Genomic DNA, 144,179 nt, shown 5'->3' on the forward strand with positions numbered 1-144,179 from the left:
GAGCAAAGGCTTGAGGAAAAGTCAATCTTCACAGCTGGAGCAAGTACTTGTTGGGTGTTAGCTACAGCCTGAGCAAAAATCTGCTATGAGCAGCACAGAGAGCTGTAGTGGGTCTGGGATGATTGATGTCTAGCCCAACCCTGTCACTTCTTGTGTGGTTCACAAAGTACCCCAAAACACAGGTAGTATTGCTTACATATCAGTAAACTCAAACATGCTCTGAACTCACTGCTAATTCAGCATTCTGAATTCTTACCTGCCCAGCCCAAAGCTATAGCCTTAAACTTTCCAAGGTGTGAAGGACCTCCATGATGCCCTCAAGATTTCCATGGTCCCCAAATACCATTTCTGCAAGATTTGTATGAACTGCTGCAAATATGCTCTCCTCAGCTTGCTCTGTCAGCCAGGCATGGGAAATCAGATGCACTGTTGTACAGGGGCTGAAGATAAAATTGCTAAGCAAAGAAAATCAACTGAAAAATATGGTTAATATATTGGTCCAGCATAAACTGTTAGTTTTGATGGTTCCAATATTTATTTCTGAGACTGTGCTTAAGGATAGCATGTGTGTCTTTGTATATTCTTGCATGTTGGTAAAGCCAAATGACAGGTTTGTTCCGTTTTCATTTTTTTCCAGAATTATTGATCAGCGATTTGAGAAAGTTTCATATTTTGTCTTTGGAGATTTCAACTTCAGACTGGATGCCAAAGCAGTAGTAGAGGTAGGATTTCTCTTTTTCTTCTCTTGTAGACCCTACCAGGTTTGGTTCTTTTTTTTTTTTGCCTGTAGGAAACCTAAAAGTGACTTTACAAAGTAATGTTATTATTGACATCAGACTTAAGCAAGACTACTTCTAACAGGAACGTCCAACAAGTAACTAACATTGTGTGGTTGTGACTTTTGCCATCTCCTTATAGCTGACAGTGAATCAGAATCATTTCCTGCAGAGGAAGTGCTGCATTACCTTCCAACTCTGAGGAAAACCAAGAGGCATTTCCTAAATGTCCACGATAGAAATCCACACTTCAAACGTACAGGCAGTCATCAGTACAGACCTTTGTGCCTGTAGCATCTTGATGTGCAAGGGTGACTAGGAGATTTGTCTAAAGCCAAAACAATGTACTAAACATTTTGATTATGAGTTGAGATAACCTTGACCTGAATGCTAAGGCTCCAGGTAAGCTGGTGGCAGAAATAATGCCCAGATTGAAAACCAGTTTAATCTTATGGTTTTCGCACTTTAATTCTCTGAGGTACTGCAATGTCTTTTTGGTGTCCTTGAGGGTAGGCGTGTATCTTTTGAGCCGAAAGTTTTTATTTTGTAAGTGTAACTGTGGGAAATGTCCTGTGTGCCAAAGGCTGGCATCCCCCCATTCAGGTGCAGTGCTATTCTCCTTCCTTATATGATGAGTAGTCATCCATTGAAAAACTGGAGTTTGATGTTACAACATTTCATATGGAACTAGTAACTTCTTCTTGGACTCCTTTCTGTAGTGTAGTCAGTTAGCCAAGAAGCTTAAAGCATAGTTGAAATGAAAATCCAGTCACTAATTCAGAATATGCCGCTTCATGCTGCATATGTTAAGGGTTAAAACCTGTTTTGCTGCCCTGTGGCTGCCATAGTTATCATCTGTGTTCAGAAATCCCTTGATGGTGATCACTTCAAAGAGCTGTTATGCCTCTTCTCTTCACCAGTGGTGTGAGGGTATCATTGAGGATGTTGCTGCCTGAGAAGCCCTGTCAGTCACGCTGCAGCAGACTTACCTCCTGCACTCAGTACTGATGGAGGGGGCTCCAAGCTTTTCCTGACTCACATACTGCCAGCAGGCTGCAGGACTGAAGCTGCAGAGGGTGTTAGCTTTGGTACCAATAAATTAAAGTTTCTATGTTTATATCTGTCAGTTTAAAAATCATCCCCATCAAAAAAAACAGTGTCAGTAACCCCAAATGATGGAAACTGAGTGAGCTGCAGAGCAAGCAGGGTGAGCCCAGAGGTTTCTGAGCCTGACACAGTTCTCTTCGTTTTGGGAGTGTTTTACCCCTAGCAGTTTATGTTGCTGCATGTGAGCACAAAAGGTGTAATTGGAAGATGAATCAAATTCATTTTCTCATTCTTCCTACCTAAGATGTAAGCCTGTGTGAGTGTACAAAGCACTAGAATAATACAGATTTTCTATTGTTTTTTTTTGAGAAGTAACATAGCCCAGTAATCAGAACTTCACCCAGCCACTCTGCAATGTTAATTAAATATAATTGAAGTTGGTTCAGAAACTTCCAGTTTATACATGGACAGCTAAAGTCACAGTATGTTTGTTTTGGAGTGTTTTGTACTTGATGTAGTTTATAAATCTGTATGTCAGCAGACCCCAAGGCTGTAAGAAGCAGTTGTGTGATGTGCCTGGGATTGTCTCTAGGCACCGGGATGGTCCTGAGGGAGTAAGTAGTGTACAGCACTGGCAGCAAGGGCTGGCTCCTAGGTGACAGATCCCTTCCTAAAGTATAATTTGGAAGGACAGAGCTATAGGCCACCTCTAGAGGGAATTGCACTAGATAGGACTTGGTGGTCTGATGGTGTTTAAGATCCCAATCACCTCCTGAAGTAGCTTGTAAAGGGTGTGGCTCAAACGTGCTGTGGCCACAGCCGTGTACAGCTGGCAGAACAGGAACCAGAGCAGGCGGAGGTGCTTCTGTCCCAAAGGCTCAGTGCCAGCCCCAGGGTGAGCCTGTGCTCAGCTGGGAGCCTCCCACTGCAAAGGCTGTCCCAGTCCCTGCTGGTATTTAAACGTGTGCCCATGCAAATGGATATTAACTACTCTTCAGTATTCAGCAGTGGAGTTAATACTGGGAATTGTAAGGGTTAATCCATTGACCTGTCATCTTTGTGTATGATACTAAATTTATCTCTGCTTTTCTTGCTGACCTTTTGAATTCCCTCTTGAGACCACAGCTGCTGAATGCTTGAACACTGATATGCTATAAGCAACACTTGTGTAAATGCAGACTGTGCTTACATCAAACATAAAGAATAAAGTGTATTTGTAAATAACTTCCTAATTAAGCCATTTAAAGGGAGAATCTGAGAGCTGTTCAGAATGTAGAGTCCAGACCCTGATGTGCAGTGTCCTAAATCAGATGCAAAAAATGTTGTGCATATTAATTCATAGTTAATAGACTATAAATCATTAATATGTAATTTATTGAACACTTCTGGGAGCCTTAATTTAGAGTCACATTGATTTCCTTGCTAGGAAAATCTGCTTTCCTGTTATTGGAGTCATCCAGGGGGAGGTTGTCACTGGCACATGGGCAAGGCCAGGTGCTGTTGCTGAGGTAGCACCAGTGAATTTTCCAGGTGTGTTTGCTGCTCATGCCTGGCCTGCCTCGGCAGCATTGCTGGGGCCAGGTCCCAGCACATCCCACTGGGACTGTGAGCCAAGCTGGGGGGCCAGTCTCTTGCTTTGAGGACGGTGAATGCCAGTGATTATCATTGTAGAACATCCAGAAAATCTTCCATTGGAGTCCAGCCTTTTGGAGGAAACCACCCTGCTCCAGCCAGCAAAACTAACCCTTGTTGTTACAAAATGTGTTTAGTAAGGCAGTAACTGCAGAAGAAAGATCTACATTTCCTTGGATTTTGGTCACTCTAAGATGTGCTGTAAGACCTGAATCTTCTGTCTGACAGCCAGGTAAATTCACTTAATCCTATACTGGCAAAGGTGCCTGAGGATTTGTTGCTGTTTAAATTCAAAGTTTTGCTTACTGATTTCTTTATTTTAATGCTAGACTTTTTAAAGTGTTGCAGCATTCTGATTATTTGCCTACTGCTTTCACATACCTTCCAGCACCTCTATTCCCAGCACATATGAAAGTGTTTGCAACATGTTAAAAATGATGCAAACTTTTATATTGGTTCAACTATGAATTCTAGTCTATATCTATAGCTTCTCTGCAGTGTCACCAGTACAAGTATTTCACAGAAACATGAATTTGTGATGTTTCTTTGTGTTACAGCTCTCCTATAATTTTTTCAAAGGTTCTGCTCTCCCCTTTCAAAGCTAATAATACAGGTCACTGTAATCTTTGCACTTACTAGAAGTACACTGCAAAATTTATCATTGCATGTGTGACAAAGGTACTGTTTCTGTTTATGGAAAATTCAGTAGAAAGGAGATTTAATGAGGTGACTTCAAAGAAATCTGCAGTAGCAGTGAAACATACTGTAGGCTGAACTTGAAGAATATTCCAGAAATTTAATAATTATTATGAGTTAGTTTTTTGGTTCTTTAAAAGGCAATATGTTATGTGCCTGAAAGGTCTGAAATGAGACAACTTGGCTGCCACCTGAATAAACCAGGATATTAAAATCTCTGAACACATTAAGAGTAAGAAGAGGAGGTTGTGAGAACTGAGGAGGTCAGGTTACTTTTGTTTCAGGTGAGAAATTAGAGAAATGAAGTGACTGTGAGTGACCACATGGAAGGAGTAAGTTAATTCTCACTGCTGTGGTGGCTGTGGGGTTTCATGTTGTGATGAGTCCAAGGCCATTCTGATCTCCACTTTTAGCTCTTTTTTTAATGTAAACAGCTTAGTAGCATCTGTTACATTCTGTAAACTCCACGAACACTTGCTGGCGTGGTGTGGAAGCAGAATTGGTCCTGTGGCTTCTGGAGCTGTGGCAGAGCAGAGGGAGGGCTGTGACTGCTCCCGTTCAGTGTGTGAGGCTTCCCATGCATGGGCTGCCACCTGGGGCTGCCACCTGCAGGGCACCCTTTCCTCTTCTTCCTTGGAGAAGATGCTAAATAAAGAGAGATTTCCCATTCCAGCTGGCCCAGGCACTGTGCTGGAACTTGGAGCTGCTTCTCTCCTGTACCCTGCCCCAGCCCAAAGCATCTCAGCTCCCAGCTGTGGCTGTGCTTGTCCACAGCAGTATTTCTCTTTCTGTCTCAGTGAGCCAGTTTACCACTCTTGCTCTGTTTTAGTCACCATTCAACTGTTTTAGGTGGGTCTAGGCCAAGGAATAGTATTTTTTCAGTCAGCTGGTCATAGTAACAATCTGTATTTATCTCTGAGAATTACTTTAATATTTAAAGAAGTTATTCATTGAAACTCCATAATATGTCTTCCTCATGCAATACATCAATTTTAGGAAAGTATAAACAGGCTTGAGAAACTGGGCTTATTTTGACTTTTTGGGAGTAAAACCCTCTTTCTGAGACTGCTGATTCGAGAGTCTCTTAGAAAAGTACCTTGTACTTCCAAGAAAAAAAAATTTTAATTGTGTGCTACTCAGTCCCAAGAATGGCAGTTCAGTAATGGGTTTAGTTTGTCAGGCTTTAGGAAAAAGTCACATTAATCACAAAATCCATTTGTTCAAGGTAAACCATAGCTTTGCCTTGTATCCAGGAAAAAAAACATTATTTGTTAGGGTTGTTGGTAGCTTGGTAAACTGGAGAGGGATTAGGTGCATCGTATATGAAAATTTATAAAGGTAGCATCAGAAGTGGCGCGTCAGGATTCCAGACATTTTGGTCTACAAAAAGCTTTGAAGCTCTACCTGTGGGGGAAAAAAAAAAGTTATGTCCACGTCTTAAAAATCAGAATTAACCTTGTCCACCCACCCTGTGTGCTCCATGGGTTACAGCCAACCAGAATATTTCCTTTCTAGACTTCTGCCAAGCAGCCCTTTAATAAGCCAGGACTGGAATTGCTGATTAAATGTTTTTTAAAAGGTAATAAATGTTCATAAGAATTTACATGTCTGGCTCCATCATTCACTTGCACTGTGCCTCTCTGCCACCTCTGACTATGTGATTTTTATATTATCTGATAAAATAGGAGCAACTTCATTCTGGCATGACTTTTTAGCTCCCACTGTGTTGCTGATGCTGCAGTGAATCACATAATTTCCATTTGATCACACTGTCTTGGCACAATGTGGTCTTTCATTCTGAACAAGCCAGTGGGGGCATGGTATCCCTTTATCCAGCGTGCTCGTGCCAGCAGAAGGTGGAGGAGCACTCCTGGTTCTGCCACAGTGTGTACCTGCAAAATGGGCACCTCTTCCTCTGAGACATCACTCGCTCTTTTTTGAACAAACAGCTCTTGTTCAAAACAAAAGCTGATTAACCTCTTTTCACATCTGAATAATTGATTTAGATCTTACTCAAATCTGAACAAGTATTTTAAGTTGAACTTGTTTCATCCCGTGTATTGGACACAAACAAGGACCTTTGCAAACTCCAGCCAACAAATGATCCATTAGTAATTGTCATGAAAAAGATTAATAGTTAATTAGACAATTATCACTGATTTGAAAAGCTGATTCAAGTGAGGTAGTCAGGTGATGGATGGATGTAGAGAGTTAATTATCTCCTCCTTGGTGCAGATGTACTTCCCTGGACAGAAACAGGTCACCTGTCAGGATGAGGCTCTTGCTCTCCTCGTGCATTCAGGATACACCACCAACCACCTGGCTGTCCTGTCAAGTGCAAATATTTGTGTGTATGTATATATATTTTTTAATCTAAGTAATATTTGCAGAAGATGCTTTGAATGCATCAGGAAAAGGGCATGAAAGAATTGCACAGTCTTGTTACAAACACAGCAATATTTATTTTTTTTAAATTCTGATCAATTTTGCTTTGAGAAAGAAGTAAAGTTTCTTTGCATTAAAAATACTGACATGGCATATAAAACAAGTGTATGTAGTTGTGGGTGTACTCATTGTGTCTCCCTATTCCAAACCAAACCAGACGGTTAATTCCTGGGCAGTGATAACATGCAGGTGCCCACATATCCATTTGGGATATCAGGTGCAACCATTTAATTCATTTAATTCAGACCAACTGCTGAGCTCCTGCTCCATAGGGCTGGTAGTTTAAACTGTAACAGAGTCCCTCCCCTTCCTCCTGCCGTGAAGTGATACTAAGCCATTTTTGTAAGAGAAAAACCACATTGCTTTATTTCTGAGATAAACCAGCACATCATGAAATAACTCAATGGTTTACAAGTTTTAGATCATGTTTTCATTCCAGTTAGGAAAGCATGTAAAATCCTGGATTGGTTTTATAATCTCAAACAGTTTGCTGTAAATACCTTAATCTCATGCAGATTTTAATGTTTTTTACAAACTTGTTTGTTTCTAGGAAATGCTGGAAACAGCATCCTTTGTAAAAGGAAAGGGTAATAAAGATTTGTTAAATTAAAATGCATACAACTTCAGGTCTAATAAGGAGGGCTTTATTAATGTAGGTAAATCGCAGCAACACATCTGAGGCACCTGCTAAATGTTCATTATAAATTTCTCTCACAGACATTGTGATGAGTTTTATATTGTAGCCAGACTTATAAAAGCATGCAGATTACTTCCCTGAGGGACTGGATATATTTACTTAACAGTCTAGTTAATTGCAATTATTTATTTTCCAGTGATTGCAAATGGCCTCTGCGTTAAAGGTACATGTGGCTACTAGGAATTATTCAATTACCTCTCTTCTTAGTAGTCTAAGGCAAACCCGAGCTTGGATTCCCAGAGGCCAGACGGCAGTGTATTAACTCAATCTGCTCCACAGCTTTTGCTGGGGCCAAGCTCTGTAGCCATGAATCCTCTCAGCAGAGCAAGCTTGAGAAATGCTCATTACCCCGCAGCTGATTTTTTGACATCTTTCATTCCATACTGCTGGTGCCACACGTATGGGCAAGATTCATAGGAGGTTAATTAAATCCGTCTTCAAAACAACGAGGGACCAATGAGCCGTATCCCCGTTGCAACAGTAAATTAAATGATGCAATTGTTTCTACTTCCATCACAGATAAGGGGAGAGATGAGTGAATGGATTGTTCTCAGCTGCTTCCTCTGGGGCCCCAGAGGGTCTCGGAGCATGTGGTCACAAACCTGCTTTTAATTTGCGGCTGCAGGGAGGGATGGCACTGCTATCAGCAGGCAGAGGTCCCGCACGGCGTCATCCTGTGGAGGATGACACGGTGCAAGCGGGGCCTCTCGGCGGCAGCGCCGAGCGGCTCCGGCAGCCCCAGATGCAAATTACCGACAACGCGGTGACAAAGCAGAACGGAAAAGATGATACGTTCATCAAACTTGGCGCTGCCTGGTCCGTAATTAAAACGTACACAAATTAAATACAATTATCTCGTGCTTTCTGATAGGGCTGGGCGTCATTAAGCTAATGAATTCCGCGGTCTGTGAGCCGGCCCCGCGCAGGGCGCGCTCGCTGCGCGGCAGCTGTGCCCGGGCTGGCAGCGGTGGGGCAGCGCCGTGCCCAGCCTCGCACCTGCCGGCCCTCACCTGCGGGCACCCAGCCCGATACCTGCGGGCAGGGAGGGCACGGGGCCGGGAGGCTCCTGCGGGTGAGCGGCTGTCGCCGGCGTGGGGTGCCTGTGAGCTCCTGGCACGGCGGTCCGCAGGGCACCTGCCGTGGGGTGCCTGTGAGCTCCTGGCACGGCGGTCCGCAGGGCACCTGCCGTGGGGTGCCTGTGAGCTCCTGGCACGGCGGTCCGCAGGGCACCTGCCGTGGGGTGCCTGTGAGCTCCTGGCACAGCGGTCCGCAGGGCACCTGGCAGCTTTCCCCGGGCTGGCAGTTCTAGAGGCCATGGCTCCATGCACATTGAAAAACGGGCTCAACAATGACTCGCAGTTGGTACAATCCTAATGCCAGGTGCAGGTAGCCACTGTGGCCTGCCCAGGTGCCACAGTGCTTGTCTGTCTGCAGGAGTCTGGTTGGTGTCTGCTGGATGACACTCGGAGGTGTGTTTGTTACTTTTGGACATGCCTGGGGTTTTGCCCCTGTATTGTGGGGAGCGTTGGAGTCACAAGGTGGGAAGCAGTTCATCCCATGGGGAGTGTTGGAGTCACAAGGTGGGAAGCAGTTCATCCCATGGGAAGTGTTGGAGTCACAAGGTGGGAAGCAGTTCATCCTGTGGGGAGCGTTGGAATCACAGTATGGGAAGCAGTTCTTCCCATGGAAAGCAGTTCATCCCATGGGGAGTGTTGGAATCACAGTATGGGAAGCAGTTCATCCCATGGCGAGTGTTGCACTCACAGTATGGGAAGCAGCTCATCCTGTGCTTACCTTCCAGCACTGCCAGCCAGCCCTTCTCAGGCAGGGCAAGGGGGCTCATGGGGCAGCAGGGACTGGGGCTGGAAAACCACACATATGACCAACCAGCAATACTAGCTGGACTTTAAAGTTGCTCTTGTCTAGGCAGGTATAGTCTAAATAATGTAGTGGAGTATTGCAACACATTATGTAAAAATCTGTGATAAGTATTTTAATAAAACCACTTGTTCATTGCTTTTTGCTTATATCTAGTGTAGAAACATCAAATGAGACAGCATATCACCTGGGAAGATGCTATAAAATCTCCCTTTTTAAGAATTATTTCATTTTAGAAGGAATAGATGTACCTACAAAAAGTGCATTCTTTTTACATTTCAGTTTATTGTTTAGTGTTGCTGCAATACAAAATTTTCACATCTATGTATGAATTATGCACTAGTATTTAGATCACTCACTGATGACCTAAAGCAAAGGGCAGGGGGAAGGAAAGATTTACACTCTGCATATTTGCTGTGTATTAAAAGTCTGTGAATACCTATTTTCATTGTCATACATGAAAGCCTAAAGGGAGTTTTTTCAAAAAAATTACACTCTGTATTAAATAATGATATTTTGCTTGCTTATCAGAGACAAAATTGGGTAGAAAGAATTTGGTAGCTATCTGAAAATCAAGGAACAGGATCATATTTGCCTCTATCATCAACACCTGTTGCAATGGCAAATTTTATTCTTGAGGAGGAGTTAGAAATACAGTGAGAGTTGATTAACTGAATGCACAAAATCTCTGGATATCTGTGCAGCTATGTTAAAACATTTAAAACATTTATTTATTTTACCTGAAAATAGTAAGCCCCAAAAGTTGTAGAAAAAAACACTAAGAAACCAAAATGTATATTTTGTTTAAAAAAACAACTTTATTTAGATTTGACCAGTGGTAAATGTGGTCAGCCTCAGGGAGAATGAACAAAGGTGATGCCTAAAGTATGTAAAGCTCATTTGTGGTGGGATATTGCATGGGCCAGGCAGCAAATGATGTTGGTAAGAGATACCAGTTGCTGTTTCATTAAATCATTTGGCTTGTAATGGAAATCTTGATCACATCTGTTTCTATTGCAGTTAAAGCCACCTTATCCAAAGTGTGCTTATCTGACCTGTGGTGGCAGATAGAGCCCCTCAGGCTCCGGGCTGGGGTTTGTGCCTGTCACAGTGGTGCAGACCCCCCTGATCTCTCCTTCCCTCAGGCACAGGCGCTTCTTGCTGGCATCTCTGCCGTGAGGCTGGCAGCACAGAGGTGTTCAGAATATTGTTGGATTGTACCTTACAATGCAGGCATACATGTACATACATGTACTCCTCCTTGGCAGACAGATTTTCTATTTGTTCTCTTCTTCCAGCTTCTTCAGCCCTCTCTGCACTAACACAGGCAAATGGACCTGGTCCTCCTTTCACTGTAAATTAGCATAGATATCAGTATTAATTTTAAGAAAGCTCAGGAAACACACCCTGAACTGCTTGGCACCATGGAATAAGCACTTGCAGCCTGTTACTTTTCTCTCTTTCATGGTTCTTGATCTCACAGTTCTGTAGCAGAGAGGTAAGAAACAGGACAGCAGCTTCTGTTCCTCAACCCCTATGAGGAGAACTTTTACGCAGTGGTAATTCTGAAAAAAATTATACTGGATGCTGGTCTCCACTGTATTTTATCATGTGCATTATTAAAGAAAACTTTGACTTTCTGATCTACATGATGTGTCCACAAATCTGCCTTTATTAGTTTTGATAATTCAGACAGTAATTTTACTTTTGTCAGAATAGGATTTCCTGTAATGTGTCAGTTTTTCCCAGTCCCAATTTGAGATGAGAATTTGACATTTCAAAGCAAAATATGCAAAGTGGCAATCTAGGAATCTCAAATCAGCTGTAATAATTGCTGTAACATCTAGGTTGCTCCTTCTTCAAGGAAAGAAAGATAAATCTTCCTGGCCCTTTATGTAGTCATGCAGCAATGGGTCACCTTTGCCTGCTACCACATGGCAAGAGGGGTTCTCCATGTCCTGCACTGCATGAAATACCTCTTAAATCTGCACCCTTACCAGGGACATCAAACTTGTTTCTTCTCACACAGAGGTCAGAAGAGTGGGAAGGGGGCAGGATGTTCTAGCAGTGACTGAGACATTACCTCCTGTGAAAATTTTATCATCCTATCTCCACCTTATTAAAGTCTAATCCTGAATTCTATCATTACTCCTTACACAAGAAGTGTGTTAGGATGTAATTTGCAGCTCTTTCAAGCTTTCACAAGGGTCATTAATGTGCAATATTTTAATATGTAAAGCTGCTAAGGGGTTAAAACCAATTGTATGAAAAGAGATTATAGGATCTTTATCACATGTTGTTTATCTGATCAACAGTTAACAATTTAAGACAGTATTATGCTAGTAAAAAGAAGATTTGTTTCTGATACTGACATAAACATCCCCTCATAATAGTGGCTTTTCATTTACTGCGTTGCAATGTACCATAAGCTTAAAGGCACAACAGCTTCTTTGTGTGTCTCAATAATGCCTGTCCAGAGTGATGTCAGTCAATTTTTGACCTATACAGTCTGATGTTATTCTCAACGATCATGGAATAGATTTTTTTTTTTTAATGAGTTAAGAGTATGCCAATAAAATCCTTGAAAATTATCATATTTCTTCATGGCATCTTCCTCTGGAAGAACATCCTATATTAGCACATAGACCTTTCTGTGAAGTTGCATTTCCTCTGGCTTCTGCTGGTTTTTGTTGATTTCTTTACAGCTGACTTTTCACACTTTCATGTAACTTGCCCTTTCAGTGGGACAAATAACCACTAACAGTTAAATAGCACTTTCTGGTAGAAGTAGGAAAAGAAACAGTATATTTGAAGCAGCCTCCTGGTAGGAGCAGATTCTGAGTTCAGCCTGTGTGGTGGCCCTCCTGGGGTTCCATGTAAAAAGTGTTTAACATGTGCTGCAAGGTGGGGAAGAAGGCTGTGGGGTGGGCCAGGTTCCTTTAGGGTGCACGGAATGCCTCGGGGGATCCCCTGTCCTGGCACAGCTGTGGGGGCACTCCCCATCCCCAGCCAGGCAGCGCCCCGACCCAGAATCACTGACAGATGGGCTCAGCCGCTGCTGCTTTCCTGTCATACAAGGGAGGAAGTCAGCTTCCTGGGGGAAAACATCTTCCTGAGCTCTCAGTGAAGCACATCTGCTCAGCCCTTGCCAGGCAGGAGCACAGGCTGAGGCCTCTGACCCCTGCCAGGTGCTTCAGTGCAGGGGGCTGTTCAGCAGCTGCGGATGATTCCCATCGCCTCCTGTCCAGCTCTGAGCACAGCACACAGCTCTCTGACAGGCAGAGGCTGCTGCCTTGCTCTCCAGCCTCAGGAAGTCTGGGCTGGATTAGGGTGCACTGCTGCTTGTTGCATCCAGCTCTGGTCCTCATGGTGTTCTGGCAAGCCTGCTGCGTGGCTCAGGTCCCCTTGCTCCCTTAGAGACAGGAAAGAAATGCACCTGCTGGTAAAACTCCTTATGGAAATCACGTTGTGCTTCTAAAATGCTGTTTCTAGATGATTTTTATTCATATAACCCTAATGGTTCCCTGAAAATTAAACCAGATGTAGTTTTTTGTTTGCTTTCAGCTGACTGCAGTGTAACTATGGTTCTGCCATTAAGCTTGCAGAACACAAACATAAGCTGAATTGAGGTGGACTTTAGTGTGGATCCTGTGCTTCCCTGCAGGTGTCATTTGGGGCTTTTTTAGTCATGGAGTCTCTGCAGTGCAGTCCCTGAGCTGCTCTTGGAGAAGCATCTCCAGACTTCAGCTGCACTGCTGTCTGTGTCTTCCCTTCAGCTGGAGCTAAGGGAGTGTCACAGGAGGTGGCACTGTGCCATCCTGTCATCACCTCCTTCAGAATAGAGTCAAGTGTGTGCTAAATGCTTGAGTGACAACAGCTGAACTTAAGCAAGCCCAAGGTCTAGAGTATGCAAGAGATTTAAATTAACATAGCCAAAGCGGGATGGAAATTTGGTTTTTTTTCTGTCTGCTGGGTATTTTACATTATGTAAAATGAATACTAGATGATAATTGCCAGTGTGGTATCTTGTATTGATTTAATTCAATAAGCAACTTCACCTCCACCTTTTGCATGCAGTTGCCTTAAAATATATGCATTATGAAGGCAGTGATTCAAAGTCTTTAGGAAATCAATACCCAGACAGGAGTCTGTTCTTCAAATATTGACAGCAGAATAACTCTAAGAAACAATGAGAAACAATAAAAGCAGGGTTAGACAAAATGAAGGCTGCAATTCTTCTGTTGTTATGCTGTGCAGAGGGCTCAAACTGCTGCCTGATGCTGCATATTATATGTGCTTCAGCAAACAGCTGACGCTGGCCCTTTGCTATCAAAATTTCTGGTGAAATCTCTGACCACGGAAATAAAAGCCAGTTTCTGCCCATGATTCATATACAGATGGCTGTTTCATCTGATGTTTTGCCAGTAACTCACACAGATTTCTTTCAGCTATGTGTGTGCACTGGGGAGATACACAAGGGTATATTTAGACTGTTAGTATTGTCCCCACTTTTGGTAATCTCTCTAGAACTAAATGGAATTTGCACTGAAGCTGGTGAATTACAGATCTTTAACTGATCGTATCTGTGTACTAGTTCATAGTGGGTTTTTGTAGTGGTAATTTTAAAATCCTATAATATAGGCAGTTCCATTTCCTCCACACTGAGTGTAGTTCTCAGAAGTTAATGTATGTCCTTGATGGAGTAAAATGTGCCAAGGTACTGCAAACTGCACTGGTTGCTCAGTTGATAGTAGTTCTGAAATCACATTGCTGTAGATCGTTCAGCACTGCAACTACAAGTAATACTACATTATTAGCACTCATGCAGAAGTCTCTGACAATAGTCCAGAAATTCAGACTAATATAAATTCTCTTTCCCTTTGATATGGAAGGCTTATGAAGGGTAGCTGTTTACAGTATTACCTGACTTGTAGATGTCATAGAAAGAGTCAGCAAGACTTATTTTTTGTTTCTATCCTTTATTTTTGCAGGTTTAACAAGTGCTGAATTTCACAAGTATTGTAGCCATAAAAGGTTCAAGAGCTTTGTTCACATCTAGAAGTTAAAAAATCATTAGGCTTTTCCCTGAATTTACTGGAAATTTCCTAAACTTGATATATTTATGTGTCATTTAAAAACGAAGGAAAGCTTTGAGCCACCAGTGCCTGAGTGATTTTTCCTGACAGATCAGTCAGGAGAAGGAATTTAAAGAGTAGGAATGCCCGTTTGTAATTGCCATCTGTAACCAACAGGTTTAAAAGTTGGTTTGGAACAAATTGGTGGGACATTACAGAATTTTAGAAGAAGAATAAATTTGTTCCTGTAGTTAAGTGCCCCCCTGCACTTAAGACACTGAGCAAGGTTCTCAATAGCTGAAAGCTCATTAGCTTGACATTCATTTCAGGCAACCTAATGCAAGAGTTGGTAATGATAAGAAAATTGAGAGAGAAAATGCAGTCACAAAACATGCTTGAACAAGGCAGTTTATCCTGAGATTAACAACTTGGATGAAAGTGGTGGAATCAAGTGATCCCATGGCAAGATGAGTTTGTTAAAAACATCAGTGTTTAACTTTGCATCTGTCTGTGTTGTACATGCAGGAGCACCGAGGGGTCAGTGGCAGAGCAGTGGGAGGCACCAAAGGCAAACAGCTGCAAACAGCTGAACCTCAGCTCCCTCAACAATGCCATGGCATAATCATTCAGGCATCTTTAGGTAAATTTGTAGTAATTGCATATTTGACTTTACATGTGGCTGCTGAGCCTGTGTATTAAAATCACTGCACATCTCCACTCCATGTATTGCCAAGTCACAGTTTGGTGTGAGAGGAGAGCAAGGCCCTCTATCCTCTTACCCAGACACTGGGCTAGATCTGAGTGCCAAGGAGTTGTTTCAGAGCTTGTAGGGCCAGCTTTGCTGAGCTGGACTTCCTTAGAGGTCCACTGCAGTTAACTCAGACACCCCTTGCCATGAGTCCGAGGGTTTCCCAGGAGTTTGCAGTCAGAAGGCTTCAGTTTCATACTTTGCTTGGTTCACAGCAGTGTCCCCCTTCCTTTGGGTGTAAGTGATGTTTAGAAGCTGCTAACAGACAACTTAACATGAAAAATCATACGTGGGAATTAGCCACAAGAGTGATCAATAAGTAGTTCTATTCCTGGAGCGGCTGCCAGAGGAATTGGTGAGTGTCCTGTGTGTTACCAAGAGATCATGCCTTTCTGAAGCTTTGTTTTAGTCAAAGAGGTGCCATTTGCTTCAGTTGAGGATGAAATCAGTGCCACATAAGATCTGGTATGTATGATCAGAGTAGACAAATGCACAGTCACTTCTGGATGGAGTTTCAACCTGTAATTTCTTAAGCTTTCTAAGCAGGCTTAGATACCTTCAGTCTCAGCTTTGTTTGTCATTAAAATAATTCCTACTGTTTGTGATGCTGGTGGAAAAAGATTCCACTTCTTTATTTCTTTACTGTGTGAGTTTCATTGATGCTAATAACTATCAAATTAAATCTGCACCTGACCACAAGCAGCTGATGGGACATTCCTTTTAGCCATCCACTGTATCCCTGATAGAGACAATCAATAGGTAAAAATCTATGCAAATGAGCGGAGTTCAAGTGAGGGCTACCCTAAACAGGACTTAAGCTATGCACCCGCCTTTGTGCCAAATTTTTCAGGGTTTTTTCTCCTGTAATGAATACATGTATTTTGTGCATTGGAGCATGGCACAGGGCCTTTTGGATGGCAAGCTCTTCAAGAGAGAGGAAGAGAGTTTTAATCACAAAAGCAGAAACTTCAGTCAGAGGAATGATTCCACACTTTGTTTCATTTATAAATGCTGCATTTTGGCTTTTGTGAAATGCAACCCAAGTCCAATTCAGGACAGCGCTTCAAGGATTCTTTCCATGGGGCTTTTTGAGTCTGAAATAGTGCACATGAAAAGAACAGGAGATTGAACAAAATTTCTTCCAACAGCTAGTCTAAGATTTTTTCCAATCAAGATTCTTTCAGCATATTCCTCTTTGTTGAGCTGTAAGCAGCTTTTAAAATAATGGCATTAGCCTATATTTCAGGGCTTCGCTGGGTGTTTCCAGCTCTGGTGATTAGTTACAAGAAATAGAAATGCCTGTATTGTAACCTTTTAATGGCTGTGGGAGACTTGTAAACTAAGTTGAGATTGAAGCAATTTGTAGATTTCAAAATGAGCTGTAGAGTTCATTGAGAAAGAAAAATGCATCATTGAAATTCATGGTGCCACTTTGGTTTTCTTAGCTGAGATTTATCAGTGAAAGCCATATTGCTTTCCCTTTGCCTTTATTTTAAAGCTCTTCAATACATTGTTTTTAAGGTCCATTTCTTTTACAAGCTTTTCCTTTCAGCTTGCTCAGAGTATTGGGCCCTATGAACATCTGTTTGTGCCTAAAATCAGCCAGGACCTGGACTGTACCCTGCCTCCCTCCTCCCCTTTGTATCCAGAGGCTATTGTTTCCGATTTCATGCTATCAGAGGGGCTGCATGTTTTCCTGTGTGGAGTTGTCAGAGAGATAAAAGCACAGGAGCAGGGTCACATTTCGAGGGATGGGCATGAAAAATTGGTAAAATGTATCTTGAGGGCCACCCACAAGACTTGCCTGAAGAAATTCAGAAGTAGAGAGTAGAATTGTAATTTTGTGCAAATTCCGGGATGGAATAAGCAGTATTGAAGTAAGTGTTAACTGGCAGAAAGAAATCTCTTAGTCAGATTTACATTTGGTTGACTTTTTCCTGTTAGGTAGCTTGAGAACCTCTAGTTGGACTTAGTTACAAAGAAAATACCATCATCTTCATTGCAGTGCCTGCCCACATCCCCTCAGCATGACAGTGAACGGCCAGAAGATTTTAAGCCAAGTGTGTTACACCTTTCAGCCATCGGAGTGCAGTGGGGAAAGGAGAGGCAGTACTGGAGGTTCTGCCTGTCCAACATTTTCAGTACAGAAATTACAGAATCATTAGCTTGTATGATACAAAGGCTGCAAGGAGTACAGTAATGATGATGATGATGAAAGAAAGACAAATTGTGCATCTTAATTAACCTAATGAAGCACATCTTCCAGTAAGGAGGCAGGCTACTGTCCTTGTACCTGTGGCTGTGGTTTATAATGCTGCAAAGCATGGTCAGCCAAAACACACTCTTTCGTCTGCCATGAGTTCCAGAGGTAGCACCCTGCTTTGGAAGAATGCAGAGTGCTTCATGTGGTGGCAGGAGTACAGAAGAGCCCCTTCCCCACCTGCAGGAAGAGCTGGCAGGTGTCTTACAGGTGCTCTCTGAAAGCACCAAACAGCCAGGAAAGAGTTGTGCCTGTCCCTAGCTCAGTGTCAGCAGAACTAAAACAGTGCCGTGCTAGTTTGGTTTATGATCTTAACTCTTCACTTAGGTCTCTACCAGGTTTGAATTAAAGAAAATGGTTTAACAGTACTGCTTTAGGTCAGGCATCCACCCATATAGTTACTTTTGTTTTAGAAGTTTGTAATGAAGATTTTGTTAAAGCACATGATGAGAAAACAAATGAAATACGTAAGTTGTATTTTTTCCAAGGCAACTGATAGATAAGGGATGCCAAGCAAGGTGTTATCTTGCTGCCATATGGCTTCTGAATTACTAAATTATAAATGTGATACAAATCAGCCCAATACTGGAATTTTAAGGAGATTTATTTTTTCTGTCATTTTTTCCAAAGAGAAGTTAATTATTTTTTCTTAAATGCATAAATTGTTTGCAATTTAATATGACAAACTAAATACATATTCTGAGTTGTGCTGAATTCAGCAGCATTTTTAGCTATGGAAATTCAGCAGGGGAACACTAATATGCAGACTCTTTTCCATTTTGCTAATATAGTAAAAAAATGCTAAATATGCTTTGATTATTGCTGAATTTATATCCTTTATGGTAGTATTTCTGGATATTAATTTGTTCATAAATAGATATAGAAGAAAGCAAAAACATTGCAAAGTGTGTAACAGTTGTGTAGGTGAGTTTAAAGAAGACCACTCAGTGAGTACTTTTCACTTAGTAGCACTTGTATTTTAGCTTGCAGTGGCTGTGGTCAGGGCTCTGGGTCCCACAGCAGGAATGGCTGTGGAGGTGACATCCCCTGCTGGCACAGAGGGACCTGCCCTGAGTGCTGGGCCAGGGTCCTGGCAGGTTCCTGTGTGGCCAGGGCTGCCCACGGGTCCTGCCAGCCCCACGGTGCCCTGCCTGTGTGCTCCTGTTCCAGGCAGCAGTGCACACACATCTCAGACCAGGGGTGCACCACCAGCCGTGAGGAGACATCTGGGCAGAAGTCTCACCAGCACAATTCCAGTTTTGAGGGGAAAAGGATATTCTGTTCCCTTCTCAGCATGCTGACCAGCATGTTTTCCTGTCTTTCACCACTTCAAGTACTACTTGAAGATCTTAAACACTGCTGTTAGCATCCATTGCTGGTCTTAATGGGTATAAATTCTTTTTAAAATCACAACTTTCTTATACCAGCAGTTTTCTTTGGCATACTTGTCTAATTTTGGATGGGCTAAAGAATTTACTTTGTCTAGCTATGTCTCAAAAGGGAAAAGAAGAAAGGCTAGAGTAAAAATTAATAGCACATCTTAAAATATGTTACAACATCTCCCTTTTTTCTGACTAAAAGTGAGTTAAAAAGGCCTCTCTAGAGGAAATAAAGAAGTTATTACAACTTCACTATTTTGTAGAGTATGAAAAAGCTTTCTGTATGTTAAACAGTCTTGTGGACATCTGGCATGATTGGTTTTAATCTGCTGACTAAAAAGTCAGGATTAAATCTTGCTTTACACCTCTTTGTATTGCGGTCAGTAAAGTGACAGAGCTGCCCTGAAACAATGGCACTACTTATTCCACCCAATATGCCATGTGGTAGATCACCCCCTTTTTCAGCACCACTTCTCTGCAAAGACAATGAAGCATCTGGTGGGGTTTTCCTGTGTGCAGGATATTTTTTGTCAGTAATTTCACTCAGCCCCTCTGCTTAGCTCTCCCTCGGTGCTACTTTTTGAGATGGGGTTTGCCAAATCCAGTGGCAAGAGGTCAGTAGGCCAAAGTGATGAATTTTTATGTGCCTGTTCCTTGTGTTTCTGCTCAGTCATGATTCTTTGCGCGCTGCACTGCCTCTGAAAGGGAGCCACAGTGAGCAATTTGTCCTCCCAGGCTGGGGAGAATGGGGAGGCAGATGAGTTAAAGCAGCGTGTATGACTGCGGACAGAGCTGTGCACAAATGTTTTCTGATGGCAGAACAGAATCCTCCTGTCACTATTCAGCGCGAGAGGGGCTTGGGAGATTTGTAGCCTGTTGGCTTTGGATCAAGTGACAAATGAATTTAACTGCACTTAAAGATACAGCAGAAAGAATAGCACTTCACAAGCCAGCCCCAGCTGCGAGCTCTAAAATGATGCTGCATTAACTCTTCGGTACTCACGTGTCTCACATATTTGAATCTTCGTGTGCATAACGAAAAGAATTTCATTTTTATTTCTGGAACTCTGTAGAATACACTTCCTGGTTGTCTGGCCCTGTCAGGTCCCATCCCCTCTGGGGGGGTCTTTGTTGGTCTTTGTTACAAGCAGGAGGACACTGGTTGTCTCATTCCTGGCAGAGCTTTCTGTCCTCACTCAGTGATGCCCTCAGTGATGGGGTCGAATGAGCCAGGGATCAGCATTCCCTGCAGGGTTAAATCCCTTGGAATCCCCAGCCAGTGCTGTGAAGTTGCTGTTCCTCCAAGTCGTTCTCTCTCTGATCAGCTGTGCCCCTAGCTGGCCAAGGGCTGTTGGTCCCGAGCCTTGAACCTGTCAGTGGACACTGTGTCCTGAGGTCCTGAACATTGCTGTACTGCACAGCACTTGGCTCTCACACCATCACAAACCAAGCCAGAGGAACTCAGAGCCCCATTACCAGGGTGGTGAATAGAGGCAGTACATAGAGCATGCTACCCTGTTTCCTCTCTCCACACTGACTGTTCTACCCCACAGTGGTTTGTAGGTGATGTCACTCTTCTTTGAGTGTGTACACATGCTGATCTGTCAGTCCATCTTAGCTTTCATCAAGGAGAATATAGCAGACGTTGGGTACCCGCCTTGCACGTTATTTTACAAAAATATCCTTCATTCATTTCATCCAAAAATATTTCTTTTAATGTGTGAATATGGCCTCTTGGAAATGGGTGAGCTCCATGATGTCCTGGGTCTTGTTGAAGAAGCAGCAGCCTGCTGGTGGGCAGTGTGCTGGGGACAGCCAGCAGCTGGGCTGTGGCCAGGGCACTGCAGCAGCCAGGCACCTGCACGACCACAGGGCTGGGAGAGGGGCAGTTCAGCAATCCCCCCTTGTGGCTCTCAGAGCTGTCTGAATATAACTAGCTATAAAGGATTATCTGAACTTATGGGCTGTTGGATTCATTCCATTTCAAAAGTGAGTAAAGCAGCAAATGATGGTGATTCAAACAGGGAGCTTGACAATGAAAAATGAATGAGATATGGCAGGATAAAAAGGAGTTGAGTCAAAGAGGCTGGACAAACAAAACAACAGGAAAAATACAGTAAAGAAATGGTTCACGTGCTGCATCAGGAAGACATCAGCTGGTCAGCAAAGTTTTAGTCTCACTATAGCACCATGCAGCATGTTTCAGTTATCAACACAGTGAATTTTGCATTCCCAACTTGTTCAGGACTGGAAACCAGATGCAGTGACCTCAAGATTGCTTTTCTGTCACATTTGTTTCCTTAAATAGTAAAGTTAACTTGGAGTGGTTTTTTTTTTCCCATAGATAGAAAACAGTGGAAGAACATGAACATCTCTTCCACTTTGCTGTACATGCTTATGACCATTGGATGAGCTGGAGGGCATTCATCCATTCTGGGGGGCACATGTCCATCCTGCAGGGCACATGTCCATCCCACCCTTGTGCTTAGGCCTAGCAAGAGTCCAAGCTTGAGCTGCTGGCAGCCCACAACACACCTGTGCCTCATGCAAGTCACTGACCTGTTCCACATCTCAAATCCCATCTTTGTTAAGGGACTAAGGATATTTTTCTGGTTTGCATAATAGGAAGTAGAAAAAAGTTTTTTATTTCTTTGTTATTTCTGAGTTTGTGATTAAAAGTACTCAGTGCCTATCTCAGGATATCTAGATTTTAGGTACATACATAATTTGATTTCAGAATTGCCCAACACTGTTTTGAAAGTCAGCTCCTAATTATACCTGCTGCTGAGAGTCTACTATGTGGGAGCCAAAGGGTCACACTCTCCAAAGGTTAAGCCTTGAACTTGAGCTGTGTCACACCATTGATCTTGTAAAAAACTCCCCATTATTTTAAAGGGCAAACTCCTGAATTTACTCCATTTGGCAGTGCTGGTTGGAAGTCTTTCTGGGCTTGCTGTTGGTTCTGAGGTCAGGTGGGAGCCTGGAGCACTCCCATGAGCTGGCCGTGCCCGGGCTGTGCTGTGCCAGGATGTGTGCTCCCTGCAAGGCTTGAGAGTGAAGCTGCCAGACTCCAGACACTGCAGAAACCAGTGCTGGGAGTCAAGAAGCACAAAATAATTTTCTTAGCCATTGGCTTAGATTTTGCTACTTGGGGTTACTGCTCCCATGTTTCATTTCTTGTGGCCGTAAGAAACCATGAAATTTGGAGGCAGCAGAAACACAAACACCATCAGTGCACACACAGGCAGATGTTACCACGCAAAGCAAAGGCATTTGCAAGGTACACAGGAGCAGATGGGGTTCACAGCCTGTTTAGCTTTTAGAATGAAAAGAAATAGAGGTTCCTATTCTGCAAGCTTAGCTATAAAGAGAGAAACTGCCTCTTATTCCGTTCCTCCTGCATTCAAGAGAGCAGGGGATTTTATGTTTCTCTGCAGAAACAGATTTACATCACAGATTCTGTGTGCTTCACCAAAGTCTTTGCTGAACAGAAACAATACATCCAGTCCTCTGCTTGGTCAGCTGGAGTGGAAGAGTGTAAGTGCTCTGAAGGTTTCCAACAAGGAATTTCTCAAACTGGCATTGCTGCATGGCCAAAGCAGAAAAAATAACAGAAGATAAGTAACAGAACATCTGAGTAGATCTGAAGAGGATCACACCTTATGGAACAAGACATACATACTGCATTTATGCAGAGAATTTCTTCAGGAACTGTTGGACTGTCCCAGTTTCTGTAATTAAGAAAAAGCAAATGTTTCTCTTAGAATGGGAACTCAGGGCTACTTGACATCAAGTAGTAATACAAAATTATTTAGAAGGATGGACAGCAAGAGGGAAGGGATTTTTCTGGCAGATTGCTTCCAAGTTTCAGATCTTGTTGTGCTGTGGGTTTATCTGGATCTGATCAAAGTCCTGATTGCATATTAGTGATGCCTGATGTCAGCAAGTGAATTTAAACTGAGGCCTTAAAAAGTGAGCAGGGGAGCCTTTTACCTTTGTCCACAGAGACCCTTCACAGTTCCATGTCCTGATTCACACAGGTGAATTGTTTGTGAATCACTGTGTAGATACTTTGCTGAACTCAGGCTTGAGATCATAGTCAAGAAAATGAAACAGGAGAATGCAAAAAGATGTGCAACTTGACCAGAGAGACAGAAAGAGAAAATAAGAAGGTAATCAGCATTCAGGGGAATATGGAAAAGGGAGTTTTAGCCTGATCTGAAATCTTGGAGAATCTGAGAGGCAGAGACCTTTTGGAATTAATTCAGATTCTTTTCTGAAGAAGAGAATCTAAAAGAGAGCCATAATTGCCACCAGCTGTTGGCACAGAGCAAAGCTGCTGAGGCAGAGGCCACAGGCAGGGACCTCAGGGCTCTCTCCAGACCTGGAGACGGGCAGGCTGTGCCACCAACTCGTGGCACTGAGCTGGCCACTGGCACTGGGCCAGCTGTTCCAGCTGTGAGCCAGCCACGCCAGTGCCCGTCCCTGCCCGGGCCACGGTCTGCAGCAGCATGCTGCGGTAAGCCTGGCCTGCTGCCTGCTGAGCCAGCACGCACAGGAGCCACAGCCAGTGCCGTGGGGTGACTGCAGGAGCCGGGTGGTGCTTTGGGCAGTGCCAGGGTGGGGGAGCCGCCCTGGCCGCAGGCGGGTGCCCAGGTACGCTGCAGCTACAGCGGCCCTGCTGCCACCTGGACTATCGGGTCACTCAGCACAGTGCCTGGAAAGTAAACAAGAGGGGTTTGGCATTGCCTGGTGACATGCTGTGGTAACTTTGTCATGAATTATCTCCGTTTCTGGACAAGAAAATGCATTTTACAATTAACCTAGTGCTGCTGTGAAATTGAGACCAAAGGAAGGCGAGTTGTTTCCAGCAGGGATCATCTGTTTTAGGGAGACAGGAGATCTCTGGGACAATGGGAGCATGAGGATAGTATTTTAGTGCTGATTTTTTGGTCACAGACACCACCTGAAGAAGCATTTTAAGATATCCCAGAATATCCCTGTGCCACAGTTCAGCAGGGGGGCTGTGTGGAGGGGACAGATCCCAGGCAGCTCCTGGGCCAGGCACTCACAGGTGGGATTGGTGCTTCTTGAACCAGCCCGTGAGGTTAAATGGGTACAGGCAGCAGGGTCACGTCAGTGGCAGGGATGTGCCCTCGGAAGGGCACATAAGCAGTGCTGCAGGGCAGGAGCCTCTGCTGCCACCCAGTTCCACCACCGCTGCCCACGCTGGATATGAGCTGACTCCTCTGGGAACATCCAAAGAGAAAGTAATTTTATTGGTACTTTGTGTGGATTCTCATTAATACTTGTTTGTGTTTGTTCTTTATTCAGCTAACACTTACGTCACTGCTGAGTTCAGTTCCTGCTGCTGGAAAGTGTAGTAGCTGTTCTGGGATATTATTGCTATTTGCACACAGTTAAAGTTAACACAAGGTAATATATAGTCTAAAGAATATTTTTTTCAATAGAAGTTTATGTCATCTCAGATAGGGTTTGGTTCCTGTACCCTGGAGATTGAGCCCTGGGATGCCCTTGATTTTTGCATTAGCTGTGAAGCCAAAAACCTCTGTGGCTGTGAAAAATTGGCTATAATAAGCCTCCATTTCAATGGGAAAGTGCAGTTTAAAAAGCACGGTGTTATCTGTCCTGTAGCTAAATGTACAGCTTTCATTGACTCAGAAAGTTACATGTAACTTTGTTTTTCTCACTTGCAAATTTTAATACTCTGATGTAATTTGATTTGGGGAATTCACTGCTGTTGTATTCCCAGTATCCAGGAAATCATGTCATCTCCTCAAAGGTAAGGAGGAGCCCAAACAAGACAGATGCTTCTGTTATTCCTAAAGTAGCAATTTTTTTACCTCACTGATTATTTCAAATACAATTTATGTCCAGATTATAATAATATTTTTAAAAATATTATCCTAGTTTAATGAGTGTCAGATTGATTTTGGGTCTTGAGCACCATTTCAGAAGTACTCACTTTCATAATTAGATGATACATGTATGTCTGTCTTTTCTGTCATTCCAGAATCCACAGAGTATTTAACTGGAAAAAAAAAAAAGTATCTTAAATTTAGTTGATTTGGTTGTTCATGTGGTCAAGACCTTATTTCACTGAGCTCCTGTCAGGAATCTTCAGACTCTGCACTTCTCTCCTAGCACTCAGCCACGAGCACATCTGTGTCAATCTATGCAGCTTGCTGCAAATTCCAGTGGCAGCTATTGCTGAATTTTTTTAATTGTAAAGGAACAATGTATATATTCTATTTTATCTTCATTTTTTTTTTAGAAGAATTAAAAGTAATAATAAGTCCTAAGTAGAGTAATAATGCACATCTTTAACATCAGTGGACAGATGCAATAGGACAGGCGGAGTCTGTGCGTGGTTAAATACTCCCTTTTGGAGGGTTTCCCTCCCACCCCCTAAAAATTGTTTAGGGACTTACAAGCATGTAATAGCTCACACATCAGGAGGTGGATTCAGAGCCTAAAGGATGTTCAGAAAGCGAGAGTGTGGAATCAGTGAAAAATCAGCTTCAGTTTCCAGCCAAGCAGGAAGCAGCAGTGCAGTCCACAGCTGCTCACAGTGTTCCCATATAAACATGATATAAAGTGTGTTTTGTAGACTGTTGTGTGTTTTATGTATGTAACAATTGTTTTAATGCCTGTATCCCTATTTACTCTAAGTATGAAGAAATGCAGTCAAACACTTTGATTTGTGGTGTTTATGGGGGAGCAGAAGGTGCGTTATGCTGTAAATCAACAGTGTAATTCTGAGAATTACCGAGTCTAGAAGTTCCAGATTTGTCTCTTGTAGATATAAAAAACATTTCCTCCTAGCTTTGTGTAGCAGGATGTTGTTATTACATTCTAAGGCCGTTGTCAGGAAAGTTGTTACTATGTTTTGCAATTCAGTACACTTAAGTTATCACAAAGGGCTATTTCCAAAGTTCTACAAAGCATCTACCCGTGTATAGCATGGGAAAACAGGAATGAGATATGACTGTGTTTGCTAGCTGGCTACTGAGCTCTATCTCAGCTCTGAATACAGCCCTCCTGCAAGCTTTTTAACCAAATCTTGTTTCAAAAAAAAAAAAAAAAAAAAAAAAAAAAAAAAAAAAAAAAAAGTTATGTAGAGTTATGATATTTGATTTCACCTCTTCTGTCCTTGTAAAAATATACCTTTGAGGGAATACCCAGCAAGGAAGGGTGAATTTTCATAGCATTTTTATTTTCTTTGCTAGCAACAAAAAATCCCCTTCATAAGCAGGCTTGTCTAAAAAGGCACATGGTCCTGAAAGTTTTCTGCTTGGGTGACTACGACTGTGCAGAAATTGAAAGGAGGAGGAAAGAAGGAGTGCCTCCAGCTTGTATAAGAAATGAACCTTTGCCCAATCACTTTTGTCTGTGAATAAGGTAACTTTTTGTGTGTGTGAAATTTGAAAGCAATAAGGTATGTGGGTCCTTTCTCTGTATTGGTTCTCAAGAGTCGATCGCAGGGTTTTTCTTTTGGAGCCAGCCTGACGTTATGAGATAAAGCAGCTCAGGGAAAAAAATGTTCTCAAGCAGATGCCTTTAAGAGACAGAAATCATGAATTTGTTGAATTGCAACCACTCTGGGGGTGGCTACAATGACTTTTTGACAGTGACAGTAACTCTGCCGTGTCTTTTCGAGCCCTTCTTTGGCCCATTCACTCTGGAAAGCTGCTTAAGCGCACTTAAGCGCATTAGCATTTGGATGCTCGGGGACCGTATTGACCCTCATTTGGAAAGTTTAAATGAGTGAAAGATGGAGCGATTTGTTAGAGCTTTAGAAACCAGCTTTAGAGAGCTGCGGGTTTTCCGCTCTGGTTTGTTCGGGTGCTTGTTCTAATCTGGTGTGCTTTTTGAAGGGACCAGACTGATTTGTGACACATGAGCCCAAAGCCTCTTTTTTTGGGCTTGACCCGATTATCTGATCTGTGCTCTGCATGTCAATGGCCCGCGTGGAGGGAGCGAGGTTGGGATGCTCGCTGCTGGGAATGGCTCGCTGCTGGATTACCTCCCTGGCTCCCGCGGGCACGGGCGGCGCCGCGGCTGCGGGGACAGGTGAGACCCGCGGGTGAGCACGCCGCTCCTCGTCCCGGGCAGGGCGGCGCTTCTCCGGCGTCTCGCCGCTCTTCTCCCGAGCCTTCACAAGCCACCCGAAAGTCCTGCGGAGTGCTCGCAGAGCAGCCCGTGCCTGTGCGACCAGCGCTCCTTCTGCCAGTGGAACCTGCGGGTGTGCGGAGTGTTCTGGGGTAAACCCACAGTTAGATGGATGTGGCGCCGCTTTTGGGGAGGGAGGAAACGGTCAGGAAAAGTTTGTCAGAAATGGACATCGTTTTTTTCAGTGAGATGGGGAATCAACACCTGTTTCATTCACAAACTTGTAAGAAAAATAACAGATTTGTGGGTTTTTACCAAATCCCATTCAAGTTACTTGCTAAAAATGAAAACACTCAGCTTGCTGCTTTTTATTTCTACTGTGCCAATAGGCAAGGACCTTTATCAAGGATCAAATCTTTATCAATTGGGAGCAACATGTCCATTGGCAGATTGTTCCCGTTCTGGCACTGAGATCCTCAGCTGAGATCTTAATTATTTGGAAGCAGATGGATTTTTGCTTAAATACATGTTTGGCATGAATTCTGCCTTCAGAAGAAGGCAAGAATGGGGAAAGGAGAAGTGAGTTCATGGTGTTGTGTCTAGTAGACAACTGCACCTCTGATAATGAATCCAAATATAAGTTTTTCTGTCTGTGAGAGATAGAAGCATGTAGTAGGATGTGAAAATCTATACCACAGAACATATTTATTTTACAAATTGACATTATACAAAATGAAAACCTTTTGTCTGGTTATTAGGAAAAGAAATTGGGTGAGCAGAGCAGGGAAATCACCTCATTGCCTCTCCTTGACTCAGTTACTTTCTTTAACAGAAAACACTTTCCTTAAGAGCCTCTAGGAAAAGAAGGTTTCATTCAGAAGGACGGTCTTTGCCATATCCATATCCACGGCTGTGCACAGATCCTGTCAGCAGTGTGCCTCAGCAGCAGCCATGGATGCTCAGTTGCCTCCCAGGTGTGGGGACACATCTGTGCCTTTGAACAATGCCTAGTTTGAACAATTTCCTCAATTCCGCTTTCTGCCTTTTTCTTTGTGGCTCCCAGCAGTCAGGCAGAGGGTAGCTCTGCACAACAGCCAGCAGCCTTGCCCAGGCAGGGATGCTGCAGAGCACTCAGTGAAATGTGCCCAGTTAAGATGAAGATGCCTCCATTTCAAAGCACTTCACATACTTAAAGCTTCGCTAACTGCTTTGCTAAAAGCTCTAGATTTTTACCTATTGGCATGCAGGGGAGCCAACCCTTTGAGCAGCCCGTTTCATGTTATTCCCCACTACCTGTGGAACTGGGTCCCAGCCAGGCCAGTGGCCAGTCCATCAAGGCCCAACACATTCGTGGAAATTCATACTGTGCTCAATATAATGTTGTTCATCTGTGTTCATCTGTGCCTGATAAAATGTTGGTTCATAATATGTTTTAGGCACTCAGTCCTCAGAAAATCTAGGGACACGGTCTCTCTTAGTTAAAAGAGGGAATTTGCTATGCAAAGTAAACTGTGAAAATTGCCATCAGATTGTGTAAGCATTTCTCCAACTTGCAAAATGTACTTGTAACATGAATTTACAGGGCAGATGTTTTTGCAAACAAGGATTAACTCACAGAACTGTAGTGTCAATGTGGTTAGCAGCTCTTAAGAACCAGCACAAAACCTGGTTATTATCTGTAAGCAGTGGTTTGGAGGATATTTGCAAATAATGTGTGATACAGCATACAGTGATACCTGTGAAAGAACCTGTCTACATGGTACAAGCTGAATGACTATTTGCCTTTCCTGATTGATATTTTCTTGATATTGCCTGTTTCTCTTCAAGTGGTAATTCAGTTTATTGTTTCAAGTCCATCATAAGTGGAAGTGACTTAAATTAGCAATGCTTTGTATTTTGACCTACAGCAAATTATAGTTGATGGAGGGCATTGAAGATACATCTATTCATAATGTTCAGTTAAATCAGGTCTTCTGTTGCATATAAGCTTATTTCCCTTTTTCCCCTTATGTTTTTCTTAGACACTATGTGCAAAGGCCACAATGCAGACCATCCGGGCAGCTGACACAAATGAAGTAGTCAAGCTAATATTTCGTGAATCTGATAATGACCGAAAGGTAAACAACTTAATGCCCTTGGCACCCCTATGTAAATAGAAACAGTGTTGAATGTTCACTTTCCTTTCTACAAAGCATGAATATAGTTGTTCCAAACTGATAATGTAAAGGGAGGGGAGAATATAGATTGTCACACCTAATGCTCAGTTAATTGGATCTGTTTAAGTGATTGCCAGCCAAGCAAATGGGCAAGCTGACAAGGGGCTTTGGACATGTGGAAATGTGTGGTTTTAAAGGACTGCATGTCTCTGAAAGGGTCACTGCCAGCAACTGGGTGTTGAGTTGCTGAGTCTAAGAGCTTTGCTGACCTTTCTCCCTATTTTTTTATTTAGGTTATGCTGCAATTAGAAAAGAAGCTCTTTGACTATTTTAATCAAGATGTATTTAGAGACAACAATGGCACTGCGGTAAGTTCATTGCTAAACCCTTTCAAAGAAGTTGGGAATTCACATACAAATTGCATTTCTCTAACCAGCCCTTTATGCTTACCACCCCTCCTGTCTGCAGAATGAGAAGAGATAGTTCAACCAACACAATAACTGTTCCAGATTTCCTCACCACTTAGCCAGTTATTTTGTGTACAGATTCTTAACTTTGGCATGTTTACCTTCTTTTTTATAAAAAGATATTGTAAATTGAATGTACACAACAATTCATTTTTCTCATCTGTCCTCTAGTCTGCATTTCTTCAAGCACCCCGTTTTTCTTCCTAGCTCCTCATTGTGCATCACACAGTAACTTAGGAAAAGCCCTTAAAGGCAAAGTCCTTCTGAAAATACCTGTGTCTTCTAACTGTACAAAAATATACTCGAAACACAAGAGTAAACAGAATAGCAATCTCAAGCTCTGCAGCAGACTGTCACTATGTGGCATACAGGGCTTCCCAAGAGGATTAAGCAGACAGGGGACACTATCACTCTGATTTGTAATAAGGACTGTGATTTTTCTGTGGAGAGGGGCATTGTATTTTCTTTAATGTGATTTTATTTCAAGTGGTGGCCACTTCATTTTGGAAAAGCTGTGTATCACAGCTTGCAGCTTTCTCCATTTCATCCAGGGTTCTTGGGAGTTATGTATCCTAGGGAACACATAAAGGGCCCTGGTCCCCAGCTCCCAGTTTAGCTGCACTCTACCCGTCCTGCAGTGTGCCTGCTCACAGGGCACATTGCTGCTTGCTGCCTGGGATGGGTTGTGCACAGGATCCATGGCTCTCCACCCCTCTCCTCTTGTCCCCTGCCTACAGCTCATTCTCTCACTGTTCACAGAGAGCCAGGCTGTTGGAGGGCTCTCTGCAGGGCCCTAGGACATGGAGAGCAGCTGAAGCCCTGGTGCCCTCTCTGATTTTAAGTTGGCTTCACCTGGGAGATTGATTCCATGTGAGAATCTGAGATTTCACTCATTCACTGAGGTCAGAAGAGTTTGATGAGTAAGACCCATGAGGGGGTCTGAAGATCTGATTCCCAGTCCCTGCTGCTGTCTCACAGCATGGCTCATGTGGCCTGTGTGCTCACTACGAGAGGTGCTTCTGTGGTACCTTCAAATGCAGTCACTGTCAGATCAGTTTGGGTTCTTTGGTTTCAATTTACAAGGTGAATGCCTAATGTTTCTTTCACTGATGGTTTGCAGTTTTGGGGACATTTAATTCAAAGTAATAAGTCTCCTCCCAATTCCTTTCCCCATATTAATCGCATTCCTGTCTCAGATTTTTCTTCTAAGCATATAATTATAGTAATTTTTCCAGTGTTTTTTTTTTGAACAACTGACAAAGTATTTGTCATTTGTGTTTTCCCCCAGTGCATTCCTGAAGCTGTGTAAAGCTGTTCTTGGTGCTTGTTTGCCTTGTCCTAGTGGTATTTTGGATGGCTGCTGCTTGATTTGCATACAGGGCTGTGGGGTGTGAAGGTACAGGCAGAATCCCTCTTAAACACATTCCATTTCAAAATCAGTAGTCATTTCTTTCATGCATCAAGAAGTGGGAAATCTTCCAGATCAAACATGGAAGAAAGAGATAAACGATATAATGAGCCATTGGAGATAATCTAATCTTCATGGTCTAGTTAAACACGCAGCACCATGATCACTAAAAACAAACTACCTATCTAAAACGATAAATGTCTCTGTGCCGAATTCAACCCAAAAAATCCATCGCATCCTTCATCAACCGCCGGTCTTGTACCGGCCTGACAGAAATTTAATTCAAGCTGGCTCCTGAAAATAATTATTGTATTTTAAGAGTAGTAATCATTGGTCGGGACATGATTGAATGTGTCCATGCCTATTGACTTTTTCTATGATTTATAGCTTTGTGCAGTCGATATTCCCATCGAAATTGTATAATTAATTATAAGTGGGGCTGTCAGGTCTGCAGGATGGAGTGCCCTGATGAGTATTTGGGAAGATTAAATTTTCCTTAGCTGTACCAATGCAAGGCTTGGGAATTTTCACAGCACTGGGGCTGTTGGATAAAGATGTTTTCTGTGTGTTTAGCAACTGCTTTAGCTCAAAATCCATTGATTTTTCAGAGGGTATTTTTTTATCAGTGCCGTGTCTCTTCAGTAGCATTGGAATGTATACAGATGTGACAAGACCTGACAAATATTTATTATCAACAGGCTACTTTTTCATTGTCCTTACACAGTTATTCTTTCCTTTTTACGTTGTAATCAACAAAAAGAATCATAATATATATTTATAAAAGTGATTTTTTAATGAAAAATCTGATATAGATACAAATCACCTGTTTAATAGAAATTCCGTTTGAAATGCATACTTGTAATCTGTTGGGTCTAATTTTCCCAAACCAATCTGTAGTTTATTCAGACTTAGCTGTAGCTTATTCCAAAGTTAGCTTAGCAATTACCTATATTGATTACCCCAGAGTGCAATGACTGCTCTGTATCATTGTATTTCAGAAAGAACACCCAGATTTACCCAGTTCTGTGGTGATAGGAAAAAAGATAAAGTCTATTGGAAAACAGCTGTTGCAATAATGCAGAAGTGTTTTATTATTTAATTCCTATGTTCTGAATTGTACGTTGGAGTTGTGGTCCATCCAACAGAGCAGAGTGTGAGTCCATAACCACTCAGAGCTGTCCTGTGTGGGTGTGTGGGGAGGGTGTTGCAAGGGAGCACCGAGAGGGGTGGGCAGGAGGGGGTGCAGCATGCAGAGTTCCACCTTGGCATCACACAGTTGTTGTTTTCAGTCAGCAAAAGCTCAGCATTTCTGACCTGGATGGTCGCACACAGCCAGACTGTGCTGATTGGTTCTGTGGTGTCATCCTGCTCTGGGGCTTGCCCATGGGTGCTGGAAAAGGACAAATGAGGCTTCTCAGTTTGGAGTGGTGGACAAATGAAGGTTCTCATTTTGGAGTGGTGGACAAATGAGGGTTTTCACACCTTCCCAGAGGCAGCAGCCCCTGACTGGTAGCCCCCACTGTGGTTTTGCTTCCCTTCTGCCCAGTAGGTGCAGAGAGTGCCCTGGAGCCCTGCATGGATTTCCCATGGGGTCTGTGGGGCTGCCCACGCTGCTGAGCTCACACTGGCTCACTAGCATGTCGTTCAAACAAAACACAGGTGTAGCTTCAGATTTCCAGCCCTTAAGTGATAAAAATCAGCCATGCCGCTGCTTCCAGAAGAGGGGCAGGGGGTTCTTGAATAAACCTAACTTTTTTGCAGATGCTTTAATTGTTTGTGATAGATCAGGCTCTAAGTGTTGGCTTTTTTTTCAAAAGGAGTTCCCTGTTAATTTCAAAACAATCAAAAGAAAAGCAAGCCAAGAGTAATTATGTAATGAAAAAAATATTATCAGGTTATTGACTTATACTAAAGAACCACAAGCTAAATTGTATTTCTTCAGTAGTCAATTAAATAAATATATAGTAAGAATGTAAAAAGCCTGTAATGACTACAGAGGAACAATTTAATCATCAGGAATCATTTTATAATCTTTAACTGCAATTAGAGGTGAGGAATGGTACCTACATTCCTGTCCTTTCTATGATCTGTATTAAAGAATCAATCCAGGTGGAAGCTAATGCACTGTTCTTAGGATTTGGACCACAACTATGTAGTAAAAGTGATCAGTGAATTAATTGCCTTAGGAGTCCAACCTGATGATATTCCTGCTAAGATCATGATCTCTTTTTCCTATTGATCTTTGGGGAAGCTGGTGACTAATAGGCTGTGCTTGCTCTGGTGGTCCTGCATCCTGCTGTCCCTGCTGGTCCTGGTCCTGCTGCCCAGCCCCACAGACCCCTACCTGCCACAGAAACACAGAGCCTGTGTCCATCCACAGATGGACAGTTTGGGCTGCTCAGGGCAGAAGGATTACTCCAAGGGCGCTGCTGCACACATCTTCAGGATTACCAGAGGGTTCAGAGGGCCCTGGAGGTGTACCAGCATTCATGCCAAACCAGAGCCAAGAGTGTTATGCTGAAAGGCCCAGTGATTCCAAACCTGGATTTTCATGGAATGGAAGTGTTTCTATTTGTTACTTTAATTGTGCAGCAGCTCTCTTGGTACAGAGGACAAACAGTGAACTCTTATGCAGAGTATGTTCTGACTCAGTTTCCCTTCACAGAATAAATTCTCTTTATTCTGTGTGTGTTCAGCCTCAACTGATATGGTATGAGAAGAAAATTATAATGTGCTTTAAGTACGGATTGAGTTAAAGGTCTTGTTTTTCCTCTGAGAAGTGGTGATTTAAAGTGATGTGTTATCATGCTACTTAACCTAGAGATGTTATTGCAAACAGTACAGGCAAACATACTTTTAAATTTTCAGCAATACATTTGGGCGGGAATGGGTGTATTCCCAAGAAATCCTGAAATGATACACAAATTGAGCAGAATTATATAGTCTGTAAGGGACCTCTATTAAGATTTTTGTGAGAATATTTATGCTTATGAAGATTAAAGATCTGGCGTCACTGAAAATATATTAATCAACAGACAAGATATAGCACAATGCACTCTTCCCAATGGCCTTGGCTCTGACCCTTTTAAAGATAATGGGAATACTGTCCACTAGGAACTAGATTAGGACGATCAAGTACATTTCATCAGGGTATGACTTGAACCATGATCCCAGAGGTGAAAAGGCAGAGGTTTATCCACTGAGCCAACCAGCCCCTGTCCAGATAAAATCTTGAATATGATGTATAAGGGCAAATTAGGATAGAGAAAGGAAATTGATTGCTTAGGACCATTGCTACCTCAGACTAGTCATAAGGAAATTCTGCCTATCCTGAAACTACTTCCTTTATTGAAGATAGCCTTCTGAGATGCCTGACTTTCATAAAGTATTAATAGGAAAATAGCTTCATGCTCTGAGTCTTTATTCAGAAGCAGCATTCCTGTGTTTAGAATTGCATTTGCTTAAATGAGCCATTAGTTGATATGCCACTGGATGAACTGCAAAATGAGAAATGACAGAGACAGAAAATGTTACAAATAAATTGTTCTCACTAGCAAAACATAAATGTAAATCCAGATTGTGCAAACAAGTCAGTCCAGATGTGTTGGGTTAGCTGTTTATTGCAAGCTTCAAATAGATGAATAATTCTGGTGTAAAATTTGTTCCTAGCACAAAGTTACAAATATTATTTCATTACCTTTTCCCCCGTTCTGTTCTATACAGCTGCTGTACGGACTAAGGATAATTCAAGTGTACTGTGATATATTTATTTTTTTTAGGCATTGGATTTTGTTTAAGTCTAGTCCTAAGAGAAGGTTCAGCATCTGTATTTGCACTCTGTAATCCAGCCTGTAGTATGATCTGCTAATGTGCTTTGGCCCTTTTTAACCTGTGTGACATGGAAGAGAATATCCAGGGAGGCAATGTTTGCAGCTGCATTCCAGTCCCCAAGTTTATGGATCTCACTGTCATCCCTTAGAGTTAACATTTGTGCACACAACACCATACCAAAGCTTCCACATCTTGCCTGAAGTCTCTAGTAAGCCAAATAAAAATAGAAAGGTTCTAAACTGTTTTTTCACCATCCCTCTGCAGTAGCTCAGTCCTCTTGTGCTCTCCACGTACCCCTGATCACCTCCCAGATGAATGTCTGCATGCACAAAAGATTGCACAGAGAAAAGCAAATACTAAGTTTAACTTGAAAAGTTGTACTTGAGGACACTTTCATACAAAAGGCACAGCTAGAGACGAGAGTGGGGTACCCAACTGCAAGGATGGAGAGATGGGTTCTGGTCCCGGTCTGTGTATTCTTGTTACACAGGTGTGGGAGGCACGGACTGCAGTCCTCTCTCTGCTGCTCCCAGAGCAGCCTCCAGCAGCCCCACAAAGGAGGGCATGGATTTGAATCCCTGCTGGAAGAGCAGCACCTCAGTGTTAGGTGTCTGGAGGTTCCCAGTGACCTCGGGAGATGCCTGACTCTCTGTGAGGTTGGCATGGGGATTGATTGGAGCTCCCCACACCCCTTGGGGGCACACCCAGCATTGATATGCCTCTGTGGTCCTGCTGTTCCCCAAAACACTCATGCCAGCCAAGCCTCAGGGAATCTTCAATCCACAGTGGGAGTTTTGCCAGGTAAGAAACATTTCTAGTCATTCTTCAAGGAAATTCCAATTTAACCACTTTACAAGTAATACTAAAACTGTATTCTCCATATTTCATGATTTTGCCAAACTGCAGCTCACAAGTAACTATGTAACAGGATAGTGTATGGTGGTTTGGACTCCCAAGTGGGACAAACTAATGTTTCACAGTAACAGATATATTAAATTTAATTAAATAATCCATTGAGTGTGTCATATTTGCAAGTAGGATATTCCTGTTTAAAGTTGTTCAGTTTTAAAGACAGCATCCACTCAGTCATTCCTGACATTTTGAAGGAGCTTTGTCACAAGTTGTTGTGCACAGTGTATGAATTATTACAATAATATTAAGTGTCTGTCCCAGCAAAGTTGTGAAAATGGCAGTTTGCATGAATACCTTTTTCCAGAGTCAACTTTGTTTTAATTCGAAGTAAGCACTGGAATCCCAGGAGAGTGAGCAGCAAAATCCAATTTTCCCATCCGAAAATGGAAAGCGTGTGTTCAGCTGTGAGCAGCTGGTAGTCACAGGGCACAGCCACTGGCCTGTGGGCCACACTGCCCTCACAGCAGGCTGTGTACTGGCGAGCAGATCCCGTCTGCTGGAGGCGTTGGCTGCACACAGGGGGATGGGGCTGGAGGCGCTGTGGCACCTCCGGGGCTCCAGGCTCCGCTGGGACAGGGCAGCTGAGGGATGGGATGCAGGTCACTGCTGCAGGGCAGCGTTTGGGCAAGGAGCCGATGAGGTGTGGAAGGAGCTTCTGTGGTCAGCAGAAAGTTCCCTGCTGCTGCACGAGTGGAAGCCCAGGCTTAATCTGTTTCAGTGCTTTTGGCTTCTTCACTAGTTTGTCCTTTCCATATACTCCAGTCTTCTCATTGAGAACTAATTTCCTAAGCAGTACAACAGGTTCTGATTTCTGATGTTTTTTTCAAGTAACAGAAGTCTCAGGATAAGATCTGGATTCTCTGCTGTGTGTTGCAGAACAGAGGGGTGGCTGAGCCCTTGGAACTGTTAGCAGGTGTTTGTCTGACAGCTTATCCATACCAGTCATGTCAGCCCTCAGTGCCACTAGCCGGGCATCACTGTGCCTCACCCCCCTAATGCTGAGAACAATCTCTTTGGTGTCATTTCTCTGTGGCCATAGATCCCCATTTCTCTGTGTGCCATAGATCCACATTTGTGTGGGTGTTTGTGATTTGACAACACTGCCATTCAGGATATATTTATATGTGCAGAAATATAATATTATACAAAAACAACATAAGTGGTAAATTTATATTCAATGATTTGGGGTTTTTTTTTCTGTGAAACATGATTTTAAAGACTGGCAATGAGAGAAAGAAGATTAAGATTCAAAATATGTAGTAATAGGTAATTTTACATAGTCTTTGTTAGAGAAAGAAGTCGCTTTCAATCCGGCAGGCTTATGTACAGCATTTTCATGGATAAGTGGGAAGGATCAGCATTTCCACGGGCCTTTACCTGAAGTCAGTAGACTGCTGAATCAGTTTCTAAATAATTTGCTGGGACTGGAAAAATGTATAAAATTACTGTCTTTCCAAAGTCTCTTGGAAAAAAACGTGCTCCACAAGACTGGCAGAGGAGGTTATAGTGAGCGGGGTCCACATGTTTTGATTCTCTGAGGTCACTTCTGTATGCTCATCTCCTCTTTTTGGTCTGAAACTTCATTTCCCTTTCACAGCTGTGAATTCTCTTGTGGGCCCTGCAGATGGATTTGATAAATGCTGCTAATATCACCTCCTGATCTACCAGTGCTCTGACTTTGGTCTGTAGGTCTTGATGAGTAATTGCCGTTGTTCTACTCCAATGACTGAATTAAGTTGCCCTGTTTGAAGGGGTTCATACGTGTATGATTTTAGCCAAGGTGGCCCACTGCAGTGTACCCAATAGATGCTGACCTTTTAACAGTGCTTCGTTGCTTTAAATTGAAGCAAGCAGAGCCTCAGTTTCTGCAACTGCCTAAACTGTTTTATAACCCTTTGACTACGGTGAAGATGCATAATGTAGGAAATTAGAATTTTGTGCATTACTTTCTCCTCCATCCCAGCACATAAATGCATGTTACATTGCTGCCAAGAAAAAGGGAGCAAAAAGTGAGACTATCTTCGGCAGGTTTTACAGAATACACAGCACCTTAGAAAACCAGCAGTTCTGATAATTCCCCTAGGAGGTGATGGGCACTGCATTTGACACAGCCATCAGTCCTGAATGCTTTTATTTCTCCTCAAAATAAATAGGAAATATCCTTTGCTGCAAATGCAGTTATTCCTACACATACTGCTGGCTGCATTCCCAGCACTGTGGGGTCACAGTGGCTCACAGGTCACAATGGCTCACAGGTAGTAGCTAACTATTGATACATTACATGGATGGATGGATGGATGGATGGATGGATGGATGGATGGATGGATGGATGGATGGTATTTTCATTCAGGTGTTCATCAAACATTCCTGTTGGGCTGGTCACTGGACATTGTAGAGCAAACATCTTGTAATATCATCAGCTCTGTGTTGGAGCAATAAAACGTAGACCCTGCATCATCTTCACTTTTATTTAGGTATAAATATGTGGCATTCACATAAGTACATTGGTGAAACTTAATTTGGAGGAAAAAAAAACAGTCTTCTGAAAACTGCCTATGACATATAATTCTGGAGTGATCTGCCAGTCACAACATTTTAAAATCTCTGTGTAATTGTTTGAATTACCACAGCATGTCATGTAACACCTTAAAGATTTGGTTCTTAAAGATGATCTTATTATGAATAAATTAAATAGAACAATATACTGATTTCTGGCATTTGAACTTATTTTTTTTTATTTTTAAGACATTTAGAGTGACAGACATACTCATGTTTCCTGTTCCAGCAATGATATTATTCACAGTGCTGATTGGTGTACAGTATGAAATGAGTGAGCAGCTTGTGGTGAAATTGCCATGAAAGGAGTATGTTCTAGGTTCTAGGTGGGTTTTTTTAAAGACAATGTTAGATGCTTTAAAAGTAAAGGCATTCCCCTGTGAAATTCTGACTGCTCCTCAGTATCATCTTGCCCGTGTTAATTTTCATTCATTTTCTGTGATGCCAGGTTGCTCCAGGCACCCATGTATCTATAAAGCAGATGGAATTGACTGATGCCCATGTCAGTCCCTGTGCCTTCTCTTAACCAAAGTTGCTTTCAGGGCAAATGACATTTGTAATTGTTTGTGACAAGGCTTAATGAACACCTTGCATTTGCATCAAAATTTTTTTCATTTTGAGATTACAAGCTTAAATGAGAATGCAAGTGGTTTTCACACCAAAAAATAACAGTTAAAACACGGTCTTCTACTGAAAAGGATAATTGCAGTTTTCTCAAAATGCACAGTTCAGTTTTCACACATCATCTCTTCCGTTCCTATCTTCACTGCCTGCAGTGCTGCTAGGTAAACACTGAGAGGTTGTGGGGGGTTCCCACTGCTCAGCCCTGAGCACACAGGTAACCTGTCCTTGCCCTCACAAGTGAGCAGGTGTCTGCACACTGTGTTTGAACAGAAGGCTACAGGTCCTGTTACACTGTCACTTAATAACTAGGAAAAATAATTTATAAAAGTGCATTATTATTTAATATATAGCAGGAAATAAAAGTACTTGCAAATAATCCAGTAAAAATATTTGGCTGTTTTATATGGCAGGATGAATTCTTCACCATGAGCATTCCCTAAATCCTTCTAGGCACCTAGCTGGGCTTTGGCTTCAGGTTGAAGCTGTACCTTTACCTGGGGAAACTTGGGAAACTGACAGCACAGTACACAATGCTGTCTTGTTTCTGTTATGTGCCACCAGTGCCAGCAGCTCATCTGCATAGCACAGACACTGCATACACAACTGCAGCAAACAAATACAGCAGAAACTTCTGTGGATGATAATGCACATCCAAACGCTTAGTTCTCTTAACCCCAGGCCTCACTGAGTTTGCAGATATCATCATAGCTAGAACAATCTGAATGTGTAAAATTTTGAAAATGTGAATTGGTGTGAGAGGACAATGCATCTATTGAACTTTGCCAACCCTTGGGATGCCATGAGTAATTTATACCATTGTGTTCTGTGGAGCATTGTTCTTTCATTCAGTGCTCACAGTTTAACACTTCAGAAACAGCCTTTCTCCTGACACCTCCCCTTCCCTGCTCTGAGCTGTTTACTTGGAACAGTGTGAAACATGTATAGACATAGATTTCAATTAATAGTTTTAACTGGCTATGGGAACTTGTTTTCCTATCCCGGATTCATGTAAGGTGGCTGATACCTCTGAGGTGGAGATGCGTGGAGCAGGAAAGGGATGGTAACATATGTTTTCATAGCCAGTGTGTATGCATTGTGGCTACCAATCTGTTCTGCTTACTGAAAAACAGAAGCAGAGCCTGGAAACATTCATGGTGATGGAAACATCCATTTATTCTTCAAGGGCATTGAGACTGCTTCAATTAGATCAGTGTTGGACCAGCCCAACACTTTTAGTACTGAGTACATTATTAGATACATACTGTAAGTTTCCACACAGATATTTCAAAATATTTATCTAAACATTCTCAGGCTTTTAATCAGATGTTAAAAGAAGCACAAATTGTAGCAGTTGTTAGTATTGCAGAATCTTTTCAGCATACTGTCAGAGAGTTTGGTGTCAAATGAACTAAAGTAGGGAAAGGTGCCCATCACCTGGCATCTTCATATAAAGATACCTACATATGGCAGGAGAGCCTGGAGAGAGCTGGGTGAGCTGTGGAGAGGCAAGTAATCAGCAGTGCAGGTGGTTCAGGTAGCTGCTTTTCACACAGATAATTAATGTGTACAAGTAGCTGCTAATTGCACATTTCAGGAATGATTTATGAGGTGACAGAGGGGAAAGGGGGACACGATCTAATTTCTTTGGGAACCTCTGTCATTCATACAATGGTATCAGCACAGCTGTGAGATGGGACATGATTAATGAACGGTGGGCAAACACCGCCATGGCGCGGGACAGTGCCGGGACGCTCGTCAGAACAGCAAGTGGCCCTCAGAGCCAGGGCCAGCACCATGGGGATGGGCTTTTGTCTTTAGCTTGCAGTTCCCTGGGACATCGGGCTGCACCCCAGCTGGGTTCTGGAGTAAGATCATTTGTGTCCCTCAGAACAGTTACGGGTTTAATGGGGACAATTATTACTGAGTTGTGAGTGGGTTCGTGTTTATGAACAACGACTGTGGATATTTATTCTCTCTGTAGAGGTCATGGGGAAAACAAATGTGGCCGGGGCTAATATTTATACAGGACATTAAATCTGTTAAACACCTGCTTCTGCTGCTCTGTCTTGGTTGCTGCCTGGGAACACCCTTTACCTACTGTCACACATCCCTCTGTCTGCTGTCTGCCAAGCACCGTCCAGAGCAGGTGGACAGGAACTCGGCTTTGCTTGACAAGAGTGATGTGCACACTGTGATTGTTGTACCTGCTTATCTGCACTAAAGATAATACAGAGTAGTATGATGCATTTCAGTGACATTCTCATGGGCTGGTTAGCATATCTGCTGTTCTTTCTTAATGCTAGTCTGGTTAATCTCTGAAGAGACTGCTAACGAAATTTCAAGAAATGCAGCCTTCTTGCGGTGTAAGTGCACTTACAGGGCAGTGCTGTGAAGAGCCAGTGTTACAACTTCCACTGAGAAAAAGGAATGTTTTCAACATTTCTCAAGGCACTGTTTATGTGTCAAAATAGTCCAGACAGTTTTGTTCTGTGTTATAAAAACTATTCTGTGAAGGCTATACCTCAAGCTGTGTGTGATCATAGTTTCCTTTTATGTAATATACTATTTTTAAATTGCTTCAGTTCAACATTAATGAGTGAAAGCATTTATTTCTATCTTTTATAGCTTTTAGAATTTGACAGAGAGCTGTCAGTCTTTAAAGACAGATTGTATGAACTGGACATCTCATTTCCTCCCAGGTAAGATTCACATATAATCCATTTATTTAACTTGCTACAACATAATTATTACTTGCACTGTTGCTAAAATGTGAATGTTCCCATATTTATTGCAGAAATTATGATCTCTGTTCCTTTCGTGATTGTTTATTCTCCCCACATCTCCTCTATCACTAATAAACCACATGCCAGTAGTGCTTCATAGCTCATCATTTGGGTTCCACTGATCCTGTCTTTTATAGCTGCTCTTAAAACAGACCTGGCAGGAATGTGTGCTCAGAGCTGTGGAAGGACTTTTAAGCACTGGGCCCAGACCACCTGTTAAATGACATTACTACAACCATAAAGAGTCTTTGCCTCAAGCTGTTTGACTACTGTGAGCAGTGGCACTCAGCAGGAGTGCAGTCAGCTGGGGGTGTAGAGCCTACTGCCATCACTCAGGAAAATCCAAGAGGGGTATCAGGGAGGAGGGCAGGAGCTTAGATTCTGCTTTTTCAGTTTCAGTAAACATCATACATCTACTTAAGACTGTTTGAATAAATTGGCTGGCTTAATACACATGCATTTAGTCAGCAGTATCCCTGAGGTGTTTTTGCCATGAATGGACAACTATTGCTATCATATAAAACCAAGCATTTTGCAAATGGTAGTTCTATTCAGGAGAAATCTGTGGAAGATTTGGTGCAGTTTTATACATGTATGGTCCCTTTCCAAGAATGAGGAAGTCAAATCTCACAGTTGCTTTCAAGAGAAAGAAATACTGCATTCACAAGGAAAAAGTTCAAAAAATAGTAGAAGAAAGGCAGATAAAACTATGATTTCTATATACTTTTTTGTTAATAGATTTAATATGTTTAAATGCTACTATTTTATGCTTCATGGACAGATAGAAAAGTATGATGTTTTGGCATGCACTAAGAAAAAATTTGGGAAGCTTGCCTTTTGTGATCATAATCTCATTACTTTTTACCAGCCAGCTGCGATACTGATTTGTATTGATCCCCTGGGACACTGGAAGTATGCACAGAGTTACCACCACTCTAAATTGTCCTTATTGATTGAGTACGATAACAGTAGACCAGCAGGGTGTGTACATCCCTAAGTGTGCCTCACTCAACATGTATGTGCTCAGGGTGGATGAAGGTGAGGGGAAGTGATACGATTTTTATACCATACATATTCTTCTATTCTTCTACTTCATTTCTCCAACATTAGTGCTTTCAGCCAGAGCAAGGCTTACCAAAAATACATTATTCCATGAATAGTAAAAAAGAAAATATACTGAAAGATGGCATGTATATATAAAAAGCAAACTGGCTTTACATTAGGATGCTTTTTTCACCCATCCCTCCTTGTTTTCTGTGTCATAAGGCAAGGGCATCCTATTGCCTATCCTGTGGTCCTTGCATGGCCACAGGCTCATGAATGTATTTTTAACAGAAATAAATTACCATTTTTAGTCATACATAATTTTTAGTATGTATAAATAATTACTTATATAATACTTCTCTGAGATTTACAGTTACAGATTAAGCTTGTATCTGTAAATGGAATGGTAAGCAGCACAGCAAATTAATGTTCCTGCACATACAAAGGACTTTCTACAGCGTCTTGACAGACTCTTTATTACCGGACATTAGCTTCAGGACTTTTTAGTCAACTTTGAATGTGGGAAGGGTTGGAGAGCCACTTCTGAGTGCTCCTACAGCCAAACTTAAACCTGGCATTTCTGCAGGCATACTTGGGAAACTCAAAACTGTTGTTCTTCCCCAGTGCAATACTGTAATTTAAGACCAAATGTCTACTTGATCTGCTGTGAATTCTTCTTCCTGCCATGGGTGACCATTGTGATGCAGTGCAGAGGAAGGGGTGCTCAGGTAGTCACCCCTTAGAACCATCTAGAACAAAGCCTTGACTGAGCTCAAGGGTTCCTTCAACCCAAACAGTTCCTTCATTCTGTGATTTTATAGCACTGACAGCATCTGCAGCCCTGTCAGTTATCTCCTCTCTGTTCAGCAGCCCTAAAGCATTTTCCAAACTCCTCTTCAATTCTGAGTTCCTTTCAATTCTTTAATGTATGTGCCTAAGCTGTCCAGAGCCCACCCTTCCCTCGCAAACCCTTCCTCTGTCCTGCTGAGCTATGCCAAAGGTGAGGGCCTCCTGGGAGGGCAGCCACAGTTTAACAAGAGACCACGGGCTATGTGGGCTATGTGGCAGGTCTGCTATGTTAGACAACCTGTAAAAAACCTTTCAAAAGAGTATTCCTCAGACATTATTCACCCACTCCTATATTTTGAGGTCTTTTATTTTATATAGTGAATATTCATCTTTTCATCTTGTTACCCTCTGTGATCTAGTGTAGCCCATAGCAACCCAGGCCCCTGGAGACTAAATACAAATTAGAATTTTAAACTTTGTAAGCTCTGTCACTCATAAGCTGAACAGTTTGGCCATGAACAAACAGCTCACTGTGAGGCTGCAAAGGGCTTCGTGGTAGTCAACAATCACTGCAAAAGGCAGGAGGTGTGAAAAAAAAGAAGTAAAAACATTGTGGTCTGTCAATATACAGGTGGGCAGTTGTTACCTTTATCACTTCTCTCCATTAATTATTATAATTATTCTTGTAGCTGTTGTATAACAAAGATAGGAGCTGACTTTAGCAAGAGTTCACACCCACATACAAGGTTTGCTCTCAGATAAGGCTGCATGCACAGCAATCTCATGTATTAATCATTCTCTTAAAGTGACCTGTTCTTGTTTGTTGTTGAATTAGGCTGTCATGTAATTTACTGGTTGGACATATGTTTGTGCCTCTGTGTGATATTTGTCTCAAGCAGACCCTCTGCACTGACAGTGTCTTGGCTTTTGACGCCTCTGAGCAGGAGACAGATTGAATCTCATTTGCTCTCATCAGAGAATTCCTCCTTTGGAATTATCTCTAGCACTGTTTCATTGTTCTGCAAAAATGGTATTTAGTCCATGAAATATTTTTTCTCTGCCTTGTATTTTGTCCCATGACCCTTCTCTGTTCTAGGAGGTTGCACAACAACACGTATTTTTGTGGTCTGATTTACACTGAGCCAGCCTGCTCTGCATGAGGCAATGCCCAGTGCTCTCCTGTTCCTTCCCTTCTGCAGAGACTATTCAGAGCAGAACCTCTGGGTGCCATTGCACAGAGCCCCAATGTCACCCTTGGGTGTGAAATGGAAGTACAAGATAATGGTTTAGGTGTCAGCAGGCTGCTCTTCATTTCCAGTGTTCTCACTGCCTCTCTGCATGTTCTCAGATCATACAGACTGCCTGCTGACTGGGCAGGGCAGCACTTCTGAAGCAAACAGGATTCTCATTTCCTCAAACACCTCCTCAGTAATGATGCTGGGTCCTGTTCTTTCACAAAGAGGGAGTTAGGCACTCAGATTAGAAAGCCCTAGGTTATTTTTATGCTTGCATTATCAGTTACTTTTATAATACAATTCTTTTTTTTTTGCCAACTAAGAAGTATTTTCTACTGAACTTCACACTCACTCATGCACTGTAAAACTCCTTCCACTATTAGTGAGGTATCTGAAATCATCCATGGATCTCTCAGCTCCCAAGGAACAAATTCCCACCTGACATGATGCAGTTGTCTGGGTGCTTCCAGCATCTAAGGCTGAAGCACAGAAACAGCTTCCCAGCTGGAAGCAGAGAGACAGCTGTCATTTCCTCCAAAGCAGTTTGAATTTAATCATTACAATGATTTTTCAGACAGCTCTTGCCTCCATGTTTCCACTCCCATTAAACTAGTGCCACTCTCACCAATTCTCAATTTTCAAATTGAAATAGGGTGTTTATTTTGTGAGGAACTGGACAGCATTACCCAAGGTCTGCTTTAAGGAATTGTGCAAAGGGGAAAAGAAAGGACCACCAATAAAATAAAAAAGTTTCAAAGAATTACCCTACGCCATTTGTAAGGTACCCACTACAGACCATGCTGCAGGCAGAAAATAAAGCATATTCTAAAGAGCTTATGGTCCTTGCTGCCAGTCATGCTGTCCCATGTGAATGTACTGCTGAAAAGCCCGGTAGTTTGGAGCCTGAATCCTGACCCATTTCTTCCCTCAGGTTCCTAGGTTATTTTTCCAATACGGGATTTTGTAAAATTAGCCTCAAAGTAAGGTACTTCTGAGGAAGTACGGGTAGGCATATTCCCAGAAAAGACATCCAGCTCAATCACAGCCACAGATGGTAACATCAGGCTGTTCTGGTGGTCAGCACTGGGCCCTTCCCAACAAGCCAACATTATTCATAATTCCATTTATCCACTTGTAATAGTAGCAACATTGCATACATTGTGTGGGGTACAGCATTACTGTTACTAAAGCAATAGAGTGCATCACCCAGTGTTCACTTGCTGAGACACCGGTATTGCCAAATAAGCCATTTTAGCATTGCCAAGCAATCCGTTTTTGCTCTGGGGTCAGAGCAGAGCGCAGTGTGCCGGGTGCCATCAGCCCTGTGCCAGCCTCTGGCACTGGAGCGAGCTCAGCGCGTGTCCTCCTGTCACTGGGGTTTGGCCACAGGGTGGTTGCAGCAGCACTATGGGCACCATTCTGGATTCTTCACAGAAAGTGAAGGGTTGCATTATGTTTTCTGGAGAAAGAAATAGGCTCTGGGTTTATTTCTTTTTTAAACTGAAAAAGGTCCTGTGACACTGGTGATATAGGAATGCTCACTCTGAAGTATATTACAGACCAGTATTTGCCAAAGAGGTGTTAAGCCAAAAAGCAATATGCCCAGCATAAATCTATAAAAAAGGTTCTGATAAAAATACCATGTCATTAACCCTCCTGTTTTGTGTTGTGCCCAGGCTCAGGGCTCAAGTCCTGTTTACCCATCCTGCCCTTTGCTGCTGGTTTGCCCGGGTGACCCCCTGTCCCATTGTCACCTTTGACTCCAATTGTTGGTACTATCACCATGGTGTTAGTGTAGCCTGTGCAAGTAGCAGCTGTTTAACACATTGCTCTATAACTACTGTGTTTGCAGGGCTCTGTTTGCCCTCCTGATTTGGCTGAAGTGAGACACATATCGTGGCCAGTTGGCTTGCAGAGCATCACCAAGGCTTATTAGTGTTTTGGTACCTATGAAGCAGATAATCTAATTCAAACACCAGTGTGTCCTACTGCTTAGCTTAGATCTGCTGCCTAAGATGTGCATATGAAGATAAATTACATGAGGTAATTTGTTAGGAAGAGATCTAGGGAATCCAGCTCTTCCTTTCAGTTTCAGGGAAATAAAAAATGTTAATTCAATTTTGAGGAAGAAACTAACACTCTGGTAGCTGACAAAAATTAGATGTCACCCTTTGATTGGTTGAATGGCATTTTGTTGAAATCACACTTACGTACCAGCTCACACTAATGGCTGACTGTAAATTTAAAATATCGAAATATTTTTATTGATATCTTTGGCCTTAAAACTTTCAAAGCACCCAAAGGTTGTATTGGCAGCCCAAATTCACCATCCTTTCTTCAGGTAAAAGTATCCTAGAAAATCTGAGAGCGCATCAGAGCTGAAGGTAAACTGATCCAACATTTTCTCAGAAAATATGAAAACAGTAAATAATTTTTCTCTTTTGAAGTTCTCTGTTGATATCATATGTAAATAGAAAGACCTGTAAATGAGAAAAGGTTTATTAAATGTGAGGACTCATACCTAAGTTCAAAAATAAAATGAACCAAATCAAAATTGTCTCAGCTCTTCCCATAAAGACCTCAGTTTTCACTGATGCTTTATAGTCATCCTATCTCAAATACTTTGTATTATAAAAAAATCAGTGATTTAAAGTGTGGGGACAATTGACAGATGAGCGAGCACAAGGAGTTTTTGAACAGGAGGCATTTCCATCCCTGAAATGTGATGAAGTTTGCTAAATGATCTGCATTCAAACCTAGAAGTAGTCTGCACAGTTGTTCAGAATGACCTTTACTGGACTAAAAAAGATCAAATAGTTGAATTTTCCCCACTGTTGCCTAGTGAGTGGTGCCACAGTTCCCAGAGCAGCACTGGTAGCGTGATCTGTAGAAGGCAGGGTCCCAGAGCAGCACTGGGTGTTCCCAGCACTGGATGTCCCAGCACAGCACGAGGTGTCCCAGCACAGGGTGTCCCAGCACTGAGTGACACCAGCACAGGATGTCCCAGCACAGGGTATCCCAGCACAGGGTATCCCAGCACAGGGTATCCCAGCACAGGATGTCCCAGCACAGGGTGTCCCAGCACAGGGTGTCCCAGCACAGGGTATCCCAGCACAGGGTATCCCAGCACAGGGTGTCCCAGCACAGGGTATCCCAGCACAGGGTATCCCAGCACAGGGTGTCCCAGCACAGGGTATCCCAGCACAGGATGTCCCAGCACAGGGTGTCCCAGCACAGGGTGTCCCAGCACAGGATGTCCCAGCACAGGGTGTCCCAGCACTGAGTGACACCAGCACAGGATGTCCCAGCACAGGGTGTCCCAGCACTGAGTGACACCAGCACAGGGTGTCCCAGCACAGGGTGTCCCAGCACTGGATGTCCCAGCACAGCACGAGGTGTCCCAGCATGTCCCACGCGGGTGCAGCGTGAGCTGCAGGACACAGCCTATGGCAGGTGCAGGTAACAGCCCTCCAGAGGGAAGGAATTGTTTCCTGTTGGAAAGTACATTTCACCCATCTCACTAACAGATTTTATCCATGCTTGCACACAAGAAGAGTTCATTAGGAGTGTTTTTCCTAACTGGAAGTGCCAGTTAAGGAGACATTTATATACACAGCATTGTTGGCTTGTGCTTTCAGTTAAGGCACTGCTGACAGGATGGTTTATGATGTCAGACGACTTTTCACCCTAAAGTAAGCATTTTTGTAAAGGTGTCTAATCATCTCTGACAATACCTGTCAACAGTAGTAGTGCTCTGATATTACTGACCCTTTTAATGGTTTATTTTCCCCAAACAATTGTCAAGTAGTTCTCATCCTTATTGACTGTGATAACAGTAGTTCATTGGATGGCCTGCTCCTTATTAAAAGAGTAAGTTAGCAATTCATCAAAGTGTTTGGTTAAATTTCAACAGTATTAAACATTATATTAATGATGTTGCTCAAAGTTTTATTCAGAAAACCCACCTGACAGTAGTCCTGATTAAATAAGTGCAACTGAAACAGAAGTTTGTGAAATAGGATGGAAAAGCAGCTAGAAGCTGCATCTTCAGAAAGAGTAAGTCCTAAACAACTGGAAATAAATTGTGCAAGCTTTTCACATAGATGCTCCAGAACTGCCTGTCTGTACATCATCCAGGAACATGCACAGTCAAAATGTATTTTGTATCATTCTGGCTGAAATACACAAAGAATAACAGTCTTTTATTGCTATTAATTACTCTGCTAACATGAGTTGCCAAGATCCTAAATTCCTAAGAGTTTTCCACTGTTTTAAACAGGGTATAAAATTTGTTCCACAGGGAATTCCCCATTTCCCTATTGTATTTTTAAATAGATGTAATATAGTGTGTATAAAAAAGTGTGTAACTGTAGAGAATACTATGGAAGTGTGTACATCCTTACCTTACCTCTAGGACCTGTAGGTGTTAGCATTATATCTATTTACCATTTCTGTTTCAGTGGTACCTAGAGGCCTCTATCTGTTACGTCATCATTTTTACATGAGCACTCCCTATTCATTCTCAAGATCACTGTTTTCTGTGTATTACACAAGGTAGATTGTGATTGAGTCAGAATGCTAATGAAAGAAAAAAATAATACATTCTTTCCTGTCTAATTATTGGGATAGGGAAAGCTGGTTTTCCCTTTTTCTCTGCCACAGTCATTGTCCTGGTAGTCAAGACTAATGATAGAAGCACAGAAGAATGGCACAGTACTTCCCCACCAGGAGATTGGTACTGGAATTTCAAACTTTTGATTATTTTGTATTGAGTCCTTGACTTTCTTTTTATCAGACCTGCAGGGTTTTTTATCAAATCTGTAATTATTTCTACAATTCACAAATAGAAAACCTGTTGACTAGAATTACTAAGTAAGTTTTGAATTAAGAACTGGGAGTTCCTTACTTGCGTGGAGTGAATTTGTTAAAAGAGGCTGGAGATCAGCAAAACAAATCTCACTTATTGCCCTTGATCATAGACAGTTTATTCCTAATGTCTTTTGGAAGATGGGTATTACAAGAATAGTTCTTCTTTTTGCATGCACACAAGCTGAAGTTTACAGTAATTTTTAAGAGATTCTTTATGCCTAAAGGCAAAGAAGCAAGAAGTGGGGTTGAGAGGAAGGAAAAGATAAGAGAAATCATGAAGCCATCTTAGAAAAAATGAAAAGTGAATGGTCAAGTAGGAGCGTGTATCGGCAGACTCGTGTCTTGGGTCCCTGCTGCAGCAAGTGGAAGTATTTTCCAGTTTTCTGAGTCCTACCATGGGGTGGTATTTCCAGTTTCCTGAGTGAGTCCCACCATGGGGTGGTATTTCCAGTTTCCTGAGTGAGTCCCACCATGGGGTGGTATTTCCAGTTTCCTGAGTCCCACCATGGGGTGGTATTTCCAGTTTCCTGAGTGAGTCCCACCATGGGCCAGTGCTCTCAGGCAGTGGCTGTGTGGGGCAGGCAGGCAGGACAGCGTTGCGTTTTCATCCCCCAGCGTGGGGCACCCTGGGGCTGAGTCTGAAACAAGTGCTTCCTCAGCAGCCGCTTCTGAGGCTTTGGGTGTTTTCCCTAAGTCTTTGATTCTGCAACATCCTTCTGTTTTGGCTGCATCAGGGCCATCATCCTTCCTAAAACACTTGTGCATCTGTTGGCTCCTCCTTCCATTGCTACTCTTGACTGGGTTTAAATCTGATCAGCTGGGGAGAAAACATCCAAAGGATGTAACATTATGTAAGACACCAGAGTATCCTTGGGGACATGACCCTTAAAAACACACCAAACAAGCAAAATCTTCAGAATTCACATGCAGATGATTCTGGAAGCAGTCCCACTACATTCATGCCATTGTTTACTTAGCTATGGAACAGGACGATGGAGACAACTTCTGAGGCGTATGGTATACTAACTTTGAAATGTTCTGTTCTGGAATAGTATACCTTCAGCATCATGTTTCACAAAAGCTTCTTCAGTGACAGTTATATTCCATAAACCTTTAATACAACTTCTATTTGCTAAAATCTATTTAAGATCAGTGGCATATATTAAACTAAAATAGCCCTACAACCCAGAAAGTCACAAAAAAAAGGATCTGTCATGGGAATTTTGAGTCATACTTAGCTATGGCCACTATTTGAGCCCATCTGCAAAAGAATTTTGCTTATTCCAAAGTGTTTGTGACCTCTCTAGAGCATGAAGGAGTGCTAATAGTTCTCCCAGTTTTGGGGGCATGCATCTTGTTGGGATTTTTTATTATGTTATTTCACTGCAATTAGGACTTCCACACGCCAGAGGAGATGAAGGGAGGGAGCTTTATTCATTGGATTGCAGTGAGACAGAGCACTCCATGCTTCTTGCTTCCTTCAAAGGCTTCTTTCTTACAAAAAGAAGAGTTTGCCTCACTTTATAATATTAAATTATTACCTACAGGCCATTTTGTCGGGACAATTTTGCCACATTTGTTTTCATCTCTGTCCCAGTCATTAGAAATCTGATTTGTCAAAGGTACTTGTAAACTTACAGTAACTTTTGACTGGGTCATAAGTGCTAAGGACCTTGAAAAATAGGCAGAAGTTTTCATCCTGTGAAAACATTAAGATAAATAAAGCAAATTGATAAATACTATTTAATAGAATATAGGCTCTAGGATTTAATGCTCTAATGCATAGCAGTAACAGATCATTCCAAGTATGGAATATCATATTTCAAAAGCCATACAGTTAATGCTGTAAAAGGAAGGATTATATGAAATGTGATTGATTCTTATACCTTTATGCCATAAAAAGTAGCTTCAGTTTTGTGGGGTTCTGGAATTAGTAGACTAAGAGGTTATGAGAAAAAGTCAACCCTTAAGTTGCAGACAAAGAGCTTCTACTACCAATATAGTATTACATCATCAAAATATTTCACAGACACTCAGAAATAAGCTGTACTTCTGTATGTCAGTGAAGCAGCAAATTGAATTCTCATAATATGTTTTGAAAATGAGTCTTGTTAGGTTTGATGAGGTGGAAAACGTACTGAGATCACTGGTTTGTTCCAATACATTCAGTACACTTTTCTTGGATGTTTGCCATGGCTAATCTTTTTAATGGTAGTGTAGCTTGTAAACCCATTTGGTGGAGAGCTGTATGTCTCCGTTTCAGAGTATCACGCCAAGCAGGCTGGTAAATAAGTTTCTCTTCAAGCATGCAAACTCTTTTTTTACAATACCAGAAATTTTATTTTAAGATACATATCAGAAAAAAACTTTGTATTTCCTTTATAAATTCAGTGAGGAGCAGAATAAAATGCAAATGTCATTTTAAATACACTCACACATACATATGTAGATGTTTGGGGGTTTTAAGAGTTTTATCAAGGGCAGACTTCACTTAGTTCAAGCCCAGTATTCAAGAAGTTGAGCCTGTCATAAACCCTCTGGATTTCTCCAAAGCCCCTTCTTAGCTACTCCCACATGCCATTTTGGAAATGGTCTAAGAAAACAGTGGGCTTTACAGTGTGGTGAGCCATCATCGAATGCAAAGTTCTGTCATAGTAAACTGATGAAAGGATTTGGATGAGACATGAAAAATTCTGGCCTCAGCTTATTGAGGTTGAGCCAGAGGCTGCCCTTCAGGTGCTTCAGATGATCTCAGACCATGGGCTCACACAGGCGTGTTACCTCTAGTTATATTCTGTAGATTAAAATAAACACTTTCTGTTGCCCTTTAAAGCTAAGTTAGAATGCACTGGAGATGTCATAGCATGTTTATGATGGCCCCAGAGTGTAACTGCCATTTAATCTGCTTCTATTTGAAAAGTCATTACAAAATAATATACTTTTCCTTAACACAATTTCATAGATATGGGATCTTATGTAGTCAGCATAATTTTCTTTAAACCACATTCCTGATTCCTTGGTTCTGAAGAAATCTCCTGCAAAGTCTGCTGCATGTCCTGTCTTCCTTTCTGTCACCCTTAAAGAATCCATACAGGAGAGGTTTGTCTACAGCTGCGGTGGTCCCAGCACTCTGAACTCTGTTTTCAGTTAAATTATTCATGGATAACTCTCCTTGAGAGAATCCTGTGAAGAAATCACATAAGATGAACATTTTTCCCCCTAGGTTTCGTTTTTCAACTTCTGCATGTACATTTTCCATAGTCTCTTGTCTAATTTCAAGTTGTTGAACTGATTTTTGTACTTCCACACAGATAAACTGTTTGCTGTCTTTAAACACTCTCACATGCAAAAGCTTTGAAACTGTGTGTGTCTTAACTTCTTAACCATTCAGTAGAGTCGTAGATATGAGAAGAGATGAAAAAGAGCACATGACAAGGAAAGAGGGAGGAGGGGAAAAAAAAAGTGTCTGGAAGAGTTGCTTTTTAACAGTGACATTTTGTAGGTGGTATGGCCCTTTGAGCCAGAGGTTTCAGTCTGCTTTGCCAAGAGTCATTGATGGTTGTGGATGGGATTTGTTTGCAGTTATCCCTACAGCGAGGACTCTAGCCAGGGAAGGCAGTACATGAACACGAGATGTCCAGCCTGGTGCGACAGAATCCTGATGTCCCATTCAGCCAAGGAGCTCATTCTGAAAGTAAGTACGGACCTGCAGCCCCCCAATGCCTCCACACTGCATTTATCTGCACCAAAGGCAGGTATGGCTGGAAGACTCTACCCTTGAATTTGCTAAGCTAGAGACAGCACACCATGGTAGTAAATGGAGGGGTGTGCCTCCAGTGCTTTGCACCTATGAAGGGGGATTTGTCCCCATAAACCCGCTGACAGTGACTAAAATATGAGCTTTCACAAGCACTTGTTTTGGTATCTGAGCTGCCAGTGATGACTGACTGTCTTCTGTCCTGTGCCTCTTCTGTGCAGGGATGCACAGCACTGGGAGACTGCTTGCTTTAAAGAGAATAACAGAAAATTAAAAAGCCTCTATAAAAACCCTACAAAAAGTCCCCATTAGTCCCCCAACCCAGTCCACCCTACAGTGACATAAGCAGCAACACTGCCCCTACCAAGGATTCAGCAGGGATACAGACAGGAGCAGGTATAAGTGCCTAGTGGCTGAGGAGTCACACAATTGAGAGAAAAACCTGTACAGCAACAGCTGGAGGCACCTCAGTTACCAGAGTGGTGGATTTCCTAAGGTATTCCCAAGAATATGTCAGATCCTACATAGGCCAGATCTATCCCTGTCCCCTGCATGAGGATAGTCTCCAGCAGGTAGGCTCCTAACTTTGGTACACCAACTAGGTGCCTAAATTTAGACATTCCATTAGAGCTTTAACAAGAAGCTTGTGCAACATTTTTAGAACATACAATTCCTCTTAGGATTTAGTGTTTATAGAGAGGGTTAGGGTTAGCTGGTGATGTTCTATCCAAGGTTAAATTATCTAAATATGGTTCAGGAGCCTTCCATTTTTCTTTTCTGTCATTTGCTCTCTCCTTCTTGTTCCACTCTGCCCTCCATCTTTTCCTGGGAGCACTGGGCCGGGTCAGCTGGTTACCTGTTCCAGTTCCCAGTGCCTCTGTCCCTGTGTGCATGCTCCTGGCACCTAGACCCCTGTCCTGCTGAGGCTGGTGGCTGGCCAGAGCAGATCAGGGAATGTGATGGGAGATCTCTCCCACTTCTCCCTGTTCTGAGCTGGCCAGCTGGCAGTGGCCATGGGCAGCTGTATGAATGGGTGTGCTGCAGTGAGGTTGTCTTGGCTGGCCAGGCTGTATGACTCTAACAGACCTATTGAACCCAAAATTGCCAAAAGTCATGTGTCTGTCTCTGTGCTCCTGTATAATTAATGCAGTTTAGTGGGAGTGAATTACAGAAAATAATCTTCTTAGTAAATCAATGTTCTATGGCTCCTTGGTTTTTTTTTCAGTTTAAATTAATTGCACCCTTGAAACTTGTTCTCTTGAAGTTTATAACCTTCTTTTTCTCCCTCATCAGGGTTATTTATCTCATTATTAGACTGTTTGCTTTGCAGTATATAACTCACTGAAAGGCTGGGAACGTGTTTTCCACAGCTACTCGAATTTCAAGTCAATGCACTTCCTCACACATTCTAATGTGTAAGAAGTGTCTACATGACATCATAAAATTTCACCCAAAATTTTAGACAATGCAGTATTGAGTAAAAAAAAAGTGAAGTCTAAGGGCAATAAAGGCTTTATAGTCAAATAGTAATGTCAAAATAAGTGTTATTTGTTTTTCTTACACAAAAATATCATGTGAAAAAGTGAGACTTTACCCAAAATGTTACCAACAGTGCTTGGTGACCATGAAATTCCTAAAGAACAAAGGATTAAAACCATGAAAAGACTGGCCAATGAGGGAAGATTTTTTTTTTTTAAAGCTATGAATAAGGAGATAGATGTGTACACAAAAGCTTGAAGAGTGTAAACAGTACAGAGGGAAAGGAATTCTTTCTGACTATCTAGAGGGCTATAACTTGGATATAATGGGAGAAAAGTAAACAAAGGAAAACAAAGTTAGAGCACTGAAGAAGTTTGTAACTGTGAGATGAGTTACAATTTCCAGTCTCTGTGTAACAGGAACCCTATCAGCTGGATCCTTCAAAGCTCACCTTTAAAAGTGCACATAACTGTCTCTGGAGCTTTGCATGTGCAAATTGGGGTCAGACAGTTTGGGACATCTCCAGAAGCTTGTATGCAAAGTGACAGGTGCTGCTGAGGCTAGGCTGGGCTTTAACTGAGTGAGTCTGTACCAACACAGGAGTTAGTTTATCCAGCCCAAAGCCAAACCGGCATTCTGGCCCATAGAACCTAATGAAAACAGTCATTAGAAAAGAATGCCAAACTGATTGAGGAAAGGGCAAAATGACCCTATGTGTTTGTGGCACTTTGCAAGAAGCTGTGTTGGCCTTGACTGAGAATTTACTCCACTGCAGAGACCTATATTTTAAAGCTTTAAAAGGAACTCTGAAGAAAGTAAAGCGAATGTTAATTAACTGATTACACTGTAACAAATCCTTAAAAGAAAAATGTATATGAACTTTTAAATAATTTTTTAAGTTGTAATTATCTATTGAATGTTCTTATTCAGGTAATTATTTTGCTGTATTACTTTTTCTTACAGGCAATTAAAGTGTTTCTTTTTCTGCTTAGGCAATTCTTTATTTTATTTCAAACAAAAACTGTAGTAAATCTGCATTTAAATCCCAGGTAAAGAAAGGATAGGGTGCACAAATTGCTACTATACAGTGTGTTCAGCTACACAGTAGGCATTACAGATTGTACTGACATGGGGCTGTAAACAGCTTTCATGCAACATCATCTATCATGCCATGGTCGGTTACCTCACCATCATGTTATTTTATGCTTCCTGAGCCCTAAACCACCAAAGGTTGCCCACTGCTCGGGAGCTGCGCTGATGCCTGATCACATGAAGTAATGAATGCTCAGCCAAGTGTATATTGTTTCTGCTTGTGCACTGCTGTAATTTGTTTATCTGTCTAAAGATTATGCAGTTGAAAATCCACAATTTTATGCTGCCTTTGTAAATTATCAAGTCGCTTTTGATGAATGTATCCCCACTTCCGATGCTGGTGGCATTATGATCTTGAAATATTGGAAAGTGCTCATGCATACAATGCAGAAGGTTATGTTTTTATATTTTTGGCAGACAACCGTGCTGTAAAGTAAATCTGACCTTAAGCTTCCTTACTGCATTAAAGATAATTCAGTTTTAACTTTATAGTCCTAAATGCTACTGTTTATATAAAGTTATTGCCCAGTCAAACTTGACTGATTACAGATGAGAAAGTCTTGGCTGTTTCCTACAAAATAAATTAGTATCGCCAACTAGTTTAAAGCAATCTACAATTGCATTAGAGACTGGAAAGTGTGCAGATTACAGATTTAATTAGCTTATAGAAATTGTTTAGCACAATAAGAAATCATTTTGTATGGCAATGTACTTGCATTTATTCCTGAAGTACAGTGCTAGAGAATCAAAACAGCTCCCCCAAATCACGTTTATTGCAAACGGCAGAAAGATGAGTACATTTTATTATTCATTAAGATAAAAATGCTAAAGAAGTCAGTGTATAAGGGTAAAGTTCAACATAGAACAAAATGAAAGCAATTCATAATGGAGACCAGAGGAATGTAATCCGTCATTTGCTGCTTTTCTTAAAATCACTGAATGCTTTTTTTCAGATGAAGGAATTTATCTTGGAGAAATGGTTAAAGATTATACTCATAACCTGAAAATAATCATTCATCTCTCTGAACATTTAAAATCCCCTATATGATGAAATCAAATGCTGTTATAAGGCAACATGGATTGCATTTAATTCAGAGAACATTTATCTCATGTAATTCAATAAAAATTGTGTTGTTCTTAAAAAAGGACTGGCCAAATGTGCTTGCTGCATTTTGAAGCAGAAGCCTGGAATGCAACTACAACGAGTCACTCATTTCACTTACTGCAGCGTTAGCCACTAATGTTTCCCAAGGTCCCATCAGCAGGGAGCAGGCAGAGAGATCTCGGGGGTTTTTTGTGCAGGCAAACGGCACAAATTACTGCAAGCAGTACTGGGCATAAAAGTACATTTTACACATTCTTCCTCTAGAGAAGCCAAGTGAAGATGTGTTAATATCACCTCGCTCAGAAACTGGTTTCATCTATTTGCACAATATTTCCAATGTTCCTTTTTGTGTGTGTAATCTGAAGAATTCTTGGACTGACTAGTGTTTTGTTGTTTTCTGTTTTTTTTTTAAACTAGTCAGAAAATGATGAGAAGATAGTAATTTATGACCACATTGGGCCAAATGTCTGCATGGGTGATCACAAGGTAATTAAATTAAACATTTTAGTCTTTTTTTTTTTTTTTTTTTAATTAGGAAGGAGAACATATGCACTAGGTTCTAGTAATTGTAATTCAGCTATATCTCTGCCCAATTTTTAAGTAATACCTTGAAAATGTTTCAAAGTCACATTCAGCTGCAGCCAGTCTGTCTATGAGAATGGCTGCTTGTATGAAAGCAAAGAACAGGACAGGTGCTAGAAAGAAAGCAGGGTACGATGCAAGCGAAGAGGAGCAGCCATCTATGCACTTAAAACTCTTCTAGCAGAACACAAGTGATTTCATTGGGTTATCAACTATGCTTTCAAAGCATAGCTTCAACTAGGTTGATGCATAGGTACTTATTAGTAAAAGAAAATATTGGCAGTTCCATGTTCAAACAACAAGTGATTAAAAGAATATAGAAAAAGGATAATGAATTATAAATAAATAAATACCAGTTGTTTAAATTAATACCTGAATTCTATGGTCTTCTTTGCTAAAGATACCAGATGGAAACCTAAGTTAGAAATGCAATAAAACGTACAAAAAAGTACTTGCTTTCTTTGAAAAAAGCCAATTGAGGAGTAGGAGGTAACCTCTGAAAGCCTATCTAAAAACAACACTGAGGCTTTTGAATTCAGAGAGGGATAGTGGGTAATTGTATGTGTGGGTGCATGTGTACATGCAAATCTGAACTCACAAATGCATATCCCTATTTAATTCCATGGTCAGAGAATTGTTTTCTAAGGAAAAATGCACTTAGGGCATTTGGTCTAGAATCATCCAAGGTTTTAAAATAGAGCAACTTACTAACCTATCCAGTAAACATAAAGCTCTGTATCATTCAGTTCAGAAACAGCAGGTTTTGTTTCCTTTATCACCAAGGTGGTGCAGCCCTGTTACAAAAGGGAAATGTGTATGGTACCTGAACCTCTTCCCACAGAAATTTGTGGATAATTTTCCCTTAGGTTTCAGTGGGAGCAGAAATCTGTGAGGAGATTATGTTATTCCCTTGTGCATTTTGTAATCAGAGTAATTCAAAAACTTGTTGCAACATGTTGTTTCCAGTCATAGAGAATTTTTTTTGTCATATTTACTACTGACTAAAGAAAGAAAAAAGAAAAAAAAAAAAAAAAAAACACGTATGTTTCAAACATGTAACTTCTATTTTTCCCTAACTTGCTGCAGCCTGTGTTCCTGTCCTTTCGAATAGCTGCTGGGGCAGGTAAACCTATTGCAAATGTGCACAAGTGTTGTGTCGTGCAGTGATGTGGTGGTAAATATCATCTTTTTTCTTTACGTTTCTATTACATTTTCTACATCATTTCCCCTGTGTTTATCTTTCTTTTTAAAAAAATGCCAATTCTGCAACAGGAAAAAGATGCCTACGAAGTGAGAAGATTTTCCGTGAAACCACACTGTAGCCAGGAGGAAAGGCAGCACACTGAAATCTAATCCTAACAGCTGTATTGATAAATCCAGTCCTGAGTGCCACATTTTTAGACTGCTGATCGTACACTATGCTTCAGCATCTGGACTCTGTTCAAGAGATGCCTCACATACCTCACTGTCTTGTATGTTCATGCGACATCAAGTAGAAATGTGGAATTATTTTTTATATATATGTCACAGTTCTGTTGCCAAAACTCTAAATAGACAGCAGAGATGTTATGTATTCTAGATTTCACAACTTTCAACTTTTAATAAGTGTTTGTCAATGTGGAAAAGCTATTTCAGCATATTATATAGTTTTAGACGTATCATACCCATTATATATCTTTACCACTTTGGGATTTTGTACATTGGATTGTATAGATAGAGATATTGGTGGTTTTAAATGGTATTTTCTTTTTTGACCAAGGCTTATGGTTTGTGTTTTAGTTTTAGTATTTTTGTTTTCATTTTTAATTTTTTTCTCATTTTATTTACTATACTGCCATGTTACATGGTTTTTGAATCACACAGCAGCTGCTTTCTATACATACATATATGTGTGTGTATATATATGTATGTATGTGTATATATACACAGATAAATAATTTATAAACCTGACCAAAACTTATGCTAAATATACTTTCCAATATGAAAGCTTGAGAGTGCCATATCAGCAGTAAGTATTGGAGTCTTAGCAGGTTTAGTTAAGTATACATCAACAACCAACATTTATATAATAAATAATATATAGCAGTGCCATCCTGGATATAGATATATAGCATTCTATATAGCACATAAATTAGCAGTTTCACTTTGTTACTCCTATAATCTCTCCTTTCTATGTAATATTAAGGATTGAATGTGAAGTTCTTAGCTAGGTTTGGGTGTAACTTTCCAGAATTTTGTAAACTGTTTTTGTCTGTCTTTTGTTACTGTTTTATGGTGCCATATTCTATATTGAAACAATAACAATAAGGGAGAAGAAAATCATAGTCTGCTTGAAGTAGCAACTGTATTGGACACAGACTGTATTTATACAGTATTAAAAAGAAAAAAATCAACCCAACTGTAAATTTTCCTGGTTAGTAGCTCAGTGCAGCCTACAATATAGTCTTGTTACAGACATTTTCCTCCCACCACTAAATACAACATTAAAAGGTGATTAGGGAGTCTGTTGATGAAACACAGATGTATGTTTTATTGATTTAATTTAGAACACTACAGAGTTCATGGACTGCGTGATGGCATTAGATTGATGCTTGATTTTGGTATAAATCACTACCATTGGAAATTATTTGATGTCTGCTTGCAGAGTTTTCTCAACAGTACAGCCCAGTTTATAGCAAGTATTGTTGCCCAAAGGTTGTCTGCAGCTCTGTATTGTTACCGTGCCATGTTGCATTATAACCACACAGTAATTCTATTTAAGCGAACTCAACTCATAACTCTGAAGGCCTTTAGAAATGAGTACTCTGGTTCTCAAGCAATAAAACTAATCATGGTGAACATGGCTGTGTCTGCCCCTTTAATTTGGTGATTACAGGGAAATTATTAAATTGTCACATTTCTTATTGAGATACCTTTGAATCTGCCAAGCAACAAGGGTATTTTTCACATGAAAACTTCTACGATAGGATACAAGTTCTGGTGTTAATCAAAATATAATACAAACCGAGTAAAAACTAAAGAGCTGATATGGGAGCACTGATCTGAGGGAGGTGATGCAGCTTTACGAGCTGTTCACAAGTCCTCAGCAGGTCCGTAAATGTGCCACCATAAACTCCGTCGTGATTATCCCAAGTTTCAGAAGAAACCTCTCCAGCCTTTTCCAGCAGGGACCGGGGCCCCGAGTACAGGTGAACTCGCTGTAGCCTCCAGCCGCGGGTCGTCCGGGGCCCGAACCTCCCCGGGGGTGCAGGGTGCCCCGGTGACCTGCCGGGGTGAGCTGCTGAGAATGCTACGAATTGAACCCTCAGAAATTTATGAAACGCAACTTTTGCATTTTAACAGCCCCGGAGGCGAATCCGGGGGCGCGGGGTGAGCCGAGCCGGGCCGCTGCCAGCGGACACAACGCCGCAGGAGCGGCGGGCTCTGGCCCAGGACGGGGACGGGTCCTGTCAGCTCCCGCTCTGCCCGGGGCCGTGGCTCCGTCAGTCCTGCGGTGCCTCGGAGCCCCCTTCTCCCGTAACGCCCCCTCGGAGCTCATTTCGTTTAAGAACTTTAGGAAGAGGCAGGCGAGAATGACGAGCCTCGAGCGCAGGTGCTTTTAATCCAGCCACTTCCCCTCAGGAGCCCGAACACCGATCCGGTCTCAGCGTGCTCACAGCCGGGCGAAGACTAGACCCTAAACTCGATTTATTCCCTTTGTGACCGCGGCAGGGAGTAGGGACCTGCGGGACCCCCGCCCTCCCCGGGACGCGGAGCGAAGGGAGTCAGTCACGGTGAGCGGGGACACCGGGAGCCGACGGGGCTCCACGGGGAGCGGTCCGGGCCGCTGCCCGCAGCCGGCGCGGGCCCGTGTCTTGCCGCGCTGGATGACGGCGCCGTGCGGGCCTCGGCACGGAGAGAGACGAGCAGGGGCGGCCCGGGCGCGGGGAGCCAGGACGTGCCCGCTCGACCCAGCGCTGCAGAAGGTGACTGCAGAACGGGGGGCCCGCGGGACTGGGTCCCGCACCGGACGCTGGCTGCTGGGCAGGGCAGTGGGAGCGCCTGCGGTGCAGCCGCTGTCTTTGCTCGGGCTGCGAAGCCATGGCTGAGACACAGGGAAAAGAGACGCTCTCGTTCCTTAAAAAAAATAAAAGCAGCAAAAAAAAAAAGCATCTTAACGACGCGGGCGGCTCACACCCACACGGACTCGCGTGTGCAGAGGGGGAAATGCGGAGTCTCGGCCAGCTGGGAGCGCTTTGGCGGCCGCGGAACCGCGCGGAGCCCGGTTCGGGCACGGGTGCGGCCGCAGGTGTGGGGCCGAAGCACAGCCCGGAAGCCTGGCAGGAAAGCACGGGAGGGTGGTGGAGCCGCCGCGGATCTCAACAGCTTCGTCCCCGGGTTTTTGCAGCGGCCAGTACGCAGGCAGCGCAATGGGCTGTGTCCCGACCCCTATTTCTCCTCTCCGGAGCGGACCCTATCACGCGCCCGAAGCCGACGAGAAGCTGCATGGGCAGTTCGGGCTGCACGTTCAGCCGCGGGTCTCTCCCCGCTCCGGGGCTCATGGGCAGTCCCGCAGCCCGGCAGTGACCACGGCGCCCGGCCGTGCCACGGGGCCGGGGCTCCCCCGGCTCAGCCCGCCCGACCCCGGACGCAGCAGCTCCACTTCTCTTGCGAAGCAGCACTGGGGCACCCTGCAGAAGCTCTGGTATCCCCGGCCCCTGGCACAGAAATGCGGGAAGAAATTCACTAAAGGAGGTTGTTAAATAATTTATTGATTTATACAAAGTCTTTCCAACACATGTGGAGACATTCTAATGTAAAATCAAGTGTCCGTTTTCCTCTCGTGCTTTTTTTGGGCATTGGTTTGTTTTTTTGGTATTGTTAAGCATAAAATCCAGAGGCAGGAGAAATGAAACTGCCAAAACGCTGAGGGGACGGGGTGAAAGAAAACTGCCGTTTTTACACTAGAAATATACATCACAAAATCTGAAATTTGCTATATACAAAGTAGCTGAGCTTGGACTTGGGACCCATAGAAAACGTAACAAAACCTGATTGTTAGGAGGAGGAAATTAACAGGAAGGCTAAAGAAAAGAGCAGGAAACCTTACAGGGACACAAAACCCAAAAAGTTGAAAAAATTTCTCTGAAATTTACATCGATGAGAAAGAAAATAAATTCATAACTTATTCTGTAAAAAATATATACATTTCACATACATCTTAGGCTGTACAACACACCACTTCAGACACCCAGTTACACTCACCCCTGCCGCGCTGCCCGGTGCGGCCGTCGGCCCTGTGCCCTCACAGCGTATCCGAGCTGGTGCTGCAGGGGCTGACAAGGGACAGGTTCGTGGATTTGTGCTTTTTCAATAGCCTCGTGATTTTTTCATCGTCTGAGTTGGGGTCCAGGGGCTTGTTGTATTCATCATCGTCCTCATTGTCCGAGCTCTCCTTCAGCTTCTCTGTCTCAGAGTCGTGCTTCTTCTTTGCCGAGGCCATCTCTGCTGCGTGTCTCTTCCGCCACTTGGTCCGTCTGTTCTGGAACCAAACCTAGGCACCGGCACCGGGCACAGTTCAGCCACGGCCTCTGCCCCGCTGCCGCGTCCACCCCGCCAACCCCATCCCATCCCACAACGCGGGGCTGCGGGCACTCGGAGCAGGGCCTGCACCAGGCGGAGCCCCAGACGGCTCCGGGGAAGGGGGCGTCCCGTTGGGGATACCTGCCCGGCTCTGCAGGGCTGCACTACGCCTCTATCAGCAGCTTCCCGAAACAGTCGTTTGTTGAAAACAGAATGCAATAGCCAGGAAAAATAAGTAGTTTTGGCTTATAGTGCACCCCAACATTCAGATGCACCTGCAGGCTTTGCTAAAAAATTTGCGGGGTTACACAAGGTAAAGTTGTGCCAGTGGATGTGATCCTCATGGAAAAGTGACCCTTTAAAAAAATTACCTGCGGGGACCTTTTGTCGTTATTGTGATGAAGGTTTATATTAAATATAATATGTCTTTTTTTTCTAAATCATTTGCAGCACAGAGAGCTCTAAGCACAAAATACCTAGAAATTAGCCTAAAATCTATCCAATATTGAAATGTAACTTAAATTCTAACTGACGCCACAAAAAAATAAAAAAAAATAAAATAAAATAAAAAATCCTAGCTAGTAATTATCGACATGGCAGAAAGCGGCCGCGGCAGTGAGCGGGAGAGGCTGAAGCCCACAGGACGGACCTACCTTCACCTGGCTCTCAGTCATCCCCAGGGAGTAGGCGAGCCGGGCACGTTCCGGTCCTGCCAAGTATTTCGTCTGTTCGAAGGTTTTCTCTAAAGCGAATATCTGCTGCCCAGAGAAAGTCGGTCGAGAGTGTTTCTTCTTACCGTCCTTGTCCAAAACCATCCCCGTCTGAGCTGGAAGCGGAGAAAGAGCTGCGTCAGGGATGAACTCTGCACTGCCCCCGGCCCGTAGCCGGGCCCCGCCAGGCCCTGCAGAGCTGCTTCGGGTGTCCACCGGCTCAAAAGCGGGGCTCGGTCCGGGACAGACCGGGGGCCGTGAGGACCGAGTGACCCGTATCGGGCCTTCCTCCACCCGCCCCGTCCACCGCGCTCGGCCGCCGGCTTGGGGCCGCCCCAGCTCTGGATCCTAGGCCGCCTACTCCCCACGCCCCTCAAGAACCGGCCGCACTTACCGGGACAGGCGAGCCGAGGATCTCTCCAGGGAGAGCCTTGCACCACTCCCGGCCAGAAAATGGGCGGCCGTCCCGGCAGCTCCGCCAGAGGCTTCGGGTAGCGGGAGACGGCAGCGGGGCTGAAGTACATCCCGGCCGAGGCTGCCAGCCCGTTGATGCGGGGCAGCCCGCCCAGAAGGTTGCTGGCACTGCCCACGGGCCGCCCCAGGATATCGCTTATTCCGTGCGGTGTCCCCAAGGGGAGCTGCGTGTTGAGTCCCCCCAGAGCCGGTGCTTTGAAACCGGAGGGGTTCTGCAGGGCGTAGGGGAACAGGGAGGTCTTCATCTCGGCCATGTTGTGCAGTGCGGCGAGCGGCGCGCTGCTAAGGACGAATGCGCTCTGGCGATTAGCATCCATCTGTCCCACCGCTAACATCTGCGGGCATCAGCGAGCGTGGGTCCTTCCCAACCGCGCCGCGGCCGCTCCGCTGGGGACCCTCGCCAGGACCGCGGCCGCGGGCGGGACGGGCTCCTCGCCCCTCGCGGGATCTCAGCGACAGCAAGTGCCGAAGTTAGCTGGGAACAGGAAAATCCCGGCGCTTGCCCGCCCGCTCCCGCGGCGCGCACCTCCGAAGTCCAGGCTGAAGAGAGGCGAAAGCCGAGCCGGGGCAGCGCGGCGAAACAACAGACCGGCAGTCCCGGGAGAAAGAGCCTCCACCGGCAGCACGTCCCGGCGGACTACGGGCGGTGCGCTCCACGCGCGATCGGGCGGGAAGGGGATGCGGAACCCGCAGCTCCGCGCGTCGCCCCGGCCGCGTGTCCGGCGGCCGCGGGGACACTCCGCGCTGCGCCCCGTGCGCAGATAACCGCGCGGGTACCTGCGCGCCCCGCGCCCATTGGGCGGCCACCGCCCCGCGCCGCCAACACCGCCCAATCGGCGGGCGGCGCGCGCCTCCACCCCGATACGTCACGGGCGGGCCGAGCCGTGGGAGCGCGCGGGGCTGCACGTGGCCGCGCCGCGCCCGACGGGACCCCGGCCCCAGCGCCGGGACCGTCCGGCCCCACCAACGGGTCGGCCCGCCCGACCTCCCGGCCCCACCAACGGGACCGCTCGCCCGACCGCCCGGCCCCACTAACGGGTCAGCCCGGCCCCAGCGCCGGGTCCGCCATCCCGCCCCGCCGGCCGCTCTGCCCTGCCGCCAGCCAGCGGCAGCACCCGGAGGCGGCGGCACCCCCCCCCCCACTCGCCGCGTCGGGCCCCTCCCGCCGGCGCCTTATCGAGCAGCCGGGCAATGACCGCGGGGCCCCGGCGGCTGCGCTGCCCTGGAGCACTGAGCTACGGTAATGCCCGCCCCGATCGCTGTTCTGTCGGGTAATCGGCTCCGTCTTCACCTGCTCAGCGGCCGTTCCCTCGCGTTAGAGCCCAGCGTTTTTAAAGCTGTTGTAAAAAATTCTCTTACGCCCCGTGAATAACTGTTTAGCTCAACTTTGTTGCCTATTCTGATACCCACCGGCATCGCAAAGGCTTTCCTTTCTTCTTTCTTCTCCCCCTTCCTCCCTCCCTCCTTTCCCGATGTAGGGGTATAGCCTCTGGTCTTTAAAGGGAGAAAAACTGCTGTTGTATCACTGCAGAACCAAGCTCGTTCGAATAAATAAAATGACCAGAGATATTCCTAATCGAAACCATAACTCACTAACAAGAAGAATTCTGATTTGAGGCTTAGACAGAAAATAATTCCGGAAACTGGGTTTTTAGCATGTTTGCCGCCTTGCAACTGCTCCCTCCTACGGGTTTGATACATTGTTATCCAAGGAAAATATTAACCACAACAAGCGGAGAACTAAATATTTTCAAAGTGTTCATAAAGTAAACACGAATCGACTTGATAATATCAGAATAATTACTAAAAGCGTGGTCCGTTGGATGTGGTAATGTCTGTGGTCAGAATCTTTTGCAGGTGAACAGGGTTTCGTTTAACCTATAACAAGACCGTAATGTCAATGTAGGTCAGCTTTGGGAAGTAATTATCCGGCTCGTCCATAGTCTTTGTTTTCAATCGCTGGAGTTACGGGATGTAACAGTCCGTGCGTCTCGTTTTGCGCATCCTTGTAAAAAGCTTAGCGTACAAACGTGCTATCAAAAACGACGCTGCGCTAAAGAAGGTTTAATAAACGACTTCGTTGTTTTTCTCTCTATCTACTGCAAACATCAGCAGCGTAGGGAACAGTCACGGGCTTTGTGAGGAGAGCCTCATCAGCTCAGTGCAGGCTCGTTTCCGCGACGCCTGCGTGCGTTGGGAAGGGGCTGGCAATGCCACCTGCTCCCTCCGCCTCCGGCGCGGCCCCGGCTCACGGCGGCGTTGAAAGCTGCTGCAGGTGGCCGCAGACGGGGCTCATCAGCCCTTCCGGAGAGTCGTATCTTCCGCCGGGGATCGGGGAGCACCCGTCCCGGGCAGGCAGGTGCCGGCGCGCAGTCAGCCCGCGGCTCGGCTCGGCTCGGTCTCTGCCAGCCCGTGCCTCTCCGGAGCGTAGACCGCCGGGTTTGCTCGCGTCCCGCCCGTCTGCCTGCCCTAGTGCGGTGCTGGGGGCCAGCAGCGCCTCTGCCCGCCGAGCCCGCAGATCTTGCGACTCTGAATGCGACCCCGCGGCGCTGGGTTCGGCTCGGCTAACGAGAGGGACTCCTCCCGCTCCGGCCGGCCGGGGCCGGGGGCTGATCCAGACACGGGCACCGGCAGCCGCTCACCGAGGAGCAGCCCCGCAGAGACGCCACTTTCTTGCGCGGGACCGATGGAACAAGGTAAGCGTCCGGCCTTCGCCATCCACGCTTCGGCGGGGCTAGACCGACTCCCGTCCACCCTTGACGGGTAAGCTCGCCGCTGGGCTGCCGTGCCGCCGGTAGCAGAGGGCCATTCCGCCTGCTCCACCGGGACATCCGAGAGTGTCCGTGCGTGTGTCCCGCGGCCGCCCCGCTCCCGCGCGGCTTCCCCCGCAGCCAGGAGCGCGCAAAACTCGACGCGCGTCGCCCTCGGCGGCCTCTGGACCGCGGTGGCCGGTGGCCCTGCAGGGGGCTGCTACCTCGGGACTCTCGCCCATCGGCGTACGGGTCCCGGGGGCAGAGCCAAAGCCTCCCGCTCCATCTAAAGCCGCCCTCGGCGTCCGGTTGGCAGTTTGGATGTTATCAATGACACTTGTTGCACATCAGTGATGCGTTTGTCGATTTCACTGATTTCCTGAAATCCCATACCCTCGTTTTTCCACGTGGAAATATGTGGGGTTTATTTCTGTAGACCTCGTGGCGTGATAAATCTACTTTTGCGTCTGTTCTTCTGATGAGGTATGGCACCGAAAGAGGAAACCACAGGCAGGCATCGCCGGGTGTCTCCGGCTCCCCGCCCGCGGGCTACTCGGGAATCCTCTTTCCACCCCGCCGCTCCCTCTCCCGATGCTGTTGGGTCCCAGGCGCTGCCAGGCTGCTCCGGGGCCAAGGACTCCCCTAGCCCTTAAGCAAACCCCGTTCCGGGTGCAAAGCTCGTTCCTCTCCGAGACGTCGCAGTGGCCGGGCAGTCCTCGGGGCGACTGCAGGGGCCGCTACGTGCGCCCCGGCCCCGGCCATCTGACTGCTCGCCCCCAGGCTCGGCGCAGCGCCCGCAATCACGCTCGGCAGCCTCTCGGAGTGGTGGTCTCGGTAAAATAAGTCGGGGATGCCATTCCGAAGAGGCAGCGGCTCATCGGCTGCCGGAGCGCTCGTCGTCTCCGGTGCTTCCTGTGGCCGAATAGAAGTTACTGATGGAGGGCTTACCCGAGCAGATAAAAATCAGCCCGAGGCATTTGTGACGGCCAGTGCGGGCGCGTTCCCGGGTTCGTCCAGCAGCGCTGGAGAGAGTCCCGTCGGCGGGCCCGCCACCGGCACTGCTCGTGTGGCCGCTTTCGGAACGTTCATTTCGGCGGAAGAGAACAGGGCCTGGCAGTACGGTCACCTGTCCGGGATCCGGCAGTACGGTCACCTGTCCGGGACCCCGCGCCCTGCCCCGCGCCCCTGCGGCCGGCCCGGCCCGGCCTCCGCCGCCTCCGCGCCCTGCCGGCGCCCCCTGCCGGCGCAGAGGCACCGGGCGGCTCGTCCGGCCGCCCGCCGGGCCCGGTCCCGTTCCGCCCCGCCGGGCCCGGTCCCGTTCCGCCCCGCCGGGCCCGGTCCCGTTCCCCCCCGCCGGGCCCGGTCCCGTTCCGCCCCGCCGGGCCCGGTCCCGTTCCGCCCCGCCGGGCCCGGTCCCGTTCCCCCCCGCCGGGCCCGGTCCCGTTCCCCCCCGCCGGGCCCGGTCCCGTTCCCCCCCGCCGGGCCCGGTCCCGTTCCCCCCCGCCGGGCCCGGTCCCGTTTTCCCCCGCCGGGCCCGGTCCCGTTCCGCTCCGCCGGGCCCGGTCCCGTTTTCCGCCGCCGGGCCCGGTCTCGTTCCCCTGCCGGGCTCGCTGCCGCTGCTTCTCTCCGTGCCGCGTGTGTTGTGGCGGCGGCGGGACGGGGCTAAGGCGCCCGGGCGGACACCGACGCCGGGGCTCCGGGAGGCCCGCGCGGGTGTCCCGGCGCTGTCCCTGCGCGGTCCCGGAGTTGTGACGCGCCCGCACCGGGCCGCGGATGGTAAGACCCGCGGCACTGACTCACTCGCTGGGCGTAGTTACAGGCAGGACAAAACACGAATTCCCACCGTGTGAAGTTAACGATCGTTTTGCTTTGCCCCTAACATCAGTAACATTTTTTTAAAATTACATAGAAACAAAACAGATATCAGTAACTTCAAATTCTTCTGGGACTTACACATTCCAGCATAGGAAAAGAGGAATATTACAGTACGTGGACCAGAATTAAATTCTACATTATAAATAACTTCAGACAAGTTTTGTTTAACCTGCTGTTTTGTTTTGGTTTGGTTTGGTTTTATTTGTTATGTATACAGCCGAAGTACCTTTTCTTGTAGCTTCTGTGCAGCTGAAAATGTCTGAGAGGTTGTGGAGTAGAATATAATAAGTCACGAATAGATCCCCCCACTGCATTATGCATTATTCCAAAGTGCAGCTGTAAAGTCCATGTAAAAACAGAATGACTGAGGAAGCAGAGGCTCAGAGCAGCTCGCCTCACAGGTGTCCTTTCCTGACTTATTCTGCAGCTGATGGAGGTACCAGTGGAGGAGGAAGGGAAATTATACTGTTGCACGGAGTTACACAGAGCAGGAAAAGCCGTGTCCTGGCCCTGTGATGATGCTGTCTGCCTGTGTTCCTGACAGTATGGATGCTGCTTCTTTACAGCATACCTGAAAGATATCCTTATGTTTTAAAATTAGGGGGATTTTTTTGCCTAATAATGTAGTCACTAGAAAACAAAGCCATTTTAGACTAAATGATCTCTGTTGAAACATCTTCACATGATGATGTATGTTCTGAGAAAGGCCATATTTAATATTTTCCATTATGATCCTTGGCACAAAAGGTAGGTATCTGATAATGGTAGAGCTGAGAGTGTTCATAGTTTAGAGCAACAACAAGAGAAACTGGGTGACCTTGAGAACATTGTGACAGAAATGTGAAGAAATGTAAAAATTCTGTTTCTAACTGATGTCTTCCTGGGAAGCTGGTTGATTTCAGCTACCAAGCACATAGATGACACTGCTTTTTAGTGCTTTCTAGAAAGAACAAAAACAAAAGGCTCAGTATGTGTTGTATCTTGTGACTCTCTAAGGTTTTAATCTCTTTATTGGGTGGAGGGAGAGCTATATATATAAATCCTTTCAAAGTAACTTACTCATGCTGAAGACTAGAGTGAGATTTTAAAAGTATCATGAGGAAGTTTTCAGTGTCTCTGTGTGAATTGGTCTGCTTTGGATTTTAAGCCACAAGTTTTGAAGCTCTGGAAAACATGAGTTAGGTTTAAGGAAAGCTTCTGATGTTATAATCACCAATTATTACTGTAAATATTGATGGAAAGTAGCATGAACATAATTTTATACATATTTTTAGAGCAAGAAATGAAACAGTATTTTTGCAGGTGAAACTTCTGAAAGATTTAAGATAAGCAGTTATTAGCATTCATTTTGTTCTCTCTGTTGTATATCTTGACAGGCACACTTAACAAGGATATGGTGGGCAGGGTGGGGGTGGTTTCTTGGCTTAATGTCCTTATCAAAATGAAGGGCTTTTCTTACCCTAGTTGATCTAGCAGTCAGTTTAGGTTGGACTGAATTTTTGATGCAGCTTCCAGTATATCACTGGTATTACTGAGATTCCCAGGACTTTGCTTTTTTCCCCTCTTTCTGGGGAAACCCTGGTTTACCTGTCCCTTTTCTTCTGCCAATGGCTTAGATGGTTATTAATATTAAGACCATTGAGGTTTTAGATCATGTTAAACTTAGTGTCCATCCACCAACCCTCTCCCACTTCCTTTGTTCCTCCAGTGCTATTCTATTCCTACTTGTCTCCACTCTAATAGTTCATCCTTTAAATGAAAGAAGGCTACAAATTATTCTTTCTAAGTAAGATAAGCCCTTGTGAGCTCTATTTTATCTAACCAAGACTGGGAAGTTGCTTGCCCTTATTTGTATTAAACAAATGTATATACTTTACCACAAGTCATTAATGCTATAAAGAGATTGCCTTCCTATTGATAGCCTGGATGGGGGAACTCAGGAGTAAGTTGCCAATAAATAAGAGTGTGCTTATAAGCACTATTGATTCTCCCTGAGCCACAGAGAATTGTTTTGTTAGTAAAACTCTACCTGAATATGTAAGTGAGGATAAGAAAAAAGACAGGGATTACTGAAAGCTGAGAGGACTGGGGTATGACTTGGGGTGAGAGCCTTACGTTGTTTTTCTTTGAAGGGTACAGTCTGTAAAGACAGATGACCAAAATGTGACAGCAATTTTTCTGGCCATCCTCAGCACAGAATTTCATATGGCACACGATTTCAGAGTGATCGAAGAGTTCCCCAAATCATCATGAAAGAAAATGAAAGTATCATTTGCGTAGGAAATAAAAGACTGGTGAGATTCAAATTCCTTTTGTCCTGTGTGGGTTTTGCAACAGTTTGAAAGTGTTTCTCTGACCTGTTTGGGGAATATTTAAACATACGCTGTTAGGCAGCTATTGGGAGCCAATGCAGGAGCAAGTAAGAAGAGGAGCAGTGTGGTTCTGAGCTGTAGGACAGCAGAGTCCATTTACTGGGAGTTGGAAAAATAGTGGATTAGTCAGGTTTATTATGCTTCCACTGTCCTGTGTGTTTCTTCCATATTCAAACAGCTTGCTGAAAGTAAATATTATTTTCATAGCTGTTTTCCAAGAAAGACAACAGAACTAGACAGAACTGAATGGACACCAGGGCAAAGCTACAGTGCAGTGGTGTTCTCTGTGAAGCCACGTTCGGTGGTAGGATTCCCATCATCCTCAGTGCACATATTCCATGATATAATTTATATTTGTAAGCTGACAGGCTATTCCTTTAAGAGTATCTTGAAAGAATAACAAATTACATTATTACCTCAGCTTTGACAAATTTTTAATTGTGGTGAGTTAGAAGATTTTCCTGGTGATGTCCTGATCTTCCTCACATTTTTTGAAGACATAAAACAGTGATAAATGATGGTTATACATCAACCATTTAGTTATATGAGACAAAATATTGGAATTACCCTGACTGTGGAGCAGTAGATAAGCCAAATAATATCAATTTTATATTGTTACTCTTAGTAACAGCAACAAAAAAATTATTGGAGTGATGCACATTAAAGATATCCTGTGTCTTTAGGAAGCTGATTTCTTCAGACTAAAATGACAGTATGAATCCAGAAAGTTTCAGGTTATATTACAAATGCATCATATACTGCTTTCTTTATGCAATTTTCAGCATAATTAAGACATATTTGAATGTATCTAATAAATTCTACAGTATATGTGGGGGATTTGGTTGGTTGATTGATTGTGGTTTGGACTCTGTTTTGGTTTTTTAAACACCTACCTTGTGTTTTTTTCCAAAAAGCTTTTAACAGAATTCATTACATCTTCTGCTTTTAGGTTTTACCTTCTTTTTTAGATCTCTTTCCTTCTATTAGTTTTGGTTCTTACATTCAGTGATGATGTTATTCAAGGGTTTTTCTGGAGATTTGTTAAATGTATTCCACAGTATTTAAAAATTAAAGAATGCTTTTTAAAAATCAGGAGTTGTCAGAACACTCAAGAAAAGAACCTTCCTTGGCAACAAAACTGCTTATGCTCTGATTTGGCTTCCATATTCACCCAGTCTGCTAAAATTAATAATATTTAGAGCTGTCTTTCTAGGGAAGACAGTAGGACAGAATTTAATTACACCACCTGAGGGCACTGTATTACTTATTTACTTTACTTTTCAGGGCAAATACAAAAGGGTAGTGTTTGAAACAGTCCAAGTTTTTCTTCCTCTTACGATTACTATGAACTTCTAGAACAAGCATACCACTGAAATGAATCAATATCATTAATAAAGAAAAGATGTGTTGTTGAAGGCAGGTATCTTGGAAAGAAGGCCATCCTTTTCTCATGTCACTAACATATTTTCCTTGTACCCGTTGTAGAATGATGGTAATTTTAAATACAATGCTATTATTATTTTAAATTATGTGTTACTAGTGTGGCAGTGATTGCTGTATAAAATCATGGAATTGTTTAGGTTGGAAAATACCTCCAAGATCAGGGAGTCCAAGTTCTAACCTGGACTGCAAGTCCAAGCACCACTGCATTCTCCACTGACCTGTACTCCTGGGCTGCAGTTCTGGCTGTTTACATTTGCTGCCTCTTGACTGTGTGCATAAAAGTGCAGAGCTGATGTAAAAGCACCCAATGACTGTGCTGTGTCCATGTACTTACACTGCTTATTCTACTTAGAGTCACTGACTGGTTGGAAGGGATCTTAAAGATCATCCAGTTCTAATGGCAGGGGGTGCCATGGGCAGGGGCACCTTCCACTAGACTGAGTTTTTTGGAGAATATAAAAAAGTGAGAAATAGGAGCAGTAAAAACTCCCTATATGGGAACTCCTGATGTGGCTCATTTTCTCTGTCTTGACAAGTTTACGTTCTCTCTCAGTGCTTTCTACACTGCCATCTCTATATTTTCGTTATTCTTTACTGGTTTTCGGTCTGGTCTCTAGTAATTTGATTTCACCATCTTGTTATTTTCCCTGCTAGTGCTGGAAGAGGCTCTCCAAGTATAGTTCCAATAAGGCCCTGTGCAGGTCAGGAGCCCCTCTGCAGCAAGATGTGCTTCCAGAGGTCGCAGCCTTTGGCACTGATCACTCCTCCCTTCTTGCAAGGAAGTGGCTGAACTCTCCCAGTGTATATTCACTTGAAATCACGTCCTGAAGCCTTTCTATTCTCTTTATACCACATGAAACACAGTGAAACCTTCATGTCAGAAACTAGATAGTATTTATAATTTTGTTAGAATAATAACCAAGTGCGTTTCCACCAGAAAAATGCCTCAAAACTGGACTTTTTCAGTTTGGTCATTTCAGCAATCCAGGAATACATTCAGGGATAGTTCTATAGCTAATGCATTCTACAATGACCAATTCAATTTACATAAATAATACTTTTAATTTGTGTATTCTAATTGGATTAACAAGGGAATGATACTGTTTCTTTTGCAGTTGAGGACAGAAGCGAATTACCTCAACTGTGTTTTGCATAACAGGATTTCTTAGAACACATAACAGAAACCAGAAAGTTGTGTCAGATAAAGTAGTTTAAAAATACACAGGAATAACTCATTGAGAGATTATCCCATGTGGAGCGCGGCAATCCCATATTAAAGAAAAGGAAAGTAAAAAAAAGAATTTTAAAAGCTTCATTTAAAGACAACTCTACCTTTAAAAGGCATGGTATGAACCCTCTATTGGGGACAGGAACAGATATGTAGTTATTTAAGAGATCTTAGCTCTTCCAATAAAGCAATTCCAATGAAACAGAAAAGGACAAGTATATCCTCTGTTCCTCTAGTCCTATTGGTTTGTATGTCTTAATTTGTCTTTATAGATGCTTAAATCTGTTGAAGCAGTACATTTTCCTTCCTTGAAATCTGGTGAGTTTAATACATTATTTTATTACATTAAGGTAATCAATATGAAATATATTTGAAATATATTTCTGAAATCTGACCAGGAAGTTAGTTTTTGCTCTAGTGAGAGGCTGAATTACTTTGGAGAGTATATGTGCTGTGTTTCACAGCAAGTGTTTATGAATGAAACAGATGTTTAGGCAGCTTTATTTCTAGCAGATTTTTTTATATGTGATATTAGTAAACACTTTCCAGTGATATTCTGCCAGCATGGAATGTAACTTTTTTCCATATGTATACTCCGTATGTGAAATTGTGAGGCTTAACTTTCACACATTCTAGTGCGCACTTTCTATCCTCTCACATGCCAAATTACCAATACTTCTTTTTTCCTTTCTGGCATTAATTTTTTCTCATTTGATATCCAATTTTCTGAATGAATTATGACAGTAATCCTTTCTTCTGTGCTGTTACTTCATTTATTCCACACTATATATTCAGGGTTTCTGAGGTCATTCTTCTCCCCCACTGCCCCTTGTTTTGGTAATGAAAGATAGGATTTATTTATGCTGATTAAAATAATTCTGAATGATTTTATGTTCATTTTAGCTCAGATAATCTGAACTGCAAAAATTAAATTTATTTTGTAACCATTTATGCAGAATGTAAGGACTTATATTTGTTGATGATATAGAAAAACTCTATGAACTCACATTTGGAAGGAACAAAATTGCTAACAAGATCTGTGCCTGGAACAGGGGTTAAAAGACTAAGAAGCAGTACTTATAAGATCTCATGGAAAGAAGGGTGCAAAATTACCTTCTTGAAGGGAAAAAAACCTGTGGATATTATAGTTGATTCTTTCCAAACACAAACATTTAGAAAATGTCTACTTCAATAGGAAAGATAATTAGAATGGCAAATTAGACATCTGTAAATGTGAAGAAGGCAGAAAACATCATGCATTTTGACGGTGAAACCCTTTTTCTTCTGTAGAGACAATATTTCTCTTGAAGTACATATATCTTAATTTATCCACAGAATAGTCAGGCAGAAGAAGATGTGCTTAGTGCTTGCCTGTTAGTGCAGTTAATGCAGAAATAACTTGCTGTGTATGCACAGCCAGCTGAATGGAGGGGAGAGCCCTGTGCTATCAAAGGTTCCTCCTATCAAGGATTGCAAGCCTGCCTGTCCACCCCGGCCAGCCCTAGCCAGAGTCCCATGACTGTGCTAATGCCAAATCAGTGAGAGCTGCTTGCTACTCATTTAGCAAGTTGAATAATGTGGTGATTTTTTTCCATGCGTAAAGAAGCTTACTTTGTGCTGGATCTCAGTGTTACCCTGACTGTTCTGAGTCTTCTTCTCAGCCTGTGCTTTTTGCATTTCCCTATGATTATATAGGAAAACTATGTACTGGGGGGTAATTCTTCTGGTCGAGAAGTCAACAGGATCAGGGCTGCTATCTTTGTGCACTGCCTTGCACTATGGCAAATTCATAGCCAGTCCATTCTGCCTCCTTGCCTGAGGAAGCCTCATCTCCTCTCTTAACACTTACTTTACTTTTCTCTCCAAAGCACTGAGTATCAGAGGTGTTGTGGTATTTCACACACAGGATGTCTCAGGCAGTCTAAGTTTATCTGCAAGAGGTCTGCCTGTGCTCTGGAGCAATCTGTGCAATTTCTGTTGTTTTGAATCTGAAGGACTGCTTAGCAAACTTCTATCAGAAGTTTCACAGTCCCTGGCTCTCCAGGTGGTGACCAGCTGTGAGAAGCTCTGGCAGTCCCTCTCCAGGCTGCATCCATCTGCTGGGTCAGAAGGGAGTGTTGCAACAGCAGCGTTCCCACAGCATGAGGAGAAGGTGCTGGCACTGGTCCTTCTGTATATTCTTACCACTTCTCTTCACCCCCTTGTTGCTGTGATTTAATGGGAGTCACTTTTGGTGATAGAATTTAATGGCATTTGGATCAGTATAAGTCTTCATTTAATGGACAAGATATGCAAACTTTTTTATTTAGGGCTGCAATAGATACTGCTGTTTAAAAAATTAACCCTGAATACTCTGAAGCATACAGGGACACGTATTTGTGACGTTTAAGCTAGGAATAAGAGACTCACTGAACTGAGAAGTGATTGTTCTTTTTCATGGAGCTTTGTGTATGATGAAGTGACATATGGCTTGGTTTATACAGGACCTAAAATTCTCTTAAAGTAGTATCTCAGAACATTTTACATTCTTCCCATAAATTCTCAGCAATAAATGTTCTGTTTCAGTATAAATACAAAAATAAAATGCATTAGGTAAAACCTAATTCAGATTCAGGGCAAAAGAGTACATAAAAGATGTTATGCCATCAGAAAAATCCAATCACAGGCAATTATGAGCTCTATTGACACTGGAGGAAGCAAGATATGTGGATAATAACTTCTGGTGCATCTCAAAAGGAAGTACTCTGGAAATATTTCCATTGTTCAATAAAGCACCTGCAAGTGTATTTGGTTTTCAGAAATGGAACTTATGTTCAGATCAGCCCTATGTGGGGAAACTATCTGCAAAGAGACTGAAAATAATTATTTGCTGATAGGGCAGGAGAAATAAAAAAGGCCCCTTTAATTTTTCAAATTTCAGACTGGTTTTTTCAAAGTTAGCAGAAAGAGATAGGAATGTTTTATGTAGGTTCTTGAATACTCTTAATAATATCCAAAATTACTATTTAGAGCAGAAGCACATATTAAGTCATGTAGGATCAATTCAGGGTCAGCTCTTAAAATCCATACTTGCAATTAACTTTCAGTAATGCCTCAGTTCTTACTATTCTGTCAAATTCCATCAATTTAATCAGAGGTTGGATGACATGTTAAGCAACAAACTGACAAATTCTGCCAGCAAAGTGATACAGCACATACAGTTCTTGCTGTCAGCAATGTGCAGTCAGGTCTTTTCACCAGCTACCTACCTGGGCTACAGGAATTGTTTTGGGTAAAGATAGATTCAGTTGTTGGTATGAAGCAAAAAACTTGGCTGCTTTTGTTTCTGTTGATGCTGAATTTCAGTTTTTAATATTGTAATTATATTTAGTAGTATTTCAGAACATTTTTCAATCATCAGCTGATCTAAGAAAGCAAGACTGAGCTAAAAGAAATGCATTTTGGGGCTAGAAATTAGCAGCAGAACTTCACTAAATATGACACGTATATAATGAGACCCTGTGTGTAATGCACATATCACTACAGCCAGATGTAGATTATCTTTACATCCGTCATTACAAAGGCCACTGAGCAAGCAAAATATTTAGAACATTTATTTTCATTTATTGATTATCTGAAATAGGTTGATTAAGGAAAAAATAACTGTTTTGCAAAGAGACAGTGAAATCTAATCTTGTGCAGCTAAAGGAACAGTCCCTAGGTCTGGTTTTTGCTCCTTGCTAGTTCCATGTATGGCCTTATCTGTTGGTTTCTTAAGATCTGTAGAGAAAAGTTCATCCATGGAGAATTCTTTGGGAACGACGCGTTGAGAAGGGTCAGTACAGTGTCAAACATGACATTATTTTGATTTCAACATTTACAGTCACTTCTCCCAAACTCCAGTAAGCTCTCTGGCTCACCATGGACAACTCCCTCTCACCAGGTAGCCTTTCTTTTTAAAGTGCTGGAAGTGTGGGAGGCTTCCAAGCAAACCCTGATTATTTTTTTCCCAACAGAGTAGGGTGGAGATGAGGGGTATTTCAGCACTGCTGGCTGCTGCAGGAGGAGGAAATCTACTACAGATAAAGGCACAGCTGCAGTGAGAGAGAGGCAGTGGGCAGAGAGGGGCAGAGGTTTCTCTAAGAGATTTTCTTGCTAATCCCTCTTCCCACTTTCACTCTGCAGCACTAAACTTTCCTCCAACTGAAACATTTTTTCCTCAGTTATTATTGGAGAGCAGAAGGAGGAGGAATTTGTTCACACTTCTGTTGAAGAGAGCAAACATCTCCTTTTAATCCTGAATGTTATTTACAGAGTTGAAACTCCACTATTACATTATATTATTTTTGCTACTGAACGAAGGAATGGATGCATTCAGAGTATTTGAAAATGGGTCACTTTTGCCCAGTTACTCTGCTCCTGCCAGATGGGATCCCTTCCATCGTCCCCTGGACTCCATCCAACCCTGGCAATTCAGGCTTCTGGCAGCAGTAATGTTGTTAGTGACCTCCCTGTCACTTGCTGAGAACCTGGCTGTAATCCTGGTAACTTTTAAGTTCAAGCAATTGAGACAACCTATCAATTATATTATAGTCAATTTGTCTGTGGCTGATTTACTGGTCTCACTGACTGGTGGTACCATCAGCTTTTTAACGAATCTAAAAGGTTATTTTTTTATGGGATACTGGGCTTGTGTATTGGAAGGATTTGCTGTCACATTTTTTGGTAAGCTTGATTTTGTTTGTATTTGTATGTTCTTTTCCTTCAACTTCCTTCTATGTATTCTACTGCAGCTTCCTAAGTCACTGACTTTGCATGCATTTTAATTCACTGATATTTTTCCCTTGTTACATAAGTTCTGCAGTGGAGAGTGAAAAATATATCTCTCTATCCCTGTCATATACATAGCCTGTTGCATGTGTACTGATCACTGAATATGTTCCATAGAATGAGGAAAAGCTTTCCAGTAGAATAGCAGTGTTGTGGGGATTATGGTAAAACAATTTCAGGATAAAATTCATTATACATATCTATTTTCAAAATTTGTATTTAAGTGTGTGCATATGTGGATAAATAAGAGAGAGAGAAAAAGAGTAAGTGGCTGCCCATAAACTCTGGAAAATCTCAGGGTACGGAACATCTTGTGTTCTCTGTCCTTCAGGGGCTCTGAGGAGCAGGGACACACCTGTAACAGTCTGCACACCAACATCTTTTTTTTTCGTGGCTTTGTTCACTTACTACCAAAAAATATTAGAAGTACTCTAAGAGGAAAAATCCTCACCACATAGTACCCCATGTAAATACACCTCTGCAGAATAAATGGGGTATTTATTTAGAACAGGGCATCTACTCACTTGAGACAGACACTCATTCCTGTCCCCATCTCTGAAGCTGCATGAAGACAGCCAGTAATGCTTGTCCCTGCTCTAAATCACACAGTGCTGATCCTCAGCCCAAAAAGGAGTCCCACAGCTGCTCTCTACTCGTTTAAGATAGACAGAGGGAATGTCGCTGAGGGACAGTGCTTCTACATCTGTTTGTGGCATGTAAGCCGTGTCCTATCGATCAGGCTATTTCAAGATTTTGGTGTCCCACCAGGTAATATGTGCAAAAATTGATAATTTGATGTTGTGGACAGCTCTCTGCAGGTTTGAGTTTTCTGATATCCTGAAATAATTTTTACAAAGATAATGTTTTGAAGATTTTAGTTAATTAATTTGGATGCTACACATTATTTGCAGCTTTTCAGTGCAGAACTAAAAATGCAAGTCCTGGTCACTTAACTGGCCTGATTAGCTGCTTGATTTTGTAGCACTCATACTGTAGACAGGCAAATTGGACAAACATGACATTTTTATGCTCTTCATTAGTATTAGAATAATGCATATAAATTGCCCATGCTTTCTTAACTCGTGCTGATAGAAAAGGTATCTGATGTTGTAGGTAGTCAAAGAAGGTAACCAGTTGCCCAGAATGGTTGTAGAGTCTTCATCTGCAAAGATACTCAAAACCCAGCTGGACTTGGTCCTGAACAACCTGCTAGATGGACAGTGCTTGAAGGGGGAGTGATGACCTCCAGAGATGCTTTTCAAAATAAACAGTTCTGGGATTCTGTAACTTGTGATGGTGTTTGCTTTTCAGCTGTGTACCCAAATTTGATGCTGACCGTTCTCTTGCTACAGGCATTGTAGCTCTCTGGTCTCTTGCTCTGCTGGCTTTCGAGCGGTACATTGTGATCTGCCGCCCGCTGAGAAATGCGCGCTTGAGGGGGAAGCATGCAGCTCTAGGTATTGTCTTTGTGTGGAGTTTTTCCTTCATTTGGACCATTCCACCAACAACTGGTTGGAGCAGTTACACTACCAGTAAGATTGGGACTACTTGTGAGCCTAACTGGTAAGGCCACTCTCACAGTGTATGGTAAAAAAATGAAACTTGCATTTCAGGATGCCTCAGGGCCAGGAGTATAAAGGAAAGGGTTAAAGATGATGTAAATATCTGGAAAAAAACCCAGCTGTAAAGAAAGTTGTAATAAAACTGATAAAAATTTTCTGTGATCATCTTCTAAAACAAAAATTTCTAAAGAATGGAGCCTCCATCTCTAATGAAAATAATCACCCTAGACTTTGTGCTTTTTGTCAGGAGTCAAAGAAGTTAGATTTTTTTCAGAAGACTGGACAAAGCTCTTAGCCAGCTAGTCTGACCCCATAGCTGGCTCTGCTTGGAGCAGGAGGTTGTACTACATGTCCCTTCCCATGTAATCATCCCCACAGTTCTTTCATACTGTACCTGTAGTTGTAGGATCCTCTCCTAGCCCCTGGCAGGGAGATGGCCCAGGGCTCCATCTGGTGATATGACTAGAGCTGAAAAGGGGCATGTTGAATAAAAACATTTGACAAAAATACTAGTGACATCTTTGAAAAAAATATTAATATTCCAAGAAAATAATAAGAACACGTAGTAGTAATACCCACAAAGGTATTTTGTATTTTATACAGGTACTCAGGAACTTATGCTGACCGTACATACATTATTACATTCTTCACCACCTGTTTTATAGTACCCTTATTGGTGATTTTGGTATCCTATGGAAAATTGGTGTGGAAGTTAAAAAAGGTAAGAAGCACCCATAAGTAAACTTCTAAAATGTGTGTGCATGCAAAAGTTTGGAATTACTGTGTTTTATTTTCTATAAAGATCAGATGTCAGCAGTTCAGATTTGCAGGCAGCAAGCACACTCAGTTACATCCCTTGTTATATAGTTACCCTTACACACAGAGATTCATGCTATGGTTAGAAGTGGTGTTTTAAAGTGTGGAGTTCACATCACTTATCAGTACATCTCGTTAGTTAAACATAATACAAGTGAAAGAATGTCTACCTCAGAAATAAACGGAACACTCCTGTACTGCTTTATTCACAATTATGCTTCAATTCATTGATATTTCATAAGACTCAAACCAGGAAAATTAGAATGTGGCTTGGAATGACTGCAGTTGTAAATTTTAAGAGTGCTGCCTACTACTTAGTAATATGCTCAAAATAAGATTCAGCCTTTGCAAATAATGAAATGCTGTTTAATAAAAAATTGTCAGGAATATTGAAAGGACTTGAGAAATGCTTTTGAATTTTCTTTAATGGCTGTGTTGACCTGATCCAAAGAGGAAGCTGCAAAAAGAGACAAAGAAGACAATAGAACAGGAAAATTCCTATTTGGTCCAGGATTTGGGGACAAGATTTTGGGACAATATTGATACTCTATCTACTGCAAAGCTCTGAAAAGCCAGTACCTGCAACACATTCTGTAAACCTATATTGAATTGCCATATGACTGTATCTCACTAAACTAAGCTCATTTTCAAAAATCTGACTATAGTGAACAGAGAGAGATCCAAGCAACAGAACTGGTGTCTTGTTGTTCCCAACCATCCCTCTTCATGCATTTTGTCCCACATTTGTCACAGCACAGACTTGTTCCCAAGTGGAATAATCTGCCAGTCCCTCAGTCCCAGCGACGCCAGCTTTATAATGCCAATTGTAGCTTGCATTGCACCATCAAAGTTGATGAAAGAAATTAGTTGAAAAGTTGATGAAAGAAAATAAATAAATTAGCAGTTTACAATAGAGGTAAATTATTTTGGCAGTATTCCTTTGTTTGGAAGACAAGGCACCAGTATGTCTTTCTTTATCAGTATTTAGAGAGAAAGGAAAAGCTATATGTGAAAAAAAGACCAGGCTGTTAATGAGACAATGATGAAACCTTTGAAACTACAATAAAGGAGGTTGTGTTTCTTTTCCAGGGGACTGCAATTCTGCTGAAAGAGAGGCTGGGGTGCTCTTTGTAGGAACAGCATACAGTAAAAAATGTTATGGAAATCTCATATATTGGAAGGGACTGTCTTATCAGTACCAAACACATTAATGACGAGTAACTTGCAGTTATTGTAAAAATTCATTGTTGTTGTTGTTGTTATTATTGTTGATGTTGTTATTATGTTTATATTTGGTAAAAACTGATGTGAATTGAAAATTTCTACAGAGGTGAGGACATTACCCTTCCTAGGAGGTGCATCTATACCTCTTTAAGCACAAATGTTGAAATTTTCTTCAAGTGCAGTTCAAAAGTATAAAGTAAGGAAAATGTTTCCACAGAGTTCTAACATTACTGCAGAAGTTAAAAGGCCACATTATACAAACAAATCTTATTTTATTATAAACAATTGCAAGATCTGGTATCAGGTTTTTCTGGAGCCATACAGAGTTATTAATGATTTCTTGTGTAAAATAACATTTCATAACAGCACCTTTTTTCTCTAAGTCATCAGAAACCAGACAGGGATGCTTCCCAGAAAGACACTGTTTGACATCAGCTAATCTCTGTATGAACCTCTGTGCTTAAGCTTCTTGCATGATCACTGAGGAAAAGAGGGAGAGCATTCCTACTAAATGCCCCAATCCCACTTTAATTCTGATATAATTAGATCATAAATGCTCTTCTGGGGAAGGCCATGGAGCACCACTGAGCCAGACAGACTCCCCTGGTGTGAATTTGCCCCTCGGTGAGGAGGTTGCACAGCCTCAGCAGTGCTGTCTGTAATACCCATGCCAGACACCCAGCTGTCTGCAAAAGCTACATGGAATAGAAAGTGCTTGAATTCAGCTCACTATCTGCTTATGACATGGTCCTTCTTTTTCACTTTGACAATACAAATATAAAGATAGTTAAGCAAAGAAAAATTTACTAATGCTGGTATGTGGTAATTTGTGTCCCTCAGCAGTAACTTTGGCACCCATCCCTCTGTGCTGCTGCTCTTGGGAAGAACAGGTCTTTCCTTCTAGCATGGCCGCTAGACAGCTCACTGTTTGTTTTTTAGAATCTTTTCTGTTTTCTTAAAAGGTGTCATATGCACAAGGCAGGCTCGGGGCTGCCAGGAGACCTGAAAGACAAGTGACTAGAATGGTTGTTTTTATGATCGTTGCCTTTCTAATCTGCTGGATGCCATACGCTACCTTTTCTGTCCTAGTCACCACATATCCCTCCATTGAGCTGGATCCTAGTCTGGCAGCAATTCCAGCCTTCTTTTCCAAAACAGCTACAGTTTATAATCCAGTTATTTATGTCTTTATGAACAAACAGGTACTGTATGCTCTCAGAGTGTCTCTAACACTCATATTTTGCTATTTTGTCTTGCTTTATAATGAATTATTTCTACCTACCTATATGTTAGCTAAAAAGCATTACAATAGCCAGCATTTAGAATGAAAAAATAATCTGCCTGGTGGAAGATAGTGTAAATCTCTGAGCATTCTTGAAATATAAATGTTAATAATTATTAGGTTTAGATATTATAAAGGAAAATCAGCCCTTAGGGAACATGAGTTAGCTTCCTGTATGAAAATTATGTTCTCAAGACTGTCCCAGTATATTTCAATAATTCTTTAAGAATGCAACACCATTAAGTTGATCCTGAAGTCGGGTGCACATTTTCAAAGCTTGAATTTGTCTTGGGGGAATGAGGCATTTGTGGTTTATGTGCAGGGGGGCTGGAAGTATTGCACATGCCCATTTAACAGGGAGCTTTTTTCTCTGGAATGAGGGAGAGGATTGGATGCAGGAAAAAAACCTGACATGGGGATGAACCAGAGCGCTGTGCGCTCACAGTGATAACAGACGTGATAATAAACCTGGGCAGATTTCTGCAATGAATAAAGCAACTGAGAGTGATGGCATCAAGCACATAAATTAAATAAAGAAAAACAGCAAAATAACTGTTGAATAAGAAATGGTGAATTTATTTATCCAGTCCCGCAGAGAGAGCTATTGCTTATCTCACATCCTGTGGACAGCACGCTGATCTCCCAAACCATGTAGATGTGTGCTACACTTTACCCTGTTTGTGGATGAGAACAACAGAAACCCATCTTTGAGTAGCCAGGAATTTAGTATATGAAAGCATGAGTCTGGAGAAATGGCCAACTATGTCCATTAGATATGATTAGCTAGAAGCAGAAAAGAAAAATTATTTTCTAGATTAAGACTGGCTCTTTTCAGAACATAGTTAATATTTAGGTTTAGAGTCCTTCGTGGTGGCATAGGCAAATCTATTTTATAGGGTTATTTTTTATATTCCCAACTGATTCATAAGAGAATTTCCAAGACTTTAGCTAATATGCAGATTGATTTATAGAATTGTTTTTACATTTCTTACGTGTTTTGACTTACCTCTTTTTCCACCTTTTTAGTTCAGGCAGTGTCTGATTCAAATGTTCAGTTGCAGTGCCGTAGAAACTGCAGAGTCCAACATGAAGCTGACTTCAGAGAGAGCAATGCTAACGGAGGGCAGAAGAGGCAGCGAGAGGACGCCCGTGGCAGTTCATAGCACTGTTTTGAAGAGGAAAACTGGAGATGAACACAGAGCTGACATCCTTTGGCTCTGTTGACAGCTTCAGAAAACAAAATGCGTCCCATGTAGAGCGGGAGATGGCTCATGAATGCAACGCACTGTAGTGTATTTCATTGTTACAATCACCTACTATAAAGATATGTTGTCGCTGGGGTCCTGTGGACACCAGCTTTTGAGATCCCAGGCTCCTCAGTGCAGGTAAGAGCTGCTTGGCTGGGTGCAGTCAAGCACCCAGCCATAAGGTGAGTCCCTTCCTCCACTGCATTTCTCTTCCCAATCCACAACCAACTTGCAGCAGGTGTGTGTCCCTCCACTCCTTTAGTGCCTGTTTCTGCTTAAGTCGCACCCTCACTGCTTTAATTGGGCTGCTGATTCCAGAATAAATTATTAACTTGTTCATACACCTTCACTTTCAGAAGCAAGGACTGTAACACAAATACTGCTTCTATAAATAGTGAAAACTAATGTAAATTGCCAGCTTTCTGTGTCTGTATTCTATCTCATATTTAATCCACACAATGAAGTGCAGCAATATATTTAGCTTTAGTGGAATGTCACTTGCACATGAAAAGCCATACCAGATTATGAGTGTAATAAAGACAGACTTCTGTTTTACAAAGTGGGATCATTTTATGAAATGTTGCTAAGAACTAAGCTTGTGCTAAGGCACATTGGAATTTTAATCCTATATAAAATTCAGCTTTAATTGAATGCATCTTAGGAGAAAAGGCAAAGGCTGACTGTATTTAAATGCTTTAGGATGGGAAACCATTCTTTCTAGAGAAGATATCAGAACAATGCCAGCTGGAACAAATAATGTTCCATAATGGTACAGAGAAGCTACACTAGCTCCATTCTGTACAGGCCTTAGCTATAGAGATGTGATATGGAATGAACCATCCATGGTTCAGTTTTACTTCCAAAAAATAGAATTATTTTACTCAGAATAATGACATTTTGTTTCTATCAGACTGGGTTTTTTTTGATTTCTGTTATGTTAATGTTTGAAAAACTATATTGCGTTTAAAAAGAGTTGGGGCTACCTGAGATACCTGTGGTCAAAGCTAGTCACTAAGCAGTACCTCGCTGACTTGGAAGTAAAGAACCATTCCTGCAGCAGCTGGAGATGCTGGAGGGCCAGGAAAAGATAACACGGACATCCAGCACCGAGCATATCCTGAAGCCCTGATATGTCACAGAGGCTGGTTTCTGTATGACTCCCCTGCTCGTCAGGAGGTGAGCTGTAGCTGCCTGCTGGGGTGGAGGGACAGGCACAGGAGCGTGTCCCTGAGCCACTCTGGCCTTGGCATGCCCAGGGAACTGCTTGGCCATCTGTTCCTGCTTGTGCCCCTCACAGCACTCACACCCATGGACAGTCATGCTCTTTGTTTTGCATCTTACAAAACCCTTTGGACCTTTTCTACAAGGTCCTTTGGAGAAGAGGAGAGGATTAGGCAGCTTTGAATCCTTTTCTATCTTCTAATTAGAAGGATGTTCAGATTCCATTGCCCTGATTTCATTCTGGGATTTTAAGATCCAAAGAGAGGAGTTAGTCTACGAATAAAATCATGAGCTGCACATGTGAGAACTCACTGCAAAAGACTGTATGGTTTTCCTATTCATCTCACAGAATTTTGAGGTGACTGCTTTTCAGAGTGTAATTTTGGCTTGAACTTTTGCAAGACTCAATCTTAAACATAAATGTTGATCCTTATTCTGACAGGCATATTCTTTACCATTCTTTAATCCTGTGGTATCTGTAGTAGAACAATGAACAGATGTATATGCCTTTTAAAAATGTTTTGGAAATACTGTGAGATAGGAAGAGTATGGTATTAATTTATTAATTCTACGCATCTTTTTGTGCTCATTAGTCCATTAAAACAGCCAGATATAATTTGAAAGTGAAAATTTTTGCATTTAAGACTCAGATTTTCTATTTCAAGGATATATTGACCTAGGTTAATCACAAGTTAATGGTATTACATATATTAAATCATGAAGAATTGGCAGAAGTGCTAGTCTTTAATTAAAAGCAACAGAATTATTTTATCTCTGGAGAAGGTGAGGAAATGTAAAGTATAGCTGTGTAGTACAAAGTAAAGCAACAAAAATTAAGTAATTGCAAAGAAAAAACTAATGTAAAAAATGCATGGAAATTATGTAAAAATGTATGGAAAGCAATAGAAAACAGCAAGCTATCTCTTTGAGATGTACCCATCTCTGATAGAAGCAAGGAATAATAGAATCAGTGGGTATTTTCATCAGTAATGCTTTTCAGGAAGAGGATACCTTTTTTCTTACTTACCAGTCAGAAAGTACATTTTAAAAAGTGTGAACACCTTGACACATTGTCATGGTGGGCCAACCAGAACAGTATCAGCCTGGGAGCAAAATATTACAGGGCTCCCAGGAGCTGGTTGTTAAATCTTTCAATAACACAGTAAAAAAATTTTGGAAATACAAACAAAACTAGGGCTTCAGAATTGTGCACAGTGATTAAAGTCACACATTTTTGCAGTATGTGGTAAGAGCATGACATTAACATTTTGCCATATACAAAAAGTAATTAAGGCAATGGATGCTTTTAAGACCTAAGATTTCATTAATAAAAGGTGTTAACAGTGCCAAAGTCAGTTTGCTTACACTTGATTGGGAGCTAATAAACAGCATCTTGTGTCCTTGAATTTTCATTTTGCCACCAAGAGTATACCTAGAAATCACATTTCTTAAAACAATTTTGTAGCACTGTCTATTGTTTGCAAAACTAGCATCGTAGCACTACACCACTTTGCTTTGTGATAATTGCATCCTAATGGTGTAACCTGGAGAAAGATGCAGCCCTTCCTACAAATCTTCCGTGGCATAGGGAGGCAATTGCAAATGTCAGCAATACTTCATCAATCTACTTGTTTGCAATGGAAATATGTGGTTTTTTGTTTTGTTTTTTTAATATAAATTATGGTTGCCATAAGAGTTACTGTTGTGTTATTGAGGTCATGTTGGTTCCTTTGGGATAACAGTATGATAGGCAACAACACTGAAGCCTAGCTAAACATTTCACTGAGTGAAAACCAGAAATTATGGAAAAGATAACAGGAATCTTAGGACCCTTCTGGTGCTGGAGACCTCATGTTTCAGCACAAAATTAATCTCTCCTTTTAGGTCATGACATGCTACCCAGACCCTATCCAGGATGAAGTGTTCCAACCTTGTTCTTGATGTCTTTATGATATGTCCAAGTGAACAGAGCTGCCCATCTTGTGTCTGTGCAATGCTGCACTTTCTAGTTGGCACACCACGGTTCTCTCTCACTGGGAATGAGCCCATAGAGGTGCATTTTTAAGGCAAGTGTATCCTGATGTCACGGCATGTGCACAGGGTATGGAGTGGTCACTCAGGCTAATGAACAGGTCTGTAGAGCTGAGGCCTCTAAACTCTGCTCAGGCTCTGTTTGGAATCACTATCTTCTCATTTCCATGTCTTCTGCTGTGGCCCACCAGAGCTACTCTGCATTTATAGTTGTGTCAGTTCTTTCTCATGGAAAAACTAACACACAAATCTGTTCTTAAAGTTGTATATTCTTGAGAAAAAAACCTGAACAAAAAAGTGGATTTGGGAATGGGGGAAAATATCCAAAATAGCTTTCAAAAATAATTTCAGTAAGAGATTAAATACTGAAGTTTGTAAGTACATTGTTCAAGCTATTTTTCATAGCCTCAGATTTAGAGAAAGGATACATTTTAAAAGGTCATAAGATCAGCTCACCTCATCACCCACTTGCAGGGATGATGGTGAAAGCTTAGACACAATGTAGTGTTGGTGCACTTTTCAAAATGTTCATGTTCTTGCTTTGGTAACAAACAGCACAGCTTCTCTGGGGATCCCTTACTGCTTTTTGAAGATACCAATGTCTCAACATGCAGATTTTGTTTCTCCTAAAACCACATGTACTGCAAAACACTGCTGGAGGAGTTCTTGTTCAAAGTGCAATGGCATGGAGAGGGGCAGAGATTGTTACTGAAGATCAGCTCTACCAGAAGTTCACCATAAACCAGATTATTCCGTCATAGCTCTGATGCAGATTAGCTTCTAAATCATCTATTTGTATCTCATTATAAACAGATAAATTAACGTAACATTATAAAGCAACTGTCATTGCTCCTTTTGCAAATATTTTTGCCTTGTTTTTTGGTAAAAATGCACTTAACCACATATCTGAGTTTCTTTCACTTTTGAGTGAAAAGACCTTGCCCTTACCCACACTGAACCTTTATTGCCAAGGGCTCTGAAAGCAAAAATGCAACTATCAATCAAACCAAGTTTGAGAAACACATTTCTCTCCGTTTCTGAATTTGGATGGAATATTAATTCCCACTTTTTGTTTGTTTGTTTGTTTTGTTTCCTGCTTTCTCCATTCATTTCTTTACTGTGTTCAGAGCAACACCTCCAAAATAAAACACTTCTAATATTCTCCCTGTGGTTGCTCTTACTTGCAGATCTGGCATCCCACTCAGAGGAGACTCCTTCCCCCAACAAATGCACTTGCAAAGGAGAGAAGGGTTTGACAGTGAGATGAGGTCTAAGCCTAAGCAGATTCAGCATTCACATATGTTTAGACTGTCCTGATGTTCCTCAACCACCATTCCAGCCTGAGTGTTCCCACAGATATGCACAGGGCGGACATATTTGACATATTTGTTCACAGTCTAGCTAGAGGAATAATATACATATTATATGGCTAGAACGTTTCTGTTTAGTTATGACCTCAGTGAAAATGATTATCCAAGAAAACAGAGTCATTAACATTAACAATAATTCTCATCTCAATTATTTAGAAATATGATTTTAAATGATTGGTGGAGAGAAGATTCCTAGAAAATTTATTGTAATGTTCTTTATTATAATACTTAGTATTATAGATTGTACTAATTTTTCTTTTTATTACATTATATTGAGGTCTCTTTCCTTTTCTATGTCACAAATAGTTAAAAATCTGTGAGAGAATTTAAGCGCCTTTCAGCAATTTGGCATACCAGTGTTATCTCAACTATTATCTAGCTACATCAAGATATTAATGTAGTCATCTCTCTTTGGTCTCAATGAATTACTATAAAAATGTCAAACAATTAGATTATATTGGCCAACACAGCCCTGTTTGATTGAGTAGGCCAGATGTAGGCCATGTCCCTTGAATCACACTGATGAAGAAGCAGAAAGTTTTGTGGAATTCCAGTACAAATTTATTTCAATGTGCATCCCACTTCAGATTCTAATGCCATCTTTCAATACTAATAACCAAAAAATGCTACATAGGTATTTTCAGATTAAATAAAAGTCAATGTCATTCAGGAGAAATACCAGTGAACTGTGTTGGAGGAGAAAAAAATGAAAACTATAAAACCAGCACAGAAGCCAGTGTGCAGGTGCAAACACAGATACTGCCCAAGGGCATAGATATAACTATACCAAAGGAGCAAAACAAACATTTCTTTTACGTATGGGAATAGTAGGGCTTAAATTCTGTTTCTGCTGGACCAGAAAATGTAGTATATGCTTTTGTGTCAGGAAGACAACCAGTGTATAAATACTTGATAGCAAAACCTGTTGCAAATATCTCAGTGTTGGCTTCTGTGACATTCTGGTGGTCACTAGGGCTGTGTCTTCCTTTTTCTGCATACACAAACTGTGCATCCAGTTGTACATGCAGGCGTGTCATGGAGTGGCAAGGGACAAATCCTTAAAGATTAAATACCTCTCAACTATCTGGTGCCCCTGGTTCCCACACAGATCACATGTGATGAAAAGCTAAAGTTATGCTGTTACAACTTAAAGCTGGAAACAGCTTCTGTTCCATATATGATAAAAATTCAGAAGATAGTTACATCAGTGATATTTTGCTACAGCAGCCACACCATAAGCAAGGCATACTGGCAGTGTATCTCCATGGTGAATTCTGCCTCAGCTGAAGAAGTCTGTTTCCACTCTATGTCTGCACCTCTGTATCCATGTGTATCTGAGCTTCTTGAGAAGCAGTGCAGGAGAAAGCATGCACCTGTGTTGTTAGTGACAGTGACAGGATTACTTGCTAATCATCAGGAAAAAATAATAGCCCAGAGAGGCTCAGATGCAGAATGACAAGGTTCAAACTCTATGTCAGTACCTTGCATCTATGGGATCTATGAAATTTAGCTGCTGCCTCACTGTCAGGATTAACCAAAGTACAGGTGGTCATCTACATACCTCAGCTGCAGTATATTCCATACTCAGTTTCTACTCTGTAACCTACTTCAAGAGTGACAGGCTCAGATAAAATTCTGAGGACATGACAGAACAGCAAATATTTCTGTAACCCATTCTTTTGTTCCATCAGAAAATCTCAGTTAATTCTCTCCACTGGTGTATTGACAGGTAATTAATACACATCAGTGGGAGAACAGACTGTTCTGGCTGCTTCTACAATGCTGAGAACTCCTGCAGACAAGCTCATTACTGCCAGAATGAAGGTCAAGATGTCTGCTCTGAGCAGATTAAATGTTCTCATCACAAACTTGTTTCTCTACATTCTTCTTCCAGGGCATTGCAGATTACAGGTTTTAACTGTAATTCCACTGTCACTGTTCTCTCATCAAACTCCCTTTGTACTTAAGAGGTTGTTCTCCAAGCCACTGCTTGCAGTTTTCCAAATGAACACGTCTGTCCTACAACATGAAACTGTTCTCCCTTACTGATGGATTATGATCATGTCTTCATTGAACTAATCAAAACACATTGGGAGCACTGATGTCTTTCTTAAAACTTTGGCATCAAAAAGCAGACAATAAAACACCTGTATTACATAATATTTTCACACAGAAGCCAGTACAGTTTATGATTGTCAAGGGAAATTACCATCTGCGCTTCTGAAAAACTCAGAAAAAAAATATTTTTTCTATGCATTCTGGATCTCTCCCTGAACTCCTTTCACAATTGACATACTTGGGCAAAAATAAGAAAAAACCCACTCAAAATTAAAAATAATTTTAGACAATAATTAATCTGATTGTTCAGTTTATCTGATTCTTCAGATTCTACTGTTATTATCTGCAGCTTATCTCAGTGTACCTATAGCGCAGAAAACTTACGTCAACTTGGAATTGTGAAATTGTTGATTATGGTTATGGTAGGCCTGTAAAAACCAGAAGTCATTACCATCCACCTTGCTAAGAAACTTATTAATTTCAATTTCTTTAAGAAAATTAAGTAATTATAAAAGCCAGAACATCATAAGAATATTTTTTATGCCTTTTCAGGAGATAAACACAATAAACACAAAATAATTAGTGCAGCCCTGATTTTTAGAAAAGCTGTACAATTTTATAAGTATCTAGTTTCTCCTAACCATTTCAAATGCTCAATGTCAAGTATGAGACTATCAAGAAAAGTGACAAGTTTTGAACATTCAGTTACTGGAAAGGACACTATTCAAGCTCAGTACAAATTCACTTTCAATTTAATCTTGACAGTTTTCACCCTCTTCTGCCATCATGTGTGAGGCTGAAGCATCATATGGAGCAAAGGGAAAAGAAATCACAGTAGATATTCAATGACAAAGAAATATCTTCCTAAACATTTCCCATAGCAATGGACACCGTCACAAAACACCCTTTTAATTTTTTGTACTTTCCTAGCCCAAAATATTGGCCTTTACTTCTGAAAGGGGTCCTTATTTTGTTGGCTTCAACTGTTTGAACTCAGCACTGACTTCAAGCACTCTTTTGGCAGAGGAAGAAAACATTTCTTCATAGATAGGCTATTGCATTTACAATGTTTATTTTAGTATATATAAGAGTATGCATACATATAATAATAGGTATCAAGATTCATATTTCAGGGAATATTAGAATTGATATTTTATCCACCAGAAATATTGTTAACATTCCATACTGCATTTTTATAAAAATGACATTAAGTGATCTAAAATTGTTCCTCTTAAGTAAGTCATAAGTAACCATAAGCCTTAAGTAACCATCTGGAAAACTGCAGTATATTAAATATGTTTCCTCTTTTCTTATTCTGAAGTGAAGACTGTTGTGCCTGCTACTTTTGAAAATGCTACTACCATGTTCATGAAAGGTCCCACACACTCTTTTATCACTAGCTGAGAAGTATTCCATCAATTTATTACCTGAGTACCAATCTGGGTCTTCCACCAACCAGTAAACATTTCAGGGCACATAGGCATGCCTTCAATTTTCTGTCAATGCCATCTGTCACTATATCCACATGAAGTCACTGCATTTGGAGGCCTAAGTTAATACCCAAGAGGGACTTTAAGGGTTGAGTGACTTCCTGGTGACTTTACAGTGATGAGCTGGTCTTTCATCCACATGCAGGAGAAGAAAGGATTTACACTCATATAGGATGGCTGAATTCCCTCTGATACCCTATTTTGGGAGAGCTTCCAGGTCAGACAGTGCCAAAACACAGGCTGGAAGGCCTAGAAGGTTGTAAAATCACAAAATTAGTGTTCAAACTCAAGATGAATGGTCTTATAATGGGAATGATCAGTACATCACACACAAACCTGCTCCAATTTCCCTGCCTGGAAACACCTGCAGCAGCTGCTGCTCTGTTTTGGTGTCTGCTCCACCGTATCCCTTTGCACAGCAGGGACAGCAGACTTGCTGGCAGGACCAGCCACAGCAGGTCTGGAGAGAGGTGCACATGTGCCATGAGATCCTTGAATGACTGCTTAAGGAAGTATCATTTTAAAGAGGTTACACCAGGGACTAATGACAGAGCTTTTCTTGTTTGCTTGTTATTAATTTTGTAGCAAACTTACTGCAGCTTTTTACTGCAGACTATTCAGAACCACACACTCTTCTTGGACAGCTATGTACAACTCAAATTATGTTCTTGTCCTGGAATATCATCAGTAAATTCACCATGATTTTTTCTTCCTCACATTTTTGAGATTATATAAATTTTAGCTGACCAATTCTTTTCATGCTAAAATATATTATGAAATGTCATTTCTGTTATAGAAGCTAATTGATAGTGTGATTTGTTATGTTGCTGAGACATAATTCAGAAAGTTATTTTAAAGCCCTTGATACATGGAATAGCACTAACTGCTTAATATTTCTTGTATGAATGAATACAGTGCATGGGAATGATGTAGTGCCATGTAGATGAAATATGTTCAGAAGCTCTTATTCTTGTTGTTTGGGCTTGTGCCAACGTTATTCGACAAGAGAATTCATATGTCCTAAGGTGTATCTACTGTAATTTATTTCTGGGTCATTAGTTGGTAGGATTTTTTCCTCCAGGTTGCTGAGCACTATATAATATTGTAAAAAAAAAAAAATAAGGGCTTATAGTCAAATAAATGAATACTTTAGAATTATTTTAAAAAATCAGATAAGTATTTTAATATCATTAAAACAATTAATTGATTAATATAATAAAAATAATTTCTCACTCTTGTGAAGGTCCAGGTGGAGAACTGCATCTAGCTCAAGAATCCGAAGTATAAGAGTGAGTCCAGAGGAAGCCCCAGAGTTGCTCCAGGGCTGGAGCCCCTCTGGAGCCAGCCTGGCACACCTGGGGGGCACCTGGACAGGAGCAGCTCCAGGGCTGGAGCCCCTCTGGAGCCAGCCTGGCACACCTGGGGGCTCACCTGGGCAGGAGCAGCTCCAGGGAGAGCTCAGAGCCCTGCCAGGGCCTGGAGGGGCTCCAGGAGAGCTGCAGAGGGACTGGGACAAGGGATGGAGGGACAGGACACAGGGAATGGCTCCCACTGCCAGAGGCAGGGCTGGATGGGATATTGGGAAGGAATTATGTTGGGAATGTTATTAAAGAAAAACACAGGAAAATAAAGCAAAAATAATTGACCATTTTATTTAACACTAATTTGTTTTCTAATTAAAATACAACTACCTCCACATCAAAAGATCCGTTCATTCAGAATAAGGTCACTTAATAAATTTTCTAGCTGTTTCTGATTAATTGTCCATGTGAAAATAAAATACGCCAAGGAAATGACATTCATACATTCCAATTCCATTCATGCATCAAGCCCACTTTTCTTTAAAATATATTGTTACTAACCAAATTTTTAAAGGATTCGCTAAGTTAAAAAAACCTTAGAGCACTAACTGAAATTTCTGAACTATATATTCTATTTTTCTGAAATTCTAATATCAAACTGTTTACATCTGAAACAGCCCCCCGAAAGCAGCAAATATGTACCTTTTCTTAATCTCACCTCTCCTTAGATCAGCATGAAAAGATTGACACAATTTATTACATCAGAATTATGTTGGGTAAACCATAGAGCACACAATTAAAAAATGATGGATGACTTGCAGGAGGATCTGAGGAAGTGCAAACAGACTGCTCTTCTACTTTTTCTCCAGGAGAGCTGTGAGAATCTGCTTCCACTATAAAAATGTATTAAAAACCATTGTTATTTCTGAATATGGCTAAATATAAGAATGATGTGCTATCATTCAACACATCTTCTCTTTGATTAATACTTATGGTTCTTTAACATTCTTTTAAAAATATTAACAACTGTCACTATATTGAAGAAGCATTTTCTGAAAAAGAAACACAGAAAACTAGGGAATATTTATGATCTGAGCTCTTTCTTCAATTCTATGACAGTGCAAGCTATAAATAAAATTTATTTTATTAAACCTTATTTTAAAAGGTAAGTCCTGCACATTGAAAAATAGCAGTACAATTTTATAGACAGTATATTAGAAATTGTTTTACTCAGAAATTCTTCCCCTCTCTCCAAGAAGATGCCAGATATTTTTTATGTCTAGTATGCCATGTACTGTGTACAATGCAGACTAAAATCTCTGCAGATCCTACTGATCTTTTTGCAGTTTATAATCCCACACCATTGATATTGCTTATGTTGTGTTATTGATTTACCTTGTTAGTAACACTACCTTATTTGTTCAGTGGAGAAAATATTTAGCTTTTGGTCAAAGCCTCCCCAAAATTTTATTTATATAAAATATAGCTACTCCAATTATGATATTGTATTGGTGGTCTTCCAACTCCCAGCTCTTTTATGAAGTTCCAGAGAAAATTGTAATAGCTCATCTATAAGGTTTCACTTACACCTGTGAACTACCTATCTAAAGGTCCTAGCTGGTGTTTATAGCCAGTCTATCATACTAAGCCTTTTAACTCTTACTTTTAATGGAATCCCTTTTCCTGCGACTTCTACTTTTCTGAAGAACACGAACTGTCTGCCCAGTCGTTTTACCAAAACTCAGCAAATCTGAAAAGAAATGTTAGTTTCCATGAGTTTTCAATTAAAGTTTTGAAAAACAAGAAAATATCAACCATACAGCCTGGTGCTTTCACCATGAAATGGTTTTTCATTTAAAACTTAATGAAAAAGGATATCTTTACAGATTTAAGCAATGTATCTGTGCAGATGTAAGTTACATCCAGGGGATGTTTCCCCCATAGTTTATGTAACTACAGATGGCCGTGTCCCGGGGCACTGCTTCTCACCATATAAACCCTATTCTTACCATATGACCATGAATGAACAACCCACCAAATCCATTTTAAGTAGGTTAGTGTTCTGTGTGAAAGATAACCTCCCAGCCCCATGGTGGCCTCTGCATGCAGTTCCGCTCCTATGGGAACTGCAGGCAGAGTTTGGTAAGGAGCAAAGAAAGAGGAGACAGGAGACAGGCACACACAGGCCCTGGGCACACACGCTCGAGGGTCTGGAGCAATACACACACCAGCTGAGGCAAACACAAGCACTCACTCTCAAACAAGGTCTCCAGTCTTTCTGCATTCTCCTCCAAGTTCGTGTACCACTGGGTGGCTATTACAGAACCAACACCTGTAAGGCTTAGAAGGATTGCTGTCTCTGTTGGTCTCTCTAGGGCAATACGTTGACAACTAAAAATCAGAATTTATGAGATCAATAAAAGAAAATGTACATAATATATAAAAATATAACTAAATATACAATGTTTTTTGATAGAAGGAGAAAATGTCAGAGTGCATTTTCTTCTGTGCTGGTCATCAAGTGTTTTCCAACATTCATATGGCACTTTGAATTTATTACAACTAATAATATAATGAATTTGGGTAACCTTGTCTCTACATTTTTTCATGAAGCAGTTTTATCATGGGGTTTACTCTCTGTCATATTACTGTAGTTCTGGACATTTCTGGAAATCTGAAAGGAGTAGTAAGACCCTAACTTTTACAAAACACTGCAGAATACCTTTTATAAGATAGTCCAAAGATTGAGAATCAGGTGTGAAAAGACATGTTTAGACATAAAATACTGCAGGAACTGAAACCTTGTTCTTTGTCCTAAGTATGATGTTGATTCAGAGGCTTAAAAGCAAATCACATGCAATGTGGGATTTGAGTTTTTACTGCTGAATATTTCAATAAGCATCTTCAGCATAATTATTTTAGTCATAAAAGGGGAGTGATACTCTAAGTATGCAGTAAACAGAAGGTTGCATTTTGGTTTTATTCAGATATGCTTTTTGTAGTAATTTTATCAAAATATGATAATGAAAGTTTTCTGCAATCTTTTGGGAAGATGCTATCTGATTGTCTATGGAGTTTATGTGACTCATTTTTTAAATGAATGTGATTCTAAATTTTCAGGAAGCTTTTGGACTTAAACACTTAAGTCTTATTGATAAATTTATTAAACTATTGAACTGAGATTTCAAACTTTTCGAATTTGAAAAACTTGTTTAAGGAATTGTGTTTTGGTTTACTTTAGGAAATGGCTGTTTGGGACCAAAAAAGATATTAAAAAATACCAGGTGTTTGTTTATACACTCAGAAATCTGCATATTTACATATGTAGATATGTGTATAACTTGTCTCACACATAACTAGATTTAATTTAGGCATTGTTGCACTAATTAAACTATTTTTTAGAGACTTTTTTTCTATTTCTTCTATTTCTTCTTCATGGAATGAGTAAGTAGAAAAGCCAAGAGATATTTCTGCCCGCAGGATGTGCTTTGCTCACTTGCTGCCCAGGCACAGTGTCAGCTCAGCCTCAAGTACCTTTCTGCAGGGCTGCTCTCCGGCTGCCCCTCTCCAGGTTTACACTTGTGTCCAGCATTACTTTGTCACCAGTAAGGAGTTTGTCATTTGCTCTTGTTAAATTTCATGTCACTGTTGATTGCCCAATGCTCCAATCTATCTACATCCCTCTGCAAGGCATCTCATTCCTCAAGAGTATGATCAGGCTATCTTAAAATTCAGCATAGACTAAATAATTAATGAATAAAATTAGAATACTGTGGGATCTGTCAATAATTCATAATGGATATGCAATAAAATAATGTAAACCCTACCACCTGCCAACTTAAAAGCAATGAAAATACTGAAATGTGTTTAAAGATTAAATAAAGCTGCAATTAATATTAAAAGTTCTGAACGGGTTATTTTACATGCTATAATAATTTGTTTAAATAAAAATCAGCTTGTTAAACTTTTCCTTGTATGAACCCTCAGAAGGACTCTTAGCAGTTTATCTGTCAAAGGAAAATTTTATATATTCAGTCAGAACATTTTGAGACTCTTGCTCTCAGACTTGTGAGAGACGTGTAATATAGCAAGGTTTCTGTGTCATATTTTCTTATCATTGCCTTCTAACAGAGCTTTCATCCTATTTAGTCCTATAAAGAAGCTCTTTTTCTCATAGAAGTAAAGGATAATATTCATAACTCAAAATTTTAACTTTGCTTTGAAATGATCTACCTTATTGTGGACTTTACGGAAATTGACTTTACCAAAATTGACTTTACCTACCTTTTGTGGAAATCAGAGTTTGCAATTCTTTGGTAACTTTGTTGTGATCTTACCAGATCCAGAAGAATCACCAAATGGCATTCTGGAAAAAAAATATAGCAATGGTGTTTGCACTGATAATAATGCCCAGCATAATAATTAAAGTAAATCAGGCCTTTTGTAAGTTAATTATTTTATTGAACATACTCTAAACCACTAGTATAAAATCGACATATTTCAGCTGCAATTGTCAAGTATTATGTAGAAGTAAACTAATAGTCAACCTAGTCTTATTTCATGTAATTTTGCTACACTTTTTCATAGTGTTTTGCAGGGTTTTTTTCCCTATGCCACATTAGCATAATTGGCAATGAAGTCCACATACCATCTTATATACAGCCAATGACCTGTATGACCCAACTCTGTAGTTTTGAACTCTTGCAAGAGTTCATGGTATGCAGGTATTGAAATTTTTTTGTATCAGCTCCTCTCCATAACTTAACAACCAAGTTAACATCCCTAACATGCCTTATTTTCCTTAAAGGTCTCCAGTGAAACAACTCAGAATACTCTCAAAATAAAATGGTTTTGCCTACTGTTTGGTTTGCTGTAGCTTAAATCTGTTACTTATTCTTCTATCTCAAGCAGATGAGAAGTAAATTCTCTGCCTGGAAAGTCTTTGACACACTTAACACTTCTATCACATATCCTCTTAATATGTCAATCTTCCCTCTGAAAGCATGCTTTAAATGCATATAAACATACCAATGCATATATATTAATTAATAAAACTAAGCACAAAAGCTGTGGTACAGCCTTTTGAACACTTCTAATGTTCTCCAGCAGTAACTTACTCTATGTGATTGATATTTTTCTCTAGCTGAGACTTTTGGAATACTACGTAGAGTGGGAAATTATTTCACACAGCTTGCATGCGACACTCCTGTATAGCTACCCCTATACAGACCTTGGGGGATTTTTAACACTAGCAAGGGTACATTGTTTAATTTGTGATCCATTTTGAGTCTGCTCTATAACTCTGCTCCTTAAACACTCATACCTTAATTTATTAATGATTAACTGATTATTTTCCCTGAAGTATAATATCTCCCACTAGACTTTCCCAAATTACACCCTGCATAAAGCAAGGTTAATTTGTATTACAATCTTCCATTTCAGGATTTGCTAAATCACTGCATTCTCTTTGTCAGCCTGGTCTCATGCTCTGATTTAGCAATTATGTATTTTATTTCATCATGTAAATGACCAAACCGAATGCTTCATAATATTTGGTCTAGGTTAGAGCTTTCAGAAATCTCAGACAGAATTAACCCCGGTATATTTTAAGAGTAGGGAAAAGGGCAAGGTTTAACAACTTTCCAGAAGTTGCCAGACCTGTAAATATCTGGTCTGTTGATATCTGAAACACCATCTTCAGACATGATCTATGTATATAAAGAAAACATATTTTCTTATTTCTTGTAATATTTACATATAGATATTTAAATCACTTTTAAAATCAAAGCTTCATGAAGAAGCTTCCTGTTGCTCTACAGGGCTTCACAATCTGATGTGTACTGTCCTCACTTTCACATGTCAACACAATATAGCTACTCCGACAAATTCAGCCCAACTCCGAAATCAAGCTTCATCCAGATGTGCAAGGAAAACAGAAGGATAAATAAAGATTGTTAGTCTGAAAAACTAGTCCTGAATCTACGCCTTATGCTATAACAGAAAGACTAATTAGTTGTGAAGAAACAGAGAAAAGATACCCCCTCAGAGTCTACAAATGCTCTGTAATAGCAGAGTAATCCTTCAGCATTGACCCAGCCTTGATGGACAAGTCTTGCTTGACACAGCAGAGACTTACAAATTTTGGCACTTGAAGCCACACTGCAGAGGTTGTTCTTACTATTAAAAAATATATTGCAACCAAATACTAAATTCCAAAGAAAATGAGATGGTTTACTGAGAAAACCATTAGATATTGACTTAATTTTTGAAACCTAAGAAATTCCAACACATGGAACTGAAGAAGGACTAAGTTTATTTGTGAGAATTTACAAGAAAGCTGTGCAACAGAATAAAACCAACATAATACAAAGGTTCTCTGACTAAAAACTCTGGATCTAGAAAAAAGCCCTTAATTACCAACATCAGTACTGTGATAATGATACAATAGGACATGTCTAGGGATCAAAGTTGGTATAATTAAAAATATTTCTCAATTTGTTTATCTTACTTGTGATGTTCATAGCAACCAACCAGTTAAGCGACACATGAGACATGAATCTCTCCATCCCATAGAACAGAAATGCACTACAGCTTGTCAGCAGCTGCTTCCATTCAGCTTGGCTGAGAGGAAGGAAGAAGCAAGAAAGTACATTACTTTCATGTTGCTCTTTTACAAGCATAGTTTTCAAAAATTATCCATAGCAAACAGTTCAGTGCTGTTTACTCCAGAAATAATAACAAAAATCAGCATGCAAAGCAAGAAGATAAGCATGGCTGCAGAATTCTGTGAGAAGTGTAATAATTCATATGGATTATTAATACTGTGCTCTTGTATTAAAATGATTACTCAGTAATAGTGAGCAAGAGGCATAGTGTGTTTTTAGATAAATACCAGCTTCTTCATCAAATAACCAAAATTTTAAAAAATCATCACAGTACATATTGTACAGCTTTAAAATACAGTCTTTGTCTGACATTCAAAGGGAGTAGTCATGTGTATACCCACCAGAACATGAGCAATTAGTTTTTAAAAAGAGATGTGGATAATCAGGCCAGCTTGCAGCAAAACCTGCAATTTGTTAATAATGATCTTTGCAATTTTTATGAAAAGTAGTAGAATACCTACTCAGTGGTATTAGCTAAGTAGACAAAATTCCAAAGGACTGACTGCTGAACTAGCACTTAGGAAGGAAGTTCCAGTGATGGCCATGTTCTCTCATAAGGTTTGTCACTGTTTGACCTCTTGAGATCCCTTTTATTCCTCTATGGCTATGATCTTAAAAGTAATGTATTTCTATAAAGAACAAAGTGTGTTTATGAGTAGACTCCATAAAACAGTATTAGCTTCATGATCAATGTTTGAAATCGGAAACTGTGTGCTGTACTACTGTGCTTCTGAAATCTGCACTCCCATTTACAGTTGGCTGAAGGTGCATGGAGATGCTTTGGTTTTACAGCTTGGATTTACAAACAATTATGAGCAAAGCCAGAAATTACACTTATCCTCACATATGTGTATTCATCAAAGACTGCACCAGAAGACTTTCTATCAAAATTAGATTATTTACATATACACCAATTCTGACAAAAGCAACCTGCCTGAATCTCTTTGCAGCACTCTATTTCACATCTCTAAAATACTCTGTCTACAAACCTAGATCTGTGTTTGATACAACAATGGTTTGCTATGTGTTTATCAGCTCAGAAAAATGCAACCCTATTTTATGAACAAAGTCTCTGAAAAAAGTACAATTTTAAACAAGAAATATGGATAAAACAAGAAAGTAGATAGAATATTACATACCTTGGAGCATACATATTGCCAATAACACCTTCCCACTGCACTGTAAATAGGTCATAGCATTTTTCTAATATTTCCTCTATTTTTCGGGAAGGATTTGAAGCTTCTGTAACAACAGAATTTCATCATTATGAATGGAACATACCACAAACTACTTTGGGCAATCTCAATTTCAATAACTTTAAAATGACACTATTACATTTAGGGTGTTTTAAATGATCATTAGATTTCATGTTTTTTGAAACCTAGTCTGGCTTGTAAAATAAAAACAATTGTGACGTTTTCAGAGTAAAATTGGGATGCCCATTTGAAAGGTGTCTTATAATGAACAAGGATTATTTGGTAGACAGGTTAAGGACACGAAGAAAAAATTTTAGGTATCCTGAAAAAAAGGTAAAGAATTGAAAACAAATACTGCTCATATGGATCTGTTGCAGGGGCTCAGAGAGGACTTAAGTGAGTGGATAAACCAACTGAGTGTCTAGAGTCCTGATTTCAGGAAACAAGACTCCAAAATCACCTCTTCTCTCCAAGGACATTGCACATTTAATGATAAGCAATGTTCTCCTTTTGACTACATTTTCATACTAGTATAAGTTAAAAGATACACTGTAGAGTCAGATATTGAGCACATGAAGTGTTTTATATTGTTCTGCTGTGAAGGAGAGCTGCAAACACATGGAGACACACTCTGTTATGTTACTGATTGTTCTGTAGCTTCTTGTGCTATCTGTTTGGACTTAGTAACTATTTCAACAACTGAAGGGAGCCAACAAGACAGATGGAGAGAGACTATTTACAAGAACATATAGCGACAGGACAAGGGTGAATGGCTTTACACTGAAACATAGTTGATTTAGGTTAGGTATCAGGAAGGAATTGTTCCCTGGCAGGCTGGGCAGCCCTGGCACAGGTGCCCAGAGCAGCTGTGGCTGCCCCTGGATCCCTGGCAGTGCCCAAGGCCAGGCTGGACACTGGGGCTGGAGCAGCTGGGACAGTGGGAGGGGTCCCTGCCATGGCAGGGGGTGGAATGAGATGAGCCTATAGGTCCCTTCCAGCCCAAACCCTTCCCTTCTGTCTTTCTGAAGCTAAAAGCCTGCATTAATGGTTAGTTGTGCTGTTTCACACATGCACCATATACAAGTGATAAGCTGTGCTGTTCTGATGAAAAGGAATGCTTTTTTGCCAACATCTTGATGTCACAACTTCATTTTTTGGTACAAAACAGTTCTAAATTCCACATGTAGTTTGAGAATGAAATATTATTTAATATATATTACCTGCTTCTCTTCCTTCATTATAAGGGTCCACAATATCTGATAAACAGTTGATCACAAACAACGCATTCAAACAACGAAAGAAGGAAATGTAGCTGATACACTTAGCCAATAGGTTGTGAAAGGATACATTTTAAATTACATGTATCAACAGGCAAGCAATTAGAAGATAGATCACGATTAAGTGGTGCCTACAATTAAAAATAATACATATTCTCTTATATGTTAAAGTTTCAATTAAATACTAAGAATATTACATTACTTATGACAAAGAACTAACAAAGTTTTGAATCTGAGTTTAAAAGCATCATGGTACTCAATTGTCAGTGGAAATTAATAAACTAGTCTGCATTAGCTACAATGCATATACATATATTAAACATATATACATACACACGTGTGCACACATATATAGATATATAAATGCAAATATAAATATAACTTTATAAAAGCATATGTAATCACTATATAAAATAAAATATTTTGTTGCAGAAATTATTTTCAGTAACTTTAAGCAGCTTCCTTTGTGGTTTATTAAATGTGTCCTACTTATAAAGTGTTACTCGTCAAAGAAAAACTCCTTGCAAAATCAATAGGAACCAAAACTCTTATGGACTTATGAGACATTCACACCACTTCAGAATTCTAGGACACATAATGAGCTTATATTCAACCCACTTTCACACTTTTTTATGCAAGTTCTCTGGTTATTTACAAAAAATGTGGAAAGTTCACCATTTGGATATTCTTTTTCTGATTAGCTTTTGTGGTTTTTCCTTTAGATGTTTCAACATTGCTTTTAAATTCAGTTTCTGTGAAAATGAAAAGAAAAAAAATTAATGGATAGGCAGATATAGCAAATAAATGTCCTTGAAGGACTGTACATATTTAACATCATGAAGTAGTAGTAGTAATAGTACTACTAGGAATAATAATAAAAATAATAACAGCAATAGATTAAAATAAAAAGATAAAAATTCATTTCAAAACATAGGAAGGTAAGGACATTACCCAAGCCTTATTGCCTAAAAATAAAGTCTTTAAAGTGGAACACAAGGAGGAGATGTGATCCCTTAGACATTAAATGCTTCATTACACTGCCAATTTTGGTTAGAGTTAAACAGCGATCATCAAAGCACTTTCTAAGTAATTTACCATATCTACTAATTGTTGATGTTAATGTGATAATTGAAGCTTCTGTGGGACACACAGAGATCTAAAGGAAAAGGGAAATTTCATATTTGAATTGGATTTTTTATTTCTTTAAGGGAATTTTAGAAAGCACAAAAAACTGTCTTATGTTTCTCACTGGATTATCACCCAGAGTACATATCAGCCAGTTATTACAGAATGCCCTGGAAGTTCAGGGAAGCTTGAGATTATACTGCTCATGTTTCCTCATTCAGTGGCCTCTGTCATAATTGAAAGAAGAGACTTTTCAACTATGCTTCCTCTCATCTGTCTACTTCTTAAATTATGTAACCATAAGTTCCACTCTGAAAAAGGGAAAAACAGAAATAGAAAAAATCCTACATGTTCTAAAACTTGTATTTCTGAAAGGCCTATTGTAGTATGTAAACTAAAAATATGCTAATCTCAGATTACTTAAAAATCATTCCCTTTAGAAAGAAGGAGTGAAATGGAAGAACAGAACAGGTTATAATGGAGACTAAATATTACTAAATATTTTAGATATGTGCACAATACAAGAACCTCTCTAGAACAACACACTTTCATATTACAGAGTGAGATTTTCTACACTTGGTCTATTTTTTATCTTGGACCATCTAGTTTTAATAATTTTATGTGGTTTTCTCTACATATGAGAAAAATGCAGCTTAAAATTTTTAACTTTATTAATAGACGGTATCTTTGATTCATAAAAAATGGCTTGGTGCCTGTATTTATGACTCACTTCTACATCTAAGAAATTAGTTTTATGATGCCATAAGGAGAAGTTTACCAGCTGCCCAACTACCTTACTTAACTTCATTTTGCTAGAGTTTATGTAGGGTATAAGTGTCAGCAGTAGGAGAAGTTCATAAAGCCTGTGGGGATTTGATTTTGCCCAGGTGTGGCACAAGAACTGAGAGGAAAGTATTTCAGAGAGTAAAATTTTACATTTGCTGTTTTAAGCAAAGTCTTAAAGTAGTGATAAAGAAAAATTACAGAAGTGTGAATTCTTACTTCCTTTTTTTCATTGCAGCTGAAAATACCTTTGAAGTTTTAACAACATGCTCGTAAATTTGTTTACAGTTTTAGATTCCACTAAGTTTTACATAATTCTTTAATGTGTCAAGGTTATTTTAAATTAGCTACCACTGCTCCTATAATCAACCTGTACAATATTGAAATAATTCTACTGCACTATTTAGTCCAACAAAGATACTGAAAACCTATTGCATGTGCTTGTCTTCCAGTAAAATATACACAACAATTAATATTTAAATTTTTAGATATCTTTTTTATGCATCATTATGCTAAAGGAAAAAATGTTTATCTAATAGTACCTGACTTAGCCCAGTGTAGTCGATTGTAGAGAAGTTGTAGAGAAAAATCTCTGGAAACAGAACTTATTCCTTCCTCCTTAAATATACTCAGAGCTTCCAAAGGCAACTCCATAAATAATGTATCCCCAAGTAATATCACAGACAATCCTAAATCTACAGGTGTATCTAAAGAGATGTGACAGAGCATGATTGAGATTTAATTCTCAGTTTGTCTATAAACAATTGCAGTTAGATGTAAAAACCTAAGTTTCCTCCACTGTATGACACATGAACTTCATTGTACTGTGGATTAAGTGCATTAAGAAAAAATATTTCTTTTTATATCATTACTCTTAAGATGTTCTCAAATTTCTATGTACTTGTTAGCAACAATTTTTCAGAGGGAAAATCATCCCTGTATTAATAACCAACCATCTCAGCTCCAAGTCCAGGTATATGCAATACATTCAGGAAAACAATATTTGGGAATGCGAAATTGCCAGAGCAGTGATTAGCTAAACAGAATAGAGTTGTAGAGGCACGCTTATCCAATACTGTCTTGTTCTGTAGAAAAGTTTTGTTTCTTTTATTTAGGGAGAAAAGTACCAAATATTATTATAGCAATATTTCTGTTCTACAGAAAAAGAGCAAATGCACGGGGGACAATTTATCCAGTTTTTGCAGATGTGTTTTCTTGAGATGTGTTTAGAGACATAATGTAGCTTGTATACAAGCTAACAATCTGTGAGAGTCCATAAAACTAAAAGCAAAAAAAAAAAAAAAGACAAAACAAAGACACTTACCCAACTACTGACTTAAGAAAGTTCTTTATTCTAGCTCTTCTCCTGAAAAACTGGTTTGTGATAAAGACATTTCATTTAGGTGTCTACAGATTGTATGGTTTGGAAGACTCTAAATAAATGCAGAAGCATTGCTCCAGCATCTAAATCTGTCTTTGAAAGTATACTGAAATATTTGATTTGATATAGAAAATAAAACAGAGGAAAACAATGCTAAAGTCTTTGTCCTCTCCTTGTCTTTGTTTTAAATAAAATTAAAATTGAAATTACTGGATTTTTGTATCTGTCCACACACACACAACTCAAGGAAGCACATACCCTGCATTCCAGCTTGTTTGGTGTCCTTATCTTTCACTTTATTTTTTCCTGTTTCAGCTGCTGAAACTGATACACACTGGGATTCTCTAGGAAGAGGAAATTAATGGAAAATATTACCAACTTCAATTTCTGTGTCAGTTTCAGTGAAATTTTACACAAAGGACACTCTTCCTTTGGGGTTCCTGTCCTTTAGAAATCCCATCTTTAAACATTTTAATTATACTGTTGCATCTTGAGCTTCAACTTAAATATAACTTAAGCTGGAGAACAGTGCTTCTCAGAAATGGCCATTTGTCTATCATATTGCTCAGTCTGACATATCCTGACTATACTCTTTCAAGACATGAAACCTTCATTCAGCAGGGCATCCTTTCTAAAACCATTCCTTTATTTGAGGGATTTGAGTCACAGCCCTGTTTTCACAAATGATAACCAAAGTCAATATATCTTACCTGACAGCAGAAAAATCCAGCTGTGACAGGGTTGGTTTCAGATAGACTTCCATAATTTCTATTATTTCAGAGAAATCTGATATCAAATCAAGCTCACTATCACCTGTGTTCTCTGTTGGAGTCTATCACACACATAGAAACAAATATTAGAATACTTTCAATCTCCATTCTTATTAAATATCATTATATATATAAATTTTGTATTATGTTAAATCAGACTAAGGAAAATAACGTGAAAGATCATAAAATGGAAAATACAAATGCAAGAAGCTGGTTTCAAAACTACTTTATTCCAAAATTTTGTACCAGCGTTTTGCAAAATACTCTAATATAGAATTACTAGAAGGTGTCAATACTTTTTTCAACAATTAATATACTTCAGTAATTTCAATGGAGAATGGCAGAAAACTACAGCAGAAAGAAGTTATAATGTGTTTTTTCAAATAATGAGAAGAAACTTCATAAGGACAATTTTGAGAAGTGAACAGAAACTGTAAGATTCATATAGGAGAAGCAAATGAAAGCAAATTGAGAGATCAGTGGATCCAAATTAGGGAAAAAAACTAATTGGAATGAAGAAAATAGAGAGGGAGAAAATAGAATCATGCAAGAGAGAAAGACATTGAAAACTGAGGTTTGTAAAATCCAACCTAGATGGACAAAAAGCCACTAACTGAACAAACAAACTCAACTAAATGGTGAAGAGTTTATTAATGAATTAAATCCTCATCCATGGCTTGTGTTGCTCAGTATAGGGTGCATGGATAAGTTCTATGAGTTTAATGCATATGCTTTTTAAAAACCTGAGTCATGTGGTTTTTTTCACCTGTTCAACCTGACACTATCTGAGCACCATTTTTTTTTTTTTACTTACTCCATTCAGCAATCTTTATAAAGTTGCCAATACAACAAAGGCTGGCCACAGGCAAGAGAAAGTGATCATCAACAATTCAACCATCTGCAATACTCGGTATTTTAACAGAAAGATGGTAATGTGATGAATAAAACAGAATTACAATTCAAGAGCCAGATTTGTCAATGTTCAAGGTAACCTAGACTGGTATTGTATCCTATATCTATCCCTGCCCCAAACTGTCACTGCTTCTTTCAGGCCCTGCAGCTGGAACCAGAACCACGGGGCAGGGGAGTGCCAGTCCCCCCCTAAAAGCCCAGGCAGAGCTCCCTTGCCTCCCAGCTCTCCCTTGCCTCTTGGCTTTTGCCCTAGAGCTGAGGCAGTGCAGGTGGAGGCTCCTCTTCTGGATTTTCTCTTGTGGTTTTTCTGGGGGGTTACTATGATTGGGGTTTATTCCCCTGAGAGGCCACATTTCAAAGTCCTGGGCGTCCTCAGGGCAAATTCCATGAGTGCCTGTCTGCAGCCAGCATCAAGAGAGAGGAGCAGAGTGGCCCTGCTCTGTGTGGTCACCCCAGAGTGCCAGCAGAGGTAAGAAGGCACCAAGTTTCCCCAGCCAGCTGCCCTGCCCTCTTCTCTTGAGAGGAAGGCAAAATCCCAAGTTCTGGACCTTCACCAAGTGCTAATCACCAGAGTGTGCCAGCTGCCTGAAATCTCTGAAATATGACACATATTCAAGTAAACTGATCTCAGCTGCATCACTTTAATTCTGATTAACTAGTGAAAATTTCAAAGCTCCTGAATGACAAATACAGCAATTACAGCACAGTAAGATTAAATTTTGAAGCAGAGTACAAAGCATATAGTATCTGTGAAGACTATGGATGCCACACTTGGAATGAACTGAAAAATTCTATATAAAGAATGTCTACCATATTTTTAGTACATATTTTTCACCCAGTTTTGAATATAAGGTAATAAAATACATTACCACATCTGTTTTGGAGACACACTCTTTCAAGTTGTGAAAAACGGTTTTTTTGAGATGATTCTTCATCTTTTGCTGCTTGTAAAGATGCATTTTTTCCAACAAAATACGAAACACATCAGGATTCACAGGAAACCGAGAAACTTTTGCCTGCACTATTAAAAGAAGGTTAACACCATCTTAAGAGTCTTTTTGTACTTGTACTTTTTGTACTTGAAGAAATTATTGTACAAACACCATCAGTTTCTAGCCATGGTATTATTTGAAAATAAAATCTAGATAAATAGATAAGCACAAAATATATACAGAAATGTACAACAAAAAAACCTATTATTTATTTGTAACAACCTCAGCCTTCAAATATAAACAAAAATGATATAAATTGCTACTACATATGCAACATTTGATAATGAGACATATTTATGAATTTATGTTCCTTGGTAATTAGGAAGAGTTAAAATTATTTTTAAAAGTATTTTAAATTTTTACTAACTGCAACAGTGAAAGATATGAGCCTTCTCATAATATCAGTGCAATGATTTTTCTCTCTTAAAAGAGGTACTTACCCATCTGCTGAGTGAGTTTTCCTTTCTGCCTTGCAGTACTTACTTTGGGCATCACAATCAATGAACTGTACAACTGTGATCTGTGGAAACCAGAAAAAAATAATTATTTGACTGTCTAGCCTTGTTTATATGACTCATAATTATTATATGAGTCATTATTGCCCTCTAATTTAATGTGCTCACAAATACTCTCATGACACAGTAACTATCCCCACCTTGGGTGCAAAACCCTGCAAATTTTAGCTGGAACAAATGGAGAGTGGTAAGGTAAATTCTTTTATCCCTGTGTAACCAATAAGGTAGATATCTTTTTGTTCAATGACAAGTTAAAGTCTTTTTAAATTGGTGAATGCTCTCATATCAGTTGCTATAGCTCAAGTTATGATCTAGTTTATTGCAGATAATTAGGCTGTAATAATCAAATAATTGGTGGCTTTATAAAGCTAAATATGACCCCTTCTAACATTTCCAAGAGCATAAGCAATAAAAGCAGGAAACTCTTAACAGAACTTAAGAATCATATCAATAATGGCTTGAAACCTTTCAAGTGACCTCTGGGGATTTAAGAGATAATTAGGGAAATGGAAAGAACAGAAAACATAACACTGAGCTGAAGGCAGTTTTATTTCTATATTAATTAGTTCATTATCCTAAAATTCAAGCTGAGTAAAATTAGAAGTGAAAGGCAATAGTCAACCATGTAAAAAAAGACTGTATTTGTAACAAACAGTGCTAAATCAAAATGATGACATTTTATACCTGTCTTCTGAATGCTGGAGAATAAGTATGCAGAAACTGGATGGCAATTCATCCAATATATTGAAATGTTCAACAGGAATACAGAGGTTTCTCCATGCCTGTACAGTGGTTCAAAAGGATATTATTTTCACAGACTTGATAAATCCCATTCTCAGTTCTTTCATTAGAAAATTGATAGTAATTCTAGGAAAGTATGTACTTAAAGGACCACACACTCAGCAGATGTGCCAGGACAGTAGACTCTGTCCAAACAACAGGAAATACTGCTTCCCTATTAGGGAAACAAGCACTGGCACAAGTTGTCCAAGGAGGCTGTGGAGCCTCCATTCTTGGAGATAATTCAAAAGCCATCTGGACATGGTCGTGGACAACAAGCTCTAGGTGGCCCTTGCTTGAGGAGGAGGGGTTTACAAGATGACCTTCAGAGATTTTTTCTAACCTCAACTATTCTATGATCATATAATTTTTCTGCAGTGCAGAAGAACTTATAAATATTATTTAAAACAAATTACAAATAATGTATCTTAGTCCACTTTCCATACCAACATGATTTTTACGGCCGCTACTCTTTCTGAAGTTAAAATGCTATCAAATAATAGCAGAGTATTAGCAAAGGATACAAGTAGAATAATTCATAATAACATTTATTTTTGAAAAAAAGTTTTGCTAGAGACACTTCTCCAACAAGGACTATATAAAATTGTATTTGGTTTACGTGGCAAGATTTTGGTAGCATGGGAAGGTACAGGGGTGGCTCTTAGAATCTCAGATGTGTTCAGGTGGGAAAAGCCCTCAGAGACCATCGAGTCCAACCACTCTCTCAGCACTGCCAACCCACCACCAACCCATGTCCTGTATACACACATGTATCTCTCTGTGTGCATTTATATAAACTATAATAAACCCCTAATAAGTAGGTCAGAAGGTTACCACTGAATTAGCAGTCAGTTGCTGTTCCACACATTTTAGAAGATCACTTGTGTTTCTGTTTTGTTTTAACTGATTCTGCAGATGCAGCAACGCTGCCAGCTGAGAGCTGCTGGTGTTGGATGTAGCAGTTAGAAGCATATTCTTCATCATTATAGACACTGAACAACTCTGCAAAATTTTTACATCTATTTATTTTCCTTCACAAAAATAAAATGAATAAATATATAAACTATGTTTTTTATAACATATATCTAAGTTGAAGAGAAGTTCTCTTCCTTGAAAGATGAGATGAACCAGCAGAAGACTGTTGTTTGTTCTTACAGGTTAATGTAAACAGTCTGACAATAACTAAGGAAGATTTCTTAAATACAAATAGCTGGAATAGATTTCTTTGTCTACATTTATCATCAAGGTTCCTGCATTTAGTCATCTAAACTCTACATGGAATGGTAAATACTGTGTTCTTAGCTTAGCCTTTCAAGTAAGCTGAGTCTTTTCTGTTTCTGTGCTTTAATGGACACCCATCATATCACACAGCAGACTTCTACGAAATGCAAAATAATGGGTAAGACTATATCAACTTTTCTTTCAGCAAACATACTAATCCTGTAATTTTAACTAGGTTATTTGCTCCTGATACAGGGAATATAAGACCTACAGCTATTCTGCATCTTCTCTTTGATAGAGGCACATATTCATATGCATACACCTTCAAGCCATATATAGGACCATTTTGTGCAGATATCAGTCTGAGAAACTGAATGTAAACTGAATTATCCACTTCAAAATAATGATTGAACAAATCCAGAGAAATATTTTAAAAATTATTTGTTAGGGAAGGATGAAATTATTTTGTGGCAATGTCTTATCTTTGCTAATGACAATATAGTAATTTATTCCTATTAAAATTTTTTCACGTATGCAATCATTAATAAAAACACCAGGTCAAACACAACAGATAATAGAATTGTTAGCAAACCACTCATTTAATGTTCTGAGCTTAGAAAATATACCATATATTTGATGACCTATATTACACACTGGTTCTTACACAGAACCCTATATGTGTTCTCTATGGCCAATTTTTATACTATGCAAATATAGTTTAGATTTTGCAACGTCAAAAATCCTCCCACTGAAAAGCAGCACAAACATTATTGCCTTACCTGATGAAGTGCTAAAAACTGGCTAGTTGAAATTGGATCAAACTGTTGAAAGCATTCAGCCATTTCCAAACTAGCAAGAGCCAGTACATCAGTAACATTATGTCTGAATGCAACAGACACAGACTGTAGCAAAGCCTCACTGGATTGAGAAAGATACTTTTGAGCCATCCTTTGTTGTGTCTAGATGACAAAAAATAAAAAGCTTTATATTAAAATGGGCTAATATTAATTATTTGTTATACATACACCAATTACAGCATGTTAGAGAAGATAAATATTGCTTTTTAATGAGCAATTTTAATGCATATTCTTTTTAAGGTACTTAATATATGATTGAAATATGCAAAGACCGATTAACTTTTTAGCAGACACTAACATCTGTTTTACAACATTAAAAAAATATTTGGTCTAACAAAGACATTTCTTTTAATATAAAATGTGTACCCAGCAGAACAGACTTTAAATTCCAGGCAATATGAGCAGTTCAGAACCAAGGATCAATACAATTGTTTCCGTGGACAGTTAACATATTTAGTCCAAATTAACCCACAAATCTCTTACCTCAAATATTTATTGATTTTACTAGCAAAATAAACTGTACATTCCCAATTCCTAGTGAACACAAACTGCACATTCGAAATTTCAACTGCAGTAATTAACAGAGATCAGCTCACTGAATTTCACAAATGTTTTGTGATAGAAATAATTTCTTTCTTTGCTCCTAGTCTGCAAAATGCTATGCTCATGTAAAAAGTCATATCTGTGAGGCAGAAAGAAATTGCCTGCTCATCTAGTCCTGGTTGCTACATGCTCAAACAGTGGGAAAACCACTGAAGGAGAAATTATTTCTTTCTGAGAGCAACTGAGTAAGCTCATTCAGGAGCTCCCACACAATCTACTGAGGAGCAGGACTGAACTACACAGCAAAGAGTGATGGAAAGCTGTTTGTTGGAAGGTGTTTTGTAGATTTTTGTCTTTTTTAAGATCAAGTTTTTGTTACAACATTTCCATTATCAGTTTAAACAGAACTGATAAGTTGAGTATTATTCTACAAAAAGAAAACACTCAAATTCTAATACAAGCTCATAAAGTAATATACCTTTAATTCCTGTATTTTCCTCCTATCCTTATGACATTTATCGGTTGATAAACTGCTCTCTGTCTCGTCCTGTTCACCGCATTCTGCTGAAGTCAGCAAAGATTTTCTGATGTCTGATATAGCATCTTCCTACCCATCACAGTTTAAAAAACAGTGAACAATTAATCATTCCATTAAATAAGGTGGGCTTCATTTCTTTTGTGAAAGCTTGTGTGAAAAGTATATTAGTCTTAAAAGAAATCACTATCTTAATTCCTTCATGGTGAGAGATTTAGTAATACTATCAACCATCAAAATTTCTTAGTATGCTATGAAGGTAATATGACCAACACATCTAAAAAGGCACCCCCCCCCCCCATACAGCCTCTGAGAGTTTGACTTTCTCATATTTCTCCTCCACTCATTTCTTCTGAAAACTTTAATTCACCACTGAATTTATAATGCCTCCATCAACTCTCCTTTCTGCAAGGATTCTCTTCTTTAAGGGTTCTTACTACAACACAGAAGGAACTTGAAAACCCAAGTTTTAACCTACAAATAAATACTTGGATGGAATGGATTCACAGACTGTACCTCACTCACCCTTTAAGGCATTTGAGGAATTTTTCTATATCTCCTTTGAAAAGGATGTAATGAGTATATCCACAAAGAAATTAAAAATTAGCATATCTCACAAATAAATCAATGAGGATAGCATGTAGGCAGAAGAATGTTTTTAAAATTACTCATTTTGCCATTGATTTTCATTATGGCTTGCATGCAGTATATAAAACCCAGCTCTACATAAAGAACAGCTTTTATACAAATGTATATAGAAAAAATATTAGAGCAGATAAACTTTACACAGAAAAATAAATTTAGCTGAAGAAAAGAATGCATACCATAACATTTGGCTTCCAGTAAATCTCTGAATGTACTGGGTCTACATTAATGGCCAGTAAATGGAGGGTTTTTCCAGTTAGAAAGAGGCATTTGGCTTTGATGCTGGGACAGCCTTTACAGAGATTCTGTATGTTTGCTAGCTGAGCCAGTGTAATATGAGCCATGGTGCGTTTCATATATTTCCAATCCTGGTAAAATATATATTTATATTTATTTGCTCATATATCCCCACACAGAGAGAAGAATGCATTTTAAAAAATTGTAACACATATATATTCACATACAAATTCATATCATTAAATGTGATTATACTTTCAACTACAAATGAGCTGTCTTTAATATATGTACAAATTCATTAACAACTGATTAAGGAAAAAAACCTCATTATAACATCCATTAGCAAAGTTCAACCAGTGACAAGGAAAACGTGGGACAAGGGGAGGGAGGTCAGCAAACCATGCCCAAGACTAAAACCACAGACTTCAACCTCCCTTGCTACAAAACTACATGACTGCTCTGGGAACCCATTTCCCCAGTAGTGAAAGAAGTTGTGCTATGGAAAACCTTGTTACACCTTTTATGCAAATCATAGGACTAAATATTTTGTATTACCTGTTCTATTGCATCATCTTCAATTCTGATTTCCTCCATAAATTCATGAAATGATGCTTCTCCCATATTTTTAACCTTTTTCTCAGTAATGACGAGATGAAAAATATCCAAAAGAATTTCCACAAGATTTATTTTTCTAAGAGCTAGTTGTCTCATTAATGGGATACTAACATTTTTACTCTGAAATACAAAAGAAAATACAATTTTAATTTCAAGTATTTTTGCAAATTAACCTTGTAAGAAGTTAGAATGTTGTATTTGTTTTAACCAAACAAACATTTTAGCATTACCACCTTGACACAGCAGAAATATTGCAATGAAGATATTTAAGTAATTTAAAAGAAAAACTTCAATGATGTAAAATATATTATAATGCAATCAAAATAGCTCCATAGAGTAAGAGCAGCTGGGTTTTTGCTTTTCATGTTTTATGTACCTGGAACAAATATGTAATAATGCTACATACACACTAGCAAAGTAGGCTGCAGGCTTTCATTACCCAAAATACACTATTTTGAAGACAGACTTTATAATGTTTTGTGAAGACATTTTGTTTTTTTTCTGAGAAGAAACACATTTTGAGGAATTTTAAAGTTTCAAGGTATTTCAATCAAAAAGTTTATACATTTTACTTTTGTAGTATTAGATAAATGCCAAAATTAAATAAACTTGACAAAGACCAAACAAATCTTCTCTTCATGTCTTTTTCAACTGTAAATTCTTTTGTCATTCATTTTTTCCTTCTATATACAAAGAATGTTTATCATTACAAGAAGATAAATCCTGGGAGCTCCAAATGAGATTATCCAAGAATGAGTGAACATTATGACTAAACTGGGTTTCCTTTCCACTGTTAAGGTAAAAAAATTCAATACCTCATTCAATGCAAATAAACTACAAATGTTATTAAATACTTCCTCTGTTTTGGATACAGCTCTCTGAGCTAAGTTATAAGCATCTAGATAGTGACTGTGTTTGTTTCTTTTGTTCTTTTCCTGCTTGGCAGTCATCCTGAAAAAAAAAACCAAAACAACACCATAAACTCAAAAGAACTAAGACAAGAAAGTTCTTATTTTTATGGTATCAACACTGTTGAGCATATATAATTTAAAATTAATCTATTAATTAATAGGTCAAATCGATTAATTATAGATAAAAAAAGATTAAATTTGTATGTGTGTTTTTGAAATGTACAAATAGAATAAGTGAACCCTTATAAGTTCTTTTTCCAAGGTCTTATTCTTAGAGCTGTACTGCTGCAGTGCAAGAAGATGCCAAGACACAAAGAGAAGAAAGGCAGATCATATTCTAGATTATGTATTTAGCAGAAACACAATGGCAGTGTACCAGGTACAAAACATATTTCAGTTGTTTTAATGGGTGCCCTGCAAACAGCTGGGATTGCAAGCATACCATGTTTTGCACTTTTACTATTGCAGCAGTGTCTAGAAAAACATTTCAACAGTAGGAATTGTAAAAGCCTGTAAATACTAGAGAATGATTGGCATGGCTGCTAAAATACATCTACAAATGGGAAGTCAAAAATCTGACTTGAGACCCTAATACTTTGCTTTGACCTCAAAAGAGAACAAAAGAGAACTCTGCCTTCAATGAAAACAATTTTTTATTCCCATTTTGAACACATGAGGATCGCAAACAGACATCTAGCACTAATATATAAAACCTAAGTATGTTATCTGCTCTTTTCCATCTTAATTAGACTATAAAAAGTAAACAAGACACTTCATGGACTAGTTTATCCTAAACAAAATTTTTCAGTAGAGGTATAGAGGTATAGTCTTACCTACAAATATTTGCACGTTCCAGCAGTATTTCAGCACTGTAGTTTTTATGCCCATGATGAAGAAAGTCCTTCTCAACTTGAACTAATTTATTGTAGTATTCCTGTATAATGTGTGGCAACTGAGCAGAACTGGCATCAATTGTCATATGATCCTGGGCCAAATGTATCTGAATAAGTGTTTTTCTAGAAATAAAAATTAAATACAAGATAGCAGTCAGAAAGCACAGCGTGCTTTTGAGAACAGACATATTTCTCTCTGCCTTCCTTTAAATTCTAAGAAGTCTACAAAAAGCACCACAATTGTGTGTTTTACAAATTATAGTAATTCTGAAAAAACCCAAATATTATATTTTGAGATTAGAGAAGAGGTATCACTTGTTCCATGTATCTAATTCTTCCATCTTACTCCTAATCAGTCTTCTAAGTACAGATGAACTGAGAAGACTGATAAGAGTCTTCCTTTTCTAACAGAAAATCTTCCCATTTATGGAAAGAGACAGGTGTGTAACTGTTGTATACTTCTCCCCTTTGCCAACACGCTGTAAGGTCTCTGTGCTTGAATTTCAGTGGAACTGAAATCATTGTTTAGTTTCAACATGAACAGACTTCTTGGTTCATGTTGAGAACTGAAGACTGTAGACAGCAGTAGCATTGTGGGAGTGTTCAAATAGATACCACTGCACAGGCAAATACACATTGTGCCTTTAGGTAACCTGTACTGCAAGCTATGCACAATAGGTTGTGGTGTCTAGTTTACCAACATAACAGGCAGTAGGGCTACATGCAAGCATTTGAGAAGGAAATACAGAAATTTGGAAAGAAATTTAAACTTTAAAAGACCAAACCACCATACAAATTACTCAGAACAAATATATTTGAGAATCCACAGAATTTGGCATACTAAAATAAGACAGCATTGTAAAAAGTACATATATTTGCAATGTAGCTGCATTTTAGAAGCAAGGCATATTTTAGAGAAAAGACAGCTTACCTGGCTTCAAGGGATGCAATCATAAAACCCAATTCTGATTGCCTACCAGGTCTCTTCAATAAAGTAGATTGAAGCACACTTACAGTATGTTCCAGTATCTCACAAGCCTGCAGGCAACACCAGAATTTTCATAATTCTATTTTAAATGTCTACAACAATAATAAACATTCATTTAGATAGCTTACATTTTGTACAGAACATGTTAATTATCCCCAGGATGGCTGGCTCTTGAAAACTGTAAATAAATCTAGAAAGTTTGAGTTACAAAATCACAGAATCACTGGGTTGGAAGAAACCTTCAAGGTCATTGAGTCCAACCCATCCCCAACACCTCAACTAAACCCTGGCACCCAGTGCCACATCCAGGCTTGTTTTAAACACATCCAAGGATGGTGACTCCACCACCTCCCCAGGTAGGCCATTCCAGTACTTGATCACTCTTTCCATAAAAAACTTTTTCTTAATATCCAGCCCAAATTTCCCTTGGCACAGCTTAAGTCTGTGTCCTCCTCTCTGTGTCATGATCATGCTTAGATGCTTTGATGATTACGTGAATGGTGCACGTACATACAAGGAGAGAAGATGGAGCCAGATTAATCTTGGAGGTACATAGCAAAAGACAGCAAATAGCAGTTTAGTCAAAATCAAAATAATCCCTCTACATGACACAGCCTTGCACAGTTTATCAAGATAGGTTAGATCATCACAGACATAAGACTATTCATGCAGAAACTCATGAAAGTTAAGGGTTTAACAGTAAATGGATATTTTGATGTTATATGGTTTCAGGAAAAAAAATTGTTACAGAAATATCTTCCAGAATCTAGAAATAGTATTTGTAAAACTATTTTAAATACTTGGGAAGGAAAAGCATTAAAAAAATAATACTGAAAGGTTTTATTTTTATCGAATATGAAAAAAAATACACCAGTGTAAACAGAACTGTCTGAATACAAAAGAGATCTCATTAAGACAATCAGCTCTCTTGGATTTAGTCATACATACTAGATTATAACTGGTTTTATTCCAATAGGAGAACATACAGTTTATCATAAAAACATCCTAAATTTCTGTGGGTAGAATCTCATTCCAAGTGGCCAGCATCTGTTTGGAATCTGTAATTAATATTTCTTAAATGCTCAGAGAAAACAACATTAACTGCATTTAACAACTAATTTTGCTTTTATTGAAATATAAAGGCTATAATATTTCACTGAGAGACCATTGCTGAAAAAAACCCCAAACCACAATCTCCAAACCAAAAAAATTTCCTTACCGTGCTCTGCTTTCCTTCCCCGCCTTCCTCTAGAATTGCTTCTGTTAGACTAAGAGTACTGTTATACCAAAATTGTTCATCTCCTCCTAGAAGCTGTGCTTTCTCAAGGAGTGCTTTAGCTTGTCTGTGGTTTCTTTCCAGGTTAGCCAACACAGCAAGTAAATACAAGCACCTTGACATATCAGATAGGGCCCTCAATTCCTAGAAAGAAAGAGATATGATCTATATACTAAAAATCCACTACTGCTGTTCATATTTTTGTCTGTCCATATTTTAGACTAACCTTAAAGAAATAAAAAGCAAGTGCTACGCTCCCAAGTATCTGCTGAATTTCTTAGTTATTCCTTATGGTACATCTACTTCATATTTCTTTCTGCTCCTGTACCTTCTATTTCACAGTCAAAAAAGCTATTTTTCTGCTATGATTTAGTATGTATATATCTGCTAGTGTTTGTCAGCATCTGATGAAGAAATGTGATGATGAAAGATTTTTTTTGTTAACTGTACAGATAGAGATCCAGTGAACTCTCAATGTTGCTTTACACTACAAATATTGTGTAATATTTGTGTACTAGCCTACAGACATACAGGATAATATTGACGAATTGCATAATTAAAATTACTGTCCTCCTTAATGTATTTTGAACTTTCCTCAATATAGAATGCTTAATTAATGCTTTATAAAGGAGTATGTATTATTCATGAATATCATTCATATATTGTTATTCAAAGTAGTCATGATTGTATTAAATTTACATAGGCCATCTTTTCTTACAGGATAAAAAATATTACACAAAATAACATGATATCAATTACATTTTTTAAGTAAAGGTTTTACTGCAATAATTAAATTTTAAAAACTTTTTTAATAAAGCACATGGCTGAAGTGGAAAATGTTAGATGTAGGGAAAATATCTGAAATGTGTAATCCTTCATAATAATGAGATAAGGTGGATCTGTTAGGTGGAACATATGGATACTTATTTCAGATCTGCCAGAATTCTAGGAAATAATTTCAGTTTTATCAAAACATAGCAGTAAATCCGTAATGAAGCTCAAAATTAAATAATCAGACTTTCAAATTATCAAAATATTGAGAGGATAGGGCTAGATGCTCGCTCTCTCTCTTCTGAACAAGCCTTGAACTTTTCCCACCTATTTAAACAAACAAGATTGAAATATATCTATATCTTCCAAGGCCACTGCAAAGCAGACAGACATGCTGCCACTACTTCAGAAATTTATATAACCTTCAGACAACTCCCATAAAGTTGGACTGAAATGCCATGGTTTTATGTACATATTATATATGTTGAAATGTAATAAAAATTTGGTTTGGGGTGGTGGGAAAAGGCTTGGCTTTGCAGTTTGATTATTATTATTCTGAGGAATAACTGCATCTAAAGGAACATAATAACACATGTCATTAGTGTTTCTGTTTCTATTTAATTTGTATTGTACCTGAGTTGCAGCATGGGCCTCCGAAAGCAGAAGCCTTGCTGGTTGATACAAGCCTAGCTGAATTAGTACTTCAGCTTTTTCAACCCACAAGTGAGGGAAAGAAAGTGCACTCAGTCCTTTTCCTGTTTCTGCATTTACCTCAAAACCCTGAAAAAATTAAAGAAGTGTTACATCTTCATAAATGTCAAAAAACCTAGACAGAATACAAGTTGTTAACTATGATATCCCACACCTCAGCTGTATTTGGATTTTCTAACTTCAAAATTTAACATTATATTACAAGTACAACAGGCAGTTTATGAGATTTGGATTTTACAATCCTCAAAAGACATTGAGCCAGTAAGTAGATACTATTTAAATTAACTGTATGTCAGATTAACTACTTCAGATATGCTGCTGTCACAAAGCTGATTTTGGGTAATAACTAAAACTAAAAGAGGAATACTATTTACAAGAGCTAAAAGAGGTGACTTGAGAGGGATTAGTAATTGGAACAACAATGCACAAGTATGAAAAAAATATACAAGGAGAGCAAAATAGTGTGATGACAAAACCAGACAGCATTGCCATAATAAAGAGCAAAGTCCAGGTAAGAGTTAAAAAACCAGTAAGGCAATTATCTTCCTAAAAAAGAGACAGGAAAGACAAAACTGAAATACTTGCATGCCCTCAAAACAATATGTAAGCAGAAGCAAAACAGTACATGCTAATGTAATGGAGAAAGAAGAGAAGAAATGGAACCAAGGCTGAATACAGTATCTTTTTTTTCTTCTCAGTTTTTTAATCCATTTGCATTGGTCCCCAAATGCATTCGTAGGAAAGTAGTTTTACTTTGTATGAATCAAGATTCCAATCTTGGTTTTCCTGATATAAATAATATACCAGGCAAACCTCAGCTTCAGATGATTCCTAGCAAAATTTAGGTAGCATGCATTTTTAATTATTTTTGTGTTCATGTATTTCTTAAGTATTATCTAAAAACAAACTAGCAATTGCATTTAAAAAGGGGGAAGAGCAGCTTAGTATAGAAACTGAAGTAGAAATAAAAACCTTTTCATTTGAAGTGAGGATATTCTCATTCCTACTACCATTAGGCTGAGAATTTTCAAACAGTAATTTTCTTCCTTCTGTGTTCACGCACATGTTTTTTTCTTTCTTCAGTGCAATCTCTTGCCTACACCTAAATCACAAGAATGAAAAAGTATATTTGTAATATACTTTGTAAATATCAAGTATATTTGAAAAAGAATTTCATAATGAAGTATTAGTGTGTTAGGAATCTTTACCATATACTACTCTGTAGATAAACACTAACCAAACATGCACAGAATTTTAGGGCACAGCTAATATACCAAAGGTGTGTTCCAAGTTTATTTTTTTTACTATTTTCCTCCAACTACTTATCAACTGTAGGGAAAACAGTCCCAAATAAATACCACCTCAGCAGTGAAAATACATACATTGCTTGTTCTAATTCACTAATGTATACTTCTCCAGCAGCTTTCTCATGATACACAGATGCCTGACTCAGTTTTAAATCTGAGCATATCAGGGCAATTCTACAAATAAAAAGAAGAAATGTTTAAGAAGCAATCCAAATCCTTCATATGTTGCTTCATATAAGCACATTATATATACATAGCACACATTCCCCATTTGTCAATCCTACCTTCTCGTGTTTTGATTAATGCTGGCAATAACAAAGATTTTAAATAAAAACAGGGGAAATTACCCATGGATAGAGGTCACAGAATCAAAGAATGGTTTGGACTGGAAGGAGCTTCTAAAGATATCTTATCTTTAGATGATCTTTGTGAAAGATGCCCTTGCACCCTTGCTCCGAACTCCACCAATTTGACCTTGAACACTTGCTCCAGTCTAGTCCATCAAACCTGTATCACTCCAACTTAATGACAAAGATTATGTACTAAAAGTATGAAAATATTTATATGGTCTCACAATAGCATGCAACCACCTCCACCCTGCCCCTCAATGTGTATGTGCTAACCTACTTTTCTGTCCTGATTAAAGAGTAATATATTCCTACATATCTGTCTAATCATATATTGACATCAGGTCATATATAGAAAATGCCATGAAATAAATGAAATAAACACAAATCTTGAGAAATAAACACAAATCTTGAGGAATCAAAAAAAAAAAAAAATTGTCTGGCAAATCTTGGCTGAAAATAATTTCCTACCAGAAAGCCCCTTCAGTCTTGTAAGAAAGAAACTTAATAATCAATTGGCAGAGAAACACATATATTTGTATACAAGAACATCTATTCTGCTTGTTGGGATCAGTTTCAGGCATTTTAAAGATTCATTATGTGGTATTTCAGGAACCATCAGAAAATAAGCAAACAATTATTACTTATGACTGGTACTTATTAAGCAGATATTATTTAATACCTATCAAAAAAGCATGATAAAATGTTTTAACTAAAACAGCAGGAATTTTCCATTATATGCATATTAAATACTTTTAAATCAAAACTTTTAGGGGTTATCATCCATAAAAAATAACATAATTTTGGTCACAAAGACAAATCTCTCTAAAAATGCACTTATCAGGGCAATTTCTTTGTGCCCTTATGGTGGAGAATTTATTTTTGATGCAAATAGGGAGTCTGCCTTTTGAATACTTAATAGATAAAACTTGCATAGAAACTTAAATTTTTGACTTTGCTTTTTTCCTTTAGATGATAATAAGGCATTTCAAAAATTTTTCATATGAATGTGGCATGGCTTCATAATCTCATATGCTTTCCATATGGGAAATCCTTTTTCATAATAATAAATTCAATGGCTTGAATCCCACAGATCTATTCACCAAAATTCTATTAAATGCATAAAAAAGAAAGGAAAATAAATAAAAATCCATTACAAATATAAAAAAGAGTAAGTCACAAAAAGTCTTGTTACTACTTGGTGAAATATTAATGGATTATCTACTCCATTCAGTTTATTTAAAATAAATAAAGGATACAAACCGAAGGTGATAGAGATCAGACAGACTTCTACATTCCAGAACTTCACTAGCAATAACTTCAGCTAGCTGAAAGACTGGAAGAATTAAGTGGGGGCAAAAAATTTTCTGTAGTTCTTTTGATAAAAGGTCCATAAAATACAAAGTGCAAGTCTGAAAAGAAATTTTTTAAAATTCAGTCAGTATAAACATAATTTTGTAGAAAATAAATTTTAAATTAATGATTACATCTTCAGTTCCAAAATAAACCTGAAAAAAACAGAAAGACATTTTCTAGCTGAAAGAGCAGCAAGGTACACAGAAAGCTGGTAAATGTCTTCTCTAAGTTAACTTCATTTCAGCATGCAGAAGACAGGCTAACACCTCTTGAAGTATTAATGAATACTGCAATACAAAAGTATTTGGGACAGCTGTCTGAAAATATACAGACAGAAAAAGTAAAGTAAAACTAAAATGAATCCATTTTCTCTGATTTTCTCCTAAATAGTAAATGCTCTAGATTTTTAAGGAGTATTCTTACCGGCTTTGGGAAATTATCCCAGTGAATACCATAACTATTTCTTTTCTGTTTAAAAGTATATCTGATTTCATTGGGACAGTCATACTGGGCCCATTCTTCCACATTTGCTGGTAATGTGTCAACTGATTCTCTCCATTTAGAAACTTCAACCTATAATAAAAACAAGACCACTTATGAAATCAAATTAACAATCCTATTGGTATTAAATGTTCAGCTAAAAAAATGAATACATTTACTTAATGTCCTTTGAAGTTTTGTCAGGTTTGGGGTGGATTTTGGATCTCTAGACTGGGTTTTGCAAAACAGCAGCATCTTAACCAAGGCAACAAACAAAAGAAAAAGTATTTGTAAATTCATGACCTGTCAAGACTATGATCAAGAGTGAAGGAATGATCCACAGATTCACACAGAAATTCTTCCCAGGTTATGAGAGTTGGTACAGTAAAGCATCTGAACTATTCACCAAATGAGCCCAGGGAAACATCTCTTAGAAACAGAGAGCTGTTTTAATTCCACTGAAAAGTGGGTCTTACTTGTTTCTCTTTCTTTTTGTCCTTGTCTTTCTTAGGAGTTTTTGACTGCACTTTCTGAGGACTTGTATGTTGTGAAGTCTTTGAGAATGCTTTTGTAATAATCCCTGATGCAGACAATGACACCTAGATAATCAAATAATTATGGTTAATTATTTTCAATCTGCAATATTAATAACAATAATAATCTCAGTTTCCAGTAATAGTTATTATCCACTGCAAGTCACTATCTACAACTATTAACAATTGTTGCATATCATATTCTGCTTGCATAACAGTTTTCTTTAGTAAAATAGCAATAAATAGCAATCTCAGAGACTCCTGGATGCTTGAGTTTTTTGCACAAGCATTTAGGATGATCATGACAATGCAATTAAGCAGCAGAACTGTCAAAAGACAAGATCATCCCTGGGATAAATACTACTACTACTTTTCTTTAACGTTTATGGTTGCAAAAGCCCTTTTTTTTTTTTTTTTCCCAAACTATTAGTCTAACTAGCTTAATTTTCTACAAGGGATGAATTTTACAAGGAAGTAATCTGCAAGATGGCAGAATCACTCTGTACTCTTTCTGGGTCAGTCTTTTACAATGCTAATACTGAATATTATATAAAAGAAATTTCTAAATATTTAAGCATACAAAAGAATAAATCAAAACTTTCTCTGTACAAGCAAGATTCTAATCTTACCTAAAATTAAAAAGAAACAAAAAAACCCAACAACAACAAAACCAAAACCAAACAAACAGAAACCAACCAAAAGCAGCAACAAAAATAAAACCAAAAGCCACATTAATTTGAGAAGACTAATACGTTTTGCTGGAGGAATCAAGAGTAAAATACAAAATATGAATCAAAAAATAATGTTAGATACACAAAACAAATTTAAATTTCAAATTAAAGGTATCATATTTTTAAAAAGTCAGAGGCATCTGATTTTTTCAGAGAATGTTTTAAGATCTTCTACTGAGTTATTTATGGAATCCTAACACTAAAGAGCCTGCTTTTAAGTGGATGTCTGCAGTCAGGTCGGCTTTACTTTGTAAAGCCAAAACAAGGTATACTGTACCACTTTAATTCCTTTAATACCACATTGTTATTCCTTTTCTCACAATACTGTTCAGCTGTTAATATGATTCTTAGAATTACTACCATTATCTTACAACTGGCACTGATGGCAGCATTAACTCTTAGTTTTAATAGCTTATTCAAACAGTAGTACTCTTTTCAGCTAGTTTTTTCCCCTAGAAAGATGCACAGTCAAGGGCTGGATATTAAAAGCTATGCTTGTGTAAATCTGAAAACATCAATATTCTATTTTTATTTTGCAAATTCCTGTTTCACATCACATGTTAAACTGATTTTTATTTTATTTTAAATTCTTGCTCATAATTACCACAATTAAGTGGTAGCAAATTGCCAGCTTTCACTTCTAATTGGAATAAAATTATACACAAGTCATAGCTTACCAATCTACTTGGTAGGTCCCAACTGAGACTGTTCCTAAAATGATTTGTTGCATTACTATTATCAAGTACATATTTAGTCCCTTCAAATATTTACTCTACTCAACATATAATTATTTTCCTATGATCGTTGCTGTGATTCTGAATAGCCATTTCAATTGGGCATATCTATGAGAAGTGAAGTAAATTTGATTGATTTGAAGTGCTCTAACTATGAAAAAGTAATTAGAGAAATCAATCAGTGAACACTGCCAGCCTCTACAATCCCTTTCAGTCAAATTATAGTCCTTTAGATTCAATTTCATGAAGGTTCACCTTCAGAACCGCCAGAAATGTCTTCAGTATGTATTCTGCCACTACTGAGAATACAAAATTTGAGAACCTATAGCATAAAAAATATGAACAGACGCCTGAGAAACCATGGCCCACTGCTTTTATCCTTAATGTTTCTTCTCCATTTTCCTGAGAGAAACAATTTTCTTGTTTAATCCTTAAACCTGAGAAAATACACTAACTGCACCATAAAACAGAAAACTCTAAGGGCAAAGTTAAACACCAAATGAATAACTGCTACCATAATTATACAAGGAAATGTGAAATATACTGGCCACATTATAATAACACAGCACAACATATAATTTCATATGATCTCACCTGCCAGATACGGATGATACAGGCATATGCCATCAAACAGTGCTGCTGATGAAAAGAAGAACCATGACCAGAAAATAAAGCCATTAATGTCTGTGCTCTAAACAAAGCTTCCAGTTGTTTAATATTGCTCAAATCTTCCAAATTCATCTGGGGCATGGTACCATTTGCTCCACTGTCCACCTTAGTATTTTCTATAAGCAAAAATTTTGGTATAGCATTGCTTTCTGTTAAAAAAAAAAACAGCAAACACATGCTCACAGTGACAGCATTGAAAACATGTATTTAAAAGTTAAAATTTCTGAATTGAAAATGCAAATATTTAGAGGAAAAAAAGAAAAATGGAAATCTATCTGCTAAAGATGTTCTTGTTAAAGTGATGCAATGCTACTTGTGCCGTGTTTTCAATAGACAGTGTAACAGTTCTGTATAATAAATTATGTAAGCCTGATAGAGAAATTAAATCTGCAAAAGGCTGGACGAGACGATCTTTTGAGGTTCCTTCCAACCTGGGCTGTTTTATATTTGAATCTAATTTCCCTTATTACATTACTTGAGTTTCCATTAAGATCTTTGCAAAGATTTTCTTGAAACTTAAGTGGTATAAGGATAGTAATCATAAGCAAACTGGTGAAACTGGTTGGATTACAGAACTAATAAAAAAAGCTCTCTTGGCTGTGTTCAGAACTGGCTGGATGGCCAGCCGGTATGGCCATGATGGTGGTGAGTGGTGCTGTGTCCAGCTGGGGACAGTCACCAGTGGTGTCCCTCAGGGCTCTGTGCTGAGCCAGCTCTGTTCAATATTTTCATTGATGACATGGATGAGAGGATTGAGCCTTTCATTAGTAAATCTGCAGATGACACTAAGCTGGGAGTGTGTGTCCATCTGTTGGAAGGTCAGAGGGCTCTGCAGGGAGACCTGGAATGGTTGGAAGGATGGGCAGAGTCTAATGGGATGAAGTTTAACAAGTCCAAGTGCCCAGTCCTGCATTTTGGCCACAATAAGCCCCTGCAACGCTCTAGGCTGGGGACGGTGTGGCTGCTCTGTGCCCAGGCAGAGAGGGACCTGGGGGCACTGGTCAATAGCGGCTGGACATGAGCCAGCAGTGTGCCCTGGTGGCCAAGGAGGCCAATGGCTCCTGGCCTGTGTCAAGAACAGGGTGGCCAGCAGGAGCAGGGAGGTCATTCTCTCCCTGTACTCGGCACTGGTAAAGCCACACTTCAAGTGCCATGTCCAGTTCTTTCCCCTCAGTTTGGGAAGGACATTTTGACACTCGAGTGTGTCCAGAGGAGGCAGTGAGGCTGATGAGGGGCTTGGAACACAAGTCCTGTGAGGAACGACTGAGGGAACTAGGCATGTTCAGCCTGGAGAAAAGGAGACTCACAGGTGACCTTATTACTCTCTACAATCCCCTGAAAGGTGGCTGTGCTCAGGTGTGGTTGGTCTCTTTCTCCAGGCAGCACTGACAGAACCAGAGGACACAGCCTCAAGCTGCACCAAGGAAAATATAGGTTGGATATTAGGAAAAAGTTCTTACAGAAAGGGTGATAAAGTTCTAGAATGGCCTGCCTGGGAAGGTGGTGGAGTCACCATCCCTGAATGTGTTTAAAAAAAGACTGGATGTGGCACTCAGTGTCATGCTTAGTTGAGGTGTTTGGGCATGGGTTGGACTTGATGATCTTGAAGGTCTCTTCCATCCAATTCTGTGAATTCTGTGAAAACTTAAATCACCACAGGACTTTTAAAAAAACCACTAACAGAAAAGTATGAACAGTATGTTGCTACTGTTACTAATCAACTGTGTGATAGAGACCCTGCATATTTATCTTTCTCAATGAAAACACCAGAAGTACTTGTCTGATCTATGTCATCTATCCACACAAAATAAAACCCAGCAGAGCAAATCATGCCACACAGGACAGTATGGTTCCAGAAATCAGATACTTCTTTTCCCAAACAAATATTGGCGCATCTTATCCAAATAAGTCATCAAGGTCACACCAGTACAAGTGGATATTTGTGTGAAAGGAGTAAAGAATTTTTACAGTTACAAAGTTCTTGAAGCCATACATCCCTTTGAAGGTCATTTTTGAAAAATTAATGCTAAGATAAAGCCAAGGAAAAGGTAATGGACTTAGGTACCCAAATCTTGGCATAGAAGCTATTTCCTTCCAATTTCATCTGTCCCTCCATGAGAATTCACTTGAAACACTGTCCAGCACTGTTTTCTGGTAGCATCTCACATGTCAAGAATCCCTGTGTCAGAGGGGAGCAGTATCATATTATATCAAAAGACTGAGGATAATTCTCCACAGCATAACACAGAATTCACAGATATACTGAACTTGCATTGAATAAATGACAGTAAGTGCATGAGAAAATACAAGCAAGCTTGTGCCTTTCCTTCTGATAACTAAGCTGCATATTTAAAATCTCACTTGTGTATCCTGCTGAGAAATTGCTCTGAAGGAGAAACACCCATTACATACCTTCCTCTTGTGAGGATTGCATAGGGAATTTCATACAAAGCAGAAGATCTACTGCCCACTCCAGAGGTTTAATAGCATCATTGAGGGGAAACTGATTACAATATAAGCATTCAGCAAATTCCATCAGGTAATCAACTCTCTGCCATTCATCTTCTTGTTTCTATAAAAGTAATAAAGGGGGAGTTAATTGGTATTTGTTTATTTAAACCATCAAAATTATATTCTAAAGTTTCATGTAGTCTTAAAAGAAGCAAAAAATAATAATTTGACATCAAGCAGTTTTATTGTCATCACATAATCAGAATTATGATAAACAGAATGTAACAGAAAAGTCCACTATGAGTTAAATCTTCATTTTATTAAAACCACTTGTTATTCTCAGACATTTTTCTTTGACAGAACTCAACTACAATTTTACCGTATATAAAGATTCAACCATAGAGAATTTTCCTACTGAAGAGTAATCTCTAAATTATAAAAGGCAATGGCCAAATATATGGCCTCCCTACCCAATCAGGAACTTGCAGTTCTATTCTATCAGCATGGGAACAAGCAGTAAGAACTAACAAACCTGCAAAGCAATGATCGCATTTTGAAAACAGCTTAACTGTCCAACAATACTTCTGGAGACTGTCACCAAGTGTCGCCACATCTGTGACAAGTAATCTTCACTTTCATGACTGACTTTCTGAATGGCCGTCATAAAATTGCATCCTGATCCTGCCCTCACTGTAGCCATAAGTTTGAAAATCAGGCTAGAGAAAAGATCAAACAAATTACAAAATACTTGCATGTGTACCTGTGAAGTTACTTTGTGAGTAGGACACATATACTTGTTCGTATCTGTATAGTACAAAGATGCAAAGTTTATAAACTAGCATAAAAGGGCATGAAACCAACTCAGGTAAGATTATGTAAACAATATCCTAGAAAATTTTGTTTCCATTTAGTGAAGATGAGTTTGCAGTTAGGAAAACTAAAGCTTCTGCTGTATAGCCACATTTCATGCATCTATTTGCTTGGGAAGTAAGATACTGCTTTTGTATAAGTTTTTTTAAAATTATACTTACAAATATTACTAGCAAATTAATGATAGAAAGCGTTGCCCCTGTGTGTCTTTTTCATGGAAAAGACACAAGAATGTTTTGTATTGTAAGGACAGGCTGCTTCAAAGTAATCATAATACTTTCCCAATGCATATAAAATGCAAAAATACTCCGGAGTTTTATACTTCTTAAAAATCAAAATGCTTATTTTAATAAAAATAAGTCAACCAACTTACAGTTTGTATCTTGTCTGAGGCAAAACTTGAATAGCTTCATCCAGGACTTTTAGTGCTGTCTCCCAGTCAGCTTTATCAGCATAGATGTGGAATAATAGACCATATAAGGAGGTTCTTAACATCAGATCTTCCTCAGTACCTTTGAAGTACATTCAAATGATTTATTAATATACTGCATAATTAGAATAATGATTACAAAAGACTGGGTTTTCTTTTATTACCAAATCAACAGAAGGAAGAACATGCCTGGAAGAAAGCATCCAACTGATAATCCAGTATTTTGAAAATCCTTTGTAGTCCACTGATGCAAAGGACATGTATCTTTCTTTTCCTTAAAAAAAAAACAAACATACAAACACAAAAAAACCAAAACAAAACACAAAAAACACCTTTGTCTTTCAGTTTGCATATATCTCTAAGTATAATCAAATTTCTGTTTTGTCAGTGAACCAGTCTATATCATTGATATAAATAGTAACCTGTAACTTAAATAGTTTCTTGACCAGATGAAAGCCACAGGCATTTCTCCAGAGTGAGTCCTATACTACAAAATCAATACAGAAATAACGAGACTTAGTAATATTAAATCACTCATTAAATAACATTAAATCCTGAAGTACTCTCAGAGAGTCTCAGAGCAGCTGAGATTGGCAGAGATCCTACAGAGCTGTCTGCCTACACCCCTGCCTAATGCAGGCTCCACTCTTCACTTGTGAAAATTTGAAATACTTGCCAGAAGTGGCTTTTCTTCTGAGTTTTGAATATTTTCTAAAAATTCTTTCTTGCAAGTTTAATGAAGTGAAACACTACAGTGAAAATCAGAAAGCAAATTACATTGCAGAAAACTGTTGTGAGTTTGACAATTGCCCAAAACCAAAAGAATCACCAAATGGAATACAAGATTATGTGAGGTAAGAAACAAGATTATATGACAGGTAAGAAACCAGAAATGTGTTTATGACAAATAAGTCACTTTTGCCTCTTAGGAAAGGTATCTTTAAGTTCCTTTACCATCAGCACCAATCAATAAAAACAAGCAATACCTATTAGAAATTCTTACCTGTTTGTTTTTAGATTCTGCTTTAATAATATTCTTAAGAATAATTGTGGTAAGTTCTTTAAACTGTTCTCTGTCATGTGGTGAGGCTAGCAAAGGTAAACATGCATTCCAAAAGTGCCTAGCTGCAAACATTACAAGGGAATAATTTCCAGCTTCACCTGCATGCCTGAAGAAAGGGAAGTAGAACTTTATAAGGGAAAACAGCCACACTTTAGCTATAATAAAAATTTTTACTTCTAGGAACATTTGGGTTTAGCTATGTAATCTATGGATCACTTCAGCAATGAGGACTTAGCATAAGAGCTTCATGGAAAAGCAATTTTCCATTTTTTATATACCAAACAATTTCACACACTCAGCAGAACTAGGAAAAAATAAGTAACATATTAATGATTTTACTGTATTTCTACGTAATCTTAGTTTAAGAGTATTCATTTAAACAATAGCAGAAACCTCCTCAAGATGTTCTCATTGGAATAATATACTTTTTTTTGGCTTCCTATTACATTAATTTCTCATTCTAAAAAAAACCAAAAACCATAAAAATTATTACTATACTGTGGATTTTGCATAGTACAGTACTACTGTAACACAAGAATATGCCCCAAATGCCACTAGCTGCTTTCAAATTGCTTTGAGCATATTTCTGCAAATGATACTTTGATTTAATAAAAGTTAATAATCCTCCAGATTGTGACACAACATAGTTCTCATCTGAGTGAGAAAAAGCTTGGCATTTTGGTGAAAAATTTTAGATTGATGTAATGTAATCACCAATTGAATAGTGCTACTGTTTTTAAAAAAGCAGGTTTTTTAAACTGTCAATATGATCACCCCCTAGACAGCACTTTTTAGATCACATTTAGACTGCTATATCCAGTTCTAGGCCACCCAGTATATGCCGGACATGGAGAAACCACAAGGAGCTCAGTAAAGGGCCACTGAGATGATCCAGTACTGGGCTGCACTTGCCTTGAGAAGAGGGCTAGTTGAAGAGGTGGCTCTGGGAGACCTAACAAGGGGAAGTTTCTCAATAACCTAACAAAGTTATTGAGAAACAACAGTCAGGCTCTTCCCGGTGAATGGCAGGACAAGCAAGAATAGGCATAAGTTAAAATGAGAAAGGTTCAGAAATGGCCTCCATGGGTACAGCCACTCAGTGGAGCAGGTTATTCACAGAAGCTGGGTGTCTCCATTCCTTGAGATTTTCAAAGCCAGACTGGATAAAGCCCTGGACTGGCCCTGCTTTGAGCAGGAGTCTGAACTAGATCCTTTCTGAGGATGGTATGATTCTATGACACTACAAGGTCAGCTATGTGGAACGTAGTTGATAAATTTACTGAAGTGCAAAAATTTGTCAAATCCTTTGTTAAAGACTTCAGCTCACAACTATGTTGATTTTTATCCATCTTGGGAGAAAATATGATGATCCCCAAAACTGTAATTAAGTTTTAGATCTGTTTTATGTTAGTTTTCTCTCAACATAAAACATACCTGGCACTCTGAACAAAAGTTTTTGATGCTGCTACACGCAGATCTTTTCTTCCAGACAAATTCTCCATTATGCTCTTTCCTTGTATACAGGCTGTAATGCTTAACATTTCTTGTCTCACTGTGTTACCAAGCCTGCATAAAGGCAAATATTTCAAGAAGTGCTAAGTCTTACAGGCTAAGATCATACCAATTCCTATTAATGACATATTCAATATAGATGATATATAGATGTCCTTTGCTTAGGAAGTTACAAATCCTTTTATTGAGTTTTCTTTTATAATTAGATAATATTTCAAAAACGAAATATTTTTTAAAAATGTAGACTAAAATATCTTTTTCACACCTCTAATGAAAATAACAGTGAAATCAGATTTTTAAAAAATTATTACCTATATTCAGCAAGGAAAGAACATAGATTTGTAAAATTTTCCCTATTTTTAACTATTGTACATAAAAAAAAAATTAGGCTAAAGTCAAACTTATACACCAAGCAATTAAAAACAGAGGAAAATGAGACAATTTTTGATACTTTATTTTGGGATTTGTCATGCTTGTGTCTGGTAGAGTATGCCCAGGGCTCTTGAGAAATTGATATGAATCCTACTCTACTACATGTAGAAGAAAACGATGTAGATTTCAGTTCCAGAGTTAATCAGTTAAAACTTAATACACAAATAAATTTACACCACTGGTTAATACTACTGATTAATAGCGACTTAGTAATCGAAGAAGGACTAGGATGTGCAGGAGTTTTCTGTGTCGGGTACCGAGCGCCGCCCGCAGCGGCGCGGGGCGCGCCCTGGCAGCGCCGCCTGCAGGCGCGGCCTGTGTCCGCCAGAGGGCGCCCTGCCCACAGCAGGAGCGAACCGGGCGCGGCCCCGGAGCGCCCGAGCGCAACTCGCGCTTCGTCAGCGGGACGCGCTGCGCTCCGCGCTCTGGAAACAGCGCTGCCAGCTCATGACTGCGCAGTCAAACATTTCATCTTCCACCAGCTTGCGGATTGCTACATGTACAGCAAGTAGTCTCTGAATTCATGTGAAGTTCTGAAACAATCTATTTAATATTAAGATAACTTGGTTTGCTCTTCAGGTATTAGAGCCAGATGAGCACTGAAAGCAATTTGCTCCACCAAAAGAAGTACAATCAGCTATTTTCTGCTTAGAGATTATAAAAGAATCAAAATACTATGATTGCCAGAGATAATTTCAGAGCAGCAGCGCTCCTGAGGAGACACCCAAACACAGAGATATACAAGCTTCTGATTCCCTTGGATAGCAAGCTTCATCTATCTGAAGGGGGTCCAGAGCTACAATCTGCATCTCCCACTGCCTTTTGTTTTCAGCTGTCACTGCACAATTTTTTTGGAAAAAATATTCTTCCTTTTTTGGTTATGTGACCAGATAAATTTACCTTCTTAATTCAAAATTAAGTTCAAGAATATTACCATATCATATGAAATTCTATGCACTTACATGCCATATTTCTTAATATTTCTGTTGAGGACAAAATTCCCATCTGATTCCAAGACCCTTTTGGAACAAGTCATCACTCTTTCATAGTCTTGTGATACATACGCAAAATATGTAAGTCGTGTCAGCGTCTGCAATTCCATCAAGGAATCTGACCAACTGCACTCTAAAGTCAAATCCAGTAACTAGGATTAAAAAAAAAAAAAAAAGTTAAAATTTCAGAGCTTTATATGCTTTTTTCTACAGTAATTACATGCTTATAGCTGTATCTTCCTTACAACCCACCTAGGCATGGAACAAGTATGTGATATGATAAAGCCATCTAGGAAATGAAAGAGCTACAAGTATAATCAAAATATACAATTGAGAGGCCTCATTCACCATGTAGTAAGGATTAACATAGTGTGTACAATCCGGGTATAATTGTGCACACCTTTTGGCCAGAAGTGTCTGCCAGGACTTATTCTATGTCCTCAGTCATCTTTCAAAAACCAGTGGAATAAGACTTTCAAAACTCAGAGCCCATTTTAGTTAAGCTGAAATTAAGAATGGGATATAGAAGTGGTTTTGCAACAATCAGTAATTGTAATAAGTAGTTGCTGTGTATGCTGTTATATATATATGGCAGCTTAGGAGAGTTTGGGCTCCATAATCTTAGAAGTTTTTTCTGACCTAAACATACATACATATATATAGATAGTTACAGATAGTTTCATATATGGTTTGATTACAGGATCTAAATTTTCATTTTCATTTCTTTTGTACATGTCAAAGTTCCACCTTTTTAGGGTAGTGGTAGTTGTTAATGAATTGATCTGAATGATGATACTACAACCCTACAATACAAAACTGCACCAGTGAAGTGATAGCTGAAGTTAACTCTTAATATTTCACATAAATCTGTAGACCAGCTAAATTAGATACCTATATATTCATAAGGACCCAGTTCCTAATTGTTAGTAATAGTTTCGTGATTGTCCTGGCAAGCTGCTGGTTTTATTTCAGACAGTCAATCAACAGTACCCAAGTGTAGTTGTGTTCTACCTTGCAACTGTCAAAAGTGAATTGACTATAACATGAAATTTTCTGTTGAAATGTTGAATGCTTCTAATACAAACCCAAACCTCCCTGTAACTACCTGAAATGAGGCTGGAACCAGGGAGGGGTCAGTCTCTTTTCCCAGGTAACAAGTGACAGGACAAGATGAAACAGGCTCAAGTTGCACCAGGGGAGGTTTAGGTTGGATATTGGGAAAATTCCTTCACTAAAAGGAAGTCCCCATCCCTGGATGAATTTAAAAATCGTGTGGATGTGGCACTTGGTGACCTTGGCAGTGCTGGGGGAACAGTTGGACTCCATGGTCTCAGAGGGCTTTTCTAACCTAAACAACTTTAAGCTTCTATTAAGTTTTCTCCAGAAAAAAAATGAAATGTTAGAAGTATGGTTCTGTACAGAATTCACCTGAACCCATTATGCTTATCTGATGATTCCTGAAACAATTTGCTAGAGAAACATAAGTATAAACCAAATATTTACAGTCTAATGGTAGCTGGTATTTGGATAAATAAAATTATTCTTTCACAAAAATCTCCTTCCTGTTATAAATATTTGTTCTCTTGGTTAAAGAAAATAAGAGTGTAATAAAAGTTTCAAAAATAATTTAAACTCTATTGAAAATTGAATTTGAAATCCAATTAATAGTACACAATTTCTTAAAACTTAAGAGCTTATAAAAAAACCCTAAATACCTGGGATAAGCTAGGAACAGTGAAATCCATGAGACCCAAGCCATTACATGAATACATTTCCAGACCAACAAGAATTCTTGCCAGAGGATTTTGTGCTTCATCATTATTCTAAGCAGAAATAAAACAAATCACATTCAGAGATTTTTTGCAAGATAATATTATTAAGGACATTATTGAGATATAATAGTAATAATAATAATAATAGTAGTATTAATAATAATAGAAAGCCTCCATTTGCTTTTAGCAATTGCTGTTCTCTACTGTGTCCTTAAAATGGTTGTTTTTTAGTATACATTTTTAATTAACATTGTGAACTCTGAACTACTAGTTTCAACACTAAAAGCCCATATCAACAATATAATGAAGGTAAATTTCATATGCCACTGAGGGTTTCCAGTTTTATAGACACTATAAAATAAAAATATAATAATTAAATATTTCTTTCCAACATACTAAATCTATAATCTATATATATGAAGAGGTCATAGTAAATGTTGACATTAATATAGCTGATTTTTCTTAACACTTTTAATGCAGTCATTTTATTATTTTACATTTATGAATTCAAAATCAATTTTGCTCACCAGTCATCATATGACAAACATCACCATGGCAGCTAACAGTGTAAGGAAGAGTTAGGAAATGTAGACTCACTGCTATGCCCAGTGTGAAAAATTTGCTCTGTTAGGAGCTACAAACAAAATTTCTTTTTACATTTTGATCAAATATACAGAAGAAAATGTACCTTGATCATTCCAGTCATTATTAAATGAATCTATGAATTTAACTTTTCTTTGTGAAGTTTCAACATTATGCAGGATTTCAGGGCAATCATACCTCCTCCCAAGTCCCAGGCTGATGTCTGATCTGCTGCTGATTTAACTGCTTTGCTTTCACCCAGGTAGCAATGATTTGTTGTTGTGCAGCAATAGAGACTTTTCCATTAGGTATGGTTGCAGTCATTGCATTTAGGGCAAATTCACAAATCTAAACACCAAGAAAAGAAAAAAAAAAAAAAGTGAAATACAGGAGAATGTGGAAAGTTTCTTGTATGGAACATGCTATCCATTAGTTATTATTAGATTATTGCACATGCATCTGTAAGCCTAACAACATCTCCTTTAAGTCAACCCAAGACAAATAGAAGTTACAGTCCTCAGCCCCATGTTGGTAAGGAATTCCAGTGTGCAGTGTACCTGTAAAAGAAGGTAGCTTTTTCTTTGAAAAACTTCTACTCTTGAATTTATAGGAATTTGTTCTGCTGTAATATATGACAGCAGAATGAAAGGGAACTACAAAAAATTAGGGGTTTGCACCTCTAAGGCAGCTTTGATGTCAGGAAGTCCACTTGGATCTACTGCAAAAGACTGGATGATATTTGCTTTTTCCTGTTTCCTTGCTGCAGCTTTTCTGCTACTCTCTATTGCTGTATCTTTTATCTTCTCAGCAGGTTTTGGCTTTGGAATCCAAGAAATAATTAGGCCTCGAGCCAAAGCATTACATAACATCAGTAAAATTTCAGTACTTCTGTAGAAGAAAACAAAAATCAGAAGTGCATACTGCATCAGATCAAAATAAAAAGCAAGAATAAAGTTATTGATTTCAAGAAGTAAGCATTAGTTGAAAATCTAGTTTTTCATAGAAAGCAAAATTATGGATATTACCAAAAAAAAAAACAAAAAAAACACCTGTCTGATGGTAAAGCAGTCTAATGATTAAAATTAAAAAACCCAGAATCAATTTTCAGTTAACATCAATTTTTTTCACTCTCTTTTTCTCATATGAAAAGAGCAACTCTTTTCTAAAAAGTATCCTAATCTAAGCCCTTCATACTTTTTATGGTCATCATTGCTAGTACATATGGATGTAAGTATCCAAATTAATAAGCATGTATTATCGGTGTTCATTTCTGCACAAAACTGAAATTTTTATTTTATTCTCCAGTACTGTTAAAAGAGACATCTTTGCTTCTGGTCATTACTCTCCCTAGTGATGAGGTCACTCCCACCAAAGTTCCAAAATATTTAGGAATTTGCCCATAGTCAGACTTTGACTAAAGTATCTGCTCCACAGTGGTTGATCATTCTCCCATTGCATTCACTGCAGAACAGAATTTCTTTAAACCTGTGGAATCCATGTTCCCATTTTCATGGTCTACTAATGAGCACATTCCCTTTATTTCAGAACCAGTAGTAATCACCTTACACTGGTTAGAAATATTTGCAATTAATTACATTTACAAAATAATTTAAGTTCAGAGAAGTCACAGCAAGCAAATGCATTTTGAGCTGTTGTGCAAATTCAGAGTCTAAGAGAATTTTCCCAATTTTCTGACTAACTTAACGAAATGCTATTTTGCATGCACATGTTGCTGTTCCACACTGAAGAGAAAGTAATATTTATTGGTCTAAAGTTAGCGTGGCTTACAGTGTATAGTAACAAAGAACAAACAGAAAGGATTAACAATTTTCACCATTTACCTCCTGAGCTACTCTATATATATATCAAGGCTCTTTCACTGCCAATGAAAGCCAGCAATAAATATTTCACAGCACAAAGTGACTTCCAATGTTTGCAATAATATTTTCTGTGTTTTAGAAAAGAAGAGTATGTTCGTATCCAAACATCTCAATTTACCCATCGTGCCCAACAGTCTTGATGGCTCCAAGAAGAGTCTGCAGATACTCAATAATGTCCCTCTGTCTTCCTGAAGAAATCACATGTCTGTTATAATTTAAGATATACACCACAGCATTGTGAACAATCCAGGCTTCATTCAATTCTTGTCCTATTTCAGCTGCACGTTGGAAGTTTTCCATAGCATACCAAGATAAGCTGTCTATCCACAAACTATAAAATTAGTATAAAGAAGCTGTTATTCCAAAGGTTCAACATCAGAAGGAATTCTATCATAAGGTTAAATATGCAGTACTACCAACAACAAGAACAAAAATTTAATTACGTTTCAGTTGCGTTTATTAAGTTCTCATTCACTGACTTATATTTTATTTCAAAGAGAAGATGGTTCAGAAGAGGAAGTAGCATCAACATAAAATGAGTAGTCTCTGACGTTCAAGTGCTATTAGCTTAAGAAACATTGTCTATGGTTTATGTTTCATCCACATGTTCGGGGTTTTAAATGCATGTGTGAATCCACCTATCAGTGCCAGAAATCAAATAACCATGCCAAGGCTCTATTTGAACACATATCTAAGTGAGGCATGCCATCTGAGAATTAAGCATGCATCTTTATTGCTCAAAACTGCAAGTGTTTTTGCACTCAAAGTGCTTCAAAAGGCTGTAATAATTTTAAATAGAATAACATTTTTTCAGTTATGCAATAACTTTCTTTCAATAAATTTATTTTATTTCTTAATTATTAAAATGTACTATTACTTTGAAAAAAACAATACAAAAAATACAGTCTTGAATTGTCATACAGAATTGTCATGGTTCCAAAGTCATAAATTCAAAAGCACAAACTGACAATGGGTATTACTATGTCACCAATGGTACAGGACAGATTACCAGACCAAAGTCCTTTTTTACCTATGGGTTTTTAATCTAATTAGGTAAACTCAAAAATAGCTAGTAGCAAATTTTGGAACAGAGTTCCCATCTTCTTTGCCCCTTGGCTCAATCAGTTTATAATTTTCCCCATTCTACTGAACATTTGCAAGCAGACAGTGTGAGAAACTTTACTTAATTTTCAGATTTAATGAACAGACCAAGGGACACAACTTTGCCATCCTGATCTCTCAGGACATGACCGCTGTAACAGTAACACTGGTATTACTGTGAATGTGAACAGCAGAAAGTCTAAGCATCATCTTCAGAAATCTCTCCCCTTTCTTCTCCTTTGCAAGAAATAATCATGTCAGACTAGTAAAAGACAGTACTTGCCATATTCTACTCTCCCAAATTCATTTCAGTTGATTGGATGGAACACACTAGATTTGCAAACTGGAACAATTCATCTTATGCATTCAGTACTATGAAATCATTATATGTATAGGAGCTATAAACCAAGACAAAAAGAGCTTTTTGATTTGAGGAAACATATTTTTAAATAGAGAATTTAATTATCTAAGTGTCAATATACAACAATTTAATAATTTTTCAGCTTGGAACACTAGATTCTAGTTTCAGAAAAATAAATGTTAAATGAAAAATAAAATCCACACTCCAGAATGAAAAAAAAACCTAAGAAAAAACATTTCAAACTATTTTTTTAGATCTTTTCCCCGTTTCCCATGACTACCTACAAAAATTAAGAATCTGCTGACAATTTTACTAGGGAGACACAGTTTTTGCAATTATCATGGGTGTCAGGTAATAAAGATCAGTTAAGAGTTCCTTGGTCTTGATATGTATTACAAAAAAGCACCTGTATGTTTTCCATTCTGGATCACTGTCAGGAAGATATGAAACACATCCTGGATGACACTGATACGCAGCTTCTGGAGGTACAGCATGATCATTCAGTTTAACTCCCTGCAATCTTAATAAATGAACAGTTGCCTGAAAAGACACAGAGAAATAAATTGCCTACCCAGGTTATTGTAAAGACAGACTATGACATCATATTAGTGCTGTTACATCCTCAAAAATTTTAAAAAAACAAAATGCTTTTTCAATTGCTGTACAGGCATGTGCAAGTATATGAAATACAAAGATCAGTACTTCATAAGCTTAAAATTGTCTACAGCTAATTTTACAAAATAATTACATGGAGAAAAACCCATTATTTAGATATATAAGTTTTTCTGTCATGCTGGAACTTCAAGGATCCAGAAATGTAATGTCAGATGTCAAAAATTTACAGTATAATCTCTTGCAATGAAGTGTCATCAGCACCTGCAGTAAAACTATTGCTACAGTTACTTTCCCACAGTATTTTGATAAGGTTGCTTCATGAAACCACTTCTTCCTTTACTTCCTAGGGAGACAGAAAATAACTAAACTCAAAATTCCAGTGCTTCAAGATTTGTATATAAAACAAAACTAAATGAATATGAATGACAGTTGTGTAATTTATTTACCTCTGCATTAATAAATCTTATTTCTGCTAGTATTCTGAGTAAATCTGCTTCAAAAGAAAAGGATTGAGCAGGCAGCAATGATTCTCCTGATGACCTGTCACACTGATCATCAATCATCATAGTTGCATTAGCTTTGTTCTTCTGTGCTAAAAATAAATAAACTCATTATTATTTCCATGCTAATAATCATCTTTGTTTTTAAATTTACAAATCCCTACATATTCTTAAATTCACAAGGATTAGTTAGCAAGAAAAGAGTTTTATTTCAAGTAATTTTTTCATTAATGAACTCAAAACCCATTCTCAAGCAGTGCTGAGGCATTTATTACCTGTGATTTTGCTGTATTTCAATTATTTATAATCTTCAATAATCTTCTTATAATCTTCAATATTTTCAGCAAATAACTTGCTCCAGTCATAGTATGCACACTGACATTTCAGTGTGAACAGACTCCATGGCCACTAGTTGAATTTTATTGCATAAATGGAAGTGGAGCATAGAACTGGATTATGCAGAGGCTGCAGCATTTGTGCATTTGGATCATGGACTGGGATGACTTTCTGGTAATGCACACATTGTCAAAGAGAAAAAATAGTATTCTTTTTCTTTAGCTTAATAATGAAGAGAAAGGACTAAATTTGTTTTAATATAAACACAAAGTTTGTAAGAATACACCAGTTACTATTCATTATGCTTTTGGTGTATGGTTGCCTTCAGTTTCTGGTAAGTGTGCTTATTTTTCCCTTATTTTGTTTGGAAATAAGACAAAAAACTAAACATGTCTAGTCTGAAGATGCAAAACTTGTGATAGAAAATCAGCAAATTGATGTGCTATTTTAGGTGGACTTTGGAAAAAATATGGAATAGGTTTGATTAACTTTGGCTAGTGAAAAGGAAAACCATTTCTTCTCTTCTTAAATGTGAGTTTTACAAATTCCTACAAAGCCTACTTTAGAAGCCAGCAAGTAGAGAGTGATTTGAAAGTGCTTTTCCCCAGACTAAAAATTCTTAACGTGTGCTAGGTTTCCTGCAGATCCTCAAGGAACAATGTACAATGTTGGATACCTCAGAGGAACCACTCACTAATAGGGTAAAAAGGGTAAAAAGGTAAAGGGTAAAAAATGTCCACATGTGAGCCTCAAACAAAGCGACTTACAACCCATTTTACTACAGCTCCATCAGGCATAATGATATGGACCTAGATGACCATGAGGGAATTTGCCGGTGTTCTAAAGACAGGTAGATGTATTTCATCAAAATGCTTCTCTACAGCACTGGTGAAACACTTCTGACACCAGAGTATGGCTCCTACAAAAAACCGTAATTACTGATTTCTAGATTTGAAAGTAGTAAGAATATTCCATGTATGCCAATATGCAGTGCCAGAAAAGAAACTCAGGAAACTTTGGGAATGGGAGGAAAGAAAACAATATTGTCTGGCTCCTTTTAGTAACTTAAATAAGTGATTCAAAAGTTCCTTACAACATTGAAAATTTTTGTCACTTACTTTCTTTATGCTTTGTTGCCTCCCTAAACAAAATATCATCATACAAGAGGCAAAATCTACATGCTGCACGACAGACATCCCACACTTCCTGTTTACATGCAACTTTTGCCAAATCTGCCCAAAGTATAATTCTATGAAAGAAAAAGCATAAATAAAATTAGTCAATAAGCAGGATTAGATTCCACAGTTCAAGACTGACAAAAATAATCACGTCAATAATGATGGGCATCAGGAAAAATGTTGCATCTAATCAAAATTAATAAATTGAAGACTTCTTGTCAGTAGCAAAGGTAACACTATTATTTTATCTGTTAAAAATAATCTCTTTAGCGTATCAAGAGACAGAATTCTTCTCTTGGATGGTAATTCTACTAAAGTTTCAAAACATGAAACTAATTTTCTATCTCATAAAGTAAGCTAAATATTTCAAAACAAATGTTGAGAATTTAAAAATAAATCTTGAAAACAAGTTTGGATTTAAAATCTTTTAGAAAACAACTGCCTTTTTATTTCAGCACAGGAATTTTTCATGGAGCAAAAAGGTAGACACATCCTTTTAAATAAAGAATGACAAAATGAGATATAAACTGTCAAAATTAAACTTGTCATTTTTCTACAGATAAATCTTTCTGACTCTCAGAATGAACTACTTAGTTTTTGTATCAAAAAAGTTGTAGCACATGATGTGCTTTTTAGGTACAAGGACTTAAAAAGACACTTGCAAGTATCAATTCTTCATCAAGTACAAGACTTAATCCACTCATCCCTCTGTATGTTGGGCTCATATCAATAGAACAGGTGAGTTTAAGTGTACATGTGAGAGAGCAGACTAGAAAGAGGGAAAGAATAGAATTCTACATAGCATGGAAATGTAACAGAGCTTTCCGGACAAGAAATTATACACACTTTTTACTATGTTTCCAGGTTCAGAAACATTAACCTCTTACAAGGTACTATCCACTAAGAACCTCTGAGACAGAGCTTTTCCTCTTAAAGACTTTTACAAAAGATGAAAGAGACACTTCTGGTCTGTAGCAATTACCTTTCTCTGCCATTTCCATTTCTTAAGTGTTTCAAATGTTCATCAACTTTCTCCACACTTCTAATATGATGCTGGGCTTTTGCACA

At 39.8% G+C, this 144,179-nt stretch overlaps 4 protein-coding genes across 4 annotated transcripts in view; 2 read left to right on the forward strand and 2 right to left on the reverse strand.

The window, feature by feature from the left end:
* The first annotated feature begins 572 nt into the window (after window positions 1-572).
* INPP5A (inositol polyphosphate-5-phosphatase A) lies at window positions 573-58,897 on the forward strand. The gene is made up of 8 exons (XM_077784767.1): window positions 573-722; window positions 28,788-28,883; window positions 29,216-29,290; window positions 41,346-41,419; window positions 53,023-53,134; window positions 57,291-57,359; window positions 58,542-58,578; window positions 58,728-58,897. The coding sequence occupies exons 1-8, from the start codon at window positions 588-590 to the stop codon at window positions 58,775-58,777; spliced, it is 648 nt and encodes a 215-aa protein (XP_077640893.1). The 5' UTR covers window positions 573-587; the 3' UTR covers window positions 58,778-58,897.
* Window positions 58,898-62,188: 3,291 nt separating this feature from the next.
* NKX6-2 (NK6 homeobox 2) lies at window positions 62,189-64,748 on the reverse strand. Its single transcript, XM_021542428.2, has 3 exons — window positions 64,122-64,748; window positions 63,671-63,843; window positions 62,189-62,988 (listed from the first exon to the last, which is right to left on the reverse strand). The coding sequence occupies exons 1-3, from the start codon at window positions 64,534-64,536 to the stop codon at window positions 62,740-62,742; spliced, it is 837 nt and encodes a 278-aa protein (XP_021398103.1). The 5' UTR covers window positions 64,537-64,748; the 3' UTR covers window positions 62,189-62,739.
* Window positions 64,749-78,143: 13,395 nt separating this feature from the next.
* LOC110477039 (vertebrate ancient opsin) lies at window positions 78,144-83,907 on the forward strand. The gene is made up of 4 exons (XM_021542430.2): window positions 78,144-78,573; window positions 80,031-80,241; window positions 80,844-80,961; window positions 83,243-83,907. Exons 1-4 carry the CDS (start codon window positions 78,150-78,152, stop codon window positions 83,606-83,608), a joined length of 1,119 nt encoding a protein of 372 aa, XP_021398105.2. The 5' UTR covers window positions 78,144-78,149; the 3' UTR covers window positions 83,609-83,907.
* Window positions 83,908-95,036: 11,129 nt separating this feature from the next.
* CFAP46 (cilia and flagella associated protein 46) overlaps window positions 95,037-144,179 on the reverse strand; it is a 66,884-nt gene continuing 17,741 nt past the window's right edge. Inside the window, exons 14-59 of the mRNA XM_077784768.1 lie at window positions 144,094-144,179; window positions 143,052-143,182; window positions 141,544-141,689; window positions 140,889-141,022; window positions 139,139-139,351; window positions 137,818-138,028; window positions 137,339-137,488; window positions 136,502-136,609; window positions 134,757-134,938; window positions 133,285-133,416; window positions 131,791-131,956; window positions 130,977-131,061; window positions 130,731-130,869; window positions 130,020-130,203; window positions 129,445-129,608; window positions 126,962-127,181; window positions 124,846-124,968; window positions 124,313-124,462; window positions 123,797-123,945; window positions 122,262-122,360; window positions 121,852-121,981; window positions 120,802-120,948; window positions 119,341-119,541; window positions 118,065-118,171; window positions 117,074-117,256; window positions 116,145-116,280; window positions 115,270-115,449; window positions 114,657-114,845; window positions 113,776-113,904; window positions 112,677-112,856; window positions 111,511-111,678; window positions 110,581-110,678; window positions 109,822-109,901; window positions 109,259-109,410; window positions 107,418-107,539; window positions 106,966-107,051; window positions 105,869-106,033; window positions 104,094-104,170; window positions 103,489-103,549; window positions 103,362-103,397; window positions 102,085-102,187; window positions 100,789-100,901; window positions 98,565-98,646; window positions 96,535-96,671; window positions 95,944-96,030; window positions 95,037-95,173 (exon numbers count right to left, since the gene is read on the reverse strand). The exon at window positions 144,094-144,179 is cut by the window's right edge and continues 38 nt beyond it. Of these exons, the coding sequence (XP_077640894.1) occupies window positions 95,037-95,173; window positions 95,944-96,030; window positions 96,535-96,671; window positions 98,565-98,646; window positions 100,789-100,901; window positions 102,085-102,187; window positions 103,362-103,397; window positions 103,489-103,549; window positions 104,094-104,170; window positions 105,869-106,033; window positions 106,966-107,051; window positions 107,418-107,539; window positions 109,259-109,410; window positions 109,822-109,901; window positions 110,581-110,678; window positions 111,511-111,678; window positions 112,677-112,856; window positions 113,776-113,904; window positions 114,657-114,845; window positions 115,270-115,449; window positions 116,145-116,280; window positions 117,074-117,256; window positions 118,065-118,171; window positions 119,341-119,541; window positions 120,802-120,948; window positions 121,852-121,981; window positions 122,262-122,360; window positions 123,797-123,945; window positions 124,313-124,462; window positions 124,846-124,968; window positions 126,962-127,181; window positions 129,445-129,608; window positions 130,020-130,203; window positions 130,731-130,869; window positions 130,977-131,061; window positions 131,791-131,956; window positions 133,285-133,416; window positions 134,757-134,938; window positions 136,502-136,609; window positions 137,339-137,488; window positions 137,818-138,028; window positions 139,139-139,351; window positions 140,889-141,022; window positions 141,544-141,689; window positions 143,052-143,182; window positions 144,094-144,179 (6,258 nt within the window). The remainder of the gene's footprint in view (window positions 95,174-95,943; window positions 96,031-96,534; window positions 96,672-98,564; window positions 98,647-100,788; window positions 100,902-102,084; window positions 102,188-103,361; window positions 103,398-103,488; window positions 103,550-104,093; window positions 104,171-105,868; window positions 106,034-106,965; window positions 107,052-107,417; window positions 107,540-109,258; window positions 109,411-109,821; window positions 109,902-110,580; window positions 110,679-111,510; window positions 111,679-112,676; window positions 112,857-113,775; window positions 113,905-114,656; window positions 114,846-115,269; window positions 115,450-116,144; window positions 116,281-117,073; window positions 117,257-118,064; window positions 118,172-119,340; window positions 119,542-120,801; window positions 120,949-121,851; window positions 121,982-122,261; window positions 122,361-123,796; window positions 123,946-124,312; window positions 124,463-124,845; window positions 124,969-126,961; window positions 127,182-129,444; window positions 129,609-130,019; window positions 130,204-130,730; window positions 130,870-130,976; window positions 131,062-131,790; window positions 131,957-133,284; window positions 133,417-134,756; window positions 134,939-136,501; window positions 136,610-137,338; window positions 137,489-137,817; window positions 138,029-139,138; window positions 139,352-140,888; window positions 141,023-141,543; window positions 141,690-143,051; window positions 143,183-144,093) is intronic.

This window comes from Lonchura striata, chromosome 7 (assembly GCF_046129695.1).
Source record: "Lonchura striata isolate bLonStr1 chromosome 7, bLonStr1.mat, whole genome shotgun sequence".
In the NCBI taxonomy this organism is placed as follows: Eukaryota; Metazoa; Chordata; class Aves; order Passeriformes; family Estrildidae; genus Lonchura; species Lonchura striata.

Bases quoted from the DNA above. Each gene is read 5' to 3' on its own strand.
- LOC110477039 (XM_021542430.2), top strand. From the start codon at position 78,150: ATGTTATTTACAGAGTTGAAACTCCACTATTACATTATATTATTTTTG. The intron at 78,574-80,030 runs GTAAGCTTGATT...CTCTTGCTACAG, and splicing joins ATTTGCTGTCACATTTTTTG to GCATTGTAGCTCTCTGGTCT. The intron at 80,242-80,843 runs GTAAGGCCACTC...TATTTTATACAG, and splicing joins ACTACTTGTGAGCCTAACTG to GTACTCAGGAACTTATGCTG.
- INPP5A (XM_077784767.1), top strand. From the start codon at position 588: ATGTTGGTAAAGCCAAATGACAGGTTTGTTCCGTTTTCATTTTTTTCC. The intron at 723-28,787 runs GTAGGATTTCTC...TGTTTTTCTTAG, and splicing joins ATGCCAAAGCAGTAGTAGAG to ACACTATGTGCAAAGGCCAC. The intron at 41,420-53,022 runs GTAAGATTCACA...ATTTGTTTGCAG, and splicing joins GACATCTCATTTCCTCCCAG to TTATCCCTACAGCGAGGACT.
- NKX6-2 (XM_021542428.2), bottom strand. From the start codon at position 64,536: ATGTTAGCGGTGGGACAGATGGATGCTAATCGCCAGAGCGCATTCGTC. The intron at 63,844-64,121 runs GTAAGTGCGGCC...CTCCGCTTCCAG, and splicing joins TCCTCGGCTCGCCTGTCCCG to CTCAGACGGGGATGGTTTTG. The intron at 62,989-63,670 runs GTAGGTCCGTCC...GCCGGTGCCTAG, and splicing joins TGACTGAGAGCCAGGTGAAG to GTTTGGTTCCAGAACAGACG.